At 33.7% G+C, this 144,179-nt stretch overlaps 2 protein-coding genes across 17 annotated transcripts; both read right to left on the bottom strand.

Annotated features, from left to right (window-relative positions):
• Window positions 1-2,647: 2,647 nt before the first annotated feature.
• On the bottom strand, window positions 2,648-51,522 carry Awh (LIM/homeobox protein arrowhead). Of its 2 annotated transcripts, none has more exons than XM_036372401.2 (6): window positions 50,675-51,522; window positions 15,841-16,022; window positions 12,442-12,659; window positions 7,888-8,121; window positions 4,990-5,115; window positions 2,648-4,298 (listed from the first exon to the last, which is right to left on the bottom strand). In XM_036372401.2, the coding sequence occupies exons 1-6, from the start codon at window positions 50,678-50,680 to the stop codon at window positions 4,237-4,239; spliced, it is 828 nt and encodes a 275-aa protein (XP_036228294.1). In that variant the 5' UTR covers window positions 50,681-51,522; the 3' UTR covers window positions 2,648-4,236. The 2 variants fall into 2 exon arrangements, with proteins under 2 accessions (XP_036228294.1, XP_036228295.1); XM_036372402.2 differs by having other exon boundaries at window positions 7,900-8,121.
• A 27,558-nt stretch (window positions 51,523-79,080) lies between these two features.
• Window positions 79,081-141,859, bottom strand: enc (R3H domain containing protein encore). Of its 15 annotated transcripts, none has more exons than XM_070112123.1 (18): window positions 141,180-141,858; window positions 140,891-140,935; window positions 136,127-136,562; window positions 135,872-136,051; window positions 104,360-104,515; window positions 90,306-91,443; window positions 90,099-90,255; window positions 89,892-90,042; window positions 89,486-89,833; window positions 89,196-89,419; window positions 88,602-88,973; window positions 85,629-86,014; window positions 85,396-85,571; window positions 85,006-85,326; window positions 84,480-84,933; window positions 82,184-84,300; window positions 81,642-81,741; window positions 79,081-81,574 (listed from the first exon to the last, which is right to left on the bottom strand). In XM_070112123.1, the coding sequence occupies exons 5-18, from the start codon at window positions 104,489-104,491 to the stop codon at window positions 81,510-81,512; spliced, it is 6,141 nt and encodes a 2,046-aa protein (XP_069968224.1). In that variant the 5' UTR covers window positions 104,492-104,515; window positions 135,872-136,051; window positions 136,127-136,562; window positions 140,891-140,935; window positions 141,180-141,858; the 3' UTR covers window positions 79,081-81,509. The 15 variants fall into 15 exon arrangements, with proteins under 15 accessions (XP_069968224.1, XP_036228305.2, XP_036228296.2 ...); XM_036372412.2 differs by lacking the exon at window positions 140,891-140,935 and having other exon boundaries at window positions 84,480-84,813; window positions 84,874-84,933; XM_036372403.2 differs by lacking the exon at window positions 140,891-140,935.
• Window positions 141,860-144,179: the final 2,320 nt, after the last annotated feature.

The raw sequence follows: 144,179 nt of genomic DNA, 5'->3' as shown, positions 1-144,179 counted from the left end.
GTTACCTTTTAACACTCTTCTTACTGCCGCTCAATCTGCTCATTCCTGAGTAAGCGTGTGTGTATGTATGCGTACACTTTGCCAGTGATCGCACAACCAGTTGGGCAGTCAGCAGGAAATCTTCGCATAATCTAGGCTTATAATTCAATTAAAATAAAATAAATACCGACCGCCGTTGTTGCCTTTACACGCCGCATCGAATGCAGGCAGATCGTTGTTGATCGTGTTGTTGAAAACTTCAGTTTGTTGTTGAGTACATTAGAATTCATCCGCATGACTTGCAACCTAAGAGATACTTTTACTTAATATTACCACTTTTATAAGCTGAGAATGAAGACACCAAGTCTACGTTGCCTAAAAGGGTACAATGAGTGCAGTGGTTGTTGCATTTGTTGTTGTTTTTTGCAAGCGTTGTAAAGTGATGATGACTCAATGAAAAATAAATACTATAAGAAATGATATATACACATTCATATGCACCTTCGACCGGATGTGAACTGAATTTTATACGAAATGTCAGTTCGGCGTACAAAAGTTGTCTATTTAGGCTAATTCGTTTACTAATGTCACAGGCAATCGATCAATGGAGTTAGCAGAAAATAAATAAATTTCTTTCTGTGAGAAAATTCGATTTTCAGATTCAAATAAGTGCTGAAATAAAATTAAATATATTAAAAAGAAAATATTTTTTACTTTGGTTGTCTTCGAATGATATTATAGTGATTTGGAACGCTTTTGTTTGGGGAGAGGATCTGTCCTAATTTCTTATAAATTTGTTGAACTGTTTAAGAGACTGCAAAAGTCCATTGATTATTTTGACGAATATCACATTGGCATACATCTAAGAGATAAGTTCATATTAAATAGATCGGATAATCGGTTGGCTGTTAATCGGCATTAAAAATCTCATAAAAAGTAAAGGAGGTGATGTGTACCTAAATGGATGTAGGTATATACTTTTTTAAATTCCGTATTATACAAATACAAGAATGAACTTCGTTACAAACTACTAATTCTGTTGAGTAGAGAAATTTTCTACTGTCTTTAAACACAGAAAACATAAATAACTTGGAATCCAACAGCAACCAAACCTCGATTGGCTAACCACAAAAAGCATTACGGATATAAGTAGTTTCGTTGAGAGCACCAAATGGTTTGAGCGCTACGATGAAACGGGATAGCAAGTTTATAAGGGCCTACGATAGTGCATCAAAATGGCGCATCCTGCGCTAATTGAGCTCATTGTGGCAGCATTACTACCTACCTACCTAATTAAAAATGGGTTCTGGGTGAGTGTGTGTGAACGCAAAGCTAAAGAGCGTAAGTATTCTGGGATGCAAAGAGCAACAATCTCCTATTAGAGCAACATAGCACGTCAATCACTGACACAATCTCTAGCCAAATCACTAGCTTAGATGGCAAAATCTTTAGTTGCTGGCGATTTCAAGATGCTGATAAATTCACTTGTGATATACATCTGATAAAATTTTACCCGGACTGACAAAAAAATCGATATTTTACTGAATTTAATAAAAATCTTTATTATCGCCTACAAAATAAACTTCTTAACCAATACAAGCACGCCAACGCTTAATCCAATTTTCCATACACTTGTTACAAGTCTCGTCACCAGTAATTATGTATTTGATGAATGTAGGGTCCTCAGCAACATTGTCAAGCACATCTTTTGCAACCTCTATTCGGCGTAGTTACTGCAAAAGGTTCAGGTCATTTAGTACCTGTCTAGAATTTACACGCTTTATACCCAAAACATTCACCAAAATGTGTTGAGCCGATCCATAAGAGATGTTGAGTCCGTCTGCTATCTCTCTGATGCCAACACGATGATTTCAAACAAGTTTCTTTAACTTTTTCGATGTTATCGTTATTAAGAGAGGCGTCCATCCACTCGCATAAGGCAAGTTTTCGATGACTTCACGATCGATGAAAGCACTGCATGCTTTGTGCCACTTAAATAATTGTGTTCGTTATAAAATAGACTCCAATAAATGATCATGTAGCCGCGTTTCCTTTGGAAATACAAAATTTCAAGCCAATTCATTGTTCATGTTTTATATGGCAAAAATCGTCAAACAAATCTTTCGCGTTTTAAACAAACAGCTGCCAAATACACACTAATTGACATATGGAGAACAAACTTTACACGAACATTAAGAAATATTGAACCAATCTAGGAAAATATAATTGTTTCGATTCGGTATGCGTAGTTCAAATGGACTAGTGCGGGTCAAATTAGATCAGATGTATATATGTATATAAGCCAAATATTTACTTACAGACATTGGTACATAGTAGAATTTATTAGAGAGGTTACAATCTCTGAAGATGAATTGAACAAACTATTCAATAGAAAATTCCATGTGAGAAAACATAAGCTGATCAAATTATGAAGTAGGCAATGCAGTAGCTTCAACATCAAAAGTATATAGTGTGGAGAGCCTATCACTCACATTTGGAAATGTGAGGTTATGCACGATTTGAGAATAATTTGAGCTTAACTCTGAGAATAGTTTCCGAAAAAAATCTTTATAAAATAACAAAAACACATTTGTTAAATTTTTCTTTTAAAAATTCTTTTAATGTTTTTTTTCTGTATTTAATTTTATATTTTATAATTTGTGTTAACTAGCTGTTAGATTCTTTATAATTTGTTTAGTATTTTGTTTAATTTTTATATTGGCAAGTATGCATACTCAATTTACAATTTATGCTTATTTTTTTACATTTCTGTAATTTATTTAGTTCAACTGAAATATAAGTTAGAGTATATATTTTTATTTGTTTACAAATTTAAAAAACAAGAAATAAACAATAACAATTTCTAATAATACAATATAAGTAATTAACATACACTTCTAAGTATGTATGTACCATATGTATGTACATTAAATATTTTACAATAGCTTAGGGTATATTTCAGAAAGGCGATACGAAGCTTCAATACATACAAACGTACAAGAGCAGGCTGTGTAAGTCAAAGTGATTATGCATAACGTACATACACAGCTATACATATTTCTATAAATAAGTATAAAATATTTAATTGAGGAAAAATATTGATTTAATTTTATTAACTAACATTAGGCGTAGCCACTAGCTCAACTATATACAAAACTAAATGTACGCAGATCATAAATGTGTATGTGTGAATATTTTTTAAATTTTTATTATTTTTTTTCAGGTGCAAATGAGGTCTTATATACAAGGTCTTAGTTAATTATATGTACATACATATGCATTTATATGCACTTGTATGTATTTACTCTTTGTTGGTTTGTTTGTTTTGCTAAACTTAACAGTTATAATTCATTTAAAGTATATGCTAATGAAATCTTAAATTACTTTTAAGGAATGTTAGAGTTAATGCAAGTTAACTTTCTTACATGGAAATAACACCGCTGCGCCGGCGCATGTGTTTTCGTACTACATACAGATTTATGTGTATGTGTCTACTAGCACACTTTGAGCGTGCACACAACGGCCGACAGCAGTGGCCTTCAATTGAACTGGTTGCGTCGCAATAATTACTGGTAGTTATAAGTATTATCCTTTTGATTTATAAATATTTAGTGTTTTTGCTAAGCCTAAAGTTAGAATTGATTTATGTTGCTCTTCAAGGTTGACTTTCATCGTTTTTGAAATTTATTGGAATTAAAGTGAAATTTCATTTAATTAATTTTTTTGTCCAAAGTGTTGACTATTTTATATCAAATTTTCGTAACAAATTTGCATTTTAATAAATGTGAATAGTTTTTGAGAAAAAAAATTTATAGAAAAAAATCTACATCTAAAATAAAATTCTACTTTACTGCTAGTTTCGAAGAAAATGAAATATATTTCACGTTTAATACTGGCCGCTGGTCAGAAGAATTGCTTGGCGTAGATTTTCGCTGCGTGCTCACCATTTGCATTTAGCCGTTTTATTGGACGTTTTTCAATTTCCGTACTTAATTTGTTTACAATAACATTTTTTTTTGCATAATTTTGACTAGGTTAGGACGTTTTTTGATTTTTATGTGTTTAACTGGGTTTAACTTTTCAAATTTGTGTGCTTTTATACACAAATTCCTTTGAAATGTGATTTCCTAGCTGCGCGCTTAAGTGTTTAAGCGTATGTGTGTGTGTAGCTATGTCTCCGATTCCACCAATAGTTTTCAACACATCTATATGTACATATATAATATGTCTTCTTTAATGGTGGTTCAAATGCTCCAGTCACACTTCACTTTGCATGCAATGCACACTCGAGTCCTGTGAAAGTTCATCCATGGACGTTTCTAAAATAAGAAAAATGGGAAGAAAGTGAGTTATTAGTGAAGTTGAGCTAATATACTTGTACGATGAAATGTAACATACAGCAATTCTAAATGAAATAAATTTGCACTACTTTCGAAATTTGACTATAATTGCGAAAATTATACTCTTTCCACGAATTTTTGGATATACATAAGAACTTCCCCAAATATATATTATATTAGTAAAATTACTATTATACAGTCTTTTTTTCTTTGAAAAAGTATGGTTTGAGTGATTTTCTAGTTCAATATTAATGCCAGAATTAGCATAGATTGCAAAACAATTATATTTCGATAGTTTACAAAAAGAATGGCATAAATAAAAAAATCGAAAAGCGAGAAAGCACTCTAAAAGACTTCATTTTAGACTGACTAATGGCAAATAAATTAAATAATCCTAACCAGAATTCAATATAAATTGTTATAACATATTTCATAAAGCTAAATTGTGCAAAGCGTGCAAGTTTTGAACAATTTACTAAACATTTCGATTTTTGTGTTACGACATTCTTCAAATCAACAAGCTTTTTCGCAAATCTCTAGTAAAAGAAATAAAGAATTTAACAGCACCGCACTTTTTTTGTAAACTACTACCGACTTATAAAATTATTTTTCGCTACATATACACTTCAGTTTTAGTAAATATAATAAAAATGTGTTTTTTTTAACTCACCATGCGTTGGATATAATCCTTTTGAGTTGCCGTTCAGGTGCATAGCATTCTGTGCGTTATTCTGAAATGAATACGTTAACTGCAGGTTAATATGGCGGGCAAATGAGCTTCCTTCGGGTTCACGCACTGCAAATAAAAGCGGAGATTAATTTAGAAAATTAAACTTTCGAAATTTGTCATTTAATTATATTAGCAAATACTCAATATTTGGAAAGCAAACTAATTGCAACAACATTTCATGCAGATGCTAACACTATGCCGTTATTAAAATTTTTACTAACGGGTGATACATTTCGAGGTTTCCTACTTAAATACAAAAAACAAAAACAAAAACAGTGAAAATTCAGATTTTATTATCATTCGAGAGAACATTTTTTGGTATTTATTTTTTAAAGATTATCTCTTTCAAATCTTGGCCACGGCTACGTTTCAGATGGTTCATCCGTTGAGTCCAATTTCCGATGACTCGTTTGAGCATTTTGACTGGTAACTAGCGAATGACACGCGTGATGTTTTGCTGGAAGGCCTTAGACTTTACATATCCCCACCACAGGAAAAAGTCTAACGGTGTGATATCACACGATCTTAGTGACCAAAACGTGAAATGATCTGCTTACCGAAGTGTTCTCTCAATAAATCCATTGATTGATGCAATGTGTGGGAAGTGGCGTCGTGTTGTTGAAACCAAATGTCGCCGAGATCACAAGCTTCAATTTCAGATAATGGTCGCCATTGACGGTCACGTTCTAACCGGTATCATTTTTGAATGAATTGGCAGCTCCTGAATCTCTGCAGGTTGTTCTTCGTCCCAAATGCGGCAATTTTGGTTGTTGACATACCCATTGAGCCAGAAATAGGCCTCATGGCTGAACAAAATTTGGCTCGAAAAGTCGGATCTTCTTGGAACTTTTCAAGAGCTCATAGAGCGAAGCGATGTCGTTTGGGAGGAAGGCGTAAGTATTTCCCCGATGAAATGCCAAACAATACTGAAAAAAAAATAACATGACAGCTTCACACTACTCACGCATGATCTGTCAAAAAAAAAAGACATCTACTTGGATCACCCGTTATATAATGCTATTTTTCGTTATAAAACAAGGAAAATATATGATATTTAAGTGGTTAGTTTACTTCTGACATATTTATGAATCGAATTTTTTTTATTAAAATCGTTAGTTTCTCAAAAGTCTCAATATAAGCTCAGCCTTCACTAAGCTTTAAAAGTTTTCTTATTATAACATTACTTCAGCCTACTCTAGGTGCTCTCAACTAATTGCAGTGAGGATGGCAATACAATTATTCGAGGTAGCCGCTACTAAGTGTCATAATTTCCTGTGGCGCCTTAACAAGATTGCATCATTGGCATTAGCAGCGCCGACAACACTGTCAACACACAATTACACTTTATGTTTATATTATGTTAATTAATATTTTAAAATCGCCAAAGACTCCGTCGGCTTTGCATATTTCCCAATTTATATGATAACCAAAATTACTGGCGCCGTACTTTTAGAAATAGTTAGCCAATATTCAATTCTCGCCAAAAGTAAAGTGAAAGACGATAATCATAATAGCAGAAATATTCTGTAGGAGAAATTTTATGTGTGAGTATTAGTGGTTAAATAAAAACTAGTTACATTGAGACCAGATTTCGTTAATCTATACTTTTGGTTTAGTTTTATGACATTTTTTTTAATCATAAATGATTTAGATGTGCCTAGAAGTTCCAGATGTATTGTAGTAGCTTATTTTTGAACTTGTTGTGGTGTAAGGCGATATATTAAGAGCTCTCCTTTGTCAATACGAAAATTTAAAGAAACTAAAACTAGCAATATTACCGAATTTTGTTTTAATGAAACAAACAAAACTAATACCGGTTATATAACCATTTGCTAATGAGTTATTTTACCAGGAAAGCTTAGTAGGAAGTGGTGGACTCATATATTGGCAGGCACTCGATATCAACTTCAGTTTCACTCTATCTGACTATTGTAGGGGTTTTCAAACCGAGGTTGCTGTCATTAAAGTAGCGATAGATTTACTGTTCCGGAGTGCCGCCTTCATCATCCACTACCCACTTTGATTGCAGCGCGGCGATACTAGCCTTGAGCAGACTAACCGTGCCTAACCTCGTTATTAATGGCATCGAGTCACTTTTTAAATAAACTAGCCTGGGTGTCAGGGCACGGCGGGATCGCAGGTGACGAGCTGGGAAAGAAAGACAGACCTACTGGCCCAAAACTGTAGGGGTTCTAACAAGTTATTGCTCTATTGACGTCAACGCTGTAAGGTTGAGAATCTTACAGGATGCCAGCTGCAGAAGATGTGTGGAAAAAGACAAGACATCTTAATACTTCTTTCTTGCTTGCCCTGCGTTTGCGAGGTTAAGGTTTAAACACTTGGGAGCTCACACTCTATGATATTTCACTGAATTAGTGGGAATAAAAATTAAACACCTAAACAAATGTTTTTTTGCCTCAATGTGCTTTGCCGACTTATAATATCGGATACAGGAATTATATTTTTATGGCTTCACAAAGGACTCCAAGTGCGATTGCTATTTTGAGTATCAGCCATCAAACCTAGCCTAACCTACCCTAAATAAGTGTTAAGGAACATAGTCGAACTAGCAATTTAAAAGTATTTCTCGTACGATGCTGCTAAGCTAGTTGTCTAACTCACTAGTAGAGTATGCCGTTCATACTAGTGTAAATAACTCTTGAACAGTTCTTTTCACTGTCGGGTTAATTTTACTCACATAAATTCAATGCTTAAGTCGCCTATTAACTATTTCTATGCTAAGTGCCAACAACAGCCAAACGAAGACGCATACATGCGAATGCACACCTTTAGGATTACTTTTACTAAACAACGACTACAACTACAACAACTACTTACTTTTATTCTTACCAGCATGAATGTGTTTTTTCTGTCGCGCTCGCGAGTTCTGAAACCAAACTTGCGTCACACGCTTACTGAGACCGGTCACCGAGGCGATGCGCTCCAAATCCTGTCCATCCGGATTACTGTCGATCTGAAAGTTGGCTTGCAGCACCTGCAGTTGCTCTTCGGTGAAGGTGGTGCGTACACGTTTCGTTTTACTTTTATGATAACCATCACCATCACAGCCGTCTAATGCGTTGAATGGGTGATGCAACAAAAATTGTGTTGTTATTGTTGTGGACAGCGTACACATAGGCGTGTGTGTGTGTGTGTGTGTGTGGATCGGAGCGCCAGCGGCAATATAATCAAGTTAATCGATAGAGTTATCAGCGAAAGCGGCAGCAGCATCGTTATTGAAATTGTAGAATGGCCGAAAATGTAGTGACCGAGTGCGGATTAACGGTGAAAGAAATAAACGTTAAAGAGGAATTGTTATTAGTGCGATTATATGATTGCAAGTATTCGAAGAATTGAAATAAACAATATATTTTGTGTTTTTTGTTATTACTAGATTTTCATTGAAATTTTACCAGCCTTGGAATTCTATGAAAACTGTTGGTACAAAAGTGCATATAAATGCTATTGGTGGCGCCATGTTAACATGACTTTACAAGACGGAAATTTAACTAAATTATTCATAAATACACAAATGAACATACAATATGTGTTCAAATGAGTGTAAAATATTTCAGAGCTTTAATTTTTATACAAATGCTGATCTGGCCAATTAAGGTTTAAACTTTTAAATTAGTTTTCGTAACTGATTTTTTTATTTCTTCAAATTTTTTTAGCCTACACAACCATTTGATCGGACATTTTCGTTATCTTAAAACATGCGTGTGGTTCAAAACCCAAAAAGTGGAATCGCCAAGAGTGACAATACTGAGAATTGTTCTTTAACTCGGTCCTATATTGAAAATAGCGAGGCTCTGAGAAAGTTCAGACGTATGATATCTTTTTAGACTCAGTAGACCTATGAACGACTTGTTGAAGGTTAAAAGGTTCCGATTCTTGGTTATATTTTATGACGTTGAAAAACCATAACTTGCAATGTCCTGGCGGAGTACGAGTATGTACATGTGTCATTTAGGAAAATGAGTTTTGTTGTGGGGACCTTCATCTTTAATTACAATTTCAAATCCAGCCAATCAATATAGTCGAGCAAAAGACATGGATCTCATGGAACAATGACCTTAATCAGATTACAATCATCTGCTTACCACTTCATAGTAATAAGGATGCTGAAGCACAAAGAAAGGCTAGAATACACAGTAGCACTGATTTTATATTATGAAACTTGACTAGGACTGATCCATTTAAGCTGAGCGAGCAAACCGAATCGACACAAAATTCTTACCTATTTAACCAAGACGGATACAATCTTTTTCTATGTTCGTGTGAAGTTTGATCTTCATATGTCAGTTCACGACGCAAAATGTTTGCCTGGCGATTTTTACCATGGAACCAAAATTGAAAAACGAGTTTGCTTAAAATTTTGTGTTTCCAATGGAATCGCATCTACGGAATCATTCAAAATTTTGCAAAAGTCTTTTGAGGAGTCTATTTTATCACGAGCACGAATATTCGAGTGGTCGTGAAGTCATTGAAAACGGAAAGCACGACAGGCCATCCCAGCCGAGGCTTATTAAGCTTAAGTGTATGGAAAAGTGGATTGAGCGTTAGCAGGATTGTATTAGGTCAGGAGTCTATTTTGAAGGCGATAACAAAGAGTTGTGATTTTGAAAATGTTGTTTTTTTTTTGTTAGTCTGGGTCAAATTTGATCAAATATTATATTTGGCCAAGTTTCATATCGTATATGTATTCTTACAAGAGAAATTATTTTAGTTATGTGACAATATCAGTTGAAACTCCAAATAGAGATTACGAACTAAACATTTGATGGAAGAAACCATTTTTTATGCCCTAAGTATGGTATAATAAGTTTACCAAGAAGTTTGTAACACCAAAAAGAAAACGTCGGAGTATATATACTCGTATAATTGATCAGCATGCCGAGCTGAGCCGATTTAGCTATGTCTGTCTATCCGTCTGTATATATGTGAACTAGTCGCTCAGTTTTTCGACAAGAAATTTTGCACACCTACTTTTCTTACGAAGACACTGCTCATTTGAACCGCTGATATCTTATTATATCCCTATAGCATATAGCTGCCATACAAACTGAAGGATCGAAATCAAGTGCTTGTGTGGAAAACTTTGTCATTTGACGAGATATCTTTAAAAAATTTGGTACGGATTAATGCCTAAGGCAATGGTGCAATCTCCGTTGAAGTTGTTCAGATCAGACCAATACCATTTAGCATATAGCTGCCATATAAGCTGACCGATTTTATACTCCTTTCTGCTATAAAAATGCATCTGTGAAGGGTATTAGAGCTTCGATGCAGCCGAAGTTAACGTTTTTTCTGTTTGTTTTCTATTTTAACTTAAAGTGGATAAATTTATATTACTCCAACACTTTAGCTGCTACTCTTTTAAGCTACTAAAGACTTAAAGTCTCTAAAGAGAACCACTTAAAATTGCATTTAAGCACTGCCGTTGCCTTGGGGACATTAAGGCACACCATGTGTTGCACGTTGCAACGTTTAAACCCAAAATTATTGCACTCAACCAGCAAAATGGCAAAGTGGCATAGAAGCAAATGCCATAAAACTGGTACTTTTAAGCTTTTGTAGGCCTCAACGTTGGCCCCTATTACAAACAAATATGATAATACGAGTGCCTAAGTATATGGCTAGGCCTGGAGGATACTAAGCGCTATTAAGTAATATGTGTATTAGAAGGCTTCCATACATACATACATGTACTTGAGTTTGAGCAAACTTTTGGTAAAGTTGACACAAACTGTTGTAGCCCTCAAAACATACACACACATATGTATATATATATGCTTGTATATGTTCTTAGGTGTGTATATATTTGTGACAATATTGTTCCTTCGAGTGCTTTGATTGCTTTTGTTTTTGCCTGACTAAAAACCATGCAATCGCATGCGATTTAGAGCTTAAAAGTGAGCGGCGCCCAGACGCTAAAGTGCAACGGGGCGATACGCAAAAGTTGCTGGGCAATGCTGCCAGCCTGTGGAAGTTGCATAAACACCGAGTGTGCTGCACTGCCCTTCTTTGAACCACAGCAAAAACCACGGCTGTTGGCGCATGCATATTCCATGGCAGACATGTCAATGCAGGAGCTCATAAAACAAATACAAGTGTGTGTGTGTGTGTGTGTGTGAATATGTGTGTAGATGTATGTGGATGCACTTGGGTGTCAACGTTTTCAACCGTTAGCTTGTTTGTGACGTCACATTTGACATGCGTTGTTTTGACATGGTTCTTATTAGTCAAACGTGGCGACCAGACGAGTGCAGAAGCCAACAAATACACAAACACACACTGACGCATAGCACATGCACGCACACATACATGCATTCTTTGGCCATATTGTGCTTGCAAGCCGCATGGATGTGCGTACAGAAGTGTGTGGTTGCATAGTCAGCGAGTCAATTCTTCTTGCCAGAGATGCCAGCTACCGATGTTGTCATCCTAAATATGTGTACGTGTTTGAAATGTGAGAGTGTTTTGGTTTTTGTATTCCACAGTCGTCGCAACCCATCCAGGCAGCCTAAATATTCGACTGCAGTTCAGTCAATTTTTTTTTTTTTGTTTTTGATGGAGTCTGCTGCCACAGACTCTACACATCCGTTGGCAGTGGCTTTTCAAGGCATTTACACCGAATTCGTCACGGCTACCGTTCGAACTTTTCGAATTGTTTCGCTTGTGTTTTATATTTGAGTTCAGCATGTGGAAGTGTGTGTGTTAAGAGATGTTAGCATATTTGTGTGTATGTGTGGTTATGCCTGCACTTTTGTCATTGCCACAATAATTCGGATTCAATAATCGTTACATGAATAACTGTCTACTTTGGCAAGTGGTGCCAAAGCTTACCGCTTTCTAAGCCTTAAAGTGAGCGGGCACTTGTGTGACAATAATGCCGATTATGCCAGGCAGCTGTACTAAATTGAACATAGACTGGTTTAAAATGCAATTTTAGAATCTTCGAATACTTTAAGCTAGCACATTTAGAACGTTTCAAAGAAAAATATTAAAAAATAGCACATCTCCACTCAAAATCATAGCCCAAAGTTTTTCTTTTTGGAAGTCTGTCGGTAATCTTGAACATGGCGATTTTTACCGTGGGAAAAGAAATTGAAAAACTAGTTTGTTTCGGAAAGTCAACATTATTACGAACACAAATATCTGGGTGGTGCTTGAAAATATGAATGGACTCAACACATTTTGGTTAATATTTTGTGTATGAAGTATGTCATTGCTGGACTCATACTAAAAGACCTGAATCTTTTGCCAAAATCGACTTAGAGTAGAGATCACAAAATAATTGCTTAACAATGAGACAATACCTTTTTACTTTTTACGGCAACGATCTAAATTGATTCCAAATAAAAATTTTGTTATATTTCTTGCACTTACCGTCACTTGATGTGGTGCCACCCTCAACCGTTTCCAGGTAATGCGCTTTACACAGCACCCGATCGTCGATCAGAGCAAATTGTTCGCCGGTGGAGAGTTGTCGTCCGCACTGATCGCACGCGAAACACGCCAAGTGGAAGACGAGGTCACGCGCGCGACGCACCCAATCCGTAGCGGAGATGCCACGACAGCATTTTGAGCATTTTGCGCCGAAGTGTCTGAAAAGCAACAGAAATAGATGAAAACAAAGCCATAAGTATGTCAAAGTACAAATCAAATGTTAGTGACAAAGTAAAATTAGTTTAAGTGCATGCAGTCTACTTTAAGGCGTTAAGACGCGGATTAAATTCAATGCACGCCATTAAGTGTGTTTGGTTAAAAAGTTAAAGTGTTTAGCTCAAGCTTTAAGCAGCAACGTAAAGCTCAAGTGGCTGTCTATACGTATAACGACTGTTATGTGTATAGCTGTGTGTGTGTGTGTCGCATTTGAGATTCCGCAAATCATGTCTCGGCATTCAAATCAGGCTGACTGAGGCGCAAAGTACGCGCACTTGTCACCGGAAGTGGCATGAGTGAGTGCGCTGAATTGCGTTGTGAGTGCGTGAGTACGTGTGTCTGTATTGACATTTTGGCCTACAAGCGCACACACACACACATATGCATATTGTGTATTTATGTTCAACACTGTCCAACTCGTCACACTTGACACTTTTCGAAATGAGTCTGCAGTTTATAATGCGCCGATCCGGATTCGGCAGCGTACACCTCAGCTGGCAGCTACATTCGATGGTGCGTGTGTATGCGCTCAATCGCTTTGGCGACATCTGCATCAATGACTCGATTGTGTATCTTATAGATAGAAGTTGGAAAAAAACGAATATTAAAGCAACAATATTTATGCTGTGTTATTCTTAGTTGGTCGCTTGTTTAGTGCGACAGTCACGTTTGTGCAACAACAACAACAGCAACACCATCGATATCAGCAGCATGAATGACAACAACAGTCAACTTAAAATTCTTAGCTTGAAAAATAAATATTTTTACAACAGCATCAGTCATTTTCGTTTCATCTCTTTTAGTACAACAACAAGCGTGCACTGCTTGGAGCACTGCCTTACTGCCTTGGCCCAGCAGTCAACTCGGCAGGTACATATGTGTCATTGTTTATACATACAAACAAACGTATGTATGTGTGTGTGTGTGTGCGATTGCTCGGTTGTAGTCCACTGGTCCGTGGGGACATTGCTGCTGTAAAGGTCGCAGCAGAGGCGCAGCCGCCGACTTTGGGGACACCTTCCGCGACGGAGCGTAATTGTACCAACTCATGCCACTCAATGGAATTGAAAATTCAAAGTGACAGTAGATAGATAGTGTGTGAAAAAACACGAAAAATAAAGTTAAATAAACATGCTTAATACAAAAACAAAAATAAACAAGCACACATAGTAGTTGAAGCGAATGAAAGGCAAATCGAAGCGAAAATCTACTTTATGAACATTACTAGCTTTGCATTTAATATTATTTTGTTTTTGCTTTTGTTTTCTTTACACTTCCACACACAAGCATGCGTATGTATGTATATATTTATATAAGTTTTTGTGTTTATTTTATTTCTTTGCGTTCTTATTTATTTTTAAGCTTAAAGTGTTGAATCAAATGCTCTTAGCTGCGTTACATTTAAAAGTTTAGAAAATATTTTCATATCATACTTTTGGCATATACATAAATGTATGCATGTACATATGTATATATAGTATTAACTCGTTTATATTTTAGGGAGTGTGGGAAAATATTTATCTGACACCTGAGTATATGGTTTCCTTTTAAGGTGACATAAATATAAATGCATACAAATATCACGAACAATGATAATTATTGAATGTTTTCTGTTTGTAGCTGTTGTTTCTAATATATTTGTCCAGTCACTTATGAAAACACATACCAATTAAAGCATAAAAAATTCGCTGAAGTGAATTTTACCGAAAGTTTGACAATAATTTTCAAAGAAATTCCCAAAAAAAAAAATAAAATCAATTTCAAAATCTTAATTTCTTCGTAGTTTTATAATTGAAATTTTCCTCAGAAAGCTAAAAATTTTAACTTATTAAAAATACTTTCAGTATACATTCACAAAAAGAAAATTTTTTGAAAAAATAAAATTATTTTACAAATTTCTTGAGATTTGAAGTTTTACAATCGAAAAAGTGCGATATAACTTCTGATCAAATTTGATCCGAATTGTAAAAATATATACAAATTTTCACGTATTTCAATAAAAATCTTTATTATAACTTGTAAAATAGATTCCTAAGCTGATACAAGCATGCCAACGTTTAATACATTTTTCCATACACTTAAGCTTAATAACCTTCGACTGGGATGGTCTTCAGTGACTTCAGCGAATTTCAATATCGGTTAATTTTTGGAGCGCCACTCGCTAGATTGTTGGACAGTTTCGACGTCATATTCATAAATCAACGTCTCGTCACCAGTAATGAAGCATTTGCTGTATGTTGCGTCATTAACTATCTGGGATTGATAGGCTTAATACCCAAGTCGATCCGTAGATGTCGATATTCTCTGCTATCTCTCTGATGCCAATACAACGACTACTTGTTCGATGTTTTCGTCTTTAACAGAGGTGATTGAACGACTCGCAAGTTTTCGATGACTTCACGACCTTCGCTGAATGCTTGCTGTCACTCAACTCCCCAAAATACTTTTGCAAAATTTTCAACGATTACGTAGCCGTAATTCCATTGGAAACACAAATTTCAAACAAACTCTTTGTTACATTTTTTTCATTGTAAAAATAGCCAAATAAATTTTTTACAGCGTAAAGAAGTTTTTTTAAGTTTAATTTAAGTAATAGCTTACAATTTTTTTTGGTAAAAAAATCACCTTAAGAGTATTTTCATATTTCATATATGTACATAAATCCACATATGTATATCTTTGATATATATATGTATATTTCTGTTGTATTAAAAATATATTTAAAATATAAATTTGAAATCTGAAGATATGCTAGTTTTTGCACACTTTATTTCCTTAGGGGTCAGAAGGACAAGTTCCAAATAAAATAGCGGTTAAAAAATATATACATTAATTATACAAAATTTCCAAATGCCAAATATAGTAGTATAATATATTTTTTTCAATTGATATATTATATAAAAATAAAAAAACCAAATCTCGACACTTTCGGCATGATACCTATTTTGCCTTAATAAATTCCCACACTACACAGTTACATACTTTTTAGCACAAACATGGAATTTATTATATAATATTTATTGTATATGGGTATGCACATAAATTTATATCTCTACATATGTTCATATACCATACATATGTATGTGTTTGTAATTCTCTTTTGCACTGCCGTTTCATACTTACTTGCCATAGTCTGCTTTACAATAGACTTGCCGTTCGCGGATGAAACACGATTGCTGTCGGTCGAGCGGGCATTGACAGATGCAGCAGCGCAAACAGGTGGCATGCCACGAACAACCGCCAACCTCGAGAAAAAACCGATCCGAGATTGGCTCCCCACACGCCGCGCATGAACGCAGCTCAGTCTGTAATAAGAAGATAAAGAAATATTTAGTATTTTATATTGTGAATTTATTTAGTGGCGAAATTAAATACAAATCTAAAGTGATTTGTAAATAAGAGGGATTTTGGGGATTCTAAGCCGGTATGAAGTTAAAATTGTGGTTAATCTAAAATTCAAGTCATTCAATAAAAAGTCATTTGGATTCAGCCACTTCTAAACTAGAAATGTAAGTCCGTATAGAAACATAGAAGGAGTAAGAAAAACAAGAACGATAAAAATAGAGTTTACGACGGTTTGTTACAGTTACTTTTGTGGAGTGCGTTTGACAGAAATATATTTTCGTCGTGACGTCATAAACGAAATAATGCGAAGACTTCTAAATAAAAATAACAGTTTTATAAAAAAATTGTTGTCAAATCAGCGATTGTAACTCCCGAACGATAAGGCAATTTTTTATCGTTAATATAACCAAGCTCAATTCCGTTAAGAAATACAACTGTTATAAATTTATGTTTTCTGCAATAGAGAATGAGTAAGAGAGAGAGCAAAAACATAAATTTATGGTATAACTGTGGAATCACTGCATATTCATTAGAACGTTGGCATTTAGCCGTCGGCAGCGTTCGTGATTTTTATGTGGCATGTGAAGTTGGCGAAGTCGTTGATTCCTCATTTAGTTGTTGTTTATGGTTTAATCTTCTCATGTGTAAGAGTTTCTTTATTAGCTTCATAAAGGATTACGAATATTTATGAAGCAGCTAAATGTTGCACAAACTTTGCTAAACAAACAAAAATGTTAATCTTGGCTTAAACGAAGAGCAGAGGTCTAGACTCCATAGAAATGTATAATTGTGCATGTAAAATCGTAATAAGCTAGAGTATATGTACATATGTATATGAGATTATGCGAATACTCCGAAGGTGGTAAAACGAAGAACATTAAAATATTTACACAAAGTAACGGTAGTTATTCGGAAAATTATAATTTAACTCCAGAGCGCTCAATGTCTTTATTAGCTAGAGTATATGTACATATGTATATGAGATTATGCGAATACTCCGAAGGTGGTAAAACGAAGAACATTAAAATATTTACACAAAGTAACGGTAGTTATTCGGAAAATTATAATTTAACTCCAGAGCGCTCAATGTCTTTATTATACAGTTATGAGAGGTATATAAGATATAATGAGTAGAATATATATATATATATCAATAGTTGCTCTGGCGATTCTTATAAGAAAACACATACTTAAACCTTCACCCATCTTTCCCATAAATTGGGACAACAATAGGCTTTTGGCTTTAAACATTTCATTAAATTCAAATTGGAACATAAATTCGAAACTTTTTATGTTAATTACATTTGGAAATGTTGTTGACTTTTGCTGGCAATCACTTGGCGCGGTTATTGCATCGGCGGATTTTAAAGTTCAAAATATAATATTTTATACTTAAATGCTAATAACGAACTTTGTGTTATCGACACACATTTAAAGTAGCAAATTCAGTCGTAAATATTCAAATTTCTGGTAGGTTATAAATTTGTTTTTATATTTGTGTGTTGCCTTTGAATTTTTATATATATTTATGTTTTTAATTTTTTATACTTTTATATATTTTTAAATTTTTTATTTTTATTTTTATAATTGGCGCTCAGCGTTATTTATGATGTTTCGACCATTAGCTAAATGGGGTTGAAAATATTTCAAAGTTTTTTTTATGTATTGTATTTATTTATTATTTATGTATATTAGTGCAATACATATAAACATTGTTCCCCCATATAATAGACTTCTCTATATTATTAAGGAATCAGTTTTCTTAGTGCTCAAAACTATGAAGGAACGATCTCATTTCTTGAAAAAGTAATGAATACACTAATATATTCCCCCTTTTGTAATTTTTAAAGATCTCCTAGAAGATTCATTAGATTAAATTACCAAATATAAGTCACTAAGTATCTGATATTAGGAGTACAATACCATGAGATTTTAAAGAATTGTGTATAGCTTTTCAGATTTACTTTTTTGATTAAGTGAGGTTCTTTTATATTCTAGAAAAACTCATAAAGAACCCAATAAGGGTTGCCCTGTAACTTTGATTTACTAAAACCTTAAGCCCAAAACAGAATCTTACGCACTGAAAGTTTTAGAAAATGTGAGGAACATATGTACGTATATAATATCAGAAGGAAGGAGGTTATCACACAAGGACGAAAAATGATTTTCGAATAATATTAACCACAACAACCACAAACATTGAGGGACTGAAGCCATTATGTTGAGCTCCACAACATTTGACAATATTTAAATAAGCAGAGTGACGAGGATACTCCTAAAGCATAGCTACGTGTGAACACGATTTATATTTACATATGTATACATGCATATTACGGACTCTGAGCTAGTTGACGTCCACCATGTTCTCGGGTGACACTTAATATTTTCATGTATTTGTATTTTTTATTGCTACTTCTTTATGTTTGATCGCGTGTTATTGATAACGCGCACACTAGTTTTTGAGCTGACAGATCCAGTGGTATCTAAAAGTATTTGCGGCCACACAAAAGCGAAAAACAAATATAAAAGTACAGTGACTCAAAATATTAATCTTACAAAGTATTTTTGACCTGTGTCGAAAATGAATTTTAAAAGAAAATTTAAAAAAATTTATTTTAGAGAAAATTCTGCCATGAACTAAAAAAATGAAAGAATTTTAATAATTCATTTTGCAAAATTTTGTATGAGGAACATTTTTCTATTTAAAATTATCTAAAAAATAAATCAAATAAATTTATTTTTACTATATATAATATCAGGTAATGATCAAAAGACTCATTGAAATGTTGATTTTTAACAAAATGGCGACTTTACAAGAAAGTCGTTTTTTGTTAAAAAATTTACTATTCAGAACAGCTCAAATAATGAAAATTATTAGTAGAAACCTTATTCCTTAAATAAATGATACATATATCTCAGAAGGTCGTGTGAAATTTGAGGTCAATTGCTCCAGCCATTTCAGAGAAATTTTTCTTACCGAGTTTGAAAACGGTGTTTCGAGAAAAACATATTTGAAGTTTTGTGAGCCGATCACACTAAGTTAAAAAAGTCTTATAAATAAGTTCATGCCTCCGATTGTATTTGCCGGGTCAACTTAAAATTTCCGAAGATTACCATATTCTCAAATATAATATAATATAAATATCGATATATAAGCCAAAACAAAAATCAATTTTTTTAAATTCACAAGTGGATATATATAAAACATAACCTTTTCTTGATAAATATAAAAACACTTCGGAACACACTGTAAACAATAAAAATAACTTCCCATAAATATATGTACGTATATTTTTACCACTCATAATTCCACGCAATTATGTATGTATATAGCTTTTTCTATGGCCACTACTGTGTTCATTGGTTTGCTGCCATCCTGCCTACTTCCCTTTATTATCCTGTGTGACAATAAAGCGCCAGCAATGGCTATGAGTTGGAATTTTATTACCACCGTGTTTTTTTTTTATACAATTTGCTTGTTGGTTTTGTTTCTGTTGTCTACTTTAGTTGTTGTTTTTTGCTAAGGGGTCGCCTCAAATGGTCTGGGTTTGTGATGTAATAAATAATTTTGACATGTTTGGTGGGCATAGAAGCATGACTTTTGCATTGCCAACTGCATTGTCTGTATCGCCATTTGTTAGTTTACATATCTCGCCTGTATGGCTGCCTTGCGCATGCGCACTCATGGCGCCGTGCTATGTTGGTAATACTAATTGAAAAACCATTTTGTATATGACAATTCGTAAACTGTTGCTATTGCTGTTGGTTTTACTGCTGTGTTATCCTGCGTGTAAACAGGAGCGATTTGCTGCGGTTGCTGGCTGCGGTGAGTTTGAACCCTCCGCACTTAAGCGCGTACCACAAAACATACACACATACATATGCATATATAAATTGTGTATGTGTATGTGCGCGTGTATGCCGTTACGTGTCAAAATTATTCATATGCTTGTATCCTCGCATTGTGATGCTAAACAGCACTTGTGCGAGTAGTGACTTCACCATATTGCCGCTGTCAAGAATGATTTGTGCAAAAACAAAAAAAAAACGAGAATAATGAAATGATATGAAATTGTCTGCCTCCCCTCTGTATATGCGCGTCTGCAGTAGGCAGCGACTCGTTTGAGGCGGGTAAAATCGAAAAAAAAAAACGTTTCGTCACAGATATTTTAACAGTTGTTTTCACATCAATGCAAACGCCCAGCAATTCAGCTGCAACCTCAAAAGTCATCTCATGCTTTACCACACACATACACAGAAACAAGCGCACATTCATTTAAACTTCTGCTTCTAGCAACTAGAGGCACTTCCATCCAGTACACTCGCTTTAGATTCGTTGCGCTACGTTGCCATTTCATACATATTTATCACGTTGTGTTGTTTTTTTGTTGTTGTTATTTTATATCTATATTTGTTATTGTTTAGCTTTTCTCGAATCACAAAGCCGCATCGATTAAGTAAGTCGTCGCTGTAGTTATCGCTGCTATATCCAACACCGTTGTCCTACGCGTCGTCGCTGCTTTTTCTTACCTTTTTCTTCGCTTTTGTCGATTTAAAATTGTTTTTTGATCTTTACCGCTCACCATTGTTTGCTCTAGCAGCTATTCACGTTCGACGGTAAACAGTAAAAATTTGTCAGTTTAACAACAAATACGTGTACTTAGTAACCAACTTGGCCGCAGACATATACACACATACATAAATATATTAAATTAACATGCATTTCTCTGTAGCTCAACATCAAAGCTTCGCTCTCGTTCGGGCAGAATTTTTAACAGGTTCTACTCGCTTGGTGTTGCTGCGCGTCACTTTGAAGTGTCACTGTGCCTCTGCGGTAGCGGGCGTGTGGGGTTATGCCCAATAAACTTTTAGACCTGAGTCAAATGAAAGCTCAAGTTGAGAAATAGCTGTGTTCACAATTTTTTAAAACTTTTTCCTCAATTTAAGAATAAAGCGTACTGTTGAAAAATTTTGTTTAGCAAAGACTACAGTGAAATCAGGTTTTATCTACAATACAAGAAATTCGAAAAAAAAATGGAAAATGGTCTCGTTTGTTAAAAATTTTCAGAAGTTTGCAAAAAGTTGCTTATGTTTGTTGGGTGTTGACAAATTAGGTGTGTGAGTACGTTTGTGTGTTTAAGCACGTGTTCTTTCAAATATATAGACATGTTATTAATTTCGATTAAGTAAGTTATTTTTTGTTTATAAAGCGCTTACTTTCAATTAGCGCCAATTTACTGTTTATATGCATACTAATAAATATCAATATACTAATATATAAATATAAAAATATTAAGTGCGTTTTCATTATACAGTGCAATTATAAACACCTTTTTGTAGCTTTGAAATGCAAGAAATTAGCATATTGGGCTCCAACCCATTTCATTTAAATTTATGGAATAGAAATATAGATATAGATTGGGGTGCGTCAAAACAATCGAAACGAACGAGAAAATTTCCTACAAGACTATGAGCTTTGCAATTTAAAATGTTTTTCTTTCATTGAATTATAAAATTCAAAGCAAAAAAACAAATAAAATTAAAGACCATTTCGTAGAGCATTAAGTTTTCTACAAAATTTATGAAACGAGATATTTTTCAAGTAGTTGCAAGCGAGATACGAATTTTTCTATCTGATAATAAGAAAAAAAAACAGAAAACTATTAGCTTTGTTTAGAGGTGTCTATCAACCAATTTTTCCGAGTACGAAGCGTAAACATTCGTTTTTTGACTCACCCTAATATAGATAAAGATATAGATATAGATATAGATATAGATATAGATATAGATATAGATATAGATATAGATATAGATATAGATATAGATATAGATATAGATATAGATATAGATATAGATATAGATATAGATATAGATATAGATATAGATATAGATATAGATATAGATATAGATATAGATATAGATATAGATATAGATATAGATATAGATATAGATATAGATATAGATATAGATATAGATATAGATATAGATATAGATATAGATATAGATATAGATATAGATATAGATATAGATATAGATATAGATATAGATATAGATATAGATATAGATATAGATATAGATATAGATATAGATATAGATATAGATATAGATATATGAACTATTTTTGTTGAATAGTTTTGTAGGATAGTTTATTTGAGAAAAGTTTACTAAGGATGTATCCAAGAAAACTACATAAAAAAATTATTAAAGGAATTCATTTCACACTAATTTTATACAATCCTTGAAAAAAGTGTGCGGATTAATCAAATATCTAGTCGTCTGAGTCTCTCTAAGACTTTTAAAAATCGGTTGACACTTAATATCCCAGAAAGCATAAAGGGGTCTGTTCTGAAATAATATTTTCATGATTTTTAAAAATATGTACATAAACACTTTTTGATGCTATTGTTAGTAGAAGCAAAAGAGCTCACTTTTTGCGAGGAAAAAAAAGTTTCCGCCAGTAAAATGTATGAGTGCAAGAATTTGATGACAAATTTTAAAATATTAAAATTTTTAAAACATTTAAGATTGAGTTCATGTTTTCTGAAGAAAACAGAGAGCACTTTTTTACTTTCCAGAGCACATCTCACGTGATATTGCATTCCCACGCTATGCTACAAAAATTATATACACTACATGGCCTTGACCTTTGTAAGCTAAAATGTATATAACATGTATGTAAACATAAATATTGCTAATAAAAAATATAAAAAATGGAGTGTAAACATACAAATTATACCTTGTAGCTATTAAAATGTATAAATATCTGTGAATATAAAAATCTTGCAGCAAGAACCTTCGCTGAATTTATAGCCACGCTATTGCAGCAGTTATGCACCAAGTATGTGTGTATATAGTGTATATACAATATGTGTGTGTGTGTGTTTGTTCACTTTCTCGCACTTCAATAAAACTGACTTTGGTAATGAAATATAAACTTATCGAAGGTGTAATAAAATTGACAAGTCACACACATACGCGTACCTATGTATCTATGTATCCATGTATCTATATGATCTTCATCGTACATGGAAAGCAATAAAAAACAACTTCAGTGCAAGTGTAATAAAATGAAATTTTATAAATGTTATAAAAACAGCAAGCGCAAAAGTAATGAATAAATTAGAGAATACAATGAAGGAAAAGATGTTCTGGGAAGGTCATAAATACACGAGCAAACGAAACAAATATGGAAATACTAGAATTACATAAATCTACACTTTTATTATCTAATAAAAGTTTAAACATTACAATAAATAGTGTGAATACACATACCTATGTTTATTTGTATATATACACTTGTAGGAAATGTTCTAATGTAATAAAATTAGTTATCGATACATTATGCAATATTTCATATTATTAATAATATAATATTTACATAATTTAAAGCCATAAAATATGTTGTTTGCTACCAAAATAAATATCTTTAGATAGGATCTGGAGTGGGTTTTGGAATTTCAAGAGTTTTAGATTTAATGAATATTTTTCACTTCACTTATTACCTCCGTTATGTTATAAGAAAGCCGCAAAAAACACTCGCTGCAACCGCAAAATACAAGTATAACAACAAAAGCCATTGGCACTTATATAGAGATCGAGGTTAGGTTGATTAGGTCGTAGGACTGACCCTCGCAGCAAAAGTAACGCAGGATCCCACTTAGGCAGCTGTGGACGCTGTTCCTTTGTGATTCCCAAAATTCCTAGATATGGATCACCACATTCTTATAGATCGACTAACCACTCCTCTTTGAGCCAGAAAGATCGCGTAGCCACACACGTTTTGATTATCGACCAACGCTTGCCAAGCTCATGGGAGGTCCATAGATCCAACACTAGAGCTTTGGGGTACGAGTGCCATCTCTAGCAAGCTCATCGGCTTCGCAGTTTCAAGCGATTCTACTGTGACCCCGCACCCAAAGAAGTCGGATAACAAAGTGGCTTGAAGATATTGATAAAGAGGTCATACTTTTTTTGACAAGTCAGCGAGCTCAAGACTAGTACTGCAGCTTTGCTATCGGAGTGAGTGCACACTTCTCTGAAGGAAGCTGCCGAATTCAAAGATATTAATTAAAAAAGAGTGGCAATTGTATAGACTAGGAACTAAAATATCTAACTACTAATTTTCTCTTTCACTATTGGCTCTGAACGGGAGCATAACTGTTGTATACTTTTCTAGTTCCGGTTGCCTACCGTAATATATTAAGTCACAGGTTGTCTTTACAATTAGTTTCCTTCTTGTATTGGTCATACTAATTCTTTAAACAAAAATTATTAAGAAACTACCACCTAGTGCCAAAAGTTTCGCAAGTTAATATCAATTCTAATAAATACTTCTTATGAAGATCGCCGAGTTGTAGAGATTAGACTTGCGTCATGATATTCTACGCTCAGTTCTACTTTACAGAACTTGGGTCCATTTGAGTATTAATCGCAAAAACTCATTACCCATTCAAAGACAGCTTAGAATTTACAGGACAGGATCATTTATATTTCGAATAACATACATATTTGACAAAAAGCTGGTCCTGGAGAAAGGTGATATATTATATCTTATATGCGATTTGACAGTAGTACCGTCGAGCATCATAAAACTGAAAGTTTCCTTATAAACCTTAATCTTACTTTGTATTTTTTTTAGACACGTTGAGCTAGTTTAGTAACCATAGTATCTTTTTAAATGACCGACTGTCATTCTGTTTCGACCATTTTATTAATATTACCTTGTAAGCTATTTTCCTAATACTGTGGGAATTGAAAGCTAAATGCTACCGTTTTGAAACTTTTCTTCATTCAATGGTAGCCAGAAGAATGCTTCACGACATAAAAAAGCACACATGATCAGTAGAAATTTTCACTGTAAAATAAATACGTATTAGTGTCGCTGCTTTGTTACGCACTCTTGAGCCTACCGGCTTTGTTTAGTGTCGGGTTTTGTTACGCCTATTTTCCACAGTTCCACAAGCCGGTTGCTCTGATTTCAAGCAAAGCGAAGTAAATGACGAGAAAGTGAAATATACATACATATAAAGTAATAACTATTCAACAGTATGTGTGTGTGTGTATACTACTTTTTAAACGAAAGATTGATTATTAAACAAACGATGTACATATGTGTGTATGAGTGTAGTGGTGTAAAAGTGAAGCTCAATGGTCTGCTTATGGCTTGGAATTGATGACATCCCCTCGGCATATGACATATCATTGCGCAAATTGAGTGATCATCAATAATGACAAAGCGATTCGTCATCAATATTGAACACTGTCACACAGTTAAAATATCAGCCAGGGCCAGGGGCACCAAACTGCTTGAGGTTATACGCGCATTGTGCTCGTAAAGATAATAAAAATCATCTTACTAAAAATTCACGCATCATGCAATGCCGAGGCGATCACTTCATTTACAGTGGTCCGGTTGTCAAGTTCGCCAAGTTGTTGGGTGTCGTCGTTACATTTTGTATATATGTATGTATAAATTTCTTATTTTATAGGTATGTTGATATGTGTGTTCCACCAAAATAATATAGCCAGCTTTTCATGTGACAAGCGCTGATTGTGATCGCGACGACGAGAGTTAATCGTATTTGTGATTTCTATTTTTATTTATGATTATTTATTGGTGTGCCGTAAGTACTAGCTCTCGAAAGAGCGTGAGAATATGGTACGCCGGCTAATACATGTACTTACAAGTAAAGTGGATATTTTTTTCAGCAGACATTAAATTTGTAAAGATTAACAAAAAAGATAAAGAAATTTTAAAAAAGAGTTGGAATAGGTGTTTACCTACACATATACAATAGTTGACTTGAAGGAAAAATGGAAAAAAATTTACTCATATATCTTAACATTTCACGTTGTATGTATTGTATGTTTAAGACATCATTTTTATATTCTGTCTCACTTTCTTTTATGACCTGTACATATGTATTCAAGCATTTTTATACCCTGAGCAGGGTATGACTACTATAGGATGTAGCTGCCATACGCACTAATCGATGAAAGTTCTTTTAAGGAATATTTTGTATATGTAAAGGGTATTATAGCTTTGGTGCAACCGAAGTTTACGTTTTGTCTTGTTTTCTTGTTATTTTAACTTTCGTATCCAATTCTAGTATACATTTATCACAATATGTAAAAAACCAAATCAGCTTTACGCCTTCATAAAATATACATTTGTACATATGCACATATATGTATATATACCTATTAATAACTTTAATTCACTAAATTTTTCTCTTCAATAGTATTTTCGTTTACGCGGGCAGCATTTTATGGCAAGTTTATTTTTATTATGTGCGCTAAATAAAAATTTTAACAGCACAAATAAATAAGCGCTGAAAGAGCAAAGCCTGCCTTTTTGCAATAACAATAGTAAAGCGTAAAATCGCAAACAATAGTTAAGTGAAGCGCCAATGTCGCTTTCACGGGCAAAATTTAATTCAATTTATCTTCCTCTACTTTTTTAACAAGCGATGGAGGCCATTTTTTTTCATTTATTGATGCCTGTAAACGATTTTGCAACATTTCACACTTTTTTATTAAACTTTATTTAAGCGTTTGCTTTTTAGTATATACATATGTGTATGTATATGTGAATAACATACAAACAATATTTGTATGTAAGTTTATAGCAAAACAATTTTTTTTGATTTTTGTATATATGTATGTTTGCTTAATTCGAATTTATTTTTCTTTGTTTACTTCTCATCATTCAGCTTCGTAATAAATATACATATGTATATAATGCTTTTTTATATATTTTTTGCAATTCGATTTTGTGTAAATACGCAAAATCATTTAATTAATTTTAATTACTCCCTCTGAGTGATGCGAAATTAGGGCTGTGCCTTCGCCTTTACATACCTACCTTCCAATGCTTGGTTTATTTATTTTTTGCTACACTCACGCACTCAGCCCTCCTAACTGTAACAAAAAATCTTCTCTCCATTAATGAAAATTGTCAATATTAATCTTATATAAACAGGGTTGCGCTTTTCTCTGCTTAATTTCGATCATTTTTATGCTCAATTGTTTACTTTTTATTTTTTTCTTGTTTTGCATCGCTGCATCGAAAATGAATTATTATGTTTTGTAGAATAAGCAAAAACTGTTTAGTTAATCTATTGTAGCAAATATTTACGCGACACTTTAGGGCGCCATTGACGCCCAGCGACGCAACAACGCAGCAGCGCAACAACCAATAGCCAAGCAGACAACGCACTGTTGCTGTCGGCCAATCGCAGGCCAGCTGAGCATAGTAGGCAGTTGTTTGTATCATACGAGCGTATGCACACAAACATAGCTGTGTAATAATGTAGTGCTGTGTACTGACTGTGGAAATACTTGTGCTTTAAGTACATATAAACACAATTAAAAACATGTTTTTCGTTGTAAAAATGATGATGATGATAAATGTTTTAATCAAAATTATTTAGGACATTTTTTATTAAAATTTTGCATGGAAAATGTGAACTACAGAAATAAATTATAATTCAGATCGCTGTTTTCATCAGCTGCAGAAAAGTGGTTTGCTAGTGATTCCACCGTCACAAGTTCGACGTTTAAGGGGTTTTATACACTTTTGAATTTCAAAAAATAATTTTTTTTGCTTATACAGTTGTACATAGGTGTATACATACATATTCCAAAAATATTCTCTGAAAAGTTGAAGTAGATTCGACACATAATTTGATATGTGGGGATTTGTAAGAGTTTTTAATTTGGTGTAATCGGCTCCCTGAACTTACAACGTGTTTTCCTCGAAACTCTATTTTCAGAGTCGGACCGATCGGCTAGAAATTTTTTCACAACTTTTTAAGATATATTTGTCATGTAATAATGGAAGGAATAACTTTTTGATAATAATTTCAACTTTTAAGCCCCACTCTGAAACTGTATTTTTTCGCAAAAATCAAAATGTTTGCAGTATTCTTACGTTCATTACCTGTATTCATTTATTGTTGTAATATTTTTTCTGGTTTTTGATTTGAGATAGTTTTAAGCAAAAACATCTTCCTCATTTTGAGTTGTCTTTTTTAGGAGGTCTTTCTAAAGTTCAGCAACGGTGATCAAGGGAATCCGAAATTTTCAAAATTAATCACTGACTATGAAAGTAAATTAGATTCTTAAAATTTTTTAAAATTAAAATGCTTCAATCACAAAATTGCGTTTTTTTTTATTTTTAAGTAGATGGTTTTGTTGTAGTGGCAGAAAGCATTCCTGAAAAAATTTCGAAGAATGCTGCCGAGTTGACAGTTTCGGTTACGTAGACCCGACAGTAGTGCGAAGGGACTTGCAAGTGAATACAACTCTTTCTTCGCGCTTAATTTGTTTGAAACTTTGGATTTCTCTTAAAAAAATCTCTAGATTTGAGATTTTCAAAATATTTAATTTTATGATTGTGTCCATGATTTGTTTTTAAAATGCAGTTCTTCACGGTTTCTTGAATAGAAGCACAGTGTAGAATACTACTCTGAAAACCGATTGGAGGATGCTTTGAGAAACATTAAAGCTGAATATTTCTCATATACAAACCGTGTGGGTGAAAATATTATAATTCAGTTTTGAAACCAATTATCTAACCCTCTTCTTTGATATCTAGACTTAAGTACCCTGCTTTTTTCTTTTTTAGAGAACCCAATATTGATACTTAAGTCTACTTGTAGAGAGCACTCAAATATACCAGAGTTACCATCAATCATAGCGCTAATGAATGGCACTTGACTCTAAATGCGCAGCGAACCAGAAACGTTACGACGCTCTTATTTAGTTCAATAACCGTACTAATGTCTATATCCAAATAAAAACATATGTATGTAAATAAAAGTGAAGTGAAATAAAAAATACTAAATGGCAGCACAGCGCAGAAAACGCTTGAGAACGATAAAGAAGTTTTGTCGTTGACATAAAATGATAAAAACAAAGTTTTTTTTTTGCGACAGCTTCTGCTGCTACGAACATTGTAGAGCCACGGCATTGCCGTAAAGAAAACTGGAAAGGGCATAGCTACAAAGCAGCGTAGAGGAACTGCTTAATTACCGATTAATGTCAAAGTGTGCAGCATGTTTTCGCAAAATTTATCTGCAATATTAATTTTTATCGCTAAAAATGCAACAACAACAACAACAATAATGCGTGTGTTTTGTTGTTACGAGCGCAAAGGGACACTAGCAACTACGAGGCTGAGTAGCGCTACAACAACTGCGGATGAGAACGTCAGCCAGGGTAGTGCGAGCGTAGATATATATATACATATATATTGTACTACAACTACTACTATTTACATATTTTTACGGCGCTGCCGTGGCATAGTTGACAGGTTTAGCGAAATTAATATTTGCAAATGCAAAGACGTAAGCAGGCAAACACATTCGCTACGGGCCGCTAGGCAAATATTATGATGGCAGTCTGTCGCACGAAATGGGCGATCTTTGATAGCAATAAAAAACAAAAACATAATAAAAACAAAAAAGTGCAAGGAAGAAGAAGAAGAAAACTGCTTGCAAAAGTAAGTGGCAGCGCGCCTGCGTTGCCAACTGTCGATGAGTGGCCCATAAAAATATTTTACAGTTTTGCGTGTCGCGACAGGCAGCGCACACAGCTGCATTTGTCGCAACGTCCATTGAGCCGCAATGCAACGGTCGGTGGACACGCATTTTTTCTTAGCGTCTTTACTCATTGACGCTTTCAACAAGTGATTCCAGAAATCATTTTGTGGGCTAATTTATGTCATGAACAACAATGCCGAAATGCGCAAAAGTCATACGACAATAAACGACTGCTTGGTGAAATGAATACTTTGTGGCGCTCAGTGCATTCGCATGTCGCGTAACGCACTCGCTCTTAATAAAAGAAAAAAAATTTTAAAAAATATAAAAAAAATTTAAGATTAAAATTGAAATGTTATTTTTTTAATTTAATACCTTATAAATATATAGGTATGTATATATAAAGATTTCTTGCACCAAATTAAAAAAACTGCTGTACGCATTATTTAGTATTTCAGTTCACAGCGGCTAAAACGTGCGAAACCGTGTGGCAAGCAAAAAATAATTATTGAAAAAACGAGTTTATATCGCTTTCAGTTTTTTGACGCTTTCGCCTGCGCTTTCTGCCCGCACAACAGCCTACAACGCTGAGCGCGTTTGCCGCTTGCCCCGCACCCCCACAAATCGGCATTAAATTAATATGTAAATTATTTTTGTTTTAGCAACTCGCGTTAAGATAAATTTTACGACTATTGCACTCGCTCCCGGTCACCTCTCGAAAAGTCGCATAAAATACGCAGACGCAGTCGCAGTCGCAACCGCAGCCATGATATCTCACGACGATTGCGCGCTCGTATATTTCGTAATTTATAACAGTGTCAGCAAGTAGATGCTGAAAGTGTCAAAAGCAGCGGCACAAATATAAACAAAAAAATCAACAACAAAAAATCCAACAAAAACCACAAAAGAAAACGGCAAAAGCTTAATATTATCGCAGCCGCAACGGCAATACAGTCTAGGATCAGCGCACACAAATACACGTACACGCTATCATTAAAGCCACAAAGCTGAAACAGTAGGTAGGTGCTTGGACATTTTAATGGACACATTTGGTCGACTGTGTTGACATGTTATGGCCCCCACAAAGAATACTGATCCGCGAGCGTTGACGATACTGTCGATCGTCGTGCATAAACGCACACACACACACACTCACATAGACGTATAGACATCTGCTTTTACACCGTGCGCTTAGAGTAAGGCACTTAAAAAATATTACACTAGTATTTATGTCTCCTCGCGCATGCAAACGCGTTGCATTATTGCTCACTTTAGTGATACAGTGTAACTACCGGCCGTTGCGCACAATTCATGCATATTCATACCATTGAAAAGATCACAGCATACAAGCACGCACACACACACAAACGCATAGTTACCGCTATTCAATTGATTTTCAGTCAGTTGCACGGTGGCTTGGCCACTCAAACAAGCGCCTGCGTCGCCCGCTCATTCACAGAACGCCAGAATTTATGTACCGCGTCATCTTTTCACCGAATACCCGACTGTAACTTATCCGATTTTTATTGCCGCATACTTTTTTGTATTGTATCATTCTTTCATGATATTTATACAACAAGCGCTACTTTCCAGCCATTCTTTACTTTCGAAATTAACATATTTTTTCTGCTGTTGTTCTCGTGATATTTTCCCACCAAACTTGGCGTTTACGTCAACTGTTCGATCATCTAAGAACCGTATCGCAATTGGTGTCATTATTTCTATTGTTATTGTTGTGGCTGCAGTGGCTTTTATTGTGTTTGATCGATTTAGTAGCCGTGTTTCAGATGATCGTAATCACTTTTCACTGTGGCGGTTAAAAGAACTGAGTGCCGCAGACGGTCTTTAAGTTTCGTATCAGAATTTGGATGTTGAAATTTCGGGATTTTCAATGAATTATTTAAAAACCCGGCAATAAACTACAGTTAACCTTTAAGTACTGAAACAGAGTTTTGAATTCGAAATTTCGGGATTTTTAATGAAAAATTTAAGTAGTAAATTTTGACACCGATATTATTGTCTGAAATATTCATTTTTATCAATAACGGTTTTTTATTACTATTGAGAATTATTTAAATTAATTTAATAATCCGGTAAAGTCTATTAAATGGGATCCGTTATAGAAACAAGAAAAAACGTTATAATAACCTTCACATATACATTTCTTATAGCATAAAAAGGTAAGGAAGGGTCATTATGTGGATTTTGATCGGTCAGTTTGTATGGCAGCTATATGCTATAGTGGATTTAAATAATTTGATCGGAGATTATAGCGTTGCTTTGAATAATAATTCATACAGTCGGTGAGTTTATACTGACACTAGACTATAGAAGTTCTCAGTAAACATGTTTTACTAACACTGCATAATAATATATTTAAAATAATGGATGAAAAAAAAACTTTCCAATTCGGGATTCCGAAATTTTATATACAGTCATTTCGGGATCCCGAAAATCAGCATTCGTTTTCAGCTGCGTTATACCACCTCATGCTTGGCCACTTTCTGAACTATCACTGTGTACACTCACCTTCGCGCAAACAGGTGGCAACACTCATTTGCATAAACAACTTTTCGGTATTAAATTTCAAATAGCTATCTAATACGTATTTTCTCTCACTTAATTATGCATCCTCAGACCAATGTTTCCAATCTTTCACTAACGTCTTTCTAGCCTTCTCACAGATTTCTTAGTGGTTGCCTCGTTTTTTTATCATTGAGGCATAGCGGCAGCGGCTGCATTATACAAGCCGATAGGCCACAAAAATCAAAAACAAAAAATGCGTTATTGTATTTGTTGTAAAAGTGGTGAATGCATATATTAAAAGCGAACATCACGGCAGAAATTTGTACATTTTCGAACTACTGTTAAACTAACTTTTTTTCTTAACACATGCGAGTATCAGTGTACGTGCGTGTATGTGTGTGTGTAATATACATACTTCTTTATTTTATGTAAATGCTTTACATATCAGCGTCGTTTATTTGATCTGGCGCTTTTCGGCTGCCAACTCATCGCTGCTCTATTTGTGCATATGTATGTGTGTGTTTTTTTGTTTTCGGCCGTTTTCTTGGTCACTGCTCTGTTAAATATGCGTGAATATACATATATTACAAGCTATTTTTAATAATGTAATAAATAAAATATTGTCTTTTTTTTGTTTTTGTTTTTTTTTTGTTTTAGGAATATGAGTTTGGTGACTGGTGGCCGTTGGTTTTTGTCATTTGTCACTTGTGTTGGCTACTTGGTGGCTACCAGTGGGCAACGAGGTCTTTCAGTAACAACAACAAACTGTGTGGCATATATTAGTGTTTCGAATAAATAACGGTAAACGGCCTCTAGATTTTGTACAATTTATAATCGGAATTTAAAAATCAGCTTTTATGTAAACATGTAAATATTATGGAAATCGATTTGCGGCATTTGTGTTGGAAATTATATTAGATATTTAATGCGGAAGTTATGTTGGGCTATGTTTTAATTTCAGTTTTTCTAGGTGTTTGCTTGAGTTTAAACAATTGCTGTGAAATCAACGATTTTCTTTGCTATCCTATACTGATTGGCTTGGATACTTTCGGCTAATAATTATTATGAGAACCTCTTCCATGGCATATATTGAAAGCGAACACAGTTTCTGAGTGGTGCAAAAATACAGAGCAATGGCGATTTTTCCAAAAATTTCTGAACATTATATGAAAAAAAGGTGGGAGCTTAAATGTCAATAAATCCGTCAACTTATTTAATTGTATCGAATAATTCATCAATTGTAAAACCTGATTTTTAAAATTGATATGTCTAGATTTCATGTACCATGACAGCATTACAGCTTAACACCTCGTGTGAAATTTAATAAAAAATTGATTTTTTTCATATTCGATAGACTATGCTTTTGAAAATAACAAATTAAAATTTTAAATCGGTTTCTTAAATTGTTTTTGAGTTACAGTCTTCTATAATACAGCCGTTCAGTTCAATCATCTCCAGCAGTTTATCTTTAAACACATATTTCTCGAAACAGCAGTTTTCGAATTTGCTTGAGTGATTACTCGGAAATGATCTGATCACTGTAAAATTTTTTTTTGCATATTCTGTATATACATTGTTCTCCTGCAATGACCAAACATTTTTTTGATCTGATCAAATTTGACTTTTGTCAGGTCAAAAGAGACCAAAATTTCAAATTTTTTTAAACGTCGTCACTTTTATTAATTATTGATTTTTCAATCGTAGATCATTGTACGGGCAATATCTGTTCGTAGATAAGTTTTTTTATTGGTTTCAATCACGAAGTAGACCGGAATCGCTGCAGGACCGTTTCTTTGGCAACGTCGCAGATCGCGTTTGACTCGAAAATATTAAAGTTTTCTTTCCAAAAAGTTTACTGTGTATTTTTAAAATATAAAAAATAATAATTTCTAAACAAAAGTTTAACAGCTGTTCAGTAAAAGGCGATAAAACACTAAACAACATTGAATAATTTAAAAACCACCAGCAAATCAATTGATAAAAACTATTTAGTGAAAATATCATTTTAAGTTTTTTTTTGTATAGATAAAACAATGCATTATACTACGCAATGCAATATAGATATTTTAGAGTAAATAAAAATGGCTTACAACTCAACTCAATGGTATTAACAGCTGAAAAACAAAAACAATTTTTGATACAATTTACACAAAAAATTCGCTTGTACTTCAAAGATGCCATTCAACATGAGCCAATCACCTTGGTTTATTCAATTTAAATGCTGAAGTCAATTTTATAGCTCAATATTTCTCGACTCGGACTTGTTGTAGAGTTTATTTATGCGCATTTCGGTGAAATTGATGTGAAATGTTTTGCCTTTGAAAATATTTGCATTTCGCTCGTATATAGTATATATTAAATGTATATATGTAGTCTAGGTTGTGGTCAAAATTTTATTATGCGTTGTTTTTTGTGATGATTTTTATGTCTATGTTCACTGTATTTGCAATTTAAATTTATGCGCATAGAAATTGCCGCTTCAGTGGATTAAATCTGATGTAGTTGATGGGAAATAAATTTTACTCTACGAAATGACAAATATATATAATATATATCGACATTGGCGCAGCTCAAAGTATGCGAAAAAAAATTTGAATCGACATGCATATGCATGGGTTGTAGCAATACGGCAGCACTAAAGTGGATATCAATAACGGAGAGGCGATATCAAGATTTCTAGAATGTCGAAAATTTTATAAATAAAAATTATAAATTCATAACGCCAGTTGGATTTTTTAAATTATTATAATATTATTATTCGTTGGTGTAAGAAAAAACTCCAAGAGAATCAAGCGAATATCTTTAAATTTTTTATTTCTATTTTTAAAACTTCTATTTTCAACAACATTTGTCATTTTGTTTTATTAACAAGAAGAAACGGTGCGGTTGCACTGAAGCTAAAATACTCTTCACAAATAAAAATGGTTTCATACCAGAACTTGCTTTTGATCGTTCTGTATGTATGACAGCTATTTGCTATACTAGTCCCATTCGAAAAATATAATCCGAGACTCTAGCCTTGCCTTGAACAATAATTCATGACAAATTTCGTGAAGATATCGTGTCAAATAAAAGTTTCCATACAAGAACCAAATCAAGTTCTCGGCTATAGTGATCTGATCTGAAAAATTTGTTCGGTGATTGGGGCGTTGGCTCGGAAAATAATATGTGTCAAATTTCGTGAACATGTCAAATAAAAAAAGTTTTCGATAAAAATTGGTGGTTCCGACATAAGACCAGCTTCTTGAGGAGAAGAAAATGTGTGTTAAATTTTAGATTGAAATCTCAAAAACTGAGCGACTAGTTCGAGTATTGATGATCACTTTTACTTATGTATATACATGTATGTATATATATTTAATTGGATCTCCGCCGTTTTCTTCTGGAAATTAGAAACTACGTGACAAACTTAATATACCCTGTTCAAGGTATAAAAATTACTCATCATATAATTTTGATTTTCTAAGTATCATTAATACCACATAAAACATTACTAAACAACATTCGAAAAGTTTTTATAAATATTAATAATTAATAATTTGAAGAAATAGCATTCAAAAACAAGTATCGTTGGAAAAGTTATCACTTTTTAATTCTTTAAATTTATTTCCTTTTTACTCTTCCGCCATCTAAAATAACAGCTGTTCAATTGCTTTTGTTAATATGAGTCAATAAATCAGCATTAATAATTTTTCAACAGTCAATCGGTATGTCGTGGCGTCACTTTTCGTCACCAGTATACCTAAGACGCTTGTCTTCTTAAGAAGCTGGTGTTAAAAGCCGCCGCCGCACATATTTGATTTAATATAAATTGTTATTTCTTCTTTTGTTTTGCATTTGTTGTAAGATTTTTTCCCCTACATATGCAGAACACCGTCAATGCATACACACACACATATGCACGTACAGGGAATTCTCTCTTTGTGCGTTTGCGGCGGCATATTTCGTGGACTTCAATAAAGATTACATGGCATTATAACTAGTTAATCTGATTTGATTGTAAATGTTAAAAGCTTGTTTGCATATTTTGAGTTAATCAAAGGTGAGCGACACATCTGCGCTCGCTTGAAAAGCTCTGATACATATCTCCATACAAACACATTTATAAATGTCTATAATACTATCGTGACGTAAGCGGTTTGGATGGAATCTCTGAACTTATAAACTTCTTTTGCAATAAAACTGTGTAGCCATGAAATTTTTTGATATATTTATGTATTTTTATGTTAAAACAAAAATCGAGTTTCGTGCTTCAGTCTTTAGTTGTTGAGTGTAAATTCCTAAAAACTTTTCAGCTACTGAAAAAACTATTGTATTGTATATGAAAGTAATTAATATTTTTTATGAAATTCAATAAGCGCTTTAAAATTACTTCCTAATAACGTTTTTTAATAATTGAATAATATTTGAAATACCAAATTAATCTCCAACGGAGGTACCATTATATTTGCTGTAAATTTTCGACTTGAAAAAATTTCCTTTCCTATATAAAGCCTCACATCAATTTGTAAACCTCATTAAATTCACATTTTTAAATTTTTTAATCAATATTAATGAAGTTTTATATGCAAGTTAATTTTTTTGGGCATGTTGCGTAATTCTCTCTTCTGCAATTGTTCAAAATCACCAATGCAACTGTTACCCATAATGCAATATGTTGTAAACAAAACCCACACAAACATATGTATGTATAAGCTTGTGAGTTACCCCCTTCCCGTTTGCTAATTGACACATAAATAACTTCATTTATGATGACGACAATTAAATAGATTGTTGATGGCAGTTGTAACACACATTTAATTCTGTTAATACTTTTTTACATATTTTTTTATTATATTTAAGTTTCAAGACTTTTTATAATTTATAAATTAAGAATATTGTTAGAGAGAAATTAAATTTAAAAAATATTTCTGAAACAAAGGTTTGTACACAAAAAATATACTACTGTATCAATCCTTTTAAACTTTAAGGATCTATTTATACATACTTTAAGAGTAAATAAAAACTGTTTGCCTAAATTGATTATTGATGGCTGCAACTCGAAACTTTTTTCAAGTATGAATTTAAAATTTTAGTATACTATTTTCGAAGGTTGTCGATAGTCTCAATATATGCAAGAACAAAAAATTTGATTTATTTGAAACTTCACATATGGTGTGCAACGTACAGCTCCAAAAGTTAAGCCAATTAGCAAAGGTCTTAATCTGTGCATTCACAGCATTAAGCAAATAACATCGCATGATCTTATCAACACATCACGTGATCATAACATCACATCACTACTAGAACTATATTATAACATTTGCTTTTCTCATAAAAATGTTGCATTTATTTTGCAAATATATTTGCTTATGCCCTGGCTGTCAAAATTGATTGAATTTTTCTTAGAATCTTGAGTTGATCAGACGATGATTATTTTTCGTTTTTGATAGTTATTTTATTAAAATAAAGTTTTGCTACTAATTATACGGAATCGGTTAATTTTGTTAAGCTCAATAATAGATATTGCGAATGAGTTGGTTGACAATTCTTTGTTCTTTTGTCATGTAAAAAACGGAACATTGATATACATATTGTTGCCATATAATGAAGAAAAATGTTCATCGAGAAAAGAAAGGGCTCTTACATTATAAATAATTGCATTAGAGGCATTAGTTGAAAGCTATTTTCTCTTGTTCTTTACACATCAAATACAGAAATTAAGCGTCGTATATGTAACATCACATCATGGCGACAAGATCACAGACGAATAAAATACCATATAAAGTAAATATAAATTTACATCGTCATGGTCAAAAGTTATTTTATATAACAAACTTTCAAAAAAAATTCAAAATGTACACTTTCAAATATTTTAAAATATACCGAATGTTGCATTCATTTTTATCGCATGTAAGAATTATTTGTTTTTTTTAGTGAATTAAGATAAGTTGTTTCTAATAGCTCAATCAAGTTAAAAACTAACAATATATAAACAAAAATTAATTAAATACCTAAAATTTAAATTAAAAAATTTGCTTGTTAAATATTAAAAAATAATAATTAATTTTAATTTCGAACAAGTACTAAATGGATTTCTGTGGAATTAAATATTAAAACCTCTATATGTGATAATCAAAAATAAATAGCACGGCATAAATAAAATTTACCACACATATTTGTTACTAATTCATAATTTTATTGTATAGAAATATCCTAAAAATATTAAAATCGCTAAACAAACATCTAAATGCACAACTGCAAATCCAAAGAGTCTAACGTTTTATAAACGTTTATTTCATGCGAAAATATCCACACACACTTTTGAATAAGTATGGGTAAATAGCACATCAAGAGTTCTAACTATCGTTGTACGTAAATATGTAGGGACACTCAGGCGCCATCACAACTGCCAATTACCGCTGCGCTCAAGCCTCCTCTCAAAAACGACTTTGATCACAATCGCCATTCAAACTCACCCCTAATTTTGGCGTAAATATGGCGTATCAACTTTTGTGTTATCAGCCAATGTAACAATTGATGTCAATGATATTTTATAGTCAAATAAAACTAACAGCCATTTCAGAAATTTATTTGCACATACTCATAGACCTCTTTAATGGTAACTCTGCATGAAAAGTTATAAGTAGTTTTTGGGCTAAAGCGTATTGCCGATTTGTTTGCACTGCATACTTGAAGTGTGTATGTGTGTGTTGAATGGTCAACCTTGGTTTGGTTAGAGCATGCGAATTGTTGAATTGTAACTCAAAATAATGTGCACAATTAAATGTGCGTATACATGTATATACATAAATATATATGTACATATATAGGAATTTGTATTAAACCATACACACCAAAAAATATTTACACCATATTTAGAAACTATGAACTGTTAGTTTACTTAGTTATAAGATGCCAGAATAGAATGTGAATTTCGGAGAAAATAATTATTTTTCCAAAAATTTCACTTAAAGAAAATATTTTTTTTAAATTTTCTAAAAAACAGTTTGTGTGAGAAATTTTTGCGTACACAATATAGTTTCTGAGATTCTAATAATATTCTTCAAGTACTTCAAAATTTTCTAATATCATTTTTAAAAATTTAAGTAAAAATATCGTTTTTACGACTCATAATTTTCAATACATTGGAATTTCCAACAATTCAACTATCAAAATGGGCTACCCTGATGCGTACATGTATGTATGTGTGTATGTATTTATGCATGTAGACAAATACATTTGCAGTCGTCTTATTATTTGTGGGCCTCGTTGGCACATACAGATTTGCACGCACTCGACTCAATCGATTTGTAGAAGAAGGGGGACGGCAAAACAGATTTGGGTTGAATGTAAGTATATTTCTTGCAAAATCTCTTTTACATCTATAAATGTATATATGAGAGTGTGTATTTTTTTTTTGTTGTCATGTCGATGACTTTCTCGCAACGCATGCATCATTTGTATCCCATCTAAGTATCTTTAAAGGCTATTTTGCGGATTTTCATGCTTCAATACGCACAGCACATATACACGCACTGTCGCCCAAGCGCACAAACGTATATCTGCCTGTATTTGTAGCATGAATTTGTTGCACACACAAAAGGCCACTTCAAAAGTCCTTTGTTAGCTAACATACATACACACGCACGCACTCGGGTCACATTGGGTGAGAGTGTGAATTATTGCCGTACTGCTTGTGTGTGTGTGCCTCTATATTTACAAGGCTTTGCGGTGGGTTTGATTTTGGTTAGCATTGCTTTTGTAAATCTATTGTTATTGTCACCGTTGTTCCCTCACGTGTTTTGCAGTTTCACAACTTACTACTCTTCCCTCCTAACCCCTCGACACTGCAACACGCATTTTTTCTGGGTTTCATTAGATTTTTGTGGAAATTTCACAATTACCTGCTAAAAATCATGCTGACTTTGAAGATGCGCCCTGGTGCGCCGGCGGCAAACCAAGCATACAGCCAGCCAGCCGTTCATAGCTCACGCCGTACATCTGTGCGCTTGAAATTTTTGTTAAATTTTTTTTCTTTTATGACTTATGTTGTTGTTGGTATGTGTTTTTATTCCTACAAATATTTATTTACTATACATATTTATTTTAGCTGCCGCATAGCGCACAAATTGAAGGCGCATGCGCATGCGCAACCAACTAACCAACCAAGCATCCTCGCTGACCGATCACACGCTGCAGTCATATTGACAGCCACCGTAAGAAAGGTGTGATTTTTCTTGCCGCTTATCGATACTGCCAATTGACTCGAGACAAGATGTTTGTTTTTCTTTTCATTCTTTTGCTGATGTGCTTTGCAGGATAACACAAACATATCTACATGTCCGTCTTTATGCGTTCGAGTGCTCCTTTATGCTTTTGTCACACTGGTTTTTTGTGCATGCATGGCAAATACATATATGTGCAACAAGAAAAGTAAAACAAAAGCAGTCTTCAAAAATCTGTTGAAAATTAGAAAATCAGTATTGAGTATCCGTGCGGTGTAAAGCCGATTGTTGGCTGACGGCTGCTCTTTACCTCATTGCTTGACCATTTGCCATGCCTTATTGTGCATGCCTGTGTGTGTACGTGTTTTGTTTGCCGCATTTCGAGTGCAGTTGCCTTTGCCTCAATTACGAAATAAGTTTGTTGTCCTTTGTTTGAAAATCGGTTTATTAACCGTATATATGCGCTGTGGTCTCCTAACCATGCGAAAGAGGAAAGGACATCTGGACAAGCTGTTGTTGAGTGTGAAAATGTGTAACTGTCATTGCATTCGTATGATCGTCGATGGCACGCGCAGCACATTTGCAATTGTCTCCACCAAGAAGGCGTTTGTTTTTGTGCCTAACAATGCGCAGATTTTAAGATGTTTTGTGCAAAGGTAATTATTAGTATTATTTTTTTTTGTGACAAAGAATGACTTAGTGATAAGCATATATTTTCCATCTGTTGTTATTTTCCAAATGAAATTTCAATGATAATTGGCGCCAGCGCCAAAAGGCAAATATAGAAAATTCGAAATATAGAGAATACGAATAAATAGTTCTGAAATATTCTCTGGTTCATCCATGGCAAAAAATATTTGTTATTATATAGTTTAGGGATCTTATTAAGAATATATATTGTTCGCTTTACTTTTCCTGTAAGTATTTTACCTCAATATATAATATACTAGGTATTCGTTTTTCGGTAAACTCCTTGAATTTCATACTGAAAAGAATTTTTCAATAATTTTTAAAGAATCTGGAAGGTTTCCACTTTATTTGTTCTCTTTGAGAACGTTTATTTTATGTTCATTTACATCTCTTAGCTGCAGAAGTTAAATTGACGTTCATTTATGTCTTACAAGAATATATTGAGCTTATTTTGAGACTTGAGGAAACATACTGTTGAATTTGGATGTGGCTTTATCCGCGGATTTTATAAAAACTTGAAAAAGGGCAATGCAAGTCGGTGATTTGCAACCATTAGATCACTTCACAGCAAGCTTATGAGCAATATAATAAATTATATTGTATTATTTTATTAAATAGCACTGAGTTTAGTGGATGGCATGATGTTGGAAAAGCTCATCCAAATGCATTTTAAAATCATTATTTGTTACATTTCAATACCATACAAAACCATTTAGAGGGTGATATTAGGTCAAAACTTAGTAGTGATATTATGATAGAGGGCTTTAATAGACTTTCACTTTACTGAATGCAGAAAGTTTAAAGCTTTCAAACTAATATGTAGTAGAATAGCTTTCCATATTTTAATAAGGAATTAAAAATATTTAAAATCAGAAAAAATACATTTCTATGAGTACAAGTATAAAGTTAATTTTTTTCAAATTTTTAATATGGCCGCCATGTCGCCATATTTTCATTAATATTAAATAAACATTAAATACATAATTTATTTATAGACCAAACAACATAAGAAGAAACAAGAAAAGCAGATCAAAAGCTGTTACGCTCACAAAGATTTCTCTCTGTAAATGGGCATGTCAACGCCTCCGAAAATGTGCTGGCCACAACCCCTTGCCCTCGCCTACCATAGCAAATCGATGAAATGTTAGCACGACGCCACACATATGCGTATCTACATACGAGTAGGAATGTATGTAGGAGCAGCATTAAATTTGTTAATTTCAAAACACCAATTCGAGTTGGATATTTAGTGTGCGTTACAAATTTGAGATCAACATTTCTTCTTAAATAACAACATGTCAAATAAATTTCGACTTTCGGTTAGCAGTTAGCAGCCCACTACTGAGAGCCCTGGTGGTACAGGCGACAAATGGATGAGGTGCATGCGGCGCACATACGCCATAACCTGGTGGCTGTGCAAGCGCGCATGTGGGCCTGCTGTTAAATTTGCATATGTCACAAGCGCACTGATTCTGTATGCGTCAGTTTAGCGCCCAGTATGTACATACATACATACCTATATATGTGTGTCAGTGTTTGTATGCAGTTTGGTACAAAAGCTAGGCGTTCCTGTGAGCAACAGTTGTTTCAGCTCAAGTTGCTTGGTCATAATGTTACTAACTATGGATACCTATATACTTTTTGATTTTGGTCCAATTGTTGTTTTTGGTTTAGTTGTTGTTTTTTAGTCTAATTGTCATTTTTTGTTAATTTGTTGCTTTTGGTTTTGTTGCTTTTATAGCGCTAATTTCGTTCAGCTAAACGGCATAATTTGGAAGTAACCACACAAAAGACAATAAAAGTATAAAAAGTGTACCAGCAAATGACCAAGTTGTGAGCGACTAGAAAATTTAAATACCATAAATTCGATCAAGCGCTCTAATATAAATATTCATAGCCATATGCAGGCTACTTATACAGTTGCAGCCGCCCCATATGGCATATGACGCCACGATTAATACAATATTTATGAATTTAATAATGAATATTCAAACGCTAACTTAACGCCAGCAGTAGGAGAGCCAGTAACTGTATATCATAGTGACGGCAAAGGCTAAAGTAATCTTTGAGCGTCACCAAAACGCGATGAGGTAATAAAATGTTGAACTTTGTGTTCTCCCTAAAAGCTTATATCGACACATGCGACCACTTGCAGCTAAGCACATTTCTAGGAGAACACGGAGTTGTAATTTTGACTACATATTTCTAATATACCTATACGCTTGTGATCCAAACACTCTCACATCAATATCCACCAGAGAAATCCGCCTGGCCCTACACTATTCTGCCCAAGAATACTGGATTCGTTTATTGATCGGTTAACACAAGGTTGCTATAATGTTCATCACAAGAGTGTTTATGGCTGCAGACAAAGTAAACGATTGTTCTCCAGCTGCGTTATAGCTGTCTTTAAGGTTGGCGCATGCAATGAACTTGGAAGTATATGGTATATGTAGTTTCCGTATATCGCGCGCTGCACCATTGGGTGTTTCTAGACCAATTTACACTCAAAATAATTTTTATTTAATAATTTATGCTGTACTACATAATGCTGAATGCATAAAGATGTATGAAATCGTTGCATATGTTTCCCCAGGCCCCATGTACATTTTTACTGTAATGATTTTTGACAATAAGATTAACGTTTTACTTTATATATCCTACATTTTATGAGAATTGTTAACGGTATAGGATATTAAGCAAGATATCTTAATGAGTTCTATAGCTTAAAAATTTTCCAAATAACTAGTGTTGAATTCTTACTTATTATTTCTGAAAACAACCCTTGCAGATATTTATTAATAAATAAATAAAAATAGCACAAACTTAACTGTCCATAAAATCTATGAAAATTTTTTGGGATATCAAACAAAAATTATTTTTAAAACGAATTTTACTATTCTCATATCTGCAAGATTGGAACATTAAATTCCATCTGAATAACATAAAGATTAGCTTTGTGAAGTCATTAACTTCCGAAAAAGAACATGGAACCTATCACAAATACACCTGAATGTCTAAATATATAAGGTTTGAGGTATTCTAGCCTTGATCTGGCAAAGACGGGTCATTCTAAAAGGAACATATGATTCTATCTCATCCTCTTCCAAACAGCTTATAATATATGATCGAACAATAACCAGGGAGGGCGCACTTCTATATCTATCTTCTATCGTCTGAGGTTCAACCATCCAATAGTCAACCGCAAGAAGCCAGGGGAACTACTACTCGTTGTCATACGAGTACCTGACCTAACAAGGTCATCTGCATTGCAGGTTCCTGCAATACCTCTGTGGTCAGGCACCTAAGCCAATCGAATCATGAAGTTACTCGATGCCAGAGATATGTAGTCGAGACAATCCCTTTCCTAGTCTCGAACTCACCGCCTGGAAGCCTAAGAACCTAAATACGAGGTGTGTTCAAAGAAAGTGGTGAATTTTGAATTTTTTTGAAAAGTATTTATTTATTCATCCATATTTATATTGTCCCCTTCAAAGTAATCCTCTCGGATATATTACACTTATGCCAACCCTTTTTCAATCCTCGAGGCACTTCTGAAATGCGCTTTTCGGTATGGCTATCAGCTCTTTTTTCAATTCTGAGTTGATCTCATCAATTGGTGAATACGGGGGCTGAGGCATGATTACGTTTCATGCCCAAAACATGCGAGGAAATTGAATGACATGAGTCGATTGATATGCCAACATCCTCTGCAACTTCCCTAATAGTGATTCGACGATTTTCAAGAACAGTTTTTTTCACTGTTTCGATGTTTTCTTCTCTTGCTGACGTGATCGCACCTCCAGGATGCTCATCGTCTACAATAATTTAATGAAAATAAAATATTTGATTGACAAATCATCTCATCACTCACTATATTCTCTACATTTAGAAACCACTGCGACTGTTAATTAATTTAAAATCTAAAGATGTGCTCGATTGTTAAGAAGAAATTTGGGTGATATAAAAAATTAAATAACAACTTTGTAGAAAACAGGAATATTTAAATAATTTCACGAAAAATTTGCAGTTATATGAAAGAGGTCAAAGCAAAATCAAATGAAAGAAGTCAAGACAGGCAGAGTCGAGCAAAAATTTGAAATTGTGCGAGCAAGATTAATTGAAAATCGCATTAGCTGTTGATATAAATTGATACAAGTGACTTGCGCGCCCTCACACCGAGCTAATAAAATAAAAACTCTAAAAGATTACAACAAAGGTATCTTAGCACAATATAAACATAAAACTGCAACATGAAAGCGATATTGGAAATTTGTTTATGAAAATTGTCTACCCGCTGAGCAGACATACTACAGTGTGAACAGTGTGTGTTCAAACGCGACGGGATGTGCAATACGCGCTTCATCGCAATCGCATGTACAACAAATATGTCGATATGTAAATTAACCCAGCAGGAAAAGAATAAGCTGATACATCAAAATTATAGATGAGGATTTATTTTGTAGTAAATAAAACTTGTTAAATTTTTGGAAGTGCGGAATAGAGTTTACCCAAATTTAACATACGAGTATAAAAGTTCTGCTGTCTTTTACTTCGAAAATATTTGGAATACTTCCAGGTTTAGGAATATTTTTATTTACCTGAAAATTAGATATTCTCTGAGATTGCTGATATTTTTTTTACTTTTTTTCAAATTTTTTTTTTTATTATTGAGATGTTTTTTGGTGTAGAGTTCTCTATTCTAGAACCCGAACACTAAATTAAACGGCAAACCAGTCATTTACAAGCACAAATAAGTATTTATTTCTCTATTGGGCTTATGGCAATTGGTGGGTAAATTCTTATATTCGTGAATTATCACATATGTAAATATGAACATATAAGGCTTCATATTTTTGAGAACAAGGGCAAGGCGATGAAAACGTGAAATATTTATTAGGCAAAAACTATGCATAAGAAGAATTAAAAAAAAAACTAACTACTGCCAGACATTGAGGATGACGCTGCAGCTTCATTAGATTGACTTAGTTGAAGGCTAGTGAAACTCACTGTTGCTACGATCCGGTGTTAACGCTCGTCCAATTTGACTGTGCAGTTAGTAACTTTGAAGCTTTTTGTTCGCATTCTTAAACTTAACTTAAGTGAACAGAAGATGCCGCCAAGAGCCCAACAGCGAAGGTGACGACAGGCGGTTGACGGATTGAAAGCAAAAAAAAAAAAAAAAATACAAGAAAAACGTTAACTTCGGTTGCACCGAAGATATAATACCCTTCACAAATACATAAGATGCCTTAGAAGAACTTTGATCAGTCAGGTTGTATGGCAGCTATATGCTATAGCGAACCTATTTGAATAATTTCTTCGGAGATTGCATCATTACCTTAGGAAATAACCCATGCCAAATTTTGTGAAGATATCCCGTCAAATGAAAAAGCTTTCCATACAACTACTTTATTGTGTTTGTATGACAGCTATAAGTTCCGATAGTTCCGTTCTGAAACCGTTCTCAAATGAGCAGCTTCTTGGTGAGAAAAGAGCGGGTGCAAAATTTCAGATCAGGACGGACGGACATAACTAAATCGACTCAGCTCGTCATGCTGTTTCTTTTATACATATACTTTACTTTCTCTGACGTTTTCTTTTAGATGTTGCAAATATCGTGGCAAACTTAATATATCCTCTAAAGGGTATACAAATTATAAAATAAAACGTAACTAAGAGGGCTCTAGTCATAAAAAAATTTAATGTTGTGCGAAAATAATATGTGCATATAGTAATTATAAAAATATATATATGTGTATATATATATATTCTCTTAAGACCTTACACCCTAGGTTATTAAAATCTTTTCTCCAATTTTTGTATGAATATATATGTATATCAGCATAACTATTCCTTTATGTAATTTGGGATTCCCGATTCCCTTTCGCCTAGAGGTCGGCACGGTAAAGCCAAGCTCATTCAATTCATTGAAAAAATCTTGCAAATCCATTCATATGCCACACTTCAAAGCCCTTCTAACCACCAAATTACCCCCTCAAGCCAGCTTAACTCTAAATTTTGCTGCAATTAAAAAGCGTGAAATATTCAATCGATATAATATCTAACAAATGATTGAATGAGTATTAAAAAAAATCCAAAAAAAATGTAATAAAAAATTTTGTATGGATTTCGTGCGTTTAATCGATTTTCTTGTTCGATGATATTTTCGCTTAAATACATCGATATCCCGCTGCGCCATTTCTGTTGTTTTCGGTGTTCGGGTTTTTTTGTGTTTCGACGATTCTTTACGCTCGGCTTTGGGCGTATTGCTACTTTTGCTTTTTTTTACAACCATCTTTTTGTGACTCGGCTGCTTTTTTACACATCTCAGTCTGATAGTATATGCTATATAGGTATATATTATAAGATTGTTGTTGTTGTCTGCCACCCACAACAAAGCATCGCCTTCATTTGTTTTGCTTAAATGCTCGGCGTTACTTTGTGTAGTTAACGCCGAGATAAAACGCTCAACAAAGCGGGTATTTATGAGATTTACGAGTACGCCAGAGAGTTGCGCTGGAGTTTAGTCGTGGTCGTGGCATACCATTTCGGTGTTGGAGCGTCAGGCGCGCATTGTGCATTGAAATACTTGGTTGCCCGCGCGGTTGGCGTCTATGGTTGAGACACCTTTTCTAATATTTCATTACCATAGCAAATTAGGCGAGGTGCTGACGGCTATTTGTAGCCTATAAATGGGTTGCCCAAAATGTAAATTAAGATTTATTTAAGGAATTTCTGTGGTGAAATTGTGTATAAAGTTTACACATTTGAGTTTTTATTGGAATACTTGGTGGTGATTCTAAGCTCATTGAATATTTGGTTTTGGTGCGTTTAGCAATTAAAGTCACATTTAAATATGGAGCTTCATCATGCAAGCTTTTTAATTGTATAATGTATACTTTATATAAAGAATTTATCGGTTAACTTTTGAAATTATAAAAAAAAGTATTCAACTTTGGTAAATATTCAAAACTATTAGATGGTCGTGTTATGCTGATTAACGCTGTTTAAATATAAATATGTGAAAATGTTTCATTGAAAAAATCTTTTGTAAATAATTTCATTCATGTTAGAAAAATGTATGGGCTCAAATTGATATCCGACATAAATTTGTAATGGCTTTATAGCTCAGATTTATGTTTTTTCATATCCAATTTGTTTTTGTAACTGAAGAGGAACTCATTATTATTAATATGTTTTAAATTTGTTACTACCAAGCTTAAACAAAAAACGGTTTTCTATACTTTGAAATCTAATTTCATAAATATTTAAAATTTCGGTTTATTGCGGTGTAGTATAATGCTACATATACGAGTATTGTACTATTGAAGGAAGAGGTATGTGGTGTGGTATTTGATTTCAAGTTTCAAGCTGTCAATAAGCTCACGATATCTGTGGATAAGCTTATTCTATTTATCTAAAGCTTATTGGTAAATAAATAAATATATTGGATTGATGTCGAAAGCTTAGTATTGAAATTCCAAAGAGTGGGGCTTAGAAGATGTATGAACAAACAATGCTGAGTAGGAGACTAGCCTCAAAACTGACCTTTTGAAAATAGATACTATCCTTATACTTGGATATACCGGATGCAACCAAAAGAGATGCGAGACATTTTGGCGAATGAAGACAAAGTTTCTTTATACATTTTTTACAGATTTAATCAATGAAAATTAAGTATTAAAATCTGAGGTGAAAAAATCTTTAAAAGGTAGGGTTTTTAATTTCGAAAAATAAATTTTTTTTTATTTCTCTTATCTTATTGTTTAACATTTCCTATGTCCTTAAAATTTTAGGTCGATAGAAGCAATATTCTTAAAGTTATTGTCTTATTAATCTCCTGGCCTTTAACGCTCCAACCAATATTTCATAAACTTTAGACGCGTTTTTCTCAAAACTACTTTTTCAAAGTCCGTGGTCACTGTCATTTCAAAACTACTTGACCGATTCATTTCAAACTTTATACACATTTTCGACATATAAAATACCGCCTCCATGCGTTCAGTAAACATTTTTTTTTTACATTAAGGGTGTTTTCCACACCCGAAATTGCGAAATTTTTAGTGGAAAATAACATTTTACACTTTAAATAGCCGCCAAAAATTTTTAAATGAAAAAAAAAATTATCAGACAACGTAGGGGGGAAGATTTGATCATAAATTAACTAATTTTTCTTGGTTTTTTTCCTTCGGATAATTTCCAGCCGAGTTATGGTGAACACCGCAAATTATTTTTTTCTCAAGACGTTCTGGGGGAAGCTCCGTTACCGGCTTATGCTTCAATATTCCTGCATGAAAAAATTACTCTATATTGTCGAAAGTATGCTCAATAATGTACAAAAAATCCGAATAAAATTACTTAATCCATATTTAAGAAAAAAATTCGCAAAAAAAGCCTTTTTTTTACCTTGAAACCCTACCCTCCCCCCTTAACATTATGTTACTTCCTTTGAAAATGTCATTCTCTTTATAGGTAGGCAGAAATTAAGGTTAATAATGATTCAGAACGGTAAAAATGATATGAGATTCAACAATCGCTTTATAGTAGAAAACCTCTCAGTTGCATAGTCTCACACGAGATAGCCAGGGGGTAATACCAACTGATCACTGCATATTGCAAAGATTGGTACCAACTTTTTAAATTCGTATGAGGCTTGAGCGTTCTAATACTTTATCACGAACATATGTAAGTAAATCAGTGGAATAAAGCATTAAGTGAAGATCGTGAAGTCATCGCAGCTGTTATTGACGACAACATCGTAAAAGTTAAAGAAACAGTGCTCCAAGGTCGTCGTGTTGGCAACAGAGTAATAGAAGAGGATCTCAACATATTTCCTGGATCGACTCAACTCATTTTGCGTATGGAACGTGTAAATGTGTATCACTCGTTCCTAAAGACCTGAATTCAAAAAAACGTCGAGTAGAGGTCGCAAAAGAGATACATTCATTATTGTCATCTAATGATAATTAAACTTTGTCTTAAAATACTTTCAAATGTGATTTTTTTTGCCAGTGCCAGTCCGGGTTAAATTTGATCAGATCAGGTATATCCAATCATAATTAATTTGAATAAATAGTTTTGATATTATAATCAGACTGATTTTTATTAAAAAGTTGAAATTGAATCGAGAAGACACACTGCTATTTTGGATCAAGTACTAGAAATATAATATATGCTATTAAAAAACTCCAACCGATATTATTTTAGAACTTTAGTTTCTAAGCCAAAATCAAATGCCGACGGAATTTAAAGTTTCATAAACTTTTATTTTAGCAGTTTATACATTAAGCCGACGGTTTTACTAGAAATTGGATAGTGTTCATCAAGTTATGAGGCATTTTGAAAATCAAACCAGCTTTTTATGTCATATCATGTTACAGTTAGAGATTGTTTAATGCCTACTGTCTCAAAGATGAACCATTGCGAACTTGTTTCAGATATTGTACTTTATTTTCAATTCTAACCGCTTTTATGTTTTTTTATGTTTTTGTACATTTGTACGTACTCCCCTTTTTTCTCTAATTTTTCAGACACTTTATTTATAATTCTAACTGCATTTGAGTTAAATATTATTATTTTTTACGTTTGTATGTACTCTCCTAGGTAGATATTACCATTTTTATATATTGCAACTTCATTTACCTTCATTTTAAGTGCCTCCACAATTTTGGCGGTTTGTAATCCCAGCGTGATAGAGAAATGCAAAATGTTTGGCCCACAACTCCGCGGAGCGCCTAACTGCGAAAGTCTGAGAGTTGTGGGGTGCGCAAGGGTTAATTCAGAGTGATTTATCTTAACAACACGCACCTAAGCATATATTGTGTTTCTTTGTAATATTCTTGTCAATTAACTAAAAGCACTTTGAACTTTTTTTATGGAACAGAATTTAATATACAATTTTCTTATGTACGTATTAACTTTTTTGTTGTTTTTTGTTATTTCCGACCGAATTTTAGTGTTTGCTTGCATTTAACACAGTACAGGTGTGTTATTATTATTTTTTAAATATTTTCAAAACACTATTTATCAAACTTTTAATTCACGCAAATTCATTTTTCTGCACCATTTTTTGTTTATCTCAAATTGTATTTGACACAAAAATTTTAAATTGTCAGTTTAAAGCACACACTTGTGCATATTTAGATGCATAAAAGTGAAAACGAAATTTTGCCGACGTGTAAAAACTCCCGTTAAATTGCACACGTTGTCTGCAGTTATGTGTGTTTTTGCGCACGAGGGACGCGAGCGTAGAGCTATCCGTCACAGTTGGTTATCAACACAACTGCCATAGCTGATAAGCGGCCACCTTACGAGCCGACGGCAGGTGAATTACTTGTGTGCATACATCTGTTTAGTGAAAATTAAGCATGGCAATATAGTACAATAACAAAAACAAAACTATCAACACGTAATCCGAGCGTATATTGAGCAAGCAAGTAAACGACGGAAGCGTCAATATCAACGGCGAAACGGCACAGCACGTCGTCACACCGCAAGACCGCACGATAAACTGATGTGATGCCGCCGCAATAGCTCGTATTGAGTGACGACGCAAAGCAGAGCTGCGCTTAGCTCTGACGTCGCCACAGCAGATCGAGTTTCAGAGTTTCAAGACGAGTTCTTGAGTGAACATCGCGGTAGCACACTGTCAAAGTAACGGAGCAGAGCAATTTTGACTGTGAAGCAACCGGCAAGGTACCTATGCCTGCTGCTTGTAGCCGGCCAGTTAATCCAACAACACAACCACACACCCCTGCACAAACATACATAACTACCCAATAAGTATACACATATACATTCATAAATATATGGGCACAGAGGGCGCGAGCGAACTTTAGGATGGTTGAACGTTAAGCCAATTCCGCCAACAACAGCACTACGTATAAGGGAGCTGACAAAAGGTATGAAAATAAAACAGAAAAACGCGAACAGCAGCAAACTGCATGCGAGGCATACCCACACAGCTTCCACCATTGCAGGCATGGCACCACCACTGCAGCGTCCGCTGTCAGCATATGTCAGCATAAGTGTACGTGTGTGTGTGAGTGAAACCTTTTATTCATAGTTTTCACTCATTCTTCTGATTAGCAGCTGGGCAGTTGGTCCAACTGGTTTGCAACGCGCAGTCTTAGGCACCCTGTATGGATGTGAAGTTTAGTGCTGGGGTATGGTGATTGGTTGCCATGGCGGCCAATGTTGGTAACGCCCCTTTAAGTCATGAGAGTGTGAGCGCGAGAGTTGAGCGCCAGTTTTTTGTTTGTATGGCTTTGAGCGCTAGCATTTGTGCCCATGATTTTTGTTACATATATATATGTATGTGTGCATGTGTGCTTTTATTACTTATACATTTCGCCCATTTTGAGTGTGAGCTGCGCTGGAAGCCACTCAACGAGTTTTTGGGATTGTATATGTGCGCCGTGCTGAGTCCAGTCCATGCGCCGGCGCGTGCCAAATATCACTCTATGGTATACCAACAACACCAAAAACAATACAACAACTGCAGCAGGTGGCGCTCAGCTACTCAGCTGCCGCGTGCCGGCGTGTGGGTTGTGTGGTGTCACAAACGCCTTCTTCTTTCTCATGTCTCAGGCGGCGTGAAGAGGAACGCGCGCTAGCTCCCATATGTTGAGGCGCAATTATTTTGGCAAGTGTTGGAGTGAGTTAGCAACAGTTGCAATTGATAAGAGTATAAATTTGTTAAAAGCAAGAGTTAAGTGAGGCGGCAAAAATCGTCAGAGCAATGGAGTCCGAACGGCACAGATACATCGCAGTAGCCCAGCGGCAACAATGGCGCGCTTCTTCGCTTGCTCAGATACGCTTGTAAGTGCTTAGCTGGCAGTCGGCAGTTTACAAGTTAATTGCTACATTTTAAGCTTTTAAACTTTTTTAGTTTTCGTATCTTTCAGTGTTTGCTTTATTACTAAATTTTTTCCTGCTATCTAATATTTTTAGTGTCGTTGTATTGTGTGCACCACATTGATCTAAGCATTTAAGTATGTGCGTAGGGCTTAGCACCGCCCAGCCAACATCAGTGTCGTCGATTACCTATAAGTGCAGATTCAACTACATACATATATATGTACATATATATATTATTATATCAATCTTCTCGAGTTCTTAAAGTGTAGTTACAGTTTTTTTCGCAAATATTTTTAGACATTCCATTTTTTCTTCCTGAAAGTCATTCTATGTGATACTCGAGTAAGAGAAAGAGAGAATGATATTCTTGCATTGTGCGCCGCTCACACTTATTCAACAATTGGTGTGAATGGGTTAAAAAGTAGCACTTTAAGCTGTCTGGTGCCAATTCACCAATGCCTTCACACATATACAAATATATTCGCACATATGTATGTATGTTTGTATGTATGTAGATATAGTCTGCTGCGCTTAAGGGCATAATGAGACCGCCTTCGCACCTCGCACTTGAGTCGAATAGCATTTTTGTTGTACTTAGTCAATACAGTGTGCGACTTTAAGTGGTGTTTTATAATTTCAGCAATTATTGTTGTTGTATCTTGTTAATGTCGTAGTTGCGTCATACTAACGCTTGTTGCTTCCTCTTTGAAGGATTTAATCGTCAACAGTTAAATTTTATTTAGCGAATAGTTAAGAGTATGCAAATGTGTATATATGTATGTATGAGTTGAGTATGAGGCTAGTATTTTCTTTAATTTTTGCTCGAACAGGAATTTTATATTATAAATTAATAAAAATTTACCAAATTGAATGAACTTCGGTAAACGGCGATGCATTTTGAATTTTTTCGGCTTCCCTTGATCGCATTGCCGATCTGTGGCAGTACCTCTGGAAAAAGTCGACTGACGGTGAGAAGGATTTTTCTGCTCAAAACTATCTCAAATCCAAGAACCAAAAAAATTTTATTGTTACAATAGATAAATACAAGTAATGATAGAAGGACTGGTAAGTATTTTGATTTTTACAAAAAAAAAAATGGAGCTGTTCTCTCCCTAAAAGAGCAAATTATTATTATGTAAAAAAATTATTATCACAAAACTTATTTATTCGTTCATTAACTGACAAATATATCGAAAAAGTTCATGAGAAAATTTTAAGTCGTTTCGGAGAAATTTTTCCCACCGATTCTGAAATCAAAGTTTCGAGAAAAACGCGTTTAAAGTTTTGTGAGCCGATTTCAGTAAGTATAATAGATAATACTTTAATTTTTCTTAAGATTTAGAGAATTCAGATCTCGCATTCTCAATAAAAAAATTATTTCAATATATGTCAGCTTAAGCAAAAAAAGATTATAAAAAAAAACTTAGTGTGATCCGCATCTTTTAAAGAGGAAACATTATTTGGCTTCTTCGAAACTATTCAACTCATATAATTGTAGATATGATAAATTTTATCGAATTAAACACATCAGTTTTTGATCTAATTGAAAGTCCGGCTCACTTACAGTCATCCAATTCGTGGGTATTTTCCTTTATCACTTGTTTGATGCCCTTTTAAATTTAAATTTTATTTAAAGTATTTTTCGGGTCTCATTTTTTTAATTATAAATTCTAAAATATTCATGCTAACTATCGGCATTCAAAATCCTGTATTTTAGAGTTGCCAGAGCCATTTTTCATCTCTTTCTATTTAATGCAATATTATTTTTTGTTGCTATTGAAATAAGCTTTTTAAGAATCATTAACATATAGTAATATAAAATAGCTTACTAATAGTCTAACTTTTTTGGCATATAAAAAGAAAATATCTCACTCAGTAAAAGACAAATTAGAAAAAATAAAAATAAAAATAAAAATAAAAATAAGACGATTCGTGTAACCGGAAATCGAAATTTATTACGTTAAAACGAAGCACTACCGTCGAACAGCAGCCAAGCCAATTGATTATTGATTTCTTTTAATCCGAGCAAATGTAAATGTCTATTAAAATGAATAATGTGCGACAATGTTGGTGACATTTTAAATTTATGCGGGAAATTTTTATTTAAAGCTCATTTGCATTTACAACAATTTTAAACGCAGGTCGGCAAAGAAGAAAAAAAGGAGAACACACACAGAAGCATTTGTGAATATACACATACATACATACATATATACTATATACGAAGTGTTTTAACTCAAAAGAGAAATAGAGTTGGAGCAGAAGATAAAAGAAAATATAAACAAGAGACAGTGTCAACGCCGAAACGCAAGCAGACCTCCAGCGTAGATCTTTAACCGTACATGCATATACTATAAATATATTTTTATGAGTGAAAATGTTATGTATATGAATATTAAAGCCTTTTTTTTATTGGAAATAAACTAAAATTTGGTAACATCTTTAAATGTTCTTTTTATCTATTTTTGTTTTATTGATTTAATATCTATATAAAATTGAATTATGTGTTTGTTTGATTGGATTGAGGCAAAAATGTAAACGTTTTTTCAGTCCGGGTCATTTTTGATAAGATGCTGTATAATACTGAATTACGCGCAGGTATCCTCAGGAACCTATTTTAAATTCGATAATAAACATTTCTATTAAAATATTTCAGAATGAGTTCCTTTTTCATTCCGGGTCAATTTTGATCTGATGGTATATAAAATTGGATTTAGAGTAACCGTACTTGTATTGACTCAGGAGTTTATTTTGAAGAGGACAAAATCATCAAAAATACGTCAAAAAGTAGTTTTTTTTGTCAGTCCGGTTTAGATTTGATCAGTGCTACGTATGCCTGTAACGACAGATGATGTTATTTTCGGAATTATTTTATATATAATAAAACCCCAATTTTAAAGAGCCATTTTACCAACGATAATTTTAAAGATAAACAAAATTGAAGAGTACATGCGGTTAATCCAAACGATCTTAATGGTACCCAAGGTATGAAATTTTAAAATTTGTCTTCTGTATTATTTATAGAGTTAACTGCCAACCGATTACAGGGAATCGTTTGAATGGACAGTGAATTTTGCATTGCTTGTCGGAGATGGACCACAGTTCAAATATTTTTTCCAATGATGAAATATCTGAATGTCGAATTTAACCTTGTAATTTAAGTAATTAATATTTATGACATACAAACAATTTCAAAATATTTCCGAAATATTTCAAAATTGTGTAAAATAAATTTCTACCATACACATGAACATTTTTACCCTGAACATATGAAAAAAACACACTCAAATTGAATAATATAAATGAAAAGACAGCAAAAGATGTAGAAGGAAGACCGAATGACATTTAAATGCTATAATTTAAGAAAAAGTGTCACTATGTCACTCAACGATGGCTCGTTGCAGCGGCGTAACCCATGTGTGGCATACCAAATGCCACACACACATGCGCATATGAAAGTGCACATAAAGTAGGCGTAAACCCGCATTGTCTGCGCTTGTTTTCCACCCGATAAGCAGACAGACATTTTAACTAACTAGTTGACGGTTCGTAGCGAACACTTGTTGCTGCCACCGACTGCTGGCTACCGTCAGACCGACCAAACAGGCCGGCGCACCTGATCCTTTTTTCTACAACTACATTTTATGTATGTACGAACCTCTTTAATGTTACCCTAAACAAATGGGTAGGGGTAAATGTTCGGTTGACTCAAAGCACCAGCAGCAGAGGCAATTACATGTCAGACTCACTGTGGATGCGCTCGTCTTTTTGTGTAGTTGTAGGTGATGAAGGCATTTTTGGTTAACTTGCTCCATGTATCTCTTTAAACATCGTCTTATCAGTTGCTGTTGTTATTGCTGCAGCGGCTTTCTATGTATGTCTATGTCAGCAAGGCATGTTGGTTGAAAGGTCAGCAGGTTAAATGAGATTTCTACGTTAACATATATGTGTGTGTGTGTGTTGGCATCACAGCATGTGCAACAATTTTGCTTTTATGCCACATGCGTACCTGTGGTTTATGTGCCACATTTTATCTGTTGTACCTTTGTGTTTCGTAGATATATGTATGTGATTGATATGTTTTTTCTATTACTGCTTACTTACAAGCAATCAGCGAATAAATTAAGCCATCGTTTTCTAGCTAACGGCGCTTCCTTAAGCACTTGCGGCAACATTTATTGATGAGTTTTTGTATTTTGCTTTCAGTTATTATTTATGAACAGTATTTTGTATGTATACATACTGCTATATATGTATGCTTTCTCAAGATTTATGTACTTAGCTTTGGGGTGTTATGCTTAATTTAGGATATACTTATGTATATCAATATATATTTATTGAATATATTGCCTTGAAAGTTGATTTGAAGACGCATTTTTGTGGCCATGGCCATTTATTTAAATTTATGTATGTATTTTATACATGCGTATTTTATACATGCGTATTGGCTTAAAGATAACATGTGATCTAGGAAGGTTTGACTTATTAAATGTAGTCGTCGGAACCAAGAAATATAATATATGATATAAATATTTTTAAGAATTATTATAGAATTTTAAAATTATACGTTATTTATTACAAATATTAGAATTTACAAAAAAAAACCGTATATTTTTCTAAACTATTTATAGTTATATTTAATCAATTTAATTTGGTTGACTTTGGTTACATAAATGACCGTCAGGTGATAAATTTTGAATCCTTTGCCTTAATTAGTCCTTAAAATAAGTACTTTTTGAAGAGTAACAGCTTTCTATTCAAACGATGGGGCTTGTCTAACATTATACATATTTATATACTCTAACAAGTTGTTACAATTAGAGACGTCTTAAATATTTTCAAGTATTTGCAATTTTTTTATTATTTAACTTACTATAAGTCATGTAATTTCTGAATAATTTCATTATTACGTATAGATTTATCAGCTGATCAAATTTGACCCGGACTCCGATAAAAAATTTAGTTTGGTATAACCTTGTATGTTTACGACGCGAAAGGTTTGTCTGAAGATTTATACCATTAACAAAAAAAATTGAACAACGAATTTCCTTCAAATTTTTATTTCCAATGAAATCACGGTTACGGAATCTTTGAAAATAATGCCGAAGTGTTTTGTGGAAATAAAGTTATCACGAACACACTTATTTAAGTAGCGCAAATCATTCAATGAAGGTCGTGAAGTCACCGATAACTTATCTCTTGCGAGTCGTCCATCATCCGCTGTGGAAGAGATCTTAGAGAATAAATGCTTTAAAATCGTCAAAGAAGCAGCAGAGGATCGCAACATCTCTTATGGATCGACTAAACTCATCTCAAAAACACTGAATCTTTTGTAAAAACGGCGACGAGAGAGGTCGCAAAAGACAACGCAGCTGAGAGTTTCACATTAATCAAACGCATCCTTACTGGTTGCAACACGGGGCTTTCTGAATATGTCGTCGAAACTGTCCAACAATCTAGCGAATAGCGTTCCAAAAATGAGCTGAAATTGAAAAAATAGAAATTAACCATAATTGGACCGATATCATCCACCTATATCTATTTTCAGTAGGGAAGCACATAATTGTAAGGGAAATATTGTCGCTTATTCTTAGTCATGATGTCTAGTTTTTTCAAAGTTATACGTGTATATGGATAAAATAAGAAGATGAATGAACAGATTGTACCTAATTATGGAACCAGACCACAGTAATTATTACGTTCTCATTTAATTGTATTGAAATATCTTACTTAAATCATATCTACATAAAAAAGAGTTTCCTACATTTGCAGAGGTTCAGAAATGATGGTATGGCGGTTAGGGCAACGTATGGACCGATTCCAGCCAGGTTTAATATCAGATCTAATTATTACCTTAGAAAAACATTTTTAAATTACATTAAAATGTCTATTCAAATATCTCACATATGGGCCAATTTATTGGTGCTAAAATCAACGAGGGGCTGGAAATCTTTATATAAACCATAAAGGATGCTAAGGGAAGATCCGTATCAATTTCATCTTTGTTTGATATAACACAAAATTATGTAATAATATACAATAATTTAGTATATGGAGGAGCATCTAATTCACGGATCGATTCCATTCGACTTCAATGAAAATTATTATATCAAGACAATAGAGAAGGTCTAAATAAATCTTATTTACTGTTAGTAAAATACTACATTCTTGTGCAGAAAAGATATCTGTATAATTCTTCTACATTGAAGAATAAAACTGTAGATAATAACTCATTTATAATATATAGGAATATAATTAACGGTATTTAAAAAAGATAACAAAATATTATTATTTTTCGTATAAATTTAGAAATTTACCTAATCATGTCAGATTTTTGTCGTTATAAACATAAGACAAATGCAAGTAGCGAGTGTATTTCGTCATGAAATATGATGATGAAAGACCAACAATCGCAATTTGATGAAGATATTAATGCAAGCAGCAAGGTATGAGAAAAGTAAAAAACCGATGAAAAATGTACATAACACACTGTGCTCGAAATCAATAAAACATACCCAAAATATATTTGTTGCCAATTCGACATGTTATTAGGTTTGAAATGAGCGCTACCAATTCCACCTTATTAGGGATTAATCAAAATATTTTTTATTACCAAAAAACAAGTATTTTCTTCGCATTGGTTGGTGTGTAAAATTTGTGTCTGTGTAATAATCGAAAAGAACACATACCACTGCAAAATGTTTTTATAACCATAAAATATGGGCAATAATTTTTCATTGTTCCATTGATGAGACTTGAGAAACACATATATGTACATATGTACAAACATCAAAATACAATACATATATATATATTACATATGTATGTATATTGGTAGGCGAGCATATGCCCAAAGCATCACTTGCTGTTCGCGGTAGTTCATTTTGCCATTGCCGCTCATCTCATTTTTGACTTATAACACCGACTAATTGCCCAACAGCTAGCCAAGCAGCCAGCCAGTCTAACTCTTATGCGTCTAACTGCCAGCGCCACAAAAGACAAGCAAAATAAAATACAAGGAAAAATTACCTGCTGCACAGCCATTCTTTCCTTCATGTTTGCTTATGTGTGTGTGTGCGTGTGCCTTCCACCTTCCTGAACACTCGAGCATGTTACCGCAATAAAGATGTTTAGCCAAGTGACGTTTTGATGGCTCAATTCCCATAAATAATCTGCACTCGAACATTTGTTTTATTTTCATTATTACTGTATTTGTTTGTGTTGTTGGCTACAGGTTTTGTTGTTCTGTTGTTCTCCTCGTGGCACAGCATAATAATTCAATTTTTCAGCTTAGCGCCCCATGAATTGCTGCGGCGATATTTTTTATTTTTTTTATTTTGTGGTAGTTTTTGTTTTTGGCTGCAATGTTTCTTTTTTATATTCTTAGCAATGGTTCATTTGGGTGCTCTTTTGGGGGCAAGTTATGTTTGTATTTCCCAGCATAAGCTCCACATATCACGCTAAAGCAGGCATTAAGCATATTTTTCTTTCAATATTGACTTGGCGTACTTCTTTTATGACCACTTTAGCCTTCAAGGCAACACGCACATTCATCACAGAATACCTCGTAGCTATTTAGCGGTATATAACTATATGTATATATACCTACATATGCGATGGGAAGGGCGTTTAGTTAACTTTAGGCTAGAATGCTGCTCATTGGTTTGACAGCAATATTTATTACTGTTGTTGGCGTTAATAAAAACGCCTTAAATGAATATTTTCAATGTATGTGTTTATTGCCTAATAAAAAAATGACTAATAGGAAAAAAAAAATATTTAAATAAAATTTAAAAAAAGTGGCACATGTTGCATTTCGAAAATAAATTTAAAATAAATTTGCAATATGACTGCACCAACCACTGAGACAATAATACATTCCCCCACATACATACACACACCCAAATCATATTTACATTGTTGCTAATGCGATTTCATTGGCTCGTAAATCACTCGCTCGCATATAACCTCAATTCGCTGTGTTTACGTGCGTTTTTATTGTTATTGTTAGTTTTGTAGCATTTTTTTATATTTACTTAACGACTTTTCGACACACACACATATATTAATATATACTTGTATGTCTTTTTGTTATATTTTTTAGTTAGTCGCTCAGCTCTGCTCGTGTTTTACCAGCTTGTTTATGTGTTGATTTGTTTTTCTTGCTCGTTCGACCGTCTCTGTTGGCTCATTATATACAAAATTAATATGTGTACTTATTTACTCGCACCACAATATCATGTTTATGCATGTGTGTGTATGCCTCTATATATATATATATATATTTGCATACAGTTAGCTGGCAGCTATTTGTCTGATGTTATCTTTTATTTTATATGCCTAATTGGACGTCATAATTTGTCAGTCAACCGTCTCAATTACTGTTTATTCGGTTGTTTATTGAATAGGAGCAATATATAATGTTATGCGAGTCACATGAGCGGATAAATATGTTATGTAAATTGATGTATGCTTAAGTATTTGCCTAGAAAAATAGAAAGGTATCTACGGAATTATAAAAAGCTTTTAAGGATATTTGTAATAAATATATACGAGGTGTGTTCAAAGGAAGAGGTGAATTTTGAATTATTTTGAAAAATACTTATTTGTTTATCAATATCAATTTTGTCCCCTTCAAAGTAATCCCCCTCGGATATAATACACTTGTTCCAACGCTTTTTCCAATTCTCGAAGCACTTCTGAATTGCGCTTTTCAGTATGGTTATCAGCTCTTTCTTCAATTCTGACTTGACCTTATCAACTGGTGAATACGGTGGTTGAGGCATGATTACAGTTTTATTTTTGGCCAAAAAATCACGAATAAGCATTGATGTGTGAGCTGATGCATTATCGTGATGCAGAATACATGATTTGTTTCTCCACAATTCCGATCGTTTGAGCCGTATTGCTTCACACAAACGTTGCATAACTTCCTTGTAGTATTCCATATTGACTGTACGACCTTTTGGCTGGAATTCATGTGCACCACACCATTGTAATGAAAGAAAACAGTGACCAAAATCTTTATATTTGATTGAACTTGGCGTACCTTTTTCGGTCTTGGCTCGTCTGGCAGCTTCCATTTGGATGATTAGGCCTTGGTTTCGACGTCATAACCATGTACCTACGTTTCGTCACCAGTTATGACTCGTTTGAGTAAATCCGGATCGTTGTAGACGTTATTCAACAACTCCTGAGCGATACTAATGCGACATTGCTTTTGCTCAAAATTTAGCAGTTTCGGAAAAAACTTCGCTGCCACATATTTCATGCCCAAAACATGCGAGGAAATTGAATGACATGAGTCGATTGATATGCCAACATCCTCTGCAACTTCCCTAATAGTGATTCGACGATTTTCAAGATTTTTTCACTGTTTCCATGTTTTCTGCTCTTGCTGACGTGATCGCACCTCCAGGATGCTTATCGTCATGTATATCTTCTCGGCCTTCTGTAAACCGCTTGTATCACTTATAAATACTCTTTTGAGACAATGCCGAATACCACAGTCAACATTTCAAGTGCCTTGGAGTACTTTATTTAATTTTTAACACAAAATCTAATACATATTCTTTGATCCATTTATTTCAAAAGTCAAAAATCGAAGAGCACACAAACACGCGACTAACCTTTTTTGTTGTGAAAAACAAACTACAAATCGAAATTGCCTCCTAATGCAAGCACATGATAAACGATGATCGATGAACACCTCGTACATATATTAGGGTGGGCAAAAAACTTTTAATTTTTCTCTTAAATTCCATCAAATAATCCTCCGAAATGATGAAAAAAATCTGGTAAGGTTTGAGCTCTTAATATTAATATCAACAGGTGGCGCATTTTTATTTTTGATTTCCCATATAAATAACGCAGCAATATGTTTTTGTATTGTTTAGATTTTTAAGGCTTTTGAACAAATTATTGTATAATGAAAATGAAAACTTTTTATGCTAGAGAACTTAACGTTCTTAATTTTTTGCTGAGTCGATACGCCCAGAAGGTATTCGAGGTAATAGTTCAAAGTTTGATCGTAAAAGTTAATTTTTCACTTTTTCCTACCTTCTTTCACAAAAGAATGTCTCAACCGCAATAAAGTTTTTTTTTTGGTCCATTCTAATATACGAGTAGATGCAAAATTTGCAACCAGAAAGCCATAAATAACTATTACCGCAAGATTGTGTCTAGGGACGGTAAATGGTCGATTTTGACAGTTTGTTTATGTAACATATGTACAATAAATAGTAAAGTCAACTCGTCGGATATATTTCAATCAGTAAAAGGTCACCAAGGGAACCAACTGACCAACTTGACAGACAAACCACATATGAATCAGGGATACTATATAAATTTTATTTCGTTATAGTTGTAGATAGTTAAGTTATTTCTTCCCAATTGGAGGCAACTAATATGATTCAAAATGATGTTCTATCAGAAGTAACACAGGGCTGCAACCAAATCTTCATAAAAATAGTTATGCCACAAATAAGAAGAATTTGATGCTCTAAATTTATTTTTGTTGAGTATTTTTAGTGACTCCTAATCATAAATTTTTCTTTTAGTTTTTTTTTTTGTGCTTCAACATTAAAATTGGTGTATATTCATTAGGGTGGCTTAAAAAAAATCGCAAATAATCGCAAAAGCTCTTAATTGTAACGGTACGGTTCTCCGCTTAACGTTTTTATATATTTTTCTTATTATCCGACAGAAAATAAGCTGTATTATTTTTCGATCAAGTAAGCGTTTACGAGATATTCATCATCAAACAGCAATGCCTATCAAAGAAAAACAAAAAAAAGATAATTTTTGACAGAAAATTTCCTACAAGACTATGAAAAATGTAAAATCATGTTTCCTCATTAAGTTATAAAAAACAAATTTGCCATAAACTAGTTAAACTTAAACTGTTAATATCATTTAAAATGTTAGGTTTACGAAAATACCATTTTATAGCGCATTCAATTTCCTACAAAATCTATAAAATAAAATTTTTTTCAAGCGGTTGAAAGCGAGATTTGAATTTTTCTATCTGATAATAAGAAAAAAATAGAAAACCTTAAGGCGGAGGACCTTCCCGTTGAGGTGTCTATCGACAAATTTTTCGGAGTACGAGGTGAAGAAAAACATTCGTTTTTTGACCTACTCTAATACCATGTACATATATATTAAGATTGTGTAACGAGTTTTCATTTATGTACCTAATGTGCTTATAATTGGTCCAAATAGTCGACAGTTTTACGAAATTGTTCCTAAAAATCTTTCTCTATCTCTTCTTTAGAATTAATATTTTGGAACAATACCGTTATTTGGAAATTCTTCTTTGTTAATACTAAATACAAAAAGATACAATATTTCCTAGCATACTTATAGGCGCCGTAAATGTTCTCTGCAAATACCTTAAGATTTTTAGTTGAACAGAAAACATTTTCCCTCAGACAGTTTCAGAAATGTTTTTGTAACTTTGTATTTGAGCTAAAATAATAACTCTCCTTTAGTAAAATTTAACGCCTCTATTGCGGAAGACTAGTGGATTAAAGTTGCCGTTATGCTTGAATGTGTCACTGATACAGAAATGTTTTTTGCGGAAGGCTACAGAAGCCAGTCTACTTGAAAATGCTGATGACAACTCTCAGTTTATATTTTTGAAAAGAACTCATACCTTTAAAGTATTCAAACAAACATCGTTAACTGAAAAAAAATATTCGCAATATAATGTAGAGAACTGCTCTTGAGCTGTTTCCTTATTTTGACATTTCCACCTACTATAACAAGAGTTTTCAATATTCTCTCGCCAAGTATAATTTGGTATTCTGTTGCCGAACGGCAGCCAAGGACAAAAAAGAATACTACCGGAAGATTGTGTCGAAAGCAGGGTTGCAAATAATGCATTAAAAAATAATTGAATTAAATTGTTTTTTATTTTGTAATTATTTTTTTTATATATTTATTTTTAATTTTTTAATCCGGTATGTAGAAAAGGGGGAAAAAACCGGAATAAATTTTTGGGATTTAAAAATATGTTTCAAAATGACGTTTTGTGAGAAGTAACACTGGTCTACACGAAATCCTCATTCAAATTATGAAATTTCACCTCAAAGTAGATTGTGTCAGTTTCATTGATGCACATACAAATATCTGTATTATCCTTATTATTATTTATATTAAAATGATCAGGATGACGAGGCAAGTTGAATTCTGAATCTCTTACTGTCGTTTGCTGAGGTATCTGGATGAAACTTCGCACACATACTCCTTGGTACTCTGGGGAGTTTTGTAAAAATCAGAGCATTATCAGAGTGTCTATGGTGGGTACTGTTATTTGGAAATCGTGCGTGGTTTTTAGACTCGAATTTTCTAATGGAAAATATACAAATGTAAATCTTTTTATAGCATACTTAACTTAACGGAACAGTGAACGTTATTTGCAAGTGTTTCCCTATTATTACTTGAGTAGACTTATGATTAAATCAGAACAAGTTCTTCGGGAAACACTTCTGTTAAAATTTGTACAGCGATTTCATATATGCTATAGTGTTCCGATATCGGCGGTTCCAAAAAATGAGCAGCTTCTTGTGGAGAAACGTGTGCACACTTTCAGATCAATATCTCAACTAGTTCACGTATATACAGACATACGAATATGTCTAAAACGACTCAGTACGTCAGGCATTTATTTTTTTGGGTCTCCGACGTTTCCTTCTGGCTGTTACAAATTTCGTAGTACCCTGTTCAAGGTTTAATTAGGAGTTATATTTTTGTAACAAAAAGAAATTAAACGCAATTTAAAATTCACTTAATTAATATGTATATATATTTTTATCTCTCTAGTGTATATAAATTAAAATAAATAATTACATTATGTTCAATATTTTTTAGATATTTTTTTTTGTTTTTTTTATTTTTTTTACGTAATAATATTTACCTTTTTATAATTAATTGTCATTATAAGTTTTTGTTTGTTTTTGTTTTTTGTTTGCATTATGAATAGCTTTAATTGCATACCTCTTCACTATCATTATTATTTTCAGTTTATTTTATTTCCATATACTGTTATTAAGTTTTATTCCTCATTATGCTTTAATGAGATGATTCCCTTTATTTCTCACAATAGTTTTCTTGTATTTTATTATGATTTCTCACCGATTTGTTTGCGTCTCTATTTAGTTTTAAGTATATTGCTGTTATGTAATTATGTATATATACTTGATTTAGGTTCTTATATACGTAAGTATGTACTCATATGTATATGTGTGTATAAGTCCACCGTTTTCTTCCTTTACTTGCCTTTTCCTTGATAATAATTTATTTATAATACTTTTATCCTTCCACATTTTCACTTTCTTGCTTCATCACATCTCTTCTGCGTCCACCATCCTAAATAACCATCTAAATATACATACATTCATCAATCACTTAATAACTTATTCAATAGCTACAATATTTAGGTTTATTATTTAATTTTTGTTAGTTAGATAGCAAGTTTAATTAATTAACAGAAAATTTTAGATAATTAACGAGAACAAAAACAGAGAAGTGCTAACAGTGTGGAATATTTATTTCGGTTTGAGTATTTAGTAGTAACTTGACGCGTAGTCACATACATAGATACACACAGCCACACATACTCATATGTATAGGTAGCGTGTGCGTCTGTGTCTCATTTGCTTGTGTGTGTGTGTGTGTGTGTGTGTGTAACAATCACTGCCATTTTATTGAAACTTCCGTCAGCATCCATCCATTTTGTGTGGATAGGCAGTTTTTTGTTTGGTTACTTTGTGGAAGGCCCTCAGGGTGTCGAAGGCATAAGATCCCTATAATTTGTGATATTTTCTTCGTTTTCACTGCCAATATTGGTTTTAGTTATTGTTTTAACGGTAACTTAAAATTGGCTATGGTTGCATTTTGATTCGTTTCGGTTTTATTCTCTTTCTTTCTCACTATCGCTCTCGCTGACTTACTCATTAACATTTTGCTGTTGCTAATTTTTGTATTGCTCGTAGTTTGTATGGCAAATTGTCATAAGAATCGTAAATTGTTTAGAAGTAGAAGTTACAGTAGATAATTGAAGATTATGGAGAAAAATGTGTGTACTGTTATGTATTGTTCATTAGTTAGAAATTCGGTAAGCTTACGTTCCACATATGATTTATTGACTTCAAATATGTATGCTGTATTATGTTCTATGCTACAATTTTCATATAAGAGTTAAAATCATTATGGAATTTTGTTTTTTGTTGCTTTTGTTCGTATGATATTAATAACTGATGTATCTTATTTTTTTGTTTCTTTATTTTTTGTATCTCTGGCTATGTGAATGCGTTCCACTAGTATGCTCTTGTATACTTTCCATACATTTCGCGTTGATTCCATCTAATATTGTACATACATACATTTTTACTATATATTTATTAACATATACTACATATGTACTTGGCTTGTAGATAATTGTACGAGTATGTAAATTATTGTATTTACATTTAGACATACAAATATTATGTGCAATGCATACATATATACATTATACACTAATTTATGGAGGATTTGGAATGCGTATTGCGTAACAGAAGCGTGATTTAATGCATTCTAGGTTTTGGGAAATCAAAAGTCGATTGTTTGTGCGAAGTATTATATATAACTGAAATTAAAATTGATTAAAAATATGAGATTGAGAAAACGATATTCAGCTCTGAATTTTTTCTCTTTAAACATTATAACTGTGTATAAATTAATGTTATTTAAATTAGCAGCCTCAATTTGGATATGGTTATGCAATTAATTTATTATTATTTTTAAAAAGGACCGGAAAACATTGATAACATAAGTTATTGTGCTTAATTTTTTTAAACTATAAATAAATAAAAATTTCATAATTTTCCAAAACAAACATTATATTGATTACATTCTTGATAAAAAAAAACAATAATTTACTATTTGTTTATATGTTAAGCAGGGCTAAGAATTTTTTAATTAATACATTTTAGAAAAATTTGTATTAAAAATAAAACTTTCAACTTTCAATGCCGATTTGAGATTAAAAATAATATATTTCAATTTGAAAATGTTTGGATTAAAATTTAATTTAAAATGCAAAATTGGAAATATCGGCTCCAAATTGGAACAGAAAATATAAAAATATATTTGTAATCCAATTTTTTTTAAAACAGAATTAACTGAACTGAAGGGAACTGACAATTGAAAATTACACTTTCAATCCAAATTTTTTTAATAAAATATCTAAAAATGTTGGGGATAAAAATTTAAAATTTATTAGGAATTTTTTTAATTTTTAATTACAAAATCGGGACTAAAAATTAAATTTTAATTATATGTTCAATTTTTAATCTAAAAGCCAGAACCAAAAAATTAATTTTTTGGATGTGTAAGTTTGCCGATCCCTGCTCTAAAGTATGAAATATGATGGCTGTGTGCTCAAAATTGTAGCACATGAAATACACAAGCGCGAAAAAATTAAGATTCAAAAATATTTTTTTTTAATTACAAACTTGGGATTTTAATTTTCGGGATTACAAAAAAAAAAAAATTATGATTTAAATGCTAATTCAAAAATTGTTTATTACATAATTTGCAACCCTGATAATAATGCACTTTACTAACAAATTATTGAAAAATATTGAGGAGTCTGCTAGTCAATTAAATATGTGGAAAATAGAATTTGTTGAGTATCTTATCTTTTTTTTAGTTCGAAAATATATAAACTTTTACATTTATTTTCCAAGTCTTTAATTTTTAAGATTTTTAATTTTTCATTGCTCTGCGAAATATTTGAATGAATGAAAAGAGCTTAAATATGTGTGCATAGGAAACAAATTTCGAAAAGGCGCCTAAAAGTATTCTGCATTATTTTTTTAATTTCAAACAGTTTCCAGGTTGTGTAAGAAAACTATCATTGACGAGTTTTTTTAAACCATAAATGCCGACGAAATGCAAAAACAAAAGGAAAAAATAGTAAGGAAAATGATGTTTTTTAACATTCTTAAAATTATTTCTCCTCTTCACAGCATTTTGTCAAGATTTTTTGCTCTTGTTTTGCGTCTGAAAAATATGTATTGCTTTTCATGCATTACAAATGCAAACAATAAAGCGGTAACTTTAGGCGAATAAGATAATTTTGAATTGCGAAAGGAAAAGATTATAGAAGTTTGCGTATTTAAAAAAAATCATACTGATGGAAAAATGAGTATTTCAGTTTGATGGAATTCGAGATTTTATTTTTCCTTTTATGTAATTTTTTTTTTTTTAATTATGAAAGAAATTCAGAGTGTTGAAAAACTGAACTATAGTGCCATAAAAATATAATGACAAAAGAGCTAATTTACATATATATAAATATATTTCAAACTAATTGAAAAAAAATGTAAAATTTCTCGAGGCAAACCGTTAAGAAATCAATAAATTAAGTATTAATTGTTGTCAAGTGGCTAGAACACAAAATATAAATCACAACACTAGCGTTCCTACAAATTTTTCTGATTGCTTCAATATAGATAGTATGTAATGCACTAAAACAACCTGATTAAGCGTAGAAAATGTCAATTGCTTCGAAACTGCCTAACTTTTAACTTTTTCACATTTTGCTATAATTTAATTTAATTATCAAGTGTTGGTATTTGTTTTCCAATATTAATAGTTTATTTAAATAAATTTCATAGCAATAAACATAAATAATAATAACATATTCACTAATATTGGACTTTCATTGTATTTCTGTTGTTTTGTTTCTTTTTTCATATACTTTCGTATATATGTATGTATTATATATTAAATAATTATTTATGTATATGTAATTTTAATTAATATAAATAAAGTATATAGCTTATATAGTAAACTATACGAGTATGTGTAGCTGTCGAGTTATTGCAGTCTGTGTTGCCAATTGTTGTTGTTAAAGTAAAAAAAAAAATCTACCAAGGCAGTCAAGTCAAAAATTTCATTAACATCAACAAAAAATATTACAAAAAAAAATTACAAAAAATATTACAAAAAAAAAAATACAAAACAATAAAGCAAAACAAAAAACAATTGTTTCCACATCCGCAGCGCACTTTCGGGCGTTTAAAATTTGGCAGACGTTACCCATGCGGGCGGCAGTTATTCTAAATATAGTATACCAATTTTTGTTTTCGAAACTATGAAACATTTTTAGAATTTGCATACATTTTTTTTTTTTTTAATTTAATAAATATAACTTTCAAAGTTTACGTTTTTTTCGTTTCCCATTTGCCAGATGTGTAAAATTCTTAATAATAATATATTTTTAGTTAGAAAACAATCTGTCTAAAACGACTCAGCACGTCAGGCATTTATTTTTTTGGGTCTCCGACGTTTCCTTCTGGCTGTTACAAATTTCGTAGTATCCTGTTCAAGGTTTAATTAGCAGTTAACTGGAAAGAGTAAAAACACTCTCAGCGCACTGAGAAAAAGGCAATAGCTTGTTTTTTATTCATTTGTCCCATATTTTTGTAACAAAAAGAAATTAAACGCAATTTAAAATTCACTTAATTAATATGTATATATATTTTTATCTCTCTAGTGTATATAAATTAAAATAAATAATTACATTATGTTCAATATTTTTTAGATATTTTTTTTTGTTTTTTTTTATTTTTTTTACGTAATAATATTTACCTTTTTATAATTAATTGTCATTATAAGTTTTTTTTTGTTTTTGTTTTTTGTTTGCATTATGAATAGCTTTAATTGCATACCTCTTCACTATCATTATTATTTTCAGTTTATTTTATTTCCATATACTGTTATTAAGTTTTATTCCTCATTATGCTTTAATGAGATGATTCCCTTTATTTCTCACAATAGTTTTCTTGTATTTTATTATGATTTCTCACCGATTTGTTTGCGTCTCTATTTAGTTTTAAGTATATTGCTGTTATGTAATTATGTATATATACTTGATTTAGGTTCTTATATACGTAAGTATGTACTCATATGTATATGTGTGTATAAGTCCACCGTTTTCTTCCTTTACTTGCCTTTTCCTTGATAATAATTTATTTATAATACTTTTATCCTTCCACACTTTCACTTTCTTGCTTCATCACTTCTCTCCTGCGTCCACCATCCTAAATAACCATCTAAATATACATACATTCATCAATCACTTAATAACTTATTCAATAGCTACAATATTTAGGTTTATTATTTAATTTTTGTTAGTTAGATAGCAAGTTTAATTAATTAACAGAAAATTTTAGATAATTAACGAGAACAAAAACAGAAAAGTGCTAACAGTGTGGAATATTTATTTCGGTTTGAGTATTTAGTAGTAACTTGACGCGTAGTCACATACACAGATACACACAGCCACACATACTCATATGTATAGGTAGCGTGTGCGTCTGTGTCTCATTTGCTTGTGTGTGTGTGTGTGTGTGTGTAACAATCACTGCCATTTTATTGAAACTTCCGTCAGCATCCATCCATTTTGTGTGGATAGGCAGTTTTTTGTTTGGTTACTTTGTGGAAGGCCCTCAGGGTGTCGAAGGCATAAGATCCCTATAATTTGTGATATTTTCTTCGTTTTCACTGCCAATATTGGTTTTAGTTATTGTTTTAACGGTAACTTAAAATTGGCTATGGTTGCATTTTGATTCGTTTCGGTTTTATTCTCTTTCTTTCTCACTATCGCTCTCGCTGACTTACTCATTAACATTTTGCTGTTGCTAATTTTTGTATTGCTCGTAGTTTGTATGGCAAATTGTCATAAGAATCGTAAATTGTTTAGAAGTAGAAGTTACAGTAGATAATTGAAGATTATGGAGAAAAATGTGTGTACTGTTATGTATTGTTCATTAGTTAGAAATTCGGTAAGCTTACGTTCCACATATGATTTATTGACTTCAAATATGTATGCTGTATTATGTTCTATGCTACAATTTTCATATAAGAGTTAAAATCATTATGGAATTTTGTTTTTTGTTGCTTTTGTTCGTATGATATTAATAACTGATGTATCTTATTTTTTTGTTTCTTTATTTTTTGTATCTCTGGCTATGTGAATGCGTTCCACTAGTATGCTCTTGTATACTTTCCATACATTTCGCGTTGATTCCATCTAATATTGTACATACATACATTTTTACTATATATTTATTAACATATACTACATATGTACTTGGCTTGTAGATAATTGTACGAGTATGTAAATTATTGTATTTACATTTAGACATACAAATATTATGTGCAATGCATACATATATACATTATACACTAATTTATGGAGGATTTGGAATGCGTATTGCGTAACAGAAGCGTGATTTAATGCATTCTAGGTTTTGGGAAATCAAAAGTCGATTGTTTGTGCGAAGTATTATATATAACTGAAATTAAAATTGATTAAAAATATGAGATTGAGAAAACGATATTCAGCTCTGAATTTTTTCTCTTTAAACATTATAACTGTGTATAAATTAATGTTATTTAAATTAGCAGCCTCAATTTGGATATGGTTATGCAATTAATTTATTATTATTTTTAAAAAGGACCGGAAAACATTGATAACATAAGTTATTGTGCTTAATTTTTTTAAACTATAAATAAATAAAAATTTCATAATTTTCCAAAACAAACATTATATTGATTACATTCTTGATAAAAAAAAACAATAATTTACTATTTGTTTATATGTTAAGCAGGGCTAAGAATTTTTTAATTAATACATTTTAGAAAAATTTGTATTAAAAATAAAACTTTCAACTTTCAATGCCGATTTGAGATTAAAAATAATATATTTCAATTTGAAAATGTTTGGATTAAAATTTAATTTAAAATGCAAAATTGGAAATATCGGCTCCAAATTGGAACAGAAAATATAAAAATATATTTGTAATCCAATTTTTTTTAAAACAGAATTAACTGAACTGAAGGGAACTGACAATTGAAAATTACACTTTCAATCCAAATTTTTTTAATAAAATATCTAAAAATGTTGGGGATAAAAATTTAAAATTTATTAGGAATTTTTTTAATTTTTAATTACAAAATCGGGACTAAAAATTAAATTTTAATTATATGTTCAATTTTTAATCTAAAAGCCAGAACCAAAAAATTAATTTTTTGGATGTGTAAGTTTGCCGATCCCTGCTCTAAAGTATGAAATATGATGGCTGTGTGCTCAAAATTGTAGCACATGAAATACACAAGCGCGAAAAAATTAAGATTCAAAAATATTTTTTTTTAATTACAAACTTGGGATTTTAATTTTCGGGATTACAAAAAAAAAAAAATTATGATTTAAATGCTAATTCAAAAATTGTTTATTACATAATTTGCAACCCTGATAATAATGCACTTTACTAACAAATTATTGAAAAATATTGAGGAGTCTGCTAGTCAATTAAATATGTGGAAAATAGAATTTGTTGAGTATCTTATCTTTTTTTTAGTTCGAAAATATATAAACTTTTACATTTATTTTCCAAGTCTTTAATTTTTAAGATTTTTAATTTTTCATTGCTCTGCGAAATATTTGAATGAATGAAAAGAGCTTAAATATGTGTGCATAGGAAACAAATTTCGAAAAGGCGCCTAAAAGTATTCTGCATTATTTTTTTAATTTCAAACAGTTTCCAGGTTGTGTAAGAAAACTATCATTGACGAGTTTTTTTAAACCATAAATGCCGACGAAATGCAAAAACAAAAGGAAAAAATAGTAAGGAAAATGATGTTTTTTAACATTCTTAAAATTATTTCTCCTCTTCACAGCATTTTGTCAAGATTTTTTGCTCTTGTTTTGCGTCTGAAAAATATGTATTGCTTTTCATGCATTACAAATGCAAACAATAAAGCGGTAACTTTAGGCGAATAAGATAATTTTGAATTGCGAAAGGAAAAGATTATAGAAGTTTGCGTATTTAAAAAAAATCATACTGATGGAAAAATGAGTATTTCAGTTTGATGGAATTCGAGATTTTATTTTTCCTTTTATGTAATTTTTTTTTTTTTAATTATGAAAGAAATTCAGAGTGTTGAAAAACTGAACTATAGTGCCATAAAAATATAATGACAAAAGAGCTAATTTACATATATATAAATATATTTCAAACTAATTGAAAAAAAATGTAAAATTTCTCGAGGCAAACCGTTAAGAAATCAATAAATTAAGTATTAATTGTTGTCAAGTGGCTAGAACACAAAATATAAATCACAACACTAGCGTTCCTACAAATTTTTCTGATTGCTTCAATATAGATAGTATGTAATGCACTAAAACAACCTGATTAAGCGTAGAAAATGTCAATTGCTTCGAAACTGCCTAACTTTTAACTTTTTCACATTTTGCTATAATTTAATTTAATTATCAAGTGTTGGTATTTGTTTTCCAATATTAATAGTTTATTTAAATAAATTTCATAGCAATAAACATAAATAATAATAACATATTCACTAATATTGGACTTTCATTGTATTTCTGTTGTTTTGTTTCTTTTTTCATATACTTTCGTATATATGTATGTATTATATATTAAATAATTATTTATGTATATGTAATTTTAATTAATATAAATAAAGTATATAGCTTATATAGTAAACTATACGAGTATGTGTAGCTGTCGAGTTATTGCAGTCTGTGTTGCCAATTGTTGTTGTTAAAGTAAAAAAAAAAATCTACCAAGGCAGTCAAGTCAAAAATTTCATTAACATCAACAAAAAATATTACAAAAAAAAATTACAAAAAATATTACAAAAAAAAAAATACAAAACAATAAAGCAAAACAAAAAACAATTGTTTCCACATCCGCAGCGCACTTTCGGGCGTTTAAAATTTGGCAGACGTTACCCATGCGGGCGGCAGTTATTCTAAATATAGTATACCAATTTTTGTTTTCGAAACTATGAAACATTTTTAGAATTTGCATACATTTTTTTTTTTTTTAATTTAATAAATATAACTTTCAAAGTTTACGTTTTTTTCGTTTCCCATTTGCCAGATGTGTAAAATTCTTAATAATAATATATTTTTAGTTAGAAAACAATCTGTCTAAAACGACTCAGCACGTCAGGCATTTATTTTTTTGGGTCTCCGACGTTTCCTTCTGGCTGTTACAAATTTCGTAGTATCCTGTTCAAGGTTTAATTAGCAGTTAACTGGAAAGAGTAAAAACACTCTCAGCGCACTGAGAAAAAGGCAATAGCTTGTTTTTTATTCATTTGTCCCATATTTTTGTAACAAAAAGAAATTAAACGCAATTTAAAATTCACTTAATTAATATGTATATATATTTTTATCTCTCTAGTGTATATAAATTAAAATAAATAATTACATTATGTTCAATATTTTTTAGATATTTTTTTTTGTTTTTTTTTATTTTTTTTACGTAATAATATTTACCTTTTTATAATTAATTGTCATTATAAGTTTTTTTTTGTTTTTGTTTTTTGTTTGCATTATGAATAGCTTTAATTGCATACCTCTTCACTATCATTATTATTTTCAGTTTATTTTATTTCCATATACTGTTATTAAGTTTTATTCCTCATTATGCTTTAATGAGATGATTCCCTTTATTTCTCACAATAGTTTTCTTGTATTTTATTATGATTTCTCACCGATTTGTTTGCGTCTCTATTTAGTTTTAAGTATATTGCTGTTATGTAATTATGTATATATACTTGATTTAGGTTCTTATATACGTAAGTATGTACTCATATGTATATGTGTGTATAAGTCCACCGTTTTCTTCCTTTACTTGCCTTTTCCTTGATAATAATTTATTTATAATACTTTTATCCTTCCACACTTTCACTTTCTTGCTTCATCACTTCTCTCCTGCGTCCACCATCCTAAATAACCATCTAAATATACATACATTCATCAATCACTTAATAACTTATTCAATAGCTACAATATTTAGGTTTATTATTTAATTTTTGTTAGTTAGATAGCAAGTTTAATTAATTAACAGAAAATTTTAGATAATTAACGAGAACAAAAACAGAAAAGTGCTAACAGTGTGGAATATTTATTTCGGTTTGAGTATTTAGTAGTAACTTGACGCGTAGTCACATACACAGATACACACAGCCACACATACTCATATGTATAGGTAGCGTGTGCGTCTGTGTCTCATTTGCTTGTGTGTGTGTGTGTGTGTGTGTAACAATCACTGCCATTTTATTGAAACTTCCGTCAGCATCCATCCATTTTGTGTGGATAGGCAGTTTTTTGTTTGGTTACTTTGTGGAAGGCCCTCAGGGTGTCGAAGGCATAAGATCCCTATAATTTGTGATATTTTCTTCGTTTTCACTGCCAATATTGGTTTTAGTTATTGTTTTAACGGTAACTTAAAATTGGCTATGGTTGCATTTTGATTCGTTTCGGTTTTATTCTCTTTCTTTCTCACTATCGCTCTCGCTGACTTACTCATTAACATTTTGCTGTTGCTAATTTTTGTATTGCTCGTAGTTTGTATGGCAAATTGTCATAAGAATCGTAAATTGTTTAGAAGTAGAAGTTACAGTAGATAATTGAAGATTATGGAGAAAAATGTGTGTACTGTTATGTATTGTTCATTAGTTAGAAATTCGGTAAGCTTACGTTCCACATATGATTTATTGACTTCAAATATGTATGCTGTATTATGTTCTATGCTACAATTTTCATATAAGAGTTAAAATCATTATGGAATTTTGTTTTTTGTTGCTTTTGTTCGTATGATATTAATAACTGATGTATCTTATTTTTTTGTTTCTTTATTTTTTGTATCTCTGGCTATGTGAATGCGTTCCACTAGTATGCTCTTGTATACTTTCCATACATTTCGCGTTGATTCCATCTAATATTGTACATACATACATTTTTACTATATATTTATTAACATATACTACATATGTACTTGGCTTGTAGATAATTGTACGAGTATGTAAATTATTGTATTTACATTTAGACATACAAATATTATGTGCAATGCATACATATATACATTATACACTAATTTATGGAGGATTTGGAATGCGTATTGCGTAACAGAAGCGTGATTTAATGCATTCTAGGTTTTGGGAAATCAAAAGTCGATTGTTTGTGCGAAGTATTATATATAACTGAAATTAAAATTGATTAAAAATATGAGATTGAGAAAACGATATTCAGCTCTGAATTTTTTCTCTTTAAACATTATAACTGTGTATAAATTAATGTTATTTAAATTAGCAGCCTCAATTTGGATATGGTTATGCAATTAATTTATTATTATTTTTAAAAAGGACCGGAAAACATTGATAACATAAGTTATTGTGCTTAATTTTTTTAAACTATAAATAAATAAAAATTTCATAATTTTCCAAAACAAACATTATATTGATTACATTCTTGATAAAAAAAAACAATAATTTACTATTTGTTTATATGTTAAGCAGGGCTAAGAATTTTTTAATTAATACATTTTAGAAAAATTTGTATTAAAAATAAAACTTTCAACTTTCAATGCCGATTTGAGATTAAAAATAATATATTTCAATTTGAAAATGTTTGGATTAAAATTTAATTTAAAATGCAAAATTGGAAATATCGGCTCCAAATTGGAACAGAAAATATAAAAATATATTTGTAATCCAATTTTTTTTAAAACAGAATTAACTGAACTGAAGGGAACTGACAATTGAAAATTACACTTTCAATCCAAATTTTTTTAATAAAATATCTAAAAATGTTGGGGATAAAAATTTAAAATTTATTAGGAATTTTTTTAATTTTTAATTACAAAATCGGGACTAAAAATTAAATTTTAATTATATGTTCAATTTTTAATCTAAAAGCCAGAACCAAAAAATTAATTTTTTGGATGTGTAAGTTTGCCGATCCCTGCTCTAAAGTATGAAATATGATGGCTGTGTGCTCAAAATTGTAGCACATGAAATACACAAGCGCGAAAAAATTAAGATTCAAAAATATTTTTTTTTAATTACAAACTTGGGATTTTAATTTTGTTTTTAATTTTTCAATCCGGTATTTGGACTTCAATTTTTTTTTCAATTCGGTATTTGTAAAAAAAAGTTTTTTATTCGGCATTTGGGATTACAAAACTAAAAATTTATTTTCAAATACGATTTTCGGGATTACAAAAAAAAAAAAATTATGATTTAAATGCTAATTCAAAAATTGTTTATTACATAATTTGCAACCCTGATAATAATGCACTTTACTAACAAATTATTGAAAAATATTGAGGAGTCTGCTAGTCAATTAAATATGTGGAAAATAGAATTTGTTGAGTATCTTATCTTTTTTTTAGTTCGAAAATATATAAACTTTTACATTTATTTTCCAAGTCTTTAATTTTTAAGATTTTTAATTTTTCATTGCTCTGCGAAATATTTGAATGAATGAAAAGAGCTTAAATATGTGTGCATAGGAAACAAATTTCGAAAAGGCGCCTAAAAGTATTCTGCATTATTTTTTTAATTTCAAACAGTTTCCAGGTTGTGTAAGAAAACTATCATTGACGAGTTTTTTTAAACCATAAATGCCGACGAAATGCAAAAACAAAAGGAAAAAATAGTAAGGAAAATGATGTTTTTTAACATTCTTAAAATTATTTCTCCTCTTCACAGCATTTTGTCAAGATTTTTTGCTCTTGTTTTGCGTCTGAAAAATATGTATTGCTTTTCATGCATTACAAATGCAAACAATAAAGCGGTAACTTTAGGCGAATAAGATAATTTTGAATTGCGAAAGGAAAAGATTATAGAAGTTTGCGTATTTAAAAAAAATCATACTGATGGAAAAATGAGTATTTCAGTTTGATGGAATTCGAGATTTTATTTTTCCTTTTATGTAATTTTTTTTTTTTTAATTATGAAAGAAATTCAGAGTGTTGAAAAACTGAACTATAGTGCCATAAAAATATAATGACAAAAGAGCTAATTTACATATATATAAATATATTTCAAACTAATTGAAAAAAAATGTAAAATTTCTCGAGGCAAACCGTTAAGAAATCAATAAATTAAGTATTAATTGTTGTCAAGTGGCTAGAACACAAAATATAAATCACAACACTAGCGTTCCTACAAATTTTTCTGATTGCTTCAATATAGATAGTATGTAATGCACTAAAACAACCTGATTAAGCGTAGAAAATGTCAATTGCTTCGAAACTGCCTAACTTTTAACTTTTTCACATTTTGCTATAATTTAATTTAATTATCAAGTGTTGGTATTTGTTTTCCAATATTAATAGTTTATTTAAATAAATTTCATAGCAATAAACATAAATAATAATAACATATTCACTAATATTGGACTTTCATTGTATTTCTGTTGTTTTGTTTCTTTTTTCATATACTTTCGTATATATGTATGTATTATATATTAAATAATTATTTATGTATATGTAATTTTAATTAATATAAATAAAGTATATAGCTTATATAGTAAACTATACGAGTATGTGTAGCTGTCGAGTTATTGCAGTCTGTGTTGCCAATTGTTGTTGTTAAAGTAAAAAAAAAAATCTACCAAGGCAGTCAAGTCAAAAATTTCATTAACATCAACAAAAAATATTACAAAAAAAAATTACAAAAAATATTACAAAAAAAAAATACAAAACAATAAAGCAAAACAAAAAACAATTGTTTCCACATCCGCAGCGCACTTTCGGGCGTTTAAAATTTGGCAGACGTTACCCATGCGGGCGGCAGTTATTCTAAATATAGTATACCAATTTTTGTTTTCGAAACTATGAAACATTTTTAGAATTTGCATACATTTTTTTTTTTTTTAATTTAATAAATATAACTTTCAAAGTTTACGTTTTTTTCGTTTCCCATTTGCCAGATGTGTAAAATTCTTAATAATAATATATTTTTAGTTAGAAAACAATCTATAAGCTAGTAATTTTGTTTTGAATCGAATTTATTGTTCTCAACGCGTTTACTGTACATTTATTAAAGCTTTCGTACAACTTACAAACCGTTACAGACAACGCCTACGCACTACTTGTACAGGCTATGCACGCACCCTGTACTGCGCTGTAGTTGTGGTGAAGTATTGATTTTAATATTTTGCAAATTTAATTCAATGGTTTTTAATAGAAGGTTTCGATTTTGATTTGTTTGAGTGTGTCGTAGAAAATTGTGAATTTTGTTTGTGGTGTGTGTGTGTGTAGTAGTAATAGTAATAGTCAGCCGATTTATGTACATACATATATGCTATGAATGCAGATTTATGAATTACAGTTTTTTGCTTCGTTTTAAGTTTAATTTAGTACACGTTTTCGTCTTTCATTATTTACTAGGTGTTTACACTGCTTCTTCTTTTATATAATTCTACCTTTAGGATTATTATTATGTATAGTAAAATTGTTTACATACTATAAAATTATTATTACTTTATCGTGTAATTATATTTATATATATATAAATGAATATATATTGTTTAAAAAGACACTGACTGTTTGACTGACTGCTGCAGTTGTATTGGCGTCGTTTACAGTGCATGCACACTCGGTTGCCTTCGTGTATTGGATGCGTTTGGGAAATCTGCGATTAGTATTATTTCAAAAACTTAAAATTCAAGTAATTTTTAAGGGATTTTTGTTTACTTTTTAAGGACATGCTGTGAGCAAAGTTAAATTTTACTTTCGAATTTAACGAAATCAAAAAAAATAACAAAAAAAATTAATATTAATCCATTTACAAGATATAAAATATAGCAAAAATAAAAATAATATAACGAAACAGAGTTTGGACATGAAAAAATAATTATATATTTTTTTTTGTTTTGAAAATCATATGTGCAAATTTGAAGTTCTTCACGCTTAAATTCACCCCAACCCACACTCCCCTCGAAAGACCGAAAGAACGCGCGCTGCCAATTTGCAACTTAAGTCAGTCTCTTTTTATGTGTGTCATTTTCATTTTCTTTTTTTGTTTTTGTTTTTACCTATGATTTCGTGTTTTTACTTTGTAATCGTTTTTCCTTTTATCTATGTATGTATGTATGTATTTTTTAATATATTTTTTGCATCTTTCAGCAATGGCACGACATATTTCAGTATACGATGTACTCCATTTCGAATTCTTTACCGTTATGCTTGTGGAAGATTCTTAGTTTGTATGATGCAATGCTTTTGAATTGGCTATTTGTTATTGAAGTTTGTCTTTTTGTGTTACTTTTCGAAAATTTCCTCTTTGTATATGTATGCCAAAATTGTGTATGTGATTGTTTTCGATTTTGTTTTGTTTGCTTTTTGTAAAATGGCCCGGAAAATATTTTTCAAAATTTCGCTTTTATGTTTTATTGCAGCTATCTTTCATTTTGTTGTTGTATGTGTAGTCATGAATTGCCGATTTTTAGTTTCCTATTCCCTTTCATAATTGCTGCTACTGTATGTATATTACTTTGTTTTATGTCTTTGTTTTTCACTAATATGCTCATTTATGTTTAAATTATTGTTTATCTACGCATATGTTTTACTAGGTTAGGGTACTTTTTTTTTAGCTTAAACTTATTTTTAGGTTTTGGTATAGCGTCATCGTTTTCATATATCCCTCCAGTTCAGCAGCTTGCAGCGTTGGCCACCATGCTTGCACTGATTTTCTGCTTTTTTTCTGTTGTTGTGACAGTTTCTTGCCTTCAGCGCTGTGTCTAGCGTGGCCGGTTGCCTTTGTAGTTGGGATTCGGATGACGTCCTTGCGTGTGCCGTGGAGCAGCTGAAATATATATATATTTTTTTAGTTTTGATTTTATTTCGACATTAAATAGAAATGGTTAGGTTACCTGGTATCATCATGGTTGGATACATGCCAGCTACGGGCGCCATTGCAGGCCGCAACTCGGTCGAGGGCGATCGACGACTATTCGGTAGGGCAACTGAGGGCTGAAAGTAGGAAAAAAAAAAGATTGATATAGTAAGGAGCTTTCCATACAAAAACTTTATTTTGATCGGTCGGTTCGTATGACTATGCTATATACCTATGTCCGATTTCAACAATTTCTTGCAGATATTTGTCAAATAAAAAAGTTTTTCTTACAACTACTAGATTTTGATCCCTCAGTATATAAGCCAGCTATATGCTATAGTGGTCCGATCTAAAGAATTTAGATAGCATTGCCTTACGCAGTAGTTCGTGAAGATATCTCGTCAAAAAGAAATTGCTATACAACTAAGCAGATTAAACCTTTCCATACACACAAATTCTTCCAATGTATCCTAACCTCAAAAACCTTTATTATGATTTTCTAAATTGACTCTATCTTTTCGTAAATCACTAACTAACGGATGCGCAGAATTCGGTACTTATTTCTCCGTATTAACTTACATGTGCATAATACGTTTGGCCGTATTTTATGTAGACACCCGATGCACCTGGTTGATAAGCGCTCAATAACGGCTGGTGATGCGCGACGGTCGCCGCCACGGCGGCAGCAGCCGCATTCGCCACCTCCGCCGCAGCAGCACCACCTAACACCGCTGCTGTGGTGGCTTGTTGAGTGCCCGCGAGACCGGCTGCCGTGCCGCCAGCAGCAGCGGCGGCCGCCACCATACCGCCGTGTTGCAGTTGTGGTGGAATGTGTGCGCCACGCGCTGGTGTAATGTACAGTGGTGTGCCAGTAGCAGTCGCAACTGTCTGATGATCACCACCACCGACCATACCGCCGCTGGCTATGCCGATGCCAGCGTTTATGTAGCCGCTTGTTGCTGGGGCAGCATAGCAATTGGGCGTGTTAGCACCACCACCACCACTCGAACCGACTATACTATTCGGCGATGTATTGTTGCTATTGTCGTTGCTGCTGGAGTTGCCAGTGCCTGGTGAATTGCGTTGTGAAGCGCTGCGCCTGTATTCAAAGGCGACACCACCGCTGCCCTTCTGACGGAATGTGGCTGCGCCGGCATTCAAGCGAATTGGTGGCTTGGCATCAGATGGTGAGTTGCTGTGGTGTACGTGGTATCCGCTGTTGTTGCTGTTTACGGCAGACATGCTCGGTCCGCTGCCGTAACTGGGAGGACCGCTGAGCAATGGCGTTTGTGGCTTATCACCGCCGCCACCGCGCTTATTCATGCCATGTGGACGCGAGCCTTGGTAGCCACTATTCGGTGAGGCACGCGTATCGTTATTGCCGCCCAATAAAGGTGGTTTGCCATTTGCAGTGCCATTGTAGGACGTTGAGTTCTGACGACTCAATGAATTGCTTGGATACGCTGGCGGTTTTTTGCTGCCACTCATATTCGAATTGTTGTTGCGCTTTTCGTGTTGCACGTACGAGTGGCCATGTGGACTGCTTATAAGCGTTGCGCCACCATCTGCACCGCCGCTGACAGTATAGTATTGCGGTGTGGAACTGCCACTGTAGCCACCATTGTTGTTGCCGCCATTTGAGTTCATCATGGGCGGTGTGGAGAAGAGTGGCGGATTGCGCTGTGCGGTTTGAGTAGGTACAGAGTGTGGCGTGCTGGGCGCTGACTGTGAAGCGCTACCACCGCCGCTGTAGGCGGGCGTCACATTGTTTGAACTGTTTGCACCGGTTGGTGTTGGATGCGAGATGGCCGTCAGTGTGCTGGGGTCGACAATCGGTATGGCAGCTGGTCCAGGCGTGTGTACGGTGGAGCTGCCGTGTGTGGGATGTGCGGCAGCTGTAATGGGCGGGTGATGAGCATAGAATGGGGTGATCACAGCATTTGTTTGTTGTGCATGAGCTGCAGCGCCAGCCATGCCGGCCGCAGCTATTTGTGGCGCAACCGTTGGTGGGGCGCCAGGTGCGTGCACTGGTGGTGTGCCAGCGGCCGCAGCAGTGGCAGGCGCATAGGGAAAGATGTTCGCATGCAGTAGGGCCGCATGTTGAGGCAGCGTATACATGGCTGTGGCTGGAGCCGCTCCATTGCCAACGTTGAGATCGGTTGTTGTATTCACAGCTACTGCTGCTGCAGCAGCTGCCGCTGCGGCTGCTGCACTACCTGGTGCCGGCGCCAGCGTGAGTGTGGGGACTGCGTGTCCCAATTGATATGTGGTAGTTGCACTGCCGTTGCTTGGGATGGCTGCCGTTACCAGCTGATGACCGCTGCTCTGATGATTGCTATAATGCGAAGATGTTGGCCGCTTTACCCGCCCCGTACCGAAATACGTTGTACCGCTGTGTGTTTGATAGTTGTTCGTGGCTGCCGTGGTGTTAACAACGTGATGGCCACTAACGCCAACATTGCCACTGCCTAAAGCCCCAACGGTGTTGTTCGACGACGGTCCAGCCGCCGCTGTAGCTGCTACAAGGCCATTAGCGATGTTGATACCGCTAGTGATGTGTGGTCCGGCCACGGGTTGGGCGGTTGCTGTTGTAGGTGGTTGTGGCTGTGGCGGTGCTGGTAGGAGTGGCGTTGCTGCGACAGCGTTCGTAAGCGCTTGCTGTGGCACGTAGTATGTCATCGGTTGACCCCAGTAGCCTGAAAGTAAATTTATAAATAAATATTTTTATGTTACATGCTCCTGATATTATGATGAAAGTTATGCTTTTATTTCGCAGTAAAAGTGTAACAGCTTTGCTTTACATGTACTGTTATCTCTACAGCCACATATTCCTTTACAATAACCATTAGCTTCATCAATATATATCAACACTTACTATTATAGCCATATGGATGTCCGATTGGATAGGTGGTCATCGGTATCTGTTGCAGTTGACCATTCGCCGGTGCTGCGGCAGCGACTGTTGCTGCGCCCGTTACAAATTGATCACTTGAATATATCAATTGACCTGGGTAGATAGGCGTACCGTTGGCCGTGGCGAATTGTGCGGTCGGATAGGCGGCTGCGACGGGTACCATTGTAGCTGTACTGCCTGCTGCGGGTGCAGGCTGATATATGGCCTGTGCTCCAGCTGGTATAAGACCGGTGGCATCGGTGCGCGGTTGATTCGGATCAAATACAGGCATAAAATAGCTCTGCACTTCGCCCTCCTGTAAAACAGACAACGAATTGAATTGACATTTCAACTGTTTCTGTGGGGCGTGGCTTACAACTGGCGGTGGATAGGCATAGACCATGCCTTGTGGAATGGCATAAACGCTACCATCAGGCTGTAGAGTAATAAATATATGTCAACATAATCAGTTTTACAGTTACAATTAAGCTACAAAATTCGCGCTTACCCCTTGCTGATATGTCGTGGTGCAGTACGGCGTACTTGGTGTGGTGGTGGTGTGAAAGACTGTGGAACCATCGGGTGCCTGGTAGCTTTGCGTGTATGTCCACGTTGTGGGTTTAGGTTCTTCGGAAGCGCGATTTTTCGCATGTGACGACTCGCTGTTACTGAAGGGAGTTGAGCGCGCAGAATGTGGCGTCTCACGGTGTAACTGCACGTTGACGCTACTCGTTGGCGTTTGACTGGGTGGTGGTGGTTGTGCTGGTGGCTGTGTTACCGTTACCGGCTGCTGTTCACGCACACTTGGCGCATCCAAAGTGGTTGTATTCTGTAGTATGAAGGTAAAGGGAAATGTTATAGGTATGTAAATTTTAAGCAATTTCTTTTATTGGCCTACCTCACGCTTCGGCAGCTCATCCTTTTCCGCTGGTATATTCGGGCTGGTGGCTTGGTTTTTGAACTTTTGCACTTCAATTCGGTCATAACTTTTGGTGGAAGTTGTGGTGGTGATGCTCAAGCAACCCGTGGTCGAAGTGTTGTCACATTCATCAGCACCCGATTGAGTGGATGCTTCTGAAAAAGTATATAGAAATTTTGATTCGTGTTTTACCACCTCGCGAACTCGCTTACCTTCGGTGGCGTTGATCGCCATTTCCAAGCCCATGTCGTCGCAGTTGACATCGCCGCACATGGCCACCGTTTGTGTGGAGGATTCAGCCACAGACTCGGCTAATGGTATGGTGGCAGCGTTTTCATTGCAGGCAACGCTCTTGCAATGCGTCTGCGTTTGTGGCGTTGGCGTAGCTGCTGGCGATTCTGCTGGTGATGGTGTGGACATTTGTTGTGTGCTTTTATTCTTCTTTGTAGTGCTATCCTGCACTTGTTGTTGTTGTTGTTGTGGCAACTGTTGCGGCGATTGTTGTTGTGCATAGTTGGCGGTGTTATTACCCTGATTTGGATGGTATGTGGCCTGTTGGTTGGGTGGCAGATTGGACGGGTCAAAGTGATAAATTGAACTACAAGAGAATATTAAATATAGGTTAGGTACTGTTAAAGAGGTTATGTACTGGTAAAAAGCTTAAAAAGCAGTGTAAATGATTTCGAAAACTTAAATTTTACACAATTACACAAATTTTGCACAGCTTAGATTAATTTTTTGTGACTATTGCACATACATATAAACAAATACATATATATTTGACAAAGACGAGAAGTTGCAGCGGTGCTTGCGAGGCCAACTAACACAAATAAATACTGTTATGAATACAAATATTATATAATATAAAATTAAAATGTATTTACATTCGGAAACTTAATTACACAATTAGTTAACTTTATTTCTTGAAAATATCTCTTCATTACATTTCTCTTGTCAACAAAAGTTGTAAAATACATTTTAATTTTTTTCTACAATAAATGCGAATGTGTGCGCTTTTTTGATGATGCCACCAATTAAAAACTTTTTTTTTAACATATACACAAAAGACGGCCTTATATAAGGCAAATATTTACAAAAAATGCATTACAACTAAATTAATGTAGTTTAATATAATTAACTAATTTTTATTATAAATTTGTAGTATTATTTATAACAATTAAATTAACAAAAAAAAATATATGCTGCAGTCTGTCTGAAGCGTTGCCGTGTGCTTGCACAGTTAGGATGATATTGATGCGTTGGTGTTGACTCTGAGATTAATTTTTATTATTGTTGTTATTGGCAGATAATTTACGAAAACAATTTCAGCATATCAAGTGTAGCTAAGAGTTTATGCAAATTAATTTCGGCAGAGCAGAAATGAGTTTTAATATAGAGTTTGCAAAATGTTTAGAAGCAGTGTGGATGATAAGCTTTATAGGTCATGAAAAAAATTTAATAAAATAATGAGAACACGTATACAGAGTAGTTTCGAAGTTCACAGAGAACAAAAAAGTCTTCCATCAATTAAACGAAACTATAACAATAACACTGTACAACTTTCGGCTGGCTATTGGACCAAACCAAATTTTTTTTGAGAGATTATATCCATAGTTAGCGTCCAAAATCAAAATATTTGCCATCGCCTTATTTCATAAGATTCATGATTATTATATGAGATCTGGAACTTCAAAAAACAAAAATTTTATATTTCGAAATTAATTTTTTTCTTATCACTTAATCTCTCGAAAAAAAAAATTAATTTGGTGCAATACCCAGAAAAGGTCGTTTTTGCCGTATAGTGTATATATTGAATAAAGACAACGACAAAATCTGACAAAAAACTTTGAAATATGAACGTGAATAAATGTGATTTCGAAAAAAGTGTCAAGTCAAGAAATGCTATTTCAGCAAAACATTATATTTGCAGAATGCCTGTTATTTTGTAAAAACAAGCGTATCGCAAAGTCGAAAGATTTTTAAAACACAACGAAAGAATAATATAATATAATTAGTAAAATTACTTTTAAATATTTGCTGTATAAGCAACCAGAGTTTAACTAGGCTGTCAAAAGTTTTCAATGATTTTGTCTTATTTTAACTGTATTATTCGCTTCTCATGCATCTTTCGTTAGATATAGCCGCACAATAGCTTATTCCACATAAATCTCATATATGGACTGATCACTTTTTCGATATGTTAGAAATTAAAAGGATGCACCTATGTATTTTTACACAATGCGTATGAATAGCGTTTATTTAGAACTTTCTAAAATGCTGTTATGAGTGTAGCGTGCGCATAAGCTGAGAACATTTTGCAAACTTTACATATTCAACAGAATGCTGACACACAATCACAGTGGATTTGAAATAATTTTTTAAACTTTTTTGATTTATTTTTCGCAGATATTATGAAATTCCTAAATTAAGTAAATGCATAATACTAAATTAGAATAATTAACCGAACAGGAATTTCGAAAATGAAAACTTCTAAAAACTTCGATATTTATTACTCAAAAATTTAATATTTTTTATAATTCCTCTGCGAATCTTCAGTCGACTCCTGAATATATTTAGCTGCAGATCATTTAAAAAAATATGAGCAAAAATATTTTGAATTTTAAAAAATTAACTTGTTTTCATATTTCGGTAGATTATACCTTAAGAAATAACATGCTAAAATTTTATATCGATACCACAAATAGTTTTGAAGGTAATCGCTCAGTTCAATCAGCTCCTTCAGTTTATTTTTAAACCCCTTTTCTCAAAACTACATTTTTGAAATCTGCTTGAGTGATTACTCGTAGAAAAACGATCCGATCACTATCAATATCTTTCTGTATGTTCTATATATATGTAGTTCTCCATATATCGAATTTTTGCAGGCCGAAAACTATCAAAATATTGGGAACAATTCAAATGAGATGATGCATTTCCGTTAGTAAGCTATGCATGTCAATAAGACACTAATTTGTTCGAAAATTTACAAAAAAAAAAAAATGTGAACAGGGATGTAGCTAGCGATACATATACAAGCTGCTGTAATTCTGCATTCAATTACGAGTTAAATTTCGACTGTGATTGTGCGACCGCGAACATTCCTTCTTGCACAGTAGGATTAATATGGTATAATTAAAAAAAAACTTTAAAATCTTTAAATTTTGTTTTGTTTTGTTGTAAATTACCCGTCTTGGTTAACAAAAGGTTGCAATGTTTGCGGATTGATTAGCACGCTGCCCTTGGGCACACTCGTAATGTCGGTTACGGCCCACACCAGACCATGACCGGGCAGCGGCACGCCGTCTTCCATTGATGGCGTCGGCGTTGGTGTCAACGCAGCGTCAGCGCAATGCGGCGTCATAACGCCAGCACCGCACAATAACGTCGGTTGTAGATGCAGATGTGGCGGTATATGGTGAACTGGCGATTGCAGATGACACACTGTCATTCTGTCCGTTGTTAATATGTACGGCTCCGTGGCTTGATCCTCACTACAATAACCATTTGGTGAAGGTGTTACCGAATCGGAATACAACGATTGTGTTTGAGTTTTATAACTAAGATTGTTGTTGTGGCAGTTGTTGTTATAGTTGCAATATATCATACAATATAATACAATAATAATATTGGTAATAATAATAATCATAATAATGTAGTAAAGAAATTTAAATATTTAATTAAATTTTAGAACTATAGAGTATGGAGCTTGAAAGCTTTTGAAATTGAACTTTTAATATAAGCGAAACTCTAACTCCATACGGCGCGAGTATTGAACTTACCCGCTGCTGGATGGTGACAGACGCCATGGCGTATTTGTACTGCCAGCCGAATCCTGTTTGGAGAAGGAACGCGCGCCACCACCGCCATTTTTTCCCGAGTTTGCCGAGTCGCCGCGCATCATAGGCGGTCCACCGCTTTGAGACGAAGCACCGCCATAATTATTGTAGTTGTGTGATTTGGGAACTGCGCCGCCACCGGCACGACCATCACGTGGTTCGTTTGACTGCAGAGAAATCAAAAAACTGTTAATTGAATGGAATTACTGAGGCAAAAAGTTTTCTCATTTTACATTTTGCATCTTCATCATCTTGCCATTGGGACGTGGACGATGTTGTGGTTGCTGCTGCTGCTGCTGTTGTTGTTGTTGTTCCACTGATTGCGTCCAGCTGACATTCATGTAGCCATCATCCATGGCCTCGCCGCTGTCATTTTGACTACGATTGAAAATGCGACTGCGCGCGCGCTCATAATCCTCCTCACGCTCCTCAAAGCTCTTTGCTTTGCGGTCGAGCATGCTGCCGCGATCGGGACATAAGTAGCTGCTTTGACGCGCCTCATCGAAACTGTGCGTATCGCGTTTCAGTATGGATTTGCGTGTGTCGTCGCGATGATCGCGCACCAGCGACTTGAAGCGTATCTGCAAGCGGGAGCAATTACTGAGCGTATGTAATAACGGTATTGTTTTCTAGGCTTACCTCTGGTATGCGCGTGTTTTTGGTTGCTGCCACAATAACGCACTGTTGCGTTTCGGTGTCGACATTGTGTTCCATGCCGAAGAAGGCCGCTGTGCGATGTATCAACATGCGGTTGTACGATGAAGCCGGTGGGAAGCGCAACTCACCGCGACTGTGTGAAGGAATTAAATTTATATATATTTATAAGAAGCGATTTGACTAAGTCACCTTTTTTCCAACACAAATTCCGTTAGGTCTTTTTCCACTTTGAGCAGAAAATGTCGATCCTTTGGATGCTTATTGAGCGTCTCTTTGAAGAAACTGAACAAATCGGTGCCACCATGATCTGTGAATTGCTCGCTCGAGTTCTCTGAGTTGTTGAAAACTAAAAATTATGAATAGATTAAATTGATTAAATACATTCCCGTTACGCACCTCTTGATATGAATCCCGATGTATTGTTGCTAATCGAATTGCCGCCGTCAACGCTGCCCGATGAGGAGCCACCAATATTCTTCAAACGCGGCTTATTGCCTTTTGAATTGGAATTGGTGCGGTGTTTCTTGCCGCCACCGCCGCCTCCACCGCTGCCGCCGCCCTGTCGCTCATAATGCTGCTGCTGCTGTTGCTGTTGTTGTTGTTGATCATCATCATGCATATTCGATATGCTGCTATTCTGGCTATCATTGCGTGGGCAGCGATTCTCCTTGTCGTAGGCGATCTGGTGATGCGACTGCTGCTGACTATCGTTGGCGTTTAGCTGATAGTTCATGCCGGAATTGTGTAGCGTTGTGCTAACAACGCCGCCACCACCACTGCCACCGCCACGCCCCGCGCTCTCGCCTACGCTCAACGCCTGATGCAGTGCGTTGCTTGCATTGTATTGCTGATGTTTGTTGTTGCTGTTGTTGTTATTGTTTGTGGCCGCGCTTTTGGCCGAATCATATTGGCTGGACGCACCGCCGCCGCCACCGCCGTTAGCGTTGCTGTTTGCAATTTTTCTGCCATTGTTGTTGTTATATTCCAGTTTGTTGTTGCCATCGGTTACACCGTTGCTATTATTGCTATTGTTGTTGTTATTATTATTGCTGTTTCTTTGGCCGCCGCCAGCAGCGATACCTCCCCCGCCACCAGCACCTTTAGTCGATTTCGGTGGTGTCAGTTTGGGGAACTCAGCTTCATTGCACAGCGCAACGTTCGGTTGTTGTTGCTGCTGATGGAGCTGCTGTTGTTGCTGGCTATGTTGGCTGGTCACTATGACGGCAGGCGCTTCGATTATCGGTGAATTGCCACGCGCCGCATTTGATTGTGCATGCAATTTGTTGCTGTTGCTGTTGTTGTTATTATTATTATTGCTGCTATTGCTATTATTATTGTGTGTATTCTCATTGCCATCCATATGCTGTTGCTGTTGCTGCTGCGCCTGATGATGATGCTGCTGCTGGTAATTGTTAGACGATTGACCATTCGGTGACACCTGTCCGTGCTCGGCACGAGGTGTCGGAGTGCGCGGCGGCGATGTGGCCTCACGCATGGCGTGGCTGCGCGTCAAATGCTTGCCTTTCATGTTACCCTGTAGTGAGTGAAAAAATAGGTGTGGAAACATCAATATTTGTTATTAAACTCTTTTTGAGGTTAGAGTCTTAAAAGAAACATTCGGAAAGTTCGTAATACAATTTTTTGAAGTTAGAGACTTATATTACAAAATTAGGAAACAAGTATGGCTTGTAAGTAATGGGCTCAAATCAAAGTCCTTGTATAACTATTTTTGAGGGGTCTTAAGATATTGTGAAAGTCAATAAAACTTTATTACATTTAAGCCTGTACCGTTTGTTTGTCAGTAGGAGCGGCTGTAAGTGAAATAATTTATTGGTAACCGTCATAAATTAGGTAATCTGATCAAATATATCCCGGACTGGATTTGACTTAGATTGGTACAACCTTTTTTTATGTTCGTGTGAAGTTTTATCTACTTACGTCAATTAATGTGTGTTTGACAGCTGTTTGTCTACGAAGCAAACTGTTTATCTAATGATATCTATCATGAAATAAAAAAGATTGAACAACGACTTTGCGTGAAACTTTTTATTTCCAATGATATTATGTTTACGGTACCGTTGTAAATGTAGCAAAGTGTTTTGAGCACTCTACTTTATCACCAACAAAAGTATTGGAGTGGCACGAAGCTGTCAGTGAAGGTCGTGGAGCAATGCTGTAAATCGTCATTTTGGCAAGAAAGATATCGCAGAGGATCTCAAAATTTCTTAAAAATCGACTCAACCCATTTTGGTTAATGTTTTGGGTATGCGTGAAAATACTAGACTTGTACCAAAAGTCCTGACAAACGAAGTCGAGTCGAGGTCGCAAAAGAGATGCTTGACAACGTTGCTAAGGACCCAACAATCATCAAACACATCTTTACTGGTGACGAGTCTTAAGTTTATGAATATGACGTTTAAACTATCCAACAATCTATCGAATGATGCTCAAGAAATTAGACGAAACTGAAGAAACCAAAATTCGCTTTAGTGCCTGCAGCGAATAGACCTTTCTTGCCGAAGTTTATAACAAGTGTATGGAAAATAGGATTAAGTGTTGGTATGCTTGTATTACCTTAGGAGCTTATTTTGAAGGTGATAATAATGTATATATGTATATGTTAAAATGTGTAAAAATTTATGTTCAGGTCAAAATCGAGCAAATGGTACATCCGTTATATTCGAAATCTTAAAGGGTTACATGGGTTTCGTCGAGCAAAAAATGCCCTATAATCAGTAATTTTTTATTCATATAAAAAATTAGATATTTTATTCAAACTTTTTATTATTCCGAAAAAAAAACCATTTTAATAAAGATTTTGTGAAATTTTCAAAGGAAAATAGGACGGTCATTAAGACGTCATTTCCGACAGTCCCTCGGAAAAAAGGGCTTCCGCGTTGCCAGCAGAACTTCTGACAGGATCATCAAAAGTAAAAAGAAAAAAATACCTGTTTGAACTAAGACCATTAACTAGGTATTGGACGGAGAAACAACAAATAAAGTGAAAATTTTATTTTTGGCAAACGTTTAAAAAGACCTAAATTTTGGTGAAAATCTTCTCGAACTTTTTTTTGTTTTAAATAATTGTAATTGAGAGAAGAGATTTGTAATTGAATTCAAGACCTTTTAAAAGACATATTGAAGACCTTCGGTTGAGTAGTTCTTGAGAAATCTTGACAACCGACTTTGAAAACACAGTTTCGAGAAAAACGCGTTTTATGTTTTAAGTGACGATATACCTGACCTCGAGCGCACAACTTTTCAAAGCTGTACCTCCAAAACTATTACTGGGATCAACTTGAGAATTTAGGACAATATTCTAGAGATGTTATAGAATTAAAATGAACAATACAATTTTTTTTGTGTTTAGAAGCCGTGAAACTCATATAAACCCTTAAGTGTTTCTCCATCAATCTGATGAGAAAAATCTTCAATAATGAAGCATTACTGAAAGGCCAAAGTGACAATTTCGTACTCTCTCTTCCACCAACACATTTCCGGAATCCCATTTGTTTGATTATAACTTTCGTGAACAGCAAAAAAAAAAAACGAACCACCCTTATGTTAAACACATTTGTTTGCAAATCATCAATGAAATCGAAATTAAACGAACTAAATGCAAATGAAAGTAATTTCGTGGTAAAAAGATTTTTGGTTCAAATATTTTTCGCTGGGGAGAAGACGTACACGCCCACACACCAACTCTGGAGTGTGAAGTTACAATACGACCTTGCACAACGATAAGACAAAGCACTAGCAAATTAAAAGCCAAATGCCCCGCTGTAGTGAAAATCAAAAACCAATTTCACGCCCTCCCGAAGGCCTTTTTAGTTTAATTCACAAAAAACAACAAATAAAATCATGCAGCGGATTTTATTATGTGTGCGTGGAACGCTTTTGTGTAATTACATATGTACATATGTATGTACATTCACATTAACGTATGTATGTGGTGGGTAGCAGCACATTAACCCATTTCCGCCCTAAGCAATGACTAGCCGGACCGTCTGCCCTCCTGTCAGCGATGACTACTCGCAATGCGACATGTTTACGCGTGGGCAGCACAGTGTAGCTGTATGTGTGTTTACGCGAAATTCCTGGAAATCTGTGGTGTTGTGCACAGGGACACATTTGCTTGCTGACGTCAAATGGCTTTTGACTTTATAAATGCCCCATTTCACCATTGTGCAGCAAAGCATTTATATACTACATACTTATGTACATACAAGTATGTACGTATTAGGTGTACAATTATATAGTTTGGTAACTGATGATTATATTGTTTCGTTACTCATGAGTATGAATAATATTTAGTGATGACATCATTAACCGCCACTAGTTGACTAAGCCAACCGTTTGAAGTTCAACTTCGATTTTCGACCTTTTTATGGTAATTTTCGTGTAACAAATTAATGAGCAGCATATCAATAATAAAAGAGTATGCTATCACTCACTAGGATTAAAGAGGGAATTGTTATAAATGTGTCATTAATCAATGAAAGTTGTCCGGAAGTCAGCGGAGTATTTACTTTCGGAATATCAACTAATCAAATATATCAATGCTAAAAATTCGATAAATTAATACTAAAATGTTGCCTACACTTAGGCGCAACGCAATTTTTATATCGGTTATATAAGTTTCCATACCTATTTAAAATATTGATTAATCGTCTTTTGTTACGTTAGAAATACTAAGACTACATTTGATGGATTCTTCCTGAAGTTCAGTTAATAAAATAAGTTTACTTTTTTCGGCTTTGGTCACTGGATACATTGTTCGAAATGTTTCTGCACCTTTATTTTAAATTTTTGGGTATATTATATTATCAATTTCATCATTCCCTGCCACTTTATCATTAACCTCATCGGAATCAGGTATGAAATTTTGTTCGACCCTGACTGAGAATTGAAGCCGCAAATTAAAAAAAAAAATATTTATTTGAAAAATCACCCATCGGATCCAGCAAATTTTAAAAGAAAATATCAACATCCAGTATGTTAAACGAACCGCTGAACCTAAATTGATGCCTCGTCACAAAACTGCTAGGATGCAATATGCTCCAAGGCACTTGTTGTGCGACGATAAATGGAAAAAAGGTTTTTAGTGACGAAAAAAATTTTAATCTGTATGGCCCTGATATGGTAACGACAAATATTGGAGAGATATATGAAGACCGCAGGAATCAAGACATTCAAGAATGCGGTGAATTACATTGATCTATTAGACAATGTTTTAATAAACTTTTCGGAACAATTTTGCGAGGAACCATGGATTTTCTAACAAGATAACGCTGCTATACAGATAGAAATATACCATTAATGGATTGGCCGGGCATAAGCTCCGACTTAAACCCAATGGAAAATCTATGGGGGATACTTTCGCAACAAGTTTATTTCGGTGATCGTCAATTGGATTGCTTGAGGGAACTCAGAAAGTGCATTGAAGCCAAATGGAAAAAAAACCGCTTTCCACCCTTCGCTCTCTGATTGAATCCATGCCAAGACGTATAAATGCTATTATGTTAGGTAACGGTAACCATATAAATTATTAAAATTTTAACTATGTTTGATTTAAATGATATTTTTTTCTTAAAAAGAAATAATTTTAATTCTTTTATTTTGTAGTAATAAATCTCTGGGTTTACTATATAAAAACAAATATCTAAAAAAATGCATATGAAACATAAAGATTAAAAAAGGATATTCTTAGTTTGTACACTATACTTATTTCATGGACTGTATATACATATATCTTCTTCGTTAAATCGAGTACTGGTTTATTGTAAAAAAGAGAAATCGAATTGTATTTGGTTTATTGTAAAATAGAGAAATCGAACCACAAAATAAACTCTATTCTTGTCCTTAACTTTACTAGAATACTGTCAACTTTTCATGATTGTCTACAACGGAAATGAGTGAATATCATGCTTTGAATAAACATAGTTTCCTGATTGGACACCGTTCTATAAGACAAAGATCCCAAAAGCGCTGATAAAAATCAAGTTACGCCATCTCTTGACAACTTCTACGAGAGTTAGTTATAGACCCACTATTTTAGGCATTACATTTGTAAAAATCTCATATATAACGCTGCGACAGTTCAAAAACATTTTCATTGATTTCCTAATGATAACTTTTCATACAAAAATTTTGGATATTAAAAAAAGTCAGAATTCTTATGCTTCCAGTTTTAAAATATTTTCGTTCTCTGCCAGAAAAAAAAACTAAAAATTGGACAAAGAAATAAAAATGCATTACATAAAATGTTCGATTACCCTGCAGTTTTGGGATGGCTGGAGTAACTCTTTAACATTTGCGTGTGATTTGGCGATTTAAATGTTAAGTATATGTATTACCAACAATAATTCAGTTGGCTTTGAACTTGAACCATTACCAAATAACACGAACTACAATGTTCTATTGCACCTGTGCCCTTTGGCGGAATTTCGTCAAGGCGTTCAAGTGGGCGTTGAAGGTGTAGACTTAATGTGCCAAACAAAAGGTGGCACAGCATGTTCACATATTCGTTGGAGCAAATAAAGCACACACACATATGTACACATTCACTTATATATTTGTATATAAATGCGGCAGTTGGAAGCTTAGTTGGGCCTTAGGCACTTAACTTGTGTATGCATGCGTATGTGTGTGCGCTTGTTTGATTTCTGCAATCAACAAACATGCAATAAACCGCTCAACTACACCTCAAGCCATGCGTTTTGTTTACGTGACCCAAACTGATGTGGCACATGCCTGTCGTGCTGTTCGGTTCGATTTCTTTGCTATTCTTTTGTATTTTTCACACTTTAATTGTGTTTTACCTGCGCCTAGGTACTCGGGTATAAGTAAATACATGTATGTATATAAACGTAAGTATGCTATGTGCTCGAAAGTTGTTCAAGTAATGACGTAGGCGCGTCAATATAATGCTTGTAGGAGCTTTTGCTGAGGACCTGACACTTTCTCGAGTGTTGTTGACAAAAAAATTATTTACTCAGCAAATATCGAGGCAATCGTTTACTCGGTTACTAATGCGAAATAGGTGAATGATATTTATCTGCTTTAACGCACTTGAGGCATGATATATGCTTATAAATGCGTTAAAGGTCAATTTTTTAATTTTTAAATTAACTTCCTGCATCTTGGATCCTATGAATTTAAATCAAAATCGATTATCGTATTTTCCGACAATATTTTCATAAAGAATGCCAAGAAAAATAGTTAACGTATAAAAATAATTAATAAAATTTAAGTTTAAATATTAAAATTAGATTAATTTCTCAAATAATTCTTTAAAAGCAGTTTGCAAATCACAACCTGCACAATCGCTTCATTATTAATATACAAAACAAAGATGAACTCTTAAAGAACGTTGCCTACATTTAGGATTATATAAGTAAAGACGCACAATAAACTGTACGATACTAAATCATATCTTAATTAGGCACCTAAGGAAAACGGAACAATTATTCATAAAGAATCTGACGTCAAATGAAAATTTCATGGAGGAGTGTAAGAAATATGCCTATATGCACTATATATGGTATGTTTTACCAAAGTATAAAAGTTCGGAACTACATTTAACTTTAAGGTAAAACTAATGTTGGGGTAAAAAAACATTGAAAAATTTGAAATCTGTTAATCCACACAGTAACAACAGCGAACCGTAAATTATTATTATTAAAATAAAATCTGTTGTTTAGGAATTGAAAAATGATTGCAGAAGTGAGCTATCCATTTGAGCACAACCCCGTCAGAAGAACCTAACGACCTAAAAAGGTCTAACTTAGAAGATTTAGTCTGTCGAATTTTTCTTATACATATATCAAAATTTTTATAGAATGGCGACTACTGGGCCAATCCTCGGAGTCAACCTTTTCAAGAGACGGTGATTCAAGGAATATGTGCTATTTGTAACAGATTTAAAAATGGGATCATACCACTTATATACCTTTCAGGCAGGCACCTATGTTCCACTTTTAAATTGGGAAGAAGATTCAGAATAAACATACAAAGAGATGGATGGCGTAAAGGTCTGTTAGCTGCGTTCGGATGGCTTGAAAATGGAAGACGGAGTGGGTGCCTCTAATGCAGCAGCAGGCAACTCCAGAGTTAACAGCTCACGGACAGCCAAGCAGCAATTAAGGCAATAATCTTCTTTCGCATAGCGGCCAGAAGTGTCTTGGGAAACAGGGCAACGGATATCACGAGATCACAAAGACAATGAGGGCATTGAGATAGTGGACGAGATTTCAAAGAGAGGAAAGGAGCATGGCAAGAAATATCAAAACACTGTGGAATGATTTATCGGGGTACAAATCTTCAAATTATGTGTAAAGCGGTAGATCAGAAATACGCAAAGTTCCCACTGGCAGTCGATAGAAGGAACTGTAGGAAAAACATTGGAATACTAATTGGTTACAGTCTGGTGACGACGCTCGGCTAGGAATAGGGCTGAAGGAACGATAAAACTGCAGGAAATGTCAAGAGCAAGGCACCAGGGAAATAATAATCTCTTGTGTAAATATACCGCATTGGCAAGGGAACACTTCAAGAATTTTTGAAATTTGTATGAGACACTGACAGAGGAACTGACAGAGGAAACGAAAGTACGAATGCTTTTAGTTTAATATACATTTTTGTAAAATGGAAAGACATGTAAAATAAAGGAATTTCGACAAAATTAAATATTTTGGGTATATTAATTTTTTTTTACATAACGCTAGATGTTTGCCAGAGCAGGCTCCGTCCCATTTACGATGTGATGTTATGCGAAAAACAAGTAAGGAAGGGCTAAGTTCGGATGTAACCGAACATTTTATACTCTCGCAAAATCAAATGGTATACTCGTTTGAGATTTCTTTGTGGATTGACTGATATTTTCGGTAGAAGGTCAACTATAGGCAATGGGGTCCACATATTTAGTACTTAGGGGTTTGAACAGTTTTGGTTCGATTTAGACAATTTTTGGCCGCAAGGTGGCATACTTTAATTGCATTATTCACGCAAAGTTTTACCCCGATATAATCATTGTTACCTGATTTGCATAGTGGAAAGTGAAAGAATCAGATGGAATTAAAAATGGTGTTACATGGGAAGTAAGCGTGCTTGTAGTCTGATTTCACCCATTTTCGCACTATGACATAGAAACATAAAAAGAACGTTATGCACCGAATTTGGTTGAAATCGGTTAAGCAGATCTCAAGATATGGGTTTTCACCTAAAAGTAGGCTGTGCCACGCCCACTGACTAATTTTGAACGCGGTTCCTATAAAGCCAATTTATACCATCTCAGAGATAAAATTTAATGTCTCTGGCGTGTTTAGTGCTTGATTTATCGCGCTTTTAGTAGTTTTTAACAGTACCGTTATATGGGGAGTGGGCGGAGTTGCCACCCGATTTCAACTATTTTCACACCGTCAATAGAAGTGCTAAAAACATTTGCTTCTAGTGAATTTTGTTATTATAGCATTAGCAGTTTAGGAGATATGGACATTAAACCTATTAGAGGCGGGACCACGCCCACTTTTTAAAAAAAGTTTTAACTGCAGATGCCCCTCCCTAATGTGATCCTGTGTACCAAATAACAGTCTTGTATCTTATTGCGGAGCTTAGTTATGGCAAGTTATTTGTTTTTGATTAATGGCGTTTTGTGGGCGTGGTAGTGGTCCGATTACGCCCATCTGCAATACCAACCGTCTCACGGTACCAAGAAACATGTCTACCAAGTTTCATAAAGATATCTCAATTTTTACTCAAGTTAGAGCTTGCACGGACGGACGGACGGACGGACGGACAGACAGTCACCCGGATTTCAACTCGTCTCTTCATCCTGATCATTTATATATATATTGCGAGAGTATAATGACAGGACCTGTTAGCTTTCATCTGACTCCGGTCGTTGTGACTCTAGGTGAATGGATTCTAGGAGAATTTCTTTCATAGCAAGAAACCATTGACAACGGTCATCAATTTTGCTAATGTGGCAAAAACAAAGCATTTTTAAATATAATCGCACAGTACGCAAACTTAGTTAATGAAACTCTTGGAAGTCAATATTCAATAAATTAGGGTCCTGGAGATTACGGAGAAATCATAATTAAATCTCAACTGCCACTCATCAATATAAATCCCCCTAATTGCCAAGTAATAACAAAATAATATCAATAATTAGACAAATAAATACATTTACAGTGACCTGATTTCAGAGGAAACTTCTGGGGGAAAAAACGTGATACTTCTTTCTTAACGAAGTGAAATCAACTCGTTTTCAGTACAGCATCGTCACTAACGGATATGACGAGCGATAATTATGGTAGGCTCTTGTTGACTGCTATACACGTACACATACTCACACACACACAAATATTAACACAAATACATGCGAACATCAGCACAACGATGACTGCCTTACAATTTCGACAAATGGCAGTCATGGCTAAGGGTGTGCTCGCATATGCTCGTGCTTTGCAGCTGTGGCTGCTGCTGCTACTCTTGCTGCCGAGAGTGGAAAAATCAATAAATCGACCTTGAGCGTTTTTCGAACTTGCAAATCTAGTTGTAAAGAGAAAATCATATGCGAATATGGCGAAATGTAAACGAGCCTATACACACACTAAAACAGACATACATACACATATACATAGATGTATTGTATGTGCACGCTTTGTGCGCATCTTCATTATGGCCAACATTGTTGTTGCACTTGTTTTGGTATACTAAAAAGCGACGCAGGTAAGGCACATACATTAATGAAATAACGGTCTAAGCGTAAACTGGGCTTCTAGAGCTGAGTAAAGTTTGGACGGAGTGAAAAAAAACAATTTGTTGCTGTCACTTTGGTGGAGCTGCGGAAAATGTGTTAGAGGAGCCTCGGAAAAAGAAAGAAATAACAACATAAAACAAGCAACAACAGGAAGTGAGGAGCTGAGGGGCGGCGGAAGTTTAGTGCGACTTTGGTATTTATGCAGATTATCAATGCGATTTCTATGCAAACTTTTATTCCTTCAGCGCTTAGCTGTTTGCGCTAGTTTTTGAACCTTGAACTTTAAACGCTAAGCAAAGGAATAGGGTGTAATTACTTTGCATCAACCAACACACACACACACCAGGCTATTACATATGCATGGAAGTTTATTATTCAAACGCGGGGCAAATGTAAACTAACCACGAATGGGATTATTTCTGCGAAAATGTTCGAGTGACATGAAATTATTTCCAAGAAGTGATTGAGTGCAGTGCGGAAGTTCTCATCTACATATGTATATACCGTTGGTGTTTAACGATATGTGCATGTGTTTGTGTGTGTGTGTGTGTGTCTGCATGAATTATTAAATTATTATTACTGTATTACTAAGGTTATGGCAAATTGTTTTCTACGAAATATTGACAATAATATAAAATATTGGACGATTAAAGTGTTGCTGTTTAGATTTACTAATTAGAAATAAACGGTAAGTGCAATTAATATTATTCGCTTAAATTCTGTACATTAATTAGCTTCAGTTTATAATAAAATACGAAAAACTCCATGCGTGTAAATAAAGATATTAAAATAATCGAAAGTAGGGGCTGTATATACGTGAACTAGTCCCTCAGTTTTTGAGATATCGATCTGAAATTTGGCACACGTCCTTTTATTTTCATGGAGCTGCTCACTTGTTAGTTCCCCGATGCGTATTTGTCAAAAGAAACGCTATAACATATTGTTCAGATTGGACCTCTATAGCATACAGCTGCCATGCAAACTGACCGATCAAAATCAAGCCTTCCTTAGGAAAACTCATTTATTTGACAAGATACCTTCACAAAATTTGGCTTCGATTATTGTCCGAGGCAGCGCTACTGTGAACAAATTGCTTAGATCGCACCCTTTTATGTTACATGAAATGCACCTATGAAGAGTATTATAGCTTCGTTGTAGACGAAATAAACATTTCTTCTTTTATTCTGTACAATATCTTATTTTTTACATTTTTGGAATAAAAATATTAACAAAACCTTGCTTTTAACGGCGATAAGTAAAATAATTCAATAAAATATTAATTACTTTATTAACTTCATTTGGAGCCTAAATGTAGGCAAAGGTTTTATTGGCATTCGAGTGTATAGAAATAAATATTGCCTATATTTAGGCAATCTGTTAAGTACGGTGTGGGCGCGAAAGACATTGTTTCAATAAAACTGAACTGCATTTATTCCTAATCAATTAATTTGATTTAGTTTAAGCTTTAAATGACGTACAATGGATGTTTGACACACCCTAATATATTATATATATACATATATTGTATATACCATATATATTCAATATTTGATTACATACCACTTTCTTTTAAAAGTATATTCATCAACTATGTACATATGACAAATACCAAAGGTTCAAGGTATTAACAGTGAATTATTAAACAACGCTGTTAAAGCTATCAATAAATGTGTTATAATAATTACTTATTATGGATTGATTGATTATTAATAGGAAAAATAAAGAATGGAATATCATATTCATAATGTTTAACAAAACGCTGCCTACATTAAGCATAAGCATCACACACAAATATACCCAATTATTAATCTATGTATGAAGCCAACACGTTTCGAATGCGAAATTTTCATTTCTCTCAACAAGTCTCAATCGATAATTCAGCATTGCAGAGAGGATTACACCAAACTTCACATGTGCTTTTAACAGCTACGCGAAACAACAGAAAAGGTTTATTCGATTCTTGCAAAAAAATATGTAATAGATTTTTGTAATATTACCCATTATACATAAGAACGCAAGTAAGAATTGGTACAACACGGCGTATACGCAACTTAACTTCGATCAAAGCTTAGTGATGTTATTACGAGACTTATTTACATGCTGCTTGTTACTATAGGCTGAAAGATTTTCGAGTATAGGCATGTATTTATGCGATGCTGTACACACACACATCCATATATGCATGCAATCATGTATGTATACTTGTGAAATATATAATATATTCCACGTCAATCTATGCGCCGTTGACCTGACCTACTTTTAAGACGACTTCTATACCCGATTTTGCCGTCGAATGGCAATAACAGCCGCATTGCCAATGGCGAAAATTCGTGTTTAACTTTTGGTTCATGTAATTAGGCAAACCAATACATACATATGTATATTTACGTATAGCATTATATATTAGCAACCAAATGCATTCATAGAAAGCAGCTTTCTTCCTCATCTCGTTTGATTATATGAAACTTTGTTTAATCTCTTTTACATTTTTAACTACTACTATCGAGTGCATGCTTAGATATTGAATTTTCGCTTTCAAGTCGCTGTTTCATGTCATCACGCACTGAAGACTTTGCCAGTACCTTTCTTAATAAAACACAGACATTCGTATTTCCCGGAATTCTGCTACGTTCATGCAGATTTTTAAGAATTTGTGGAAAGCTGCAATGTATTTAATATAATTTTCGTGCCTTCCAGTTCACAAATCATTTATTATGGATTTTTGAAACCATAAAATCATAGAAGAAAATGAGAAAATGCTGATAACGTCGAAATCGTTCATATTTTGCTGTGATTTCACTCTATCAAAGAGGAGCGTCGGAATAAAGAGAAGGTAGAAAGGGAAAGGTACAGACTTCAAATTGAACTGAATTTGGCCCCTGAGTGTGACACGACGTAAGAAGAAGATGCGATGCACTCGCAAAACCTTTTTTTCAAGTTCTGAAATATGTTAGAGCTCGATGAAGGAATGTGGACAGAACAAAGTAGACTATTGTTATTTGTTTAGGGATAATCTCTTAGTTTGTGGTACTACATATCCCTCATCAATAAATATTATATACGCCTAGTTGGTATGACTACTAGCGCGAGTATAGATTAGGTTAGTGATACTGGCTGCCTGTTACGCCATACATAGACCTAATGGTTTTTAGTAATGCCATAGGGAGATTCAGTTTAATTCGAGCTGAAGTATTCGTCATACAGGACATCTACGCTTTTGGGAACTTTAAGAGAGACTCGCCACTTTGAACTGCGAAGCTCCTATATAAGGCTGTACAGAAGCTGACGGGGTGTTCCAGCGTCACTCTCATGCCTACTTCCCTGCACTTTCTGCATATATCGTCGTTACTAATGCACATTCGATTCGCATGTGATGCCAGTAAGTTGTGACCTGTCATTAGACCAACAACCGTCCTGCAGTCCTTTCGAGACTGTTTAAAGCAAGTTTACCGCTATGTAATACCAACTCTTAGGTTTGCTAGCCAAAATTACTCCCAGGTACTTGGTATGCTCCTTAATTGCCACTAGGCAAGCCGTATACTAAAATGTACATTACAAATGGCAATTGGCTACCAATCATTGACAAGTAAGCAGCTATTCGTCATTGAACTATTGTTTTATTTTTAAATCTTTGTATGTATCTAAATTTGAGTTAAATGTTTTTACAATTCAAAGATATACTCACTCTGCGATTATTGCCAAAACTATTTTGTCGACCCAGAGACTCTTCAGTGCTGTACTCTTTTTGAGTTTGTGATGATGATGATAGACTTGGAATATTTGTAGCGACTGCTACTTGCGATTTTGTGGAACTCATAATCACAGTTCATTTATTTAAATTCTGCAAGAAACAAGAAAATTCGGAAATTGTAATATTTCAGTTAAAAAAAAAAAAATAAACATTAAAAAAGTAAAATAAAATAAACAAATTTGCGCTTACATCCAAATATAAACATTGGAAATTACCTCAGGTTAAATTAATGCATTTCTACAACTATTAAACGCATTTGACTGTTCGATATTGTTTCTGGTAATAAAAAGGAATTTTTACGTATTTTATTGTGCATCACCGTCACACCCATTGTTCGGTACACGCTTTGCAGTTGTTGCTATTATTGAATTTAGAGGATTTGGATTTGAGCTTCTTTACGTATGGACCTCACTTTCGCTTTGCTTTTAACGTATACTGATTTGTGGAAATTCTTTGGAGTTTAAAATCATTTTTCGCAATTAGTTGGCAGTGCAGCATACAGAAGTATTTGTTATTGTACACAAAAGATTTGACAGAATGATTTTTTTCTTAGAGATTCATTTATGCTTTTGGTGATTGGATTGTGGTTTTATGGTCGCATTTACACCTGCTGTTATTTTTTTGTGGGTTTTTTGGTCTTTTAACTCACTGGAGTTGCTCCAAAATCACAATTTTCACAAAAAACATATTCGAAAGTTTAGCAAATTCCAAAAATGAACACAAGTCAAAAACTACTTTTCGATACAGGAATTTGGAAATTGTTTTTTTTTTCTACACGGACTGACCAATTAGTAAAAAAAAGTTACCGTTAAAGTCTAATAAGTAACTGCTACATTAAATATATACATATGTATATATATTTTTTTCTTTTTTTACTTTTTATTGTAGGTAATACTTTCGTCTGTGCTGTTTTATGGCTTTTGAATATTTTTATAATTATTTTTTGTGCTTAGGGTTGGGGAAAAATCTTATCACAATAGCGCATCACTACAAATTACAACAAATACATTTACGTATACAAGTTTTCGGCGTTGTAATTTCACTTAATTAAAGCTTGTTGTTGTATTATAAATTTATTCACACTATTTTTTAAACTTTTACATTTATTAATTTTTTTCTTTCATGCAGTTCTTTTATTGTACATATACCGGCACACTTTCCTTTTCGGCTTTAACTGAAGGTCCCTTGTGTAATCTGGAATTTTACGATGAGTAATCCATATATTATACCGTTAACCAATAAGCAAAAAATTTTTATATTCTTCGTGCAACAACAACAGCAAATCAGCTGAGTTGACAGGTTGGCCATTAAACGCGGCAACAACAATTAAATATCGCTTTCAATGCGTTGTTGCCTTTAAATCTGCACTAAAATCAAATTAATGAGCTCTTTTCACAAAACTCGAGCAGGGAAATGAGAGAATACAAAAGTTTTATTCAAACGCGTCCAAAGTAAACATTCGCCGACGCCGAAGTGTCTATTGTAATTAAGCGTGCGTGTTAAAGGGCAGCAACCATGAAGCGTTTCAGACGGCCCGTCAACCATTACAGGTGGAACTTTTCTCCATGATTTTTGTTTATTTCTTCCTTGACAATTATCGGTGTTTTCTCTGCGGTGTGTGTGTGTGTGTGCGTTGGCATTTAACATTGACACACACACAGCTATACAAATATTGATATTGAACAGGCAGCGTGCGGTTGTGGTCGTGATTTCCACGAAATCGCAAAGTGCCGCGCAAACATGCAACCAAATTGATATGTAGGTAAGTAAATATGTTTGAAAATTGTGCGCACAAACTCAAAGCTCCTAACACATACGGAAAAGCTGCCTTAAGTTGTGTGCGTCTTTTATTGATATGTGGGTGAATGTGTTGTATGAAAAACAAAAATTTGAATACTTCCGTTGGCAATAAACAATATGAATATTGAGCGAAATACAATTGTTATAGGTACACATTGAGTGAGTGAGCATTTTTGTGTAAAATGTGTTGAAACAGCAAATTGAAATAAAATATATATGATTTTATGAAATATATGATATAATCTACATTTTGAATTTAAAAAAAATTCTTAAAATTATGTAATTGAACATTGAGGGTAGCTCAATTAGAGTCATGAACTCATAGAGTACAATGTGAAATTAAAACTTTTGAATCAAGAGAATAGATAAAAAAAATTGTGAAACTAAATTCGTGCTTGTAAGCACTATCTTATAGTGTTTGAATCAAACTGATATGAGGTAGTTAAAATCCTCATCTCCATCCACAAATACAAGATACTCTTTACAAGAACTTTGTTCGATCAGTTTAAATTGCAGCTATATGCTATAATCGTCCGATATCGGCCATTTCGACAAATCAGTAACTTCTTGCTGAGAATAGAGCGAATGCGTAATTTCAGATCGATATCTCCAGAACTGTGGGACAAGTAAGTTCGCATATATAGACAGACGGACGTTTTTTAGGGAACATTTCTTCAAAAACTTTTCTTGTACAAATCAAACAGGCTGAATCTTATTTCTATGAAAGGAAGTCACTATAATGCATATGTATTTAGAACCGCGAAAACATCAAAACCTCAACAAAGTCATCCATAATTGACCGATAAATGGGGTTCATCAGATGGTAGCTGACATTCTAGATATATCATGGAACGTTTTAGAAAACTTGGTTACTTAAAAAGAGGGTGCCACGCGAGTTTTGCAATGTCAGAAATCAATAAAAACGATGATAAAATTGTATGTCAAATTCATCATTCAAAAAATTCATTCATCGTATTCTTCGCATTTAGCCTTCAGTGACATTAAGTACTATTACTAGATGTCAACAGAACGATAGCTGAACGGAAACGACGGCACAAATCTACTATAAATATTGAAATGTTAGAAAATCGATTGCACGTATGTATGTTGATTAATGAAATCGAAGCTTGAAAAAATATAGCCCTCTTCATAACGATATGAACCCTTCAAACTGCCTATTATAGAGTATGAATTTGACATTAAATTTGACATTAATATGACTACAAACCCTATATAACAATTAAAAGGGAAAAAGAAAATTGCAAGCTTGGTTCAAGTAATTTTAAACCAAAGGAAACATCGGCAATCAATACCAATGATTCAACCAATGTCAATAAATTCAGAGATCTCATCCCTTCAACTTTACATGGATTATTTAGACAACCGATAGGTTTGAAGCATATGAATTTGGTAGTGTTCGCTACTTTTGATATTAAACACACATTGAAGTGTTTTCCCAATATTTGAAGATTCGAGAGTGTGTCCAATTTATAGATTATTAATAAGAAATGAAATATTTTTGATGCGATAAACACGAAAACACTCTCACAAAAATGCTCAATGCAAATGAAAAAACTATACCAATACATATGGAAGAGCATTATCATCAAAGAAATATTTTCCAAAATTATGTACATATACAAAAAAGTATATGTACTCGTATGTATGTATAAATGTACGGACCACTTAACAATGCCATAAAATACGATTAACGCTAATAGTTCAATAATTTGGTCAAACAATTCATTCAATATTAATGAAAATGCTACATTTCACATTTATGTGGCATTGAGTGAGATACCCAATAACAACAAAACCAACAACAACAATTGAAGACGCGTGCGAAATATACGAAAGTCAAAACGTGCCAATTCACGGGGAAATACCCATCAACACCTGAGCATGCCAAGGAAAGGTAGACATATACATACATACATATATATTCTATCCCGCTAAAAGTTTTTGTATGTGTGTGTATATATAGTGTGTTTGCGGATGGGATTGTAAATGTTATGTATTGATACTATGTCCAAGAACAACAAGTTCACATACAGTCATATTTACATATATGTAAGTATATTTATTTACACAAAATTGGTTAATAAAACGGTATATATGCTTGCCTTTGTGGTGCCACAAATCTATTATATACCACACACATACATACACATGTAGCATACATTAGATGGTTTACACTAGCAAAATATACAATACAAGCTAACTTATTGACAATATAAACAGCAAAAACAAGAACATCATAAATAACAAACCAACGACACTGATCAGCAACAACAGCTGCAAGCAAGCGGAAATAGTGAGAGCAGCGAGCAATGGATGCTTCGGGCTATATTCGAAACACACACATGCATATATGTAAACATTTCCACACTTATGCACTCAAATACATATTCACGAATGCGTACTTTTTAGTTCGATAGCCAACAGCGTCGTTAGCAAAATAAAAAGAAAAGGTGAAGTTCGAGAAATTTGGGGCAAAAATGTTGTACACGAGAGTGGCGACACTCTTTGTTATTGTAGTTGTGGTGTTGGGCGCACGAAGAAAAATAGCAAAATTTATAAAAGAGCTTGCGTATTGAGGATTTCGCTGAAGAGCGCCAAAGAGAGAGTGTGTATGTGTGTGTGTTTTTTTTTGTTTTACGAAATCACGACAAGAATTTGGAATAGAAAGATGGAAATATGAAATAATGTGGAAGCTAAATGTATAGGCAAGTTTATGTACATATGTATGTATTTATGTATATAAATTACATATAATATCATTTATTATTTATTTTCAAATAATTTAGCAACATTTGTATGCTTTACGACGACACACATACATAGAAGATTAGTAATTCCTTTCGAAAGAACAAAGAAGTATTTTTTGAATGCGGATATGAATTACAGAAACTTTAAAGAACCCTGCTGGGAAATGTAGTACGTTTTCAGTCACCTCGTCGCTTCGATTTTGAGCACTTGATGTTTATATCAAATTAACTTTTGAATTTAAAGTCACTCTGAAATAAGTTGCTAAGTCCGAAATCCTTAAACTATTTTCGCTGAAGTTTTCAAGGGAGACATTTAAACTCGCTAGATGCCGCTGAAGCTTAGTTTCTACGAAAAATATGATTTATAATCTGTTTTCGTCACTATTCAAATTCTCATTGATAATATTCACTTTGTTATTTCGTAGCATAATTGCCATTAACAGTCGGAACAGATCATAAATCATTTAATTTTAGTCGTATTATAGATTTTGAACACCTATCTTATAATCGTAAGCGTTGTTAATAGTTAAATAATCAGTTTATCATGTGAAAATAAAGGAACTGCAAAGAAAACTGGAAGACTGTATAATTATACATTATTAATTATAATTCACTTTCTTTGACTGCCATTTCTATACCGTGAACCGGATATATTAAGTTTGTAACACCCAGAAGGAAACGTCGGAGACCCTATAAAGTATATATAAATCATCAGCCTAACGAACTGGCTTGATTTAGCCGTCTGTCTGTCTCTCAGCTATTGATATCTTTCTGAAATTTTGCACACGTGCTTTTCTCCTCAAGAAACTGTTTATTTGGTTGGAAACGCGGATATCGAATGATTGTAACATATAGCTGCCATATAAGCTGACCGATCAAAATCAGGCCCTTGTATAAAAAACTTTTTATTTGACAAGATATCTTCACGAAATGTGGCATAGTTTATTATTCAAGGCCGCGTTACAATCTCCTAACAAATTGGTCACATCGGAACACTATAGCATATAGCTGCCAAACAAACTGAGCAGATCAAGATAAATATATTTTTATACCCTTTTATTTTAAACAAAATGCACCGAAGTTAAACTTTTTTCATGTTTTGGACTAACATAACATCTTTCCGATTGCATTTCGGTGTAAAACCTTTAACTAACTTGCAATTTTTGAAAGAAAGTAAAATCAATATTTATATATATTTGATGAGAACACATAACATAACATTTTAAGTTCACCTCCGTCATTTGCTTTACTTTTCAGAAAAAAAATTCAAAAATATATAATCACCTTTATGCCTTGTTGTTTTGTCATCCCGAATAAAAAGATTTTGATTTACTCTAAATTTGTGAGTGAATATCCTTGACATCAGCACAAGTTTACCACTGTAGAGATAATATTCGCATAAAATATTCAAATATTATTTCATTTTGTACGACACTCATTTTAACCCCTACATTTATGAACTTGATATGCAACAAAACATTTTCTACTACTCCTGAAAGTCTTGCAGTCAGTTGTTCAAAAGCAACATATCCGCACACACACATACACACAAAAACACACTTTTATGCGCGTCTACGCATTTTTACAGCTGGTGGTTACTGCTCGCTTGTCTGGCCTGCCTCATGCGAAAAATGCTTACGCCAAAAAAAATTCAATCGTTGGCAGTGGGGCACTTCGTCATATCGACACACATGCTCACATATAAACATACACATACATATGTACGTGTAAATATTGTATCATTGTGTGTGTGTGTGCGTATGCGCCCCTACCATAGTGCTCTTGTTAGTCTTCTTTGTGACTCGGAAAATTCTCTACAACGTCATTATCAATTCACTTTACGAGCACATTTCGTAGCGTGTGGAGAGTTCTACAACGCACCCTTCCAAAGACGTCGGTATGTGTGAGTATGTGAGAAAACACGTAGCACAGAGTAATTTTTGTTGACAATATGTGATTGCCATACATCGCCAACTGAGCGTATGAAAAAGTGAATGGCGAATCACTAAAATCCTAAACTCTTTCAAAATCAAAGTAAAGACTTGTATTACACTTTTCGATTGATCGAGTTCAACGACTACACTAATAGTCGCCAATTCTCGGTTTGAGTTCTATTCCATGTTGAAATAATTAGCTGCGGAAGCAATAACAAAATTATTTTAGAAAATTCAATTCAAGAGTATATTAACACTTGATAACTTATTCTATCCTGCCGCTGTTTGATTTAACCCAGTTGTTTGTTTCTTTGACTACTTGAAACTTTACAAATATTAGTGCAAGTTACCTCAAAACAGACAAGAACCTCAACCCCCCGTACTATTAAGAATTTGCTATGTTTCTGATGTATGATAAATGTACTCGTATATATTCGTATATTGTTTAGGATCGTTAAAATGTTTAAACTGCTCACCATAGGTCGTTTTCAGGTGAAGTGAAGTACTAAGTAAGTATCAAATAGTCCAAAGGTAAAAATTGAAATATAAAATTATAGTAGGATGAAACACATTGAAAAACGAAGATAAAATAACAAAAATGAGGGAAAATAAAATTTACGAGCAATCTGAGGTCGGGAAGAGAAAGAAAGTATCGATAGTTCTTAAGGGTTAAAAACTGGTTTGTTCGATTTCCGGCAAAACTACGAGTAATACGGAAAAAAGTTTAATGGCAAAGTTTGTTGGTAATACAAAAGATCTAAAATTTTTGTGTTAACACTTTCGTCACATAACCTTAAAATCAATGTAAAAAATTAAATAACCAGTTTTTTGGTTTTTTATTTTTAATTTTTACAAAAACAAAAAACAAAAAGAAATTTCTTTCACGAAATTTTCTTCTACATTTGTGCAGATTAAGCTACTTGATGGGTGACTGCTCAAAGACAATTGACGCTACGGGCTAAAATCTCGGTAAGTTACTAATATTATAACAATTAATTCATTAAAATTAATAACGGTAAACATTTTTAATCTGATATCCCCCTGATTGGTACTTATTATAGTTTCAATTTCAACGTGTATTCATCAAGTATACATTTTTATTTAAATAGCGAATGTTTTGCATAAGTTCCGAAATCAAATTCGAAGAATGGCAACACTGTGAGAGAATGTGTTTTTTTTATTAATGTCAATTGCACATCTTCCTTTCATTGTGTTTTTTTCCAAGCCAGCTGACAGTTGCATTGCTTTATACCACATGTATATATGTATGCATGTGAATTGTGGATTCGGTATGTGGGGGTGGGTGGTGAAATTTTCGGGCGCTGAGAGCGCGCACACATATTTTGCTAGTCAACTAATTTTCGTAAATCTCTCACACGATTACGCTCATTCACTAGCTTATTTTGCGCCCGAACACTTTTCATGGCGATTGCTTTGTGCGAATGCATTGTTGTTGTCTTATAGTTGTTAGTGCTACTGTTAGCTCGTGCAGAAGCACAGTTGGCTTGCCATTCTATGTTGGCTATTACATTTTTGTTGTTTTCCAATTAAATGTTCTACATTGGTACGAGGAATATGATGCATTTCCGGATATTATTTTGGTAGCTTGTGCAAAGAAATTTTTTTTAAGTTTGCTTTTAATGACGATTTCATGCTACCATTGCGTACGGGCAAATTGTGCGGAAATTTAAAAATTTAGAAATATTTTCCTCAGATTTTGAATTTGTGACACTTTCCTGGCACATCCAAATATATATTGATTTGTTTTTTTTTTTTAAAACAATTTTATTGTGAACCACTGTTTTTAAAGGTTCTTACAATGCACTCAACAACACCGTATCTTCATAAATACTACACCAAAATAATTTATAGAGATTTTTCCTTTTCTTATTATTTGAAGTGCCCTTCCGTAGGGGTGCTCCAGTCGACCAGAATCGTTAGCTGCCTGTCCGTCTGTCTGTTCAACGACAACACTACTACGCTGAAGACGACAGCAATGACGACCATCACAACAACAAGGTTGCAATAGTGAGCTATTCGCTCGGCCTGGTGTTTGCCTGCCTGCAATTAACGACGTTGAAAACGCCAACGAGCACGTCTCCGACGACGACGACAACGAAGTTGTGAAAAATGTGTGCATGTGCCTTTACACTTGTGTGCATGTGTGTATAGATGGCAAAAGAAGAAAAAATTTTCGTACGATAAAAAGCACAATAATTTTTCCCCATTTAATTCATAACTTTTAACTAAGTTTACAGGTAGTTTTTGCATGGATTTTTATTGAACATTTATTTACCACTCTTTTGGCTTACTTTTCTTACACTATTTTCCGCACTATACACGAGCACTTTATGGCGATTTTCGTTTTAAGCATATTTCGATTTCGATTTTTATAAATTTTTTTTTAGACATTCTCTGAACATTTCGAGAAAAATTGTGCAAAATTTTGTAGAAAAACAAGACGATTTCCTCAAAGCTTTTCGCTACTTTTGGTGCATTTTGTACATTCTTTTCTATTTCCTTAGATATATGTATGTATATATATATATATTCTTTTCTCTTTTGCTACATTCACTATTGCATAGAGCACTGAGCCTTTAAATTCCTGCTTCTACTGATTTGCTTCCGTACACGGCGACCACGACGTATCCACTATTATGGCAGACATTATGGGGAACGTACGAATTGATACTGGGCCAAGCAGTTCTGGGTTGATTTATTTCAACACTCAGTTTATTCAGTTATTCTTGCATACACCTTTCGCTCTTTCATTCTATTCATCCTTGCTGCGTTGGGTGGCGCGTGAGTGAATTTGTGCTAGCCGACTGTTGGCGAGAGAGCCACTACCACTCGCTACACATTTACCCATGCTAGGCCGCCACTCCACTACGCTATTTTGCATGCTTTCCGAACCGAAATCGTTAAACTAATAAGTTCAATGTGGTAGGTAAATTGTACAATAAGTGAGAGAAAGAGAGAAATTTTCAAAAACAATACAAAAAAAATTAAATATAGCAAACTTGAGCGCCAGCGCAAAATCAAGTATGTGAGAGCCCAGTAAAAGGAGATGAGAGTAAATGAAAAACGTGTCGTACCAGCAGGCTCTTCTTCGTGAAACAGGTTAAAACTGGGAAACTTTATAATGGGGTGATTTTTCTGTTTCAGGCATTTTATTGTTGTTACTGTAATCAACACTGCGTACATAGTTTTAGATAAATACATATACCATATTTATGGTATATATGTATATTTGGTTAATGTAGGTAAAAATTAATATTTTTTTTATTTCCATACGCTTGTTGTGTTTCAGAAACTTTTGTGTAAGAAAAATTATTTATTGTGTAAATCAAAAGAAAGTGAAAAAGATCTATTGTGACCAGCTCCGCCAGTCCGAACAGTGGTTTCGCGTCCTGTAGGACAACAACACACTTACTAAGGTTCACTTATGGGCCACACCAAAAGCAAGGTCACTGCCGCAACAAAGATTGAGGTTGTTGTTTAAGGTGAAAGAAATGTGCATTAAAGTTGAAAATATACTATACTTATTAATGCTTTCTAAATTTAGAATCCCTTCTTCCAAAGCCACCCCTATAAGAATAATGCTGCATATGAACTAAGAAAATTTGTTTACAAATTGTTTGTTTTCAACACGAAAATAGAAAATATATTTGGATTCGTAAAAGTTTCTAGGAATAATCCACTATCCACTATTCTAGGAATAATCCACTAATCAGTTTTTGAGATATCGATCAGAAATTTTGCACACGTCCTTTTCTTTCCAAGAAGCTACTTTTCAGAATCGCCAAAATAGGACCATATAGCCGTCATACAAGCTGATCGAGGAAAAACAAGTCTATGTAGGGAAACCCTTTTTATTTTGCAAGATATATTCACGAAATTTGGCACATACATATGACTTTTTTATTTGACAAATTATCTTCACGAAATATGGCGTAGATGTTGAGATCTATATATCTATCTATATAGCATATCTACTATAGCATAAAGATTCCATACAAACAGACCGATCAAAATCAAGATAAAGATCTTGTATACCCTTATATGCTATAAGAAAAGAACTGGTTAAAGTGTTATAACTTTGGTGGAGCCGAATTAACTGTTTTTCTTGTTTCTATAAAAACTATGTAAATATTATATTTTCTCATTTTTTCTCTCAAATATGAACGATTTACAAAATTTGTGTAAAAAACTTAGTTCTAAAGAGCATTTGTTCTAAAAAAAAAAATATGATAGATTTTTATTTTTCCACATTCTAGTCTTGAGGCTTAAATTTCCTGTAATTTTTGAAGTGTCGTAAAAAACGGCAATTAATATTTTTAACATCCATTTTTTATTGATTATTGATTGATTGATGATTAACATTTCAAGAATACAGGAAAAACTCAAAAAATAAAAAAGAGAATTGGCACTTGACCATACCCACGATTTCAACCCTCCGAGCAATCCGAAGCAAAAAAAAAAAATTATTAATCTAGCATAATGTCGCAATGTCTGGTTTTACGAAAAAGTTGGAAAAGAAAATTCATAAAATCGGGGCTGCGTTAAAAAAAAAGTTGTGTACCACTTTTTTTCAATGATTCGAATTTAAAAAAAAACAGTAAAAATTTGGGGATGTGAATAGTTCCAAACATAGGCAAATCTATAAAGAAGACTCTCTAAAAATTTCAGATAAATAAGTCCTGTAGAACCTGAGAAATTTTGGTTATTGTTTTGAAACAGACAGTTTCGCGTATACCTATATCTCCGCGTATCTACATACTTGTATGTCTCCGAAAATAATTTGAATTTTGAAAAATCTTCTTGTATACATATTTTTGAGTAGCTATATTTTTAAATAAAAACAAAATGATTGTTTTTTATTTCTATATCTCCGAAAATAATTTGAGTTTTGAAAATCTTTTTGTAGGCAAAATCTTGAATAGTTAAATTTTGAATATTTCTAGAATAGAACACTCGCCTAATCTCATAAGCGACCTCTATTCGAGCATGTTATTCTACCTGTATTTGATTATGACAGTCCATTTATACCAGGTGCTTGTTCGATTCGGCACTCTCCAAAATTTGGCGATTTAAATACAGATAGTGTTGTATATCTAAGAAATTTATTAGGAGAGGTATGACTCAACAAAAATGTGGAAAACATCGTCTCTAAGCATAACAATTCTGCAATCACTTTACATACCAGGCCAAGCACGAACAGTTTTACGACACTAAAAGAATTTATTGGAATTATTTTTGAAAATTTCTATTGAAGTGCTATCCAGATTTGCAAATTTTTAATGAACCTTCCACCTTCCATCCGCTCTAAAAGTCTGGCCATAAATAACGAAATTTCAAAAATACTTGTCTAAAATATGGTGAATTATTTAATCTCACCACCAGAGTCCTTATGACACCTATTGCTTAATAAAGTTTGCTGTATCAAGTCAAAGTAGACATATTTTATTGATAACTGTAAAAATTGCTTAGCTGAAAAAAATTAGAAAAGATTAATTCATATGCCTGTATGTGTATATATACAATATATTTCGATGACAAATGAAAAGCAGCACAAATACATACTCATCACACAGATGATTCACCCTAATCTGTACGCATTGAGATACAAATAATTCATTTTCATGAGAGTTATGCGTTATGGGAGATCGAGAAAAGACACTAGGATACTACGGACGACAGTCGAACAAAACTCCATTAACATTTATGGTCATCGAATGAATGTCCCAGATTTCAAACATTTCTACAACCAACTTGAACGCTGGCGAATGCAAGGAGCAGTGAGCAGTGAGCAGTAAGTAGCAGCAGAAGCAGTACAAATGAAAGAGTAGTTTTTATTGGCAACTTGAGATGCGAGACGCAACAACATAGAAGTTATTTAAATACACACGCGTCAACACACACACACACACGCAGCTTAGAAGTTCGCACGTGAATTGCTGAGGCAGTGAGCAGTGTGCGCCTGGCCACACTGAAGAGCAAAATCAACAGAAGCAGCAACGATATCAACACCAACAACACTACTGCGTTTGTGCATTGCGTGATTTTTACTGCGTCGTAGTTGTTGTTGCTTCCAAAGTCTGTCGACCGAGTAAATGTAAACGTCATATGTGTCATATACACATTAATACTATATGGTACATGTGTATAAAAGGCACGAACGACCACTGAGCACGCCACTGCTAAGTCACATAATGCAGCAGAGGGGTGGCTGTCTACAGGCGCACACACACACGCCACAATGTGAGGCACTCGTTTGTGGAGGCCTGCGTAAATGCGTTACTAAGTGCGTAGCAATATTTCACACAAAGCTTCTGCAGCTCAGCTGTAGCCCCCGCAAAGCGCTTGAGACTATTAACACAGCTGCTGTCGGCCGTCTACGCTTCGGACATGTGGAACGGGCGAACATACATATATATTATATTGTTGTTGTTTTACTTAATGCATGTAAGTAATTGCATTGTTTTAAATTTATTTTATGCCACCGGAACAAGACAGACTAACACTCGCCTTGTGCGATCCGGTATTTGCATTTCCATTTCCATAAAACCTTAAGGGGCGAGCTTTGATTGGCATTATTGCAAAGAAGTCCCTTGACGTTTGCAGCCTAACAGCTTGCAACAGCGTTGCATTCTGTGCAGCATGGCGATTTCAAGAACATCAACTCACTCGCTTATAAGCTTGCTGGCTTTTGCCAAGAGTAAACTTATCTAACTGTTTATACTCATGCGCTCAAATTAACATATACTCGTAACTACTTGTAAGCAAATATTCTTTGTAAATGTTGGTTTCCGGTAAAAAAAAAAAACAACAACAAGTTGTGTTTGAATTGTTGGTAGTCAGTGATGGAAAAAGTATAATGGAGAAAAGTGCTAAAATTTTATTGTATATTAATTACTTATACAAATATACATACAAAGGTTTACCATAAATGAAGAAAAACAGAGTGGACAATATGTTGCCTAGACGAAAGTGAGGAATGTGTAACGATGAGGTAATAAAACTTTAGATGTTGCTGATATTTACACTTAAGAATTTTGTTGAATGAATATATAATATAATGTTTGTAAATTTTTTTTTATATATTTTTATTTTTTGTTAAGAGAAATTTGACAAAGGAAGATAAATTCCAATTTCCGTTACTAAAAATTTATACATTTTCCTCTCAAACCGTTTGGTAGCATTCATAAACTAATTTTTGCTGTGTGATACCAGAACTGAATGTGTAAGGTCTATTAAAAAGGAATTCATTATTTTTATATTAAAATGTAGGATTTACTTGACATTTTTAGAATGATCCGATTTAGATAAAATATACATCGTTTTGTTTGATAACTTGCTAAAAAACTGGGATAGTCAATTTTAACGAATTTTTCACCAACAAAATCATTCGCTATGGAAATGATTAGATAGTAATCACTTGGTATCGATTTGTGAGTATGACCATAGAGGAGCAGTTCATAGTCTATGATTTCCTGCCAATTAAATAAAATACATAGAAAAAGCGTCCTGACCATCAATCCTGGCTTGAGCACCGTTTGCGCCGTTTCATCGCGATTCGACCACCGCTTTTTTCGCTTGACGTTGTGGTAAGTGACCCACTTTTCATTAACAGTAACCATCCGCTGCAGAAATGGATATATTTTGTTGTGATTCGCAGATAAAAATTCGATGCATGAAATTTTTTTTGCGTTAACTTATGTGTTATCCTTCATCGAGCTTCTTTGTGTATGCAGCCTTATTTAAATGGATCCAGTTTGCATAATGTACAATACCGATACAATGCCTACATAGTGGTCGGACGATTTCTTTTATTTTTGACGAGTATAAATACACTATATAGGGTTTCCGACGTTTTCTTCTGGGTGTTACAAACTTCATGACAATATTAATATATCCTGCTCAGGGTATTGAAAGAACATACTTATTTCTTTAAATATTTTAAAAAAATAATTCATTAACGAAAAAATATAGATAATGATTTCTATGGAGAGATAGAATAATTTTTCGTTCGTTTCTTTTCCCTAAAATTCGAATAAAAATTTTAAGATGCAGGTCTATATTTATCATCTAAATACAATAAATTGCATTCAGTTGAATTAAATTGAGTTCAAAACATTTTCACAGCTTTCAACGCTGTTTCTAATTAACATTGTTGTACAAAAATCTTTTAATAACTTAAGAGAAATATCTAGATACACATGTATATACAAACATACACGCCCTTCTAAGTAACTGCTTCAATAACACAAAAATTCCCAAATTGATGTCAAAGATAGCCCAAACTAAAATTGCAACATCAATCTTTAATATTCAGCAATGTATGTGAATGTATATGTATGTGCATCTGCATGTGAGTGTGTGTGTTGGCATGATAATTTCCAAAATGGATGCTGCACCGTTTGTGGATGCAATGTCATTCTAAAGTTTGCTGCTCGCACAGGATATTACTCAATGGTCTTACAGTTAAAGTAGAGAGTCATACGCTCAGCGCTGTGTTCGGTGCTCGGTTGTTATGCCATCGAATTTAGGTCACACGACCCACACAACAACAAAAGTTGAGAAAACTGATGTCAACAATATAAATAAATATGTATGTGTAAGTGGATTTGTGTAAGCGCTTATGTACGAGAGCATGTAAGATACACTATAAAAGCGTAAACACACTCACACATACACACAGAAATTATGTGACAGCACATAACGGGCCGTGCCGCACGCTTCCGACAAAGTCTCCGTGATTTCTAAAGAAGTAGAGAATAAGCATTGAAATCCTGGAAAAGGAGACGAGGTTGAAGCTTAGATGGCTGTGTCGAGGCCGCAGTCGCAGCAACAACACACACGCTCACATATACTACATAGGTAGCGAAGCGAACTGAAACAAAGCCAAGCAGCATTGCAATTTCTGGCGCTCCTCACACATACACACACGCACATATACATGCATAGCGTGTCACACACTTGAATTCATGCGAAAGTACATAGTAAAATGCTTGTATTACAGTGTTAGTGGCAGCATGTGGCATTAAGCCGATGGCATGGTGCACTACATGGCACAGTGGATGTGGATATGGCTAAGTGCAGCCGATGCTGTTCGGCGCCTTGGCGAGACATTAACTTGACTAGACTCGAGTGCAACGTGAGCATGATTTGATTTGAATTTAACGCTGCTCCGTGCGTGTATGTGTGTGTGTTTGCATCAGAATGCTCTTGCATTTGCATTCAAAGGCAGGGGGTGTGGCTGGGTTGCCACTATTAATGTACATACATACATATAAAATATTAGTACAATGAGCGCGCGACAATGGTCGTGAATTTTGGACTATGACACGAGCTTTAACGACGTACACTTACACTAACACTATTTTCCTCGTGTGTGTGTGTGAGTAACTGCAATTGTATGGTCACATCCTTTGTCGTTTATCATTTAATCATACATATTTGTCATTCGCTTCTAACTACTTGTTCTCTACTAAGCGTTTTGTGGCGCTCAGCAGTTTTTATTGACTTTGCTTGGCGTTCAATGCTTTATCAAAGAGTAGAAGGCGATAGAAAATTCTTAGAATTGATGTCAGTATTTTCACTTTGATTTGCATAGGATTTGGAATGCTCACACAAGCATTATAGGTATACACATGCATATATGTATGTATCTAAGTGTGATGCATTCCAATAAATGATTCTGGTCTTAACAAAGGATAATACAACGTAAAAAAAAAAAGTTCACATAATAACTGTGAACACAGCTTTATACTAAGGTAAAATTACTTTTCGTTTAATTTACATTTAAGTAATCAAAATAGTCAGTCAGCTGATTTCATAGTATAGATAGACTTAGAGAGGAGCACATTAAAGGGGCTTTATGTTAAGTTGTAACGTGGATAAATAAAAAAAAAATGGTATTCGAAATTCGGTTATGTATGACATTGAAGTATGTAGATAATATCTACAGCTGATATCGACTGATTTTAAACCATTATATAGCTAAGGTGTGGTCATTTTCTGTGTTAAAGGCAATTCAGCATATAATTTAAATATTTTGCTGTCTACGATTCAGTTGTTCAAATAAGCTGGCAACATTTGCCTCTCTATCTTTGGTGGTGAGACCTTAGAGTACCGTCTATGCCATTCGTTTTCTATAAACTATTATAATTTATTTCAAGTTATATGTAATAAAAAATCAATAAAATTAAGCATTTATATATTGGATCACTGCTGGTGATTCGTTTTCAGAATTTTACGCAATCATTCTGACAAATCACAAATTTTTAGAAAAAATATTTCTAGTTTGAAAAAGTCAAGCATCCCACGTAAAAACAGGTTTCTGGTGAAAAATACGACCAACCTGATATCCTAAGCAACACTACCTGGTTAGAGAGAACGAGGGAACAACATACAGTCAAGGAAAGAAGTCCCCAGACACTCTTTGATTATGGCAAATTTGTTACGAAAACCAAAAAGTAATTTATTGCAATAACAAAAATGGCCAAAACATAAAAAATTTCCTTGAAATTTGTCTTCATACAGCTACCATAAAATTTGAAAAATTCCTTTAAAACTTTTTTTTTAACTAGTGTATTTGGGTGGGCCACCATCTTAGACATCAATCATTGCTTGTAGACGTCGGGGCATTGAAGTCACCAAATTTTCATTTACATCGGGAGACATTTCGGCCCAAGCTCGGGTAAGGGCAGTTTTTAGAGTTTCATGTCATATTTGCATATTTTCTTTTTTAGAACGTCTCAAATATATTCAACCCATTAATACGTGATGACTGATGAAGCCAGACTTGAACAATGTGGGTCGTGTGCTTTGGATCGTTGTCTTGCTGAAAATTCCAATGCCTTCCAAGATCCATATATGCCTTCAAATTGTGTTCCAATATGTTTTTATAGACATAGCAGTCCGTAGTACCCTCTATAAAAATCAAACGTCCAACTCCAGATGAAGCTATGGCACCCCAAACCATTACGCTGCCCCTCCATGTTTGACTGTAGGTATATTACTTGTACTTTTCACATCAAGCGCAGTATTTGGTTTTCTGCAAACACTAGTTCCAAAAATATTATGCTTACTTTTGTCGGTTAAAACAACTCGTTTCTAAAAATGCACACATTTTTGACAAATTTGCCAGATTTGCCAAAATCGCAAAATCAAAAGGTGTATGTAGACTTTTGCTCTTGACTAAATATATGTAATATAGTAGTAATCCTAGTAGATTTGTTAGCAACTGATTGCGGATTACAGAAAACAAATCCCAACATGATCCTAACAAACATAAGAACACATATATTGTATATAAAGGTACAATGCAAAATGCGACTAAACTCGCGCATTCTCCCAACATAAAAAGCAAAAAAGCCATAACTGAAATGTCTCGTAATAAATCCCTTGTTGTTATATAATGATGATGTTGTTTTATTATTCAATTAAACCGATGTCAACAAAATGTTTTAATTAATTCGTTTAAGCGCGATGAAAAGGAGACGACAAAAGAGCGAACGATACAGGCGACTGTGAAGGAGTGCAAAAGCAGCTAAGGCCAAAGGATAACGCTTGAGGGATACACGATAAAATGGAGAAAAATTAGTATGGGCGCTGCTACAGCAATAACAATGTATATAACTGTAAGTACAAGTAAGTAGTATCCTTTTAAGACTGAGTGCAACACAGGCGAGCCGCTGCTGCTGAATGGCTGCTGGCTGCCGAGTGTTGCGAGCAAAGCTCGGTATTATGCAATTTGCATGTGTGTATGTGAGTATGCTGATGGTTACATGTTGCGCTGCAGCTCCACAGCTGGACGAGAGTTTGCACGCGTGAGTGTGTGTGTAGGGGCGTTTGTATAGATGTGCCCTTGTCTGGTGCTTTGTGGTGCATTACACGTAATTGCGATAATGGGCGAGGAAAGTGTAATTGTGCCGTCGCAAATGCAATGAAATACGATTTGGCGGATGGAAAACACCGCAATAGAGTAGCGAATTGCCAGCGTAACGATGAGCTAAGTGCAAGTGCATAAATATGCGAGATAATAAAAATGTTAATGAGTGAGTGATAGAGCCACTACATACATATAAACTGTATCCATATGTATCAAATTATTTTTCAGTTTTCCTGAGCTACCGCAAATTTACTTTAGTATGTATATAAGTGTATATTTGCATTTGCAAGTACACCACAAAGTTTAATTACTGTCCTGGCAGCCGACAAGCGCTGGTGTGTGTATATCCATAAGCTTCCATGTACTTCACCGCTTTACATACCAATATGTACAGTTGTATGTTGGCATATACACATGCTCCAATTAAACTATTTACGTAACTAGCCCACATGACCTGACAACGGTGCATTTGGCACACACACACACACACACACAACAGAAACAAACAAACTTTAGATGTGAGTTTGAATTAAGCTATGCGCATATAGGCCGCCAGCGAGAGAGTGAGCTGAATATGCGAGTACAGTAGTGTGCCAGTAAGTAGTACTGTTGATGTTGTATAAAAAGAAATGAAAATTCAAAAAACTTGAATTATTTTTTTGGTTCAAATAGTTTCCTTCATTAAACTGAAAAATTTCCAGTGATATGAAAAAAAAAACTCGTTCTTAATACCGGAATATATACTCACCGCTCTAATTTTTTACCGTTATATTCATCTACACGCGTTGTGTTCCCCAGTAAAATTTTTACATTTTTTATAATCTCTTAAGGAAGACAACCTTAGGCAAATTTAAAAATGGAAATTAAGCAATTGTCAAATAATGGTACTAGGTATGCTATACATATATTCCATATTTGGATCTAACATTAAGGAAATAAATTACTTCTAAACATTTTAATGCTTACCGATTACGGCGTAATTTTTCGTATTTCCTGAGAAAATTTACCATAATAATGTATATACTCTTTATACCATCAGAAGCTAAAGATTTCAACAAACAAAAGGCCTACTCTGTTTTTTAAAAAATCATATTTTGACGTATGAATATTTGATTAAAACTTTGCGTTTGTTCGATTTTAAGTCGAAATGAGGTTTCCTCTTTGATATATTAAATTTAAACAATTACATGTGTTTACGTTCTAAGAAGGTAAGTTTACACCAAATTTCGTGAAAGAAATTATTTTTTGTACCAGATTAAAAGAAAAAACTCAAAAACTTGTATATTTGAATTTTTCACAAAAATTTTGAGTTTATGTGAAAAAGGTTTTAATACAAAAGTTGTCGATATTTTTATTACCTACAACTTTGTCATATAACATCTTTCTATAAAACTCGTAGTTTTGCCGGAAATCGAGATAAACCGTTTTTGATCCTTAAAAAATTCCTCTACGCCCCTCCCCTTCCCTTGTCCGAACTCAGATCTCTCTTAAATTATTTTTGCTTTAAATTTTTGTTATTTTTTTATCTTTTATTTGCAACGAGTTTCAGCCTATTATGAATTTCCCCCAATTTTTACCATTTTTAAAGGCTTCAACACTGGTCTATAAGTGTATAAAGAACTCGAAATAAATTTTTTAGAAACTGAAAAAAATTTCATTATGAAACATTTATTAGAATTCCAACGCCAAAGCAAATTTTTGAAACAAATATTGCTATTACAGAATTTCAAAACTTAAAAAAAAAATGAATTTGAGTTTGGTAACGTAATAGGGGTTAAACTAATAATGGTTTTGAAGAATGAGCTGTCCAAAAAAGCTAATGTTGCTGGTGCTAGATTTAGTTGAAAAAAATCTAAATTATACTGCTTCATACATACGTACATATAATTTAAATTAAATAAATTAAAAATCGTAATATTTTGGGTGATTGAATTCATATTCACTTACAATATTTTCGCCATCAGTGTAAAAACTCAAATCTCTAAGGATATAATAGTCATGTGTTAGTGTATTTCATGTGTGTGTATATACATATGTATGAATGTGTGGATAGCATGTGAGTTTTAATTGAAGTAAGATTACATCAAATCAATAACAGCCGCCACCATCAGCACTAATGCGAGTAAAATTGATGGTGAACCAGTTTTGACTGAAAACCATTCACACATATATACATACAATATACATATATACAATACAATATATCTTTATTAGCGTGTAATACTTAACCTATGGGAAATATCAATTATTCAGAAAAAACTAGTAAATTTAAGTTAATGTTCTGATAACCTAAGATCTATATATTTGAAGACGACATTATAATGAGATACATTCGATTCTTGATTATGAAAAAAATATAGAGAAACAAGAAAAAACCGCACAATTAATACCCTTCACAAATACAAAAAATTCCATATTTAAAAATAAATATTTTTATAATATAGATATGCATACATATGGATAAGTGAGTGGCTACCAACACCTCTTCGCTTCATTTTAATATTTTTAGGACCAAATTGTACGAAATTTGACATAAAGCAAAATAATCTAATTTATTGCAGCAAGTACTTAAAATTTTTCTGCAGACATGTCATTTTACATTTCGGTAGCACAATAAAATATGGCATTTGCAATTGATTAACCCATATGTGTGTGCACATGTGTGCATGTGTGTGTTGTGGATTCACTCGAAAACTGACATGGCACACGTTTTCGCTAAACTATGCTAAAGCAAAGTGAATGGGATTGGATTTTCGTGTTTTCCTAAGCACACACGCCGCACACACTCACACAGACACAACCGCCTGAATAGACTCATCATATTTGAAATTACAAATTGCTGCCCCAATGTGCTTGTAACCGCAGCAACAGCGACAGCGACAACAGTTACACAGCAGCCAAGTTTTATGTGATTTTATTCGCGCAAAATGGCTTATCAATTCCGCTTTGCTTGCGTCCGCCACTGCTGCGCCCAAAATGCCGCACACAATAAAGCTTCGGAGGAGCACAAAGCAAAAGTAACATTCGATGACGTCGACGAGTGTGAGTGCACATGTGTATGTGTGTGTGTGCATTTGCGGTCGACCACTTGTAAAAAGAAATTCTCGAAATAGCGGCGCGCACAAAACCCACAAATGAAATGAAAAAATTCGAATTATGTACAAAATAACCACTCATTTTGAAATAATTTTTCGATTTTAATTTGTATTTTAATTTTTTTTATTATTTTTATATTTTTTCTTTACAGTATTTTCTATTTTCTTAGTTTTCCGCGCTGCCGAAGCAACTTGGCGCTTCTGGTGGGTCCTAAATAATATTTAGATATAAGTGTATGTGTGTGCTCCACGGCATGTCAGCCGAGCGAAAGAATAGGCAGCAGAAGCCAAATGGCAATAAAAATGAGCCACTTGATCAAATAGAATGAAACAATTTTTACTTTTAGTGTAAACAAGTCGACATTTTGTAAACGTTTGTCGGTGTGTGTATGTTTCTATAAAGGTATGTGCGTTTGTGCGCAGGTACACATGTTTGCTTGCATCATGCTTGTTGTACGGCATTGTGATTTTTGTGAATTGCTTAGCTGTTGCCCGATGCCATCACCGATCACCGTTGCCAACGCGCTTGCTGGTTGGTGGCATTGTCGCCTCTGTTTGCCTTACATACAGCATTGACTTGTTGTTGGTTTTGTTGGATTTTAGCATTTGGCCACACGCCAAAAGTAATGCTAAACGAAGTAAACGTATCGCACAATCGCAACAATATTTCCCCGGGCCGAGAGCGCTGAGACGGAACGCTCCTCATATCAATAGCAGCCGCAAGCCCAGCAACAACTACTTAAATTAATATAATATACAATATTATACAAATCGAGTAACATTTAGTAATCCAAGTAGTATGTATCCATCAGCGGGCAGCGGCAATCTGACCAGGCGTAAATGGGTGAGTGGTGAGTGAATAAGTAGTGTGTGCGCAAATTGTTAACATACTGCAAATTAAGCGGCGGAAGAGCCCCTGTAGGGCATGGAGAGCATTTCACACTTTAAATCATTTTTGAGCAAAAAGTGGCATCTATGATTTTAAAAAGTGGGCATGGTCCCGACCTCTAATAAGTTTAATGTATATATAACCAAATTCGTTCAGGGCAAATATTTTTGGCATCCCTACCCATTTTGTGAAAATGGGTGAATTCGGATTATAACCCCGCCCACTCCGCATATAACGGTTTGGTTAAAAACGACTAAAAGTGCGATAAACCTATAACTAAATGTACCCGAGATGGTAGAAAAGAGCTCAAAAGAAGCTGGTTGCAAAACTGAACAATGGGCACATTTAAATGGAAACTTATATCTCGGGACTTATTCTACCGATTTAAACTTAATTAGGTAGGTAATATTATGCTGACATTCTTATGTACATTACACCATTTTAAATTCCGTCTAACTCTTTCACTTTCCAGTATACCGAATATGTGGACGGCCGTTCCAATTGCGTCAAACATTTGTTTATTTAAATTCGAAACAAATTTTCCCTGGCCTTTATCTTTGCAAATTGCAAGAGTATAAAATGTTCGGTTACACCCGAACTAAGCCCTTCCTTACTTGTTTCTTAATTTTTAATAGTTTGGGGTAAAAAATTTAATTTTTAATTTTTAAAACCGGTTTTGGGACTAGAATTACAATAGATTGTGAAAATTATGTTTAATAAAGATTTTTGGGATTACAAAATAAAAATAAATAATACAATACAATAATAATTTTAATATTAATTCAATTATTTTTATACATAATTAGCAAACCTGCATATATGGTAGTAGTACTCCTTAAAACTATTTTTTTTATTAAAAGCTTTCTTAAACGTCTTTAGTTTCTCATAGGTATTGAGTGGTTTCTCAACTTAAGCCATTAAAGAATTTTAATGTTTAAACAATTGGCAACTCCAAAGCAATAATTTTTTATAACTGTAGCATTTTTTAAGCCATTTATAGCCATATTGTATTATTTTATTGAATCAAAAAACTTACACATGTGGCAACATTCCTCAAAAAATATGTATTTCTAACGGTTTTTCTTCTTTCAGCCAAGTATTACATATTTATGTTAGAAGACATAAAATTTAAAACAATTCAGCCGTCACTGGGTAGCTCTCAATACTTTGTGATCGTTACGAATTTTTGCTGCGTAATCCATTTTCGTTACAGTGAATGATTTTGCTAACGAGATCATCAGGTTATATTCAATTCTTCTTTTCTACATACCATACAACTCCCGCTGATTATATACTGTTTCAATAGCCAAACAGCTAATACGGAAGAAGTCATAAGCTCACTAAACCGAAGGAATACAATAATCTGTTTGAGAAGTTCCGCTATATTTCATATATTGATCATTCTGCTTTCCTCATTTTTCAAAGTTTCAAAGCTAGCCAGAAGAACTTTAAGGAACTCCTTACTAGATCAAAACGTTTTTTGAACACCCATTCCCTCGAAAATACAAAGATGACTAGAAGAACTAGGGAACTAGTGTCAGCCTCTTTCAAACAAGCGATATGTTTAATTTCCCTACAAGGATGTAAGCTCACAAGCGAGTAGCGCCAAAGCATAAGCGAAAAGTGAATATCTCATATAGTGAAATTGGAAGCAGGTTAGCGTAAAAATAGCTACGCAAAATGTGAAAACGCACAAAATAAAAAAGCCGTTAGGACAATAGCCAAATGAAAATGGGTGAAAAATGCGCTAAAATTGCGAAATTGTTGGGTAAATGAGAGAAACTAACACAATTATACGGGGGAAAGAAATTGAATCAAATCAATCAAAATAATAGAGCGATTTGAGTGATGTTCACCTAAGGCAACCTTTGCGAATACATAAGGAAACACACATATATTCACATACGAGTGCATAGACGAAGGCACACTCGATAATGATCACTGAAATTGTCAGGTAACTTAGTCAGCGTACTAGTCGCCACGAGATGGATTTGCGACACAGGTGAGCGTGACAGCTAATCAAAGCATTCTGTTGTTGCCTAGTAAGAGAATGTCATCAGATGGTCACGCTACAAACGCCAGACACAGTGATGGTCATAAAAGTGCTGCACTTGTTGCGGTTGTGTGCATAAATTCATAATAAACAAATTATGAATCATACAGTTGTTGCAAATATTTATTTGTCTTAACTAATTGCCTAGAAAATAAGAAACTTACTCACTACTTCGTGCACAGGTGCGTATGATGAACATTGCAAGTACTTGTACGTGTACTCAATGTTGCGGTGGTGATGTCCGAATGAGATATAAGCGTCGAGCAGAGTTATTGCTCGTAAAGAACGTCTTTAGTTCGCTAATTTGACCCTGGATTGTTTAGGCCAGACCCGTCTTCAAAAAAAAGGGAACAAAATTTCGGATTTAGTTCGCCTATAACACAGCTCTACAAGCACAAACTTTTGTTGCCCTGGATATCTTAGCACACTTTGTTGCTTTCTAGTGTTCAGATTACAACCTTGTTCATAAAAATATTGAGCACATTCTTTTATGATAATTGCATATCAAATAGTTTCATATTTTTTGGCTTTAAAATAATACAAATTCAGTTTTTCAGTCATGATTAGAGTTCTTCGCACCGTTTTCGCGCCCTCCTTACCAAAAATATGTGAAAAATTATGCGCCAAGTTTTAAGGTTTTATTAAAAATCAAACGTGGAGATATCTAGAATTACATTCTATAAAATTTGCTCTTTTATCCAATGAAAATCTCGCTTTCGGTTTAAAAAGTAATTCGCATGGACTACGCAAAAACAATGATGCTGCCAAATACACATTAATCGGGACAGTCTACCAATGACAGTGAATAAGAGGGTGAGCATCTATACCAAAGTTATTATCTCAAAATAAACTCAGTGATTTAATCCGTGAACAAGTTAGGAATAATTAAACAATTAGTCAAAACGTTGGACATGGAAGGATATTGTTTTAGTGACATTTGTAGCAAATTTTCGAACTAAATATGAAAAAGCTGAAAGGTGGAATATTTGATGTGGAAATTACTGAAAGATCCAGATTTTATCAAAGTTATAACTGTTCCATAATTTTAAGCTAAAGGTTTTGTGCTGATAGTTGAAAATTTCATAGACAACCACTAAGCACCAAATATGCTGACAAACTGGAGCTATTTCTAAGAGCGAATTTGAGTATCAAGTTAAACTAGCTCCGTAATAATATGGATAAATGTTGGGATAATTTTGGAAATTATAGCAAGGAACAGGGAGAGCGATGCAACTAGGATATAAAGTGATGACAGAAGGGTATCAATGTCGATGGCATCGTCACATGATGGCAGATTACTGCTAATTCTTAAAAAAGTATGTCGACACAAAATTATTAAAGAGAAGCTCATCAAAGTCGTTTTATTGAAATATAACTAATGTTTTCGACATTTGCTTTCTGTTTACTTCGTTGCATCATTATTTGTCAAAACACAACTGGCATTATAAGGATTTTAGTTATTTTGTTTCATTACTTTCTGGATTTTGTAAAGCTAAATGTAAACAAAGATTTAAAAATAAACGAGATAAAATCTTACAAAACCATTGATAGTTTCATGAACTGTGGGCACAAATATATTCAAAATCGATCTTATACATAGAGCAACAAAATCACTGTAGACCAGTGTTATTTGTATTATTAAATTTAGGGAAAAAGTTACTCAGTTTTTGAGATACGGATCTGAAATTTTTGCACTCGCTTATTTCTCCTCAAGAATCTGCCCAATTTTCGGAACCGTCGATATTGGAAAAATGTACGAGCCATACGAACTGACCGATCAAAACTAAGCTCTTGTATGGAAAACTTGTTTATTGAACAAGATATCTTTAAAAAATTTGCCTCAGATCATTGTCCAAGGCAGCGCTACAATCCTCCAGCGAATTGTTCAGATCGGATAACTGTAGAATATAGCTGCCATACAAACTGATCGATAAAAAACAATATAAGTTATTTTCATACCCTTTATGCTATAAAAAATATACCTGTGAAAGGTATTTTATCTTTGGTGGAGGTTTTTACTTGTTTTTCTACTGTTTTCTATGAGGCAAATTTTTCTCTCTAAAGCAAAATTACAGTCTCTTTTAATATTTCTAATCCAAATACTTTATCATTTCGACACTGTGTACTGTAAGATTATGTCTTAAAAAAATTTCGAACCACCTTGTACACAAATATATATTATATTTCCATTTTCATTTTCCTATTCTGGAAGTTTCAAATTTATCTATTAAGACTCACGCGATCACCCTGAGCATGATAATACAACAACACAACGATCACCCAGAGTTTTTTTTTTAAATTTTGTTATGCTCATTTGTTGTGATTATTTTGTGCTCATTTGTTCGTCTGCACGAACATTGGAGGTGCGAATAACGCAAAGAATATGAAGCTAATAAAATGCTATATCGTGCGATGGCGTTAAATGTTTTGATAATAATATGTTATATTTTGACGACGTTCATCAACATATTCATATCTTTCTTCGTATTTTGTGGGAGTGTGTATGGTTTATTCATTGGCAGTTCAGTGGCCTTAACAGAGTGGGTTGCAACAAAATAAACTTATGGAAAAGTTATAGTTTTCGATTGCTAAATGTTTTGGAAACGCTAAAAAAAATGTGAAGGTCGAAGCGTCTTCATAAGAAACTCTTTCGCAGCTGATATAGAAATGTGAGAGACATTTTTTATAACAAAAAAAATTGTTTTTTATTAAACTACTCAATTTTCTTAATCAACACACTCCATTACAACTGAACAAATCGATTTATATCGAATTATGTTTGAGATACAACTTCTGCCTTTCATGCCAAATTTTTTTCAGTTTCTGAAAATCAATTTTGGAATTCATTCGAAGAAATATTTTCTCCTTATTTTCAATTTTTTTAATTTCTCGCGGAATTAATTTAATATTTATTATTTGGCAAAACATTAGCAAAAAACAGGCAAAATGGTTGGCGTAATATGTTCGGCAATACCACCGGTGGATGCTGCCTCCAGATTATCCTTTATCAAACCCAATAAACCCTATAGCTCCTGCACACTAATCGGCAATTGGTACAATGACCGCATAAACAACGAAGTAAAGAAGTATAATCCAATCAACACTTCACCCATCACCACAGGTTCGAGATCCACCGCTCAGACTAGTTATCGGGTACACTACGCACATCCAAAGGAAATATTTCGCCCAGATGCACCCACGTTCGAGCAGCAGAGGGCGCGCTATAAGATTAATGTGCACAAAGGCAAGGATAGTAGTGTTTTGATAATGGACTCGAAGAAATATTTATCCAATTACACCACGCTAAATGATATCAAGTACAGACTGCAGCCGCCGCAGGACAATTGGTCCATGATCACAGATCGGCCGGTAAAGACGCTGCCGAAAGAGAACTTGCTACAAAGTTATGGCAATAAGACTAACTTCGGCTTGCGCCATTGGTTAACGCAATTACGAAATCAAGCCAAATTGTATCGCTCCGATGACACGACTTATGCGGATGAATTTCGACATCCAAAGCAGCCTAAAAGAAAGGATGTGCATCATTGCAAATGAACAGAGACATGGCGTAGTATTAATCTATGGGCGTGGATAGTAAGTGTGAAAGTGCTAAAGTTATTGTTTACAACGAAAATTAATCAAAAATTAAGTAAAAAAAGTATAAGACTTAAAATTGAAACTACAAAAATTACAAAACATAAAATTTTAAATAAAAAATCAAACAAAATTCAAATAAATAATGATTACAAAAAATTATAAAAATTAATGAAAGACAACAATAAATTATCAAAGATTTCAAATTAACGAAAAATTTACAAAAAATATTAAATTAAAAATTCGCATTGAAACCCAATAAAAAACAAATAATAACAACAATTTTATCTAAATCAAAAATATTTATGAAGTGTGATTATGAGGCAAGAATATTTAATATATAAGTCAATAATGTGTAATTTCGCTATGTCTGTACGAACGCTTTGTGGACTTGTACGTTAACTGTTATTGCTTTTCCAACTAAATAAATCTGCACTTTTTCTATCAAATGTTTTGTTTTAATTTCATTTTATTTATTGATTATGGATCACTTTGTTATATATATTAATAATAATAATATATTTTCACTTAATTTGGTTAAGATGTACGGTCAAGTCTTTTTTTAGGTCAATACATAAAACCAGAAAAAGCGTTAACTTCGGCCGCACCGAAGCTATAATGCCGATTGATTTTGAGTGTATATGAATAGTTGTTGCGGCAGAAAAAATCCCCGAAGTAATTTGCAGGAATGCTGGCGAGTTGATAGTTCTTGGGCCGATAAAAGTCTGGGTCCGTTCCAACTACGTAGAATAGACTGTCGTGAGAACGGAACGTGCAACGGGTAATGGTCATAAAAATTGCTTCAGATAGATAAAATTTTAGAACTTTTATCAATTTTTAGTGCAGTGTTTTCAGTGTACAGTCCGAGTTTTTCAAGTAACTTGTCACTTATGCGATTTGGGATTAACATTTTACTTTGTTTTTCAAACGGGTATTAAGTATTAGAATTTTTATACTCTTGCAACATGTTGCTAGAGTATAATAATTTTATTCACCTAATAGTTGTTTGTATCACCTAATACTAAGCGTGATAGATATAGGGTTATGTATATATAAATTATCAGGATGGCGGGAGGAGTTAAAATCTGGGTGACTGTTTATCTGTCCGTCCGTCCGTGCAAGCTGTAACTTGAGTAAAAATTAAGATATCTTGATAAAACTCGGTACACAGGTTCCTTGGCACCTTTTCCTCCTTGGAGTTTGGTATTGTAGATGGACATAATCGGACCACTGCCATACGCGCAAGACGAAATTAATCGAAAACCTATCAAATGCCATAACCAAGCTCTAATTTAGATATACACCTGTTATTTGGTACAGGGAATTGCATTGAAGAGGAGCATCTATGTTTCATACAATTTTTTTTAAAGTGGGCGTGGTCCCGCTCCAAAATATGTTTAATACATATATCTTGTAAACCATTCGAGCTATTTGACTCAAATTTACTCAGAATAAATATTTAAGACTCTTCCTTCGACAGTATGAAAATGGACAAAAACGAAGGATAAGCGCACCCACTCTCCATATAACGGTTTTGATAAAAACTACTAAAACTGCAATAAATCAATAACTAAACGCGTCAGAGGCATTACCTTTACCATTCGCGATGGTACAAGGGGGTTTTATAGGAGCCAATGTCAAAATTGGACAATGGACATGGCACCGTCCACATTTAGGTGAAATCACATATTTCCGGAACTACTCAACCTATTTCAACCAAATTTGGTACTAAGAATTATTTAAATATTTCTGTGTCATAGTGCGAAAAAGGGTCAAATTTAAATACAACCACGCCTACTTCCCATATTGCACAATTTTAAATTCCATATGATACTTACACTTTCTAGTATACAAATCAAGCACCAAAGAATATATCGGAACAAAAATTTGCAAAGCTTGTGCCTCTGAGCTATATCATCTCAAGTCTAAAAATTAAAATCGGAGCATAACTGTCCAAGCCCAGTTACCGAGTATGGGCAGCCCACTGCCTGATGCTAACTTTATATCAGAAATAACGGTATATCTGTGAGATATATTATTGCAATTTGGAGAGAGTGTCTTTAGGATAATAGTATGTGTGTATGTATATGATTGAATCGGATCAATACTTGCCTTAGCCCCCATATATCTTATCGAAATATTTTCGAACTTCCCGTTTACTTTATACCGTATATATCGGTCAATATGTTAGCTATCTTAATAAAATAAAGTGAATGTATTTTTCTTATAATAATGGATTTTTGTATTTTAAATAAGTTATATCGGGTGAAAACTTTCTCTAGCCACCATATAACTAATCACAGAATTTTCAAACATCCGGTTGATTTTACTCCATATATATATACATAGGTTGGTGATGGTATGTGTGGTACTTTAATGAAACTCAGGGAGCGTTATATTCTGTTAACAAAATGTTGTATTGCCACAAATAAATGAAATCGGGCCAATACTACCCATATCTCTCATATACCTAACATAAGATTTTCAAACTTCCGGTTAGTCAATATGTAAGATATCTTGGAAAATTTAACTGAACCGCTTAATATTGAATATACTATAGTTTAACGTATAATACTGGATATGGTATAGCTTCATGCTGAAGATGTGTGAATTTAGTCTACGAATTAACCCAACTTTGACATACTTACTTTTTAATTTTCGTTATTCTAACAAACTTTATGCCGAACATGTCGTTCAATATGAGAGTTATATATTTTTAAAATTGCTTGAAAATATGTTATCAAGTGTACCTCCGCAATGTAAAAATTAACTCAATTATCTTATCCCTTTCTCTGTCTCTGGTCCATACTTCGGTCCAAACCTAATATCCCTAAATTAATGAATTGCGATCCTCTGCTTGACGTTTTCACATCAACTCATTATATGTTATTAAATTTAGCTTCTTCAGTTAAGTCCCAGATATCTTATTTGAAGATGTTTTTAAAACAATTTTAGCAGACGGGAAATAAAATAAAGCAAAAAAAAAAAGTGAGTCCTATAACATAACTTAATAATGTAACAAATTTGATTGTTTTCCATTTACGATTTCGTCGACTAAAGAATGTTGAATTGTTTCGCAACATTTTTTAATAAAAGGTTTTCCTAACACTTGAAGGTATTTTACCTGCTGTGATCCTTGCAAATTGCAAGAGTATAAAATGTTCGGTTACACCCGAACTTAGCCATTCCTTACTTGTTATTTTAAATTTTATTTTAATAATTGGGATTAAAAATAAATTTATTTTTCATCTCGATTTTTTGGAAATTTTAGAAAATACGTTTAATTAATATTTTCGGTATTACCAAATAAAAAAAATTAAAATTAACTGTGATTGAGCCTCGCACAAATAAAGTACGCTCCGAAACATCTTAATTACTTTTCAGATCCATTTTGTTACAAACATATTATCGACTTACCAATATTATGGCCGCTTGAAGATAACGCTTGCTTTCTTGCTTGCAGATATTTTTCGCTAAATAATTATGTTTGGGTTTTAAGCATAGAACACTACTAATACTAATTCACAAACAGCGCAATAATATTGCGCAATAAACACGTTTAAGCATATAAAATGGAAGAATTCGCAACGATTTCAGCTGAAAACAGAGAAGAATGCATACAAAATTTTATATTTGAATTAAAAAGGTTTCGCTTAGGTTTGCTCTACTCACCTGAGCTATGCAGAGGTTCCCAAACACCACACCAATGTATCGCCTCCTTTAATGTCTTACTCTTCAGCAGCACGAGAACTCCGGCTTTGCAGGCGTGAAGCACATGGCATTGGTGCAATTGATAACATTGTCGTAATCCTCTTTTCTGGCGTAATACGCGAAGTTTGGAGTGAAGAATACAAGCAAGGCAAAGGTGACAAATTGGCGTGCGAAATGGAAAACGCTCGTAAAGTCATTATTTAATGTTTGGCGGTAACTTTAAAGATATGTACATATGTATATATTTACACATACATACATACATATATGCAAATATACATATGTAATTAATTTTCTTGCATTCACTCCCCTCTCTTACGATTCCTTCGTACACGTTTTAGTTTTACATTTATATTGTGTCTTTGACTGGATGCAATTTATCTTTTTCGCCTGCACACTGAAACGGTAAGACAAGAAAAACCGTTAACTTCGGCTGCACCGAAGCCAGAACACCCTTCACAAATAAAAAAAAATTTGAAGTTATGAGTACTTTGATCGGTCAGATTATATAACAGCTAAATGCTTTAGTGATTCGATTTGAACAATTTTTCGGAGATTGCAGCATTGTCTTAGGCAATATCTCATGTAGGATATCTCGTCAAATGAAAAGGTTTGCCATACAAGCACTAGATTACGATCGTTTGGCAGCTAGTTAACATAAATGCTATAGAAGTCTGGTGTCGGTCGTTCCGTAAAAGGAGCAGCTTCTTGGTGGGAAAAGGACGGGTACGAAATTTCAGATCGATATCTCAAAAACTGAGGGACTAGTTCGTATATATACAGAAGGACGGACGGACATGGCTAAATCGATTTAGCTTGTCACGCTGATCATTTATATATTCTCTTTATAGGGTCTCTGACGTTTCCTTTTGAGTGTTACAAACATCATGGCAAACTTAATATACCCCGCTTAGGGTATAAAAATAAAAAAAATTAATTTTAGTGCTTTTTAATGGCTTTTCGAATTCATAGCATTTGAAAATGTTGTTGTTTTCACATTTTGTTGTTATTATTGCATTAGATGGCTGCATCAAACAAAGCGAGTCACTGTGAAATGGACACTAAGCTTGTTGTCTTTACTCGTTATTGCAGCGCTGCTAACATTTCTGCTTTGCATCACTTTTATGTACATATTTATGTGTGTAGTGTAGTAATATTATTGCCTTTTAGCCTGTGACGTGTTTAGCCATTAATGTGTGCATTGACAAAGCGCGTGCAGCTCCTCTGAAGGTCGACGCGCAATCATCTAGCCGCTCGCTCACTCACTCACTCGGTCTTTTACACCAGCATACATACTTATAGCCTGGCTTTGAAATGCAGTTACCCAACTACGAATTTTGTATCAACTATTTTAGAGATATTAGTTATTCACCGCTTCTAAACTTTTTTAGAAATTTGATGGATCTGTTTTGGATTTTTTATCGATAACTTTAAATATAGTTGACTACTACTGCGATTTTTGAAAATTTGTTTGATTATTTTTTTATCGATTAATACAATAATTTTAAAAGTTTTTGGAATTCGAAAAACTTGCTTGACATTTTTTTATCGATAACTTTAATAGTGGATTGCTGTCTATGTCTGGGATATTGGGAATTTATATAAATTGGTTTTATTAAAAGTTTTATCGAAACTTGTAACGGTTTAGAAATTTTTGAAGTTCTATTTCCCTCTTTTAGGATTGCCATCGACAAATTTATTGATAAATTGTTGACTACTTTTGATATTTTTGGAAATTCTACAAATGTATTTGGTAATTTTTTTTAACGATAATTTTTTTACTTTTGGTATTTTTGGAAATTTTAGGAATGTGTTTGATAATTTTTAAGCAGTAATTTTAATAATATTGAGAGTTTTTGAAATTCTAAAAACGTGCTTGAGAGTTGCTGTCTATTTTGGAACTTTTGGAAACTGCGTAAATTTGTATTATTATTATTTTTTCCGATAATTTTAGCGGTTCTGAGATTTTTCAAAATTCGATAAACATGCTTGAGAATTTTTTTTATCCGTAACTCAAGTGGTATTTTATTCGAGGTCTACAGGTTAAATTTTACATAAAAGATTTTATAGAAAGGTTTGATTTTTATTTTATTTTATTTTTTGAAGTCGTATAATATGAAAAACTAAATTTAGTAGCATTAAACCACTTTAAAGAGTGTATACCTCATACTCTCTTGTATCGAATTCCACTCGCTAACTTTGCTGTTGTACATAAGTAAAGTAAATCTTATATTTAGAAGAGAGCAGTGCGCAAAGATAATTAGCAGAGAAACGACGAATCGAAGACAGCTATAGATATACCTTCAATTTTTATATTTATTTGTACTCTCAGCGCTCACTGGGTAGCCAAGCTAACTTCCTATCAGTTTGTAATCAACAATGGCATTGACAAATGCCACCAACACCAACTAATATTTTCCTCAGCATTTAACTTGTTTGAATTCGTGCAGTTTACTGCATTTACTCATTGAAGTGGCAAGGTCTAACGAGTGATGGCGGAAGACATATACGAGTCCTTGTCTCTTTCGTGAAGGATTCACTTTGCATATTCTCTACGCAAATATAAAACTATCGGTACTTAACGCTTGATGCGATAAAGGCTGGAAATGTATACGCTGAAACTTACATACGTATGGGTGTATGTGTAACGGTATTGCAGTATAGGTACTTTTAATTACTTTGAACGGTATTAATTGTGAGGCGTGAAAATGCGTCTAGCAAGTGGCTAATATAATACATAAATATACATGTAAATATGTACATACAAATGAACACAACAGAATTTTAATAGACTCGTTCGTTTTGTGCTTCGTTTGCGATCGGTTGATTTGACACCAATAATGAAAACGGTGTTGTGGACAAGTGAAACACTTGTAAACATACATAGAACAATAATAATAAGTGCCATGTTCTTAATATTGAATTACACTTTTTAGTATTTGTTAATTATTTAGTATTGAGTGGAAGTTAACGGGTCACTCAAGAAAAAGTTAAAAATTACTTCATTATTCTTTCGGACATTTTTTGCGGCAATTACAATCAGAGACTTTTGTTTAGTACGTTATAATCTATAAACATTGTTTCAAGCCACTCAGGATCAAATCTACGCTATTCTGTTAACGTTTTATTGGAATTGCTGCGAATGTTTATATCACCACGTTTCATATATGTCTTTGTCTGTTTTTGGTTAGCACAATCTTGTTCGAAGTCAATCTAGAGTTTTTCTTGGGGGTTGAGGTCAGTAAACGATGCAGGTTAGTGCCAGACCTTAACTCCGTTTACCCTGAACTACTTCTCCGAAGATTTTTCTGAAACGTTGAGAAATATTTATCTGTTTATATCATGTTTTTTGCCTTCTGACTATTTCAAAGGCATACTATTTATGTGATATAGTAATGTTTCATTATCTAATATTTCAACATGCAGCTAAATTATTGTATATAGAAAGCTAGCTCATGACAACATGTGTGACAAATTTTTTGTTTCAAATGTTTCGTGGGGAGTCGCACAAATTTTATAGATTATGCCTTGTACGAAATAAACTTAACTTGGGCTTGTCTGATGGCAATACGTAACGGCACATGTTCTTTGGAAAATTTTCTTTGGTCTTTCGGTTATCATTATTAGTATTTTTTGGGGATTTCTTATTAAAATTTGGGGCGAAAATTTTCACACTAATTGTTAAAGCGTAATATCCACTTGTGAATTTCAAAAAATCGACATTTTTAATTATATGTATTTATGTACGAGTTTAATATAACACTATTTCCCAAATTTCTCAATTTTGGTGATTTCTCGCAAGTAAATCAACCGATTTCGACCCGGTTTGTGGCAAATGATGTGTTTCTTCAAGGTTTAGAACTGATTAGTTTTTAATATCGATCGGTAAAAAAAATGAGATTTCTCGAAATTTCGAAGTCTACTGGTCCGATTGGGTCCAAACTTACACGAAATTCAAGTGCAATGAAACCCTTTGGAATGCCGTTTAGTTTATTCAAATCGGTTGAGCCGTTTAAAAGTTATAAGAGGTTTACATACATCCACACACACACACATACATCCACACATACATACAGACATACGGACATCATCGTAGAAATGTTCGGGGAAGCTTCCTCGACCCTCGGAACGTCGAGATCTTCCCGATTTTTAGAAAATTTTCAATTTTTTTAGCGGGAAGTTAAAAAAAATAATTTATTTTTAGTGCCTATTGCTACCCCTCTATAGAATAGATTTATCGAAATTATACTAGTCAACTATTGTGAAAATCTAAAGTGGATAGTATATTGGTATTTTTGTATGGTAAAATTTACAAAATTTAATTATTTACTACAACAGTTTTAGCTCGCCACTGTATGCATAATCAACTTTATTTTAACTTTTATTATTATGCATGTGGCTAACAAGAAGTACGACACAAATCTGGCTGGGATCATCAAATGATCTCACATTCAAAGCTATGACAAACTTCATGCATACAGTGGCGCGCAAATAATTAGAGCTTTGGGATTTACAACAATATATGATTATTTTGTTGTTTTATTCAAATGCATTTCTGTTACATAATAATGTAATTTGTAATGCAATAGGTAATTTTTGGTGAATGTTAAGATTTATTTTGAGCAATATTTCGAGACAATATACAATCCACTTGGCACAACTATGCTTTAATACCGTACACCAATGTAACAAATATGTACATATATATTTTTTCGTTTTACTTACTTTCAATACAATTGTTACTCAAAGCTTCAGAAAAAAACGAAAACACTAGCAAAGAAAAACAAACAAATTTTTTAATATCAAAACATTGCTTTAAATAAGTGTAGGTGCAGTCATATATGTACATATGTATGCATGCTGTCCCGCTACCAATGTTTGACGTTGTGCCACAATATTTGCGAACATATTTTTTGATAAATTGTGATAAGAAACTATTTCCCAACACATCCCAAAATTTGCTGTGAGATAGTAAATATATTGTTTCCCTATTTTTATTTTGTCTTTTACCAACCTCACTTTCTTGTTGTTGTAAATTGTAAACGTTGTCGCAGTTGGCGCAGCTGCCACCACCACCACCGCCGGAACAACAACGAAAATCAGCTGCTTCAACGCGCTGCCACAGTTCCGCCTTCACGTCTTTTTCTACCCGACGCTACTGCGCTGCCAGCGTCGTTGCTTTGCAATTGTCTAGCGCTGCACTTTTGCTATTTCCCTATTCTAACTAGATATAATTTTTATCCAAAATAAGCCACCAATTTCAGGCTTATTGATATTTGGACATATTTTTTCGCAATCAATTTCACAATTTGCAGCAATTTTTATTTTATTTCAAACATATCTATCGATTCATTTATGCACATCATGCAATTTTGCTGCCAAATAAAATATACACTGCTGCTCAATGCACTACACTTATTTTTTCGTTAAGCCTTTTGGTAGTTGGTATTTGGTTTTTTTGGTAAATCTTTTCACAACCTTTTATCGTTTGCATATTTTTGGCTTAAAATGGAGAAACTTCAGAACATTTGCAGTTTACACCGGTATTTCTATTTCTAAGAAATTGGACAAAGTTTTCGCAAATTTGCAAGCTTTCAATGTATTTGTTTTTACAAATTAGCACAAAAATTATACACTATTTTCACTATTAGCTCCGCAAGAAACGAAAAGTGATTTTGCACTGCAAAACTAGAATGAAGCAAAATCTACACAAAGAATGAAGAAGTCAATGCAAAATTACGAAAATGAGAATTACGAGAGAAAACAAAGAATGTCAAATACGTGCATATTTACATATATTTGACGTTCTCTGCGCTGCTCCGCTGTCAGTGGCTACTTGTCAACAGATGGCGCTGATTGGACAGTTTGACTGCCTTTTTTAATAGTTCCGAACTTGTCTATAGCAGAGAACGTAGATTATTTTATTATATCAGAGAATGTTTATGAATATATATTCATTTACGTTCTCTGACTGAAGTGAAATGTGTGTTTCGGAGTTACGAGGTGGGTCAGGTGTTCGATTCTGATTGAGCAAATATCAATTATATAAAATTATTGTAATTATTTTTCAACGTTCTTATTTGGGAGGCTTTTGTTAAACTTTAGAGTGTTCTTCGGACATGAAGGGTCTTAAATAAATGATAGAATTTATAATTTACAGACAAACCTTATTATTTTCGGGTCATCATACAATTTAAATATCACAATGGGCCTCCTATAGGCCTAGGTGCGTCATTGGACAGCCACTCTACCTACCTACCTACCTACAATTTAAATACCATTTAAAGAGTTTCGAACCCTCTTAGGCTACTTCTTCGCCCGTAAAATGATAATTTTTGATTTAACTGTTTCTTATTATTTACTATAGGGCATTAATAATACTTATTGTATTGCTTGAAGAACAAAAGATGAAGCCTATAACAAATGAAATTAGGAAAGCAACTTGAGTGAGCGAATTTTACGGGCATTTTTTAAAAGTATACATGCATACATATATTGGCAATCCACCAATAGAAAAAAAAAAGAAACAATCGCCACTGGATATTATTTTAAAACTTGGAGTAATATATTATATCTAAGAAGGTGATCTTATGTCTACTTTAAAAAAAAATTTAAATATAATTTATCCCGCTTAATTGGTTACAATAAAAATTCTTTTGTAGGCGTGGCAACAGCCCGATTTCACCCAGTGTGCGATTTCAGATCAATCAAGATTTTTCAATTGCTAATGAATTTATTCGCTTAATGGAAAAATAAATGGATATAACGAAATAAAATCGATGTTTCACATTAAATAAAATATTCCTCGTTACATAAATGAACACATACTTGGATATATAGAGACACATATTTATATAAGTTTTATATTTGTTACACTATGCTGCATCTTGTAAAAATATAAAACGATGCATTTTATAGATTGAGCCAAAAGAAGTCTACATATGTATGTATATTGAGATATATGTAACTATGTAAACATATGTGTATGTGTATGTAAATTGCTCTCGAATGTATTATGTACAATATTTATACGAGTTGTAGGGTATATCTTACATCTATGTTTATACAAGTATGTATGTAAATACGCACTTATTTATGTATGCAATTTGTACATTGATTAGCGCTGTTGTAAAACAGTTACAATTTGAAGCGCGTTTGCTCGCACATGGCAATGCTGCTGGGGCCAGTTCGCTGTGGGACGGCATGAGGCCGTGAGTGAAAATGGAAATTTGACAGTTGACATTTGGAGCAACTTCAGCTTTAATGGAGGAAAAACTACAAACGCATACCGTTATATACCAACAACCACACATATGCACAATAGCATACATAGAGTATGTAGATCGAGACCAACTTTTACATTTTCCTCAAAGACTGGCAAGCCCAACCAGTTCCAGCTGATTGCCGATTTACAAGCGTAAGTAAAAATAGTAGTAAGCTTGTGTAGTTATTTTTAAATGCGATGCAATTCGCCTTAGCTCGTTGCAAGGGGCAAATTATATGGAAGATTGACTTAACCGCGAATTCTCACATGCGCTGAATCACAATTACATTTCAATTGCATTTTTTTTGTTTTTGTTTTTTTGATTAATTTGAGTGTGGTTTTTGCGCCAGCAGGACGTTCTTTGTTCGCCTTCCCCAGCTTTCGACTCCTTAAATTACCGAGGCGAGGAAGAAGCAAGCAAAGCACAATTAAAATGCATTTCATAATCGTTTTGCATAATCATGCAGCTGTTGACGTGCGAGATTCGCCAATTCATTTTGTGGATATTTTTAAGATTTCCTCACTCGGGTGGGTCGGCGGTCATTGGCAATAACTTACCGCGTATGTATGTGTGTGTGTGTGTGTGTGTATTTATATTCGAGTATATACTTCCTGGGATGCTATTATCGGCTGTTATACTTTAGTATTGCTGCAAAATGAATGTCAATGAACTTGTCGAATAAAGCAAATTAATTGTGCGCATTAATTACGATCTTACACACATACAAGTAGCCACTGGCACTTATTCAT

This window comes from Bactrocera oleae, chromosome 6 (assembly GCF_042242935.1).
Source record: "Bactrocera oleae isolate idBacOlea1 chromosome 6, idBacOlea1, whole genome shotgun sequence".
Taxonomy (NCBI): Eukaryota; Metazoa; Arthropoda; class Insecta; order Diptera; family Tephritidae; genus Bactrocera; species Bactrocera oleae.
Note: the sequence above shows the minus strand (reverse complement) of the source record. Positions and strands in the feature narration are given on the sequence as shown.

What these genes read in the sequence shown, in the direction of transcription:
- Awh (XM_036372401.2), bottom strand. An exon ending in TGTAAAGCAGACTATGGCAA is followed by an intron (nt 12,660 to 15,840) that starts GTAAGTATGAAA and finishes GTTGCTTTTCAG; the next exon opens with ACACTTCGGCGCAAAATGCT. An exon ending in AGGATTATATCCAACGCATG is followed by an intron (nt 4,299 to 4,989) that starts GTGAGTTAAAAA and finishes TTCTTATTTTAG; the next exon opens with AAACGTCCATGGATGAACTT.
- enc (XM_036372410.2), bottom strand. Translation starts at nt 104,491, where the DNA reads ATGAGTTCCACAAAATCGCAAGTAGCAGTCGCTACAAATATTCCAAGT. An exon ending in ATGAGCTGCCGAAGCGTGAG is followed by an intron (nt 85,327 to 85,395) that starts GTAGGCCAATAA and finishes TTCATACTACAG; the next exon opens with AATACAACCACTTTGGATGC. An exon ending in CCACGACATATCAGCAAGGG is followed by an intron (nt 84,934 to 85,005) that starts GTAAGCGCGAAT and finishes ATTACTCTACAG; the next exon opens with CCTGATGGTAGCGTTTATGC.